Below are 144,179 nucleotides of genomic sequence, written 5' to 3'. Positions count from 1 at the left end.
GAGAAGGGGATGGGGATATTGTATGCACAGAACAGCTCATGCAAAAGTTTTGAATGTGAACAATACTACATGTTATTCACTTTATGAACTTCAACATGGGCCAAGGAATGTGCTTTAGCTTTAATCAGCACCATAGGAGCAATTCATTAATTTGTGATGTACTCCAATGAGGAACACACACTCCAGAGTGTTTCTTCAGGTTTTAAAGGCTCTTATTGGAAGCTCACACTCTAGAACTGGTTCTGCAACAATCTCAGTAATCCTCATCTCCTTTCAACAATAGATGGTTTGTTCATTTGTATGATTAGTCTAGAAATTAGTTTTTGTTAGTGACAAAAAAAGGTATATAAACTATACAGATGCCTGTAAATATGATTTGGACTCTCCATGCTCATTTCAGCAGACTCTAAAAATTCTTTGCATCTAATGGCTTATACCCTTTCTAATGGCCTGTTAAGCCTTAGACACATAGTTGTACATGCCACAGCTAACAAAATGATTCTGTTGCCTGCTTCTGACCAGCAGATCTACTGAATTTCTTTCCTAGAATATTTCCTCATCATGCAAAGTATAAGTCAGTCACAGAGGTAAGGTTTGGGGCCTAAATGAAAATCATACTTGATATTTACTGGTAGTTGTAAGTGTATCAGAGTTCAATACTTGGGATGGGGCCAGAAGTAGAGGGGATTTAGTACCTATATCTCCTTTTAACTATAATATCTAGATATCTTGCAGAAGAATATACTGAGTAAACACAGCCAAATTGGCAGGAGCCCATTTTCAACAGCATGGTCCTATGTTTGTTTTTAACAGTGCTAGCCATCCTTCCTTTCCATTCCAGGAGGGAGTAGGCCAAGGTGACCAGTTTAACTGAGCAGCAGGAAGAAGCAGATTCCATGGACAAGTGCCCATATCCTAACAGGAAGTCAATTCCTATCCTGTCAAATTTGCAGAGTGATTCAAAGACAAAAGATAAAAATAGTTAGCAACTGATTGTACTGGAAACAGGAAGAACCAGGTATGAGGTACAGGTCAGAAAGAGTGGTCACGACTGAGGCTGTGAGGAGCAGGTGATGGCACAATTTACCCACAGTCATTGTGTCAGAACATCCTGTGCTAGCTTTGTGGAGCTGCCCCCAGCTGGACCAGAGCTGTCTGCAATCAAGCTTAACACCTACTGTTGCCATGTACATCCTCTGAGTCTGCTCTGCCACCTGTGCCCTATTCAGCTGCTGATATCATTTATCTAATTTTATTTCTTTTTTGTTTGTTTTGAAACAGGGTTTCATGTAGCCCAGGCTGGCCTCAAACTTGTTATGTAACCAAGGATGGCCCTTCTACTACAAATCCACTCACTAAATCCACATAAAACCTGGGAGAGCTTGAAAAGGAATTCTAGACACACACACACACACACACACACACACACACACACACAGAGAGAGAGAGAGAGAGAGAGAGAGAGAGAGTTTAACACAGCTTCCTGCTGTTTGCTGGTGGCATGCCACAGCTTCTTTATGAGAGATATTCATGACTCAGCAGTAGCAGAAAAAAAGCACAAACTCTGGCTCTTTCAGGAGACCGAGCATTTAAATGGAGTTTGTGACCAGAGTGCTACAACTTGCTTAATGGAGACATAGACCCATTGTGTGCCTAAAAATGGGGCAATGTGTATGGCTCTCAGAGGCAACAAACATGCTCTGGCATGTTGGACTGGGCTGAACAAGCAGGCAGGGCCACATTGTCCCTAGTCATGCCCTCTTAGTATAAAAAAAAGCAGTTCTGGTCAGAAAAGGATTACAGATATGCAATAAGGACAGATTCAGACATAAATGATCTCTAAATGAGACACAGAATGTTTTAAATATATACATAGGCTTGGGAGAGAGAAGAAAAATAGTATAGAGAGTATAAAAGGAAGTAAATCATTTATAAAAAATAAAACAAAGTTTATAAAGAGACAGAGTACAGAAGTCATAGATTAAAAGGAGCAAAGAAAAATAAGACACATAAATAATATACATAATCTGGACTCTATATGAGTCCAGATTATGTATATTACTGTGTTTTCTTTGAATTTTTTGACTGTGAAGGAGCTAAGTACAGAGAGACATTTCACTGTACAGGATGCTAAGCTAATCTAACATAAAGGTAACTTGACTTTAAAATTTGAGACTAAGGACCTTGGAAAAGAGGTTCTGCTTTTGTTTCCACAGAAGATGAGAACCTGTGGAATTCTTCCAGATTAATGTGGTTTGATGAACCAAGATCCCCCAAAAGGTTGCCATGAATACCCCCCAAAATACTTTTCCCAACAAAAAGCAGGAAGCACTTTGGAGAGAACTATGCCCAAATTCCCAAATATTGTTTACAAATGTTTCTTTACATTTAAAGGAGGGTATGCTATAGATACTTGCTTTGATATGGATCTTAGTTTATTGATACAGATTTAAGGTCAATTTTGTTATACTGTATGTATTTCTGATCTTGATTAAGCTATTGTGTTTTGTAACTCATTTAAAAATATAATGTATAATTAAGAAATACAGGTTAGGGCTGGAGAGATGGCTCAGCGGTTAAGAGCATTGCCTGCTCTTCCAAAGGTCCTGAGTTCAATTCCCAGCAACCACATGGTGGCTCACAACCATCTGTAATGGGGTCTGGTGCCCTCTTCTGGCCTGCAGGCATACACACAGATAGAATACTGTATACATAATGAGTAATAAATAAATATTTTTAAAAAAAGAAATACAGGTTAATAGATAGTCATCTATAATAGTCAAACTTTTAGTCATGTTAGTTAGGTTTTCTAGATATATAGAGATATATTTCAGTTAGATGGGTATTCTTCAACTCTTTCAGACACCTTTGGAATATGGCGTTTTAAATGTTTTAAGACCTTAGGACTTTTCATGACAGGACACACATCTGCTCCTGAAAGCCCCAATTACTTCAAGAGGAAGGTGGGCATCAAGAAGATTCTTTATGGAGTTTGCTAACCATTTTGGCAAGAAACTGTTCTTGCCTGGACTGCTTGGTGTTACGCTGTATGAACCAGACATACAGGACTCACAGAGAAATGACTGATGAACTTGCTAAAGGAGAGATGATTATTCAGAGTTCCTGCTTCATAAAAGAGTCTGCAGACATTCTTCAGGACACAGAAAAAAAGGTGAATGACAAACTGCCAATATAGGTGAAACTGTCTTTGAAATTTCCTGCTTTGTGGAAAACTCTGCTGGAAACTATGGGCCTATAGGCTGAAGATGGATGCTCCAATGATACAGAAGAACTTTGGGTGACTGTCCAGGCAGCAAGAAATCTCTGTCAATTCTAGAGTTTTGGAAGTTGCTTACAATGCACTTCCTCTGAACTCAGGTAATATTATATCCTTCTGGAGTCTTCGATGGAGTTGAAGAATAGATAGTTATAATTATAGTTTTCCTTAGTTACGATAAAAGATAAAGTAGATATAAATATTGTAACTATAATTCTTACTTGGTACCTGTTTTGTTATTTGTAATTTTACTATGTTAAAGTTAAAACCTTCCATTTTATTGAAACAGAAAAGGGGAGGTGATGTGGGATTCCCCTCTGTGTGCTGTGAATACCATTGGTTAAAAAAGAAGCTGTTTTGGGCCTGTGATAGGGTAGAGTAGAGCTAGGCAGGGAAAACTAAATTAAATGCTAGGGGAAAGGCAGAGTCAGTGAGAAGCCATGCAGCCCCACCAGAGACAGATGCTGGAACTTTACCCAGTAAGCCACAGCCTCATGGCTATACACAGATTAATGGAGATGGGTTAAATTAAGTTGTAACAGTTAGCTAATAAGAAGCTAGAACTAAACGGCCAAGCAGTTATTTAATTACTATTGTTTCTGTGTGATTATTTTGGGCCTGAGCTACCAGGTGGCTGGAAAACAAACAAACAGCCTCTGACAACACTGAACTCTTAATTTTCCCTCTTCCTCCAGGAAGAACCCCCAAGTGCTAGGAATTCAAACATGTGCAAATATCCTAGTTTGCTTCTGTGATGCAATAATGAAATCACTAACCACAGGCTACTTAAAAATTGAAAGAATTTACTTAGCTTATAGGCTACAAGCCATCATCAAGGAAAGCCAGGGTAGAAGTTCAAGACAAGAATCTGGAGGCAGGAACTGAAGTAGAGACCATCATGCTTACTGGCTTGCTCAGCTTTCTGATACAGCCCAGGCTCATTTGGGACAGCACTGCTCACCATAGGCCCATTTACACCAATCAGCAATTAAGAACATGCTTCACAGACACTACAGAACAATCTGATGGAGGCAAGTCCTCAATTAAGATTTCCTTTCTCCCCAGGAATATCTAGGATTGTGTCAGGTTGACAAAGACTATTCAGTACAACCACAATGCCTGGCCATATCTTTAATTTTAGTCAATCACTGAGCCTAATGACATCTTTTGATTTTGCTCCTGCTGGCCCTCAGCCATCTGCCTTGGGTCTAATCTTTTCCATGTCTCCTTTGGATCAATGTCATGGCTGACACTGAAGAAAGCAAATACACTCCTTTCCTACCCCTGTGCCATAACAGCATAATATTAGCCTTTCTAAAGCATAAATTAAAGTCCCAGAGAGACTTCTGTTTTTCTCTAGTCGATCAAATTCCAGAGCAGGATACATCAAAAGTCTTTTAGTCATAAGTGACAGAAAAGAGGGCTAGCTTGGGTGAAGGGGGCATTTTTGGCTTGTAGCATAAACTCACAGAGATAATAAAACCTATTTCTTCAGGTGTTGCAATGAAAAGGGACAAAATCACAAATATAGAGAAAGGTTGACGCTGCCTTTGATCCCATGCTGTCTCTTCGCTGTCCTGTGCTAGAGGCCGCGATATTATACAGTAATTGCTTAGCCATCTTTTCATGATTGACTTATCAGAACCATGGGATCTGGTAAAGGCTAAGCCAAAAGGCAAGGCTTTTTGGTGTTGTTGTCAGAGGAACAGACAGAATAAAGTGGCTGTCCTTTGCTGTAAATTTTTTTTTGGCTGCAGCTAACTCCTTTTCTGTTACATATTTGGAAAGTAATTTCCATAGTTCAGAACTGTTTAGTGAAAACAGCTTTCCCCTGGCCAGGCCTTGTTCCTTTCTCCTGGGTAAGCACAGAGATCTGCCTTTCTACAATTATCTTTATCAGCAGGCATTTGGTCAGGATTTAGGCAAGAGTATCCTATTCAAGATATTCACAGGTCTCCAAGGACTTAGAGCTGCTACCTGTCCAAGCTGCTGTTCTGGTTTTACCCCACTTAAAAAATTCTTAACTCCTTATGCTCTGCTTCACCTCAGTTTACTGATGATTTTAGTTTAGGACTCTCAAGGACAGCATAAGGGATAATTAACTGTAACCCAGAGAAAGAGTCACAACACCCACGATCAGGACAGCTGATAACAGCATAGCCCAGAACTGATGCTTTAGAGGCCTGGGTCCCTTCTTTGTTTCAACCGCCTAGAGCCGTAAGTCTAACTCCAGACCTAGGCCTGTAGAAACTGCAGCATCTGGTTTATTGTCGTGGACCATCCCTGAAATAAATCATTTCTCAACAGTGTAGAGGCATGCTATCTGACTAAGAACCATCAGCTTCTCCCTGACTATTTACGTAGGTTGGTTGATAGCCTCTATGTATACTAGGAGAAAATGGTGCACTGTGTTGGGAGCAGTGAGACCCAGATCCTGAATTTCTTGAAAACAACTTGTTTTCCCCGATCTGAGTGCCTACAGCTGCTCTGAGCACGAGACCTTCAGGGGTTCCTGATGGCAGGAGAGTGGTTTCTGGTGGGTTTGGCGGGGGCATGGCTATCTCTATATAATGTGCCCCTGAACACAATAAAGGGGGCATTCTTGGGGCTTTGGGTAACAGTGTTTGAAGGTCTGCATGTTGGTCTGTATCTGCGTGTGTATTCTCAACCTTCAGCCCCTTTCCCGAAGCTCGCGAACTGGGGTCTAGCGCATAGAGCACAGACGGGGCCTCAGTGCATGCAGCACTGATTTAAACAATTCATGTCCTATTCATAATTTTACTAAAAACAAATCTCTTAACCATTTTTCGACCACCTAAAAAATCAACATAGCACACTAACCTTTCCCTCTAGAATTTCCTGATGATTTAATTCCATTCTTAACTTTCTCCATTAAGGAGTTCACAAGATGTATACTAGCCGCTCCCATGGATCTCTCTCTCTCTCTCTCTCTCTCTCTCTCTCTCTCTCTCTCTCTCTCTCTCTCTCTCTCTCTGTGTGTGTGTGTGTGTGTGTGTGTGTGTGTGTATGTGTGTGTGAAAACCCTTATCTGATTTTTCTATGGGGCAAAAGAATTCTGGCCCTGGAACCTGCTAGGGCTGGGGAATTGCTGAGTTTAAGGATATATATGACTGGGAACATTTGTAATGGGCAGAATGAGGAACAGTGTAGAATGATGTAGAAGAAAGAGCAAGAGAGAACAAGAGAGAATTGATAGAAATGAGAAAGAAGAGAAGGAAGAAGAATAAAGAAATATGGATGGGGGCTGGAGAGATGGCTCAGAGGTTAAGAGCATTGCCTGCTCTTCCAAAGGTCCTGAGTTCAATTCCCAGCAACCACATGGTGGCTCACAGCCATCTGTAATGGGGTTTGGTGCCCTCTTCTGGCCTACAGGCATACACACAGACAGAATATTGTATACATAATAAATAAATAATTTAAAAAAAAAGAAATATGGATGGACGATTCCCATTATGAGTACATTTCTTACCCCTCAGATCTTTACCCGCAAATTTCTAGCCCCCCTTTAGCTATTCATGGCATCTTTAACTGAACCCTGGAAAGGAGTCTTAAAAGTGAAAACTTTTAAGGCTCTTTGCAGTCCTGGGTCTCCAAGACCAAAACAAGAGCCAGAACAAGAGAGTGAGTACGCTTCTTTCCACTTATCAGTCCACATGTGGCACCTCAGACCATGCCATAAGGGCCGGTACCCCAAAAGCTATTGGCTGAATGAATTCCCATGGTATTGACTAGCAGAGCTGTGTTGTAGGAAATGTAAGAGTTGCACTACAGGGGTTAATGGGAACTCAAATGCCACTGGAATTCTCGCTGTTGTTTTTATTATTTGCTCTATTAACCTATAGCATGCCCTGGGTAGCCTGGGGATCACATTTATCTAGTTTCTTCTATTTTTACTCAGTTCAAATTTGAAAATTCTCAGGAAAGACCTGTTGTTCTGTCAGGAATAATGTATTTATGTCTATGGGTAGAATGAAGTCACCATGGCTGAGTACATATACTCAGAGAGGAGTATGAGTATAATGTGCCATAAACACTGGTGGCAACGAATGTCCAAATGTAAACTACTAAAGTCTTAGACATGCAAACATAGCTCAGTATTTCCTTCTTTACCACTTACCTTGCTAAGACAGCAAAAGAACCAAGCCCTTAGGCTCTGGAGACAACTCTCCCAGTGACTAGGTACATATCCTTGTAAATGCACCTTGGTTTCCTGAACTATAAAATGGGGAGAGAAGTACAGTGATACCAATGTGAAAGCTTCGGGCGACCCTGGGCATTGCAACCTCTTAGAGTCCAACTGGGCTCATGTGTGCAGTATGCACTCATCACCTTCATCCCAGGTGCTCTGGCATTAGTAGGCAGCTTTTGGAAAGCAGCAGGGCATCTGGCTACTGACTGCTGCCAACAGAATGAGATCAGGGTTAATCAGAGGAACAGACTGACCTGATTCCCAGCACTCCAGCAAAGTAACCCAGCTGACACCTTGGGAAAGACAGTGCCAGAAAGAGGAGCTCTTGGCACAGGCTTTTCTCCACTAGGTGGGACTGAGAGGTCTGCAAGTCCGTTTCTCCCTCTCTCAGAGGGTGACAACATCTGGGAGGAAGCATATAATCAGCTCTAAGATTATAATATTGCTAGCCTTGTGGGCCATAGCCTAGAATCATCACTTTATTAAATAATAATAAGGCCTCTGTAAAGGGAATCTGGGTATACTCATATGATTCACTAAGCTGCACTGTTGAAACTGGGAGGTTGTTTTACTCTTGTGGTCCCATTTTCACACTTCTAAAACAAGGAATGCAGCCCAACTTTTGGGAGTAGTTTGGACTCAAGGTTACCTATTTATGTTTATCCATCACTCAGAAAAGCTCCAACCAAACACTACACCGCAGAAGCATGCCCTTTCCTTTCCTGGGCAGCAAAATCAAAACAAAGAATACAAGGAAAGGTCAGGGGACCAGTCAAGCAAGGAATCAACTCATTAGGAGCCTCTATGGAAGTGCTGAAATTAAGCAAGTTAAAAGCATATTAGTTTAAATGAAACTTCTCATAAATAAGGGGAGGTGTTTAGGTAGGAAGCAAATGTAATCATTTTGCAACATGGCATAGTCTAATAATTAATGGGGAAATTGTCAGAATAGTCTTGAGGGAGCTCCAGGAAATGAAGAAATCTGTCTTGATTAAGGAACACTCAGGAGAAAAAGTTATTGGAATGTAGGCATTTCACCAGCAAAGTCCTCAAAACAAATCTTATTAGATGTGTGTGTCAGGGCAGGATCTTTCATTACAGCTGTGTTTTGTTCTGATTCACCAGGACCATTATCTTCCTAATGGAAATACAAAATAGAATAATGCAGGTGTGTGGGCATGTATGTGCGCGTGCATGAATGCACACACACACACACGTGTATGTGTGTGTGTGTGGCAAAAACGAGTTTCTTTCTGCAGCTCATAAAACCCATCTCTACCAAACACACAGGAAAGCAAGGAAACATAAGCTTACAAGACAGATACCCAATGTCCTAAAGCCTGACCAGCTAGGGTTCTGCTACTGCAGGTCCACCAAAGAAACTTCTGGCAATATCCTATGAAGTTCAGACTCCAGATAGTAAGAAAGGCATCCTAGGGAAGAGTTTGACAATGGTTTCCACAGCACAATAGTTAAGGCTAAGCTCTGGATCCAGAATGCATGTGTCCAGCTCTCCACTTTGCTGCTGTGTTCTTAACCTCAGACAAGCTCCTCAAATTTGGATGTCCTGGGAGCCCTTTGAAGATAAAAAGTCATTCTATGTAAAGAACTCTCAACAGTGTCTGATGCCTGATGTTTGCTCTGTCAGTGTCGGCTGTTGATGCTTGTTTCACTATCTAATGATGCAGATACCAGCTACAGGTGACTGACAGCAGCACTAGGAATGGCTGATAAGCACTACAAGATGCATAAAGATTCCAGACTTTGTACAAGAAGAAACATAAAATTTCTTGTTGATAATTTTTCCACAAATGTTCTATGACCGACTGTTGCAATAACACCCAATCTAATAATTCATTTAAACAAAACCTTAGATGGTGGCAAAGACTTGACTAGTCCAAGAGAATTAACAGCTGAAGCAGAAAAGGAATTGACAATTGTTAAGGAGAAATTATAGGAGGCACATATGGATAGAGTGAATCCAAATCTTAATTGTCTTCTAGCCATATTGCCCTCTAGAATTTCTACTACAGGAATTTTAATGCAGAGGGACGATATTATCTTAAAATGAATATTTTTAACACATAAACCAAGTAAAAATTTAAAACATATGTGAAAAAATTCTCTTAATTAATTATAAAAGGAAAATTGAGACTTCATCAACTAGAAAGAATAGACCCAGCAGAGATTATAGTGCCTTTTACTACTGATGAAATAAAAAGGTTATGGGAAGACAATGAACCATGGCAAAAAGCTTGTGCTAATTTTTTGGGAGAAATTAATACACAAAAGCGACAGACTTAACCTTATAAAAAAGAACTTGGATTCTTCCCCAAATTGTACATGATGCTCCAATAACTGGAGCCCATACCTTTCATACTGATGCAAAAAAATCAGGAAAGGCAGGATACAAATCAGAAGAATTAAATAAGGTGGAACAAAGCCCTTATAATTCTGTCCAGAAGGCAGAATTATATACTATTCTCATGGTACTAAGGGATTTTAAAGAATCTCTTAATACAGTCATTTGATTCACAATATGGAGAAAGAGTTATCTTTCATATTGAAATCACTGAATTTATACCAGATGATACAGAATTTACTTCATTATTTATCCAGGTGCAAGACATAATAAGGAATAGGCTTTGTCACATATCCATAACATAAATCCAATCCCATATGGGTCTGCCAGGTCCTCTAGCACAAGGTAATGCAGAAATCGATTGATTACTGAATGGAAGTGTGTTGACGGCCTTAGAATTCCATTAAAAACATCATGTCAATAGCAAAAGTTTAAAGAAAAAGTTCTCCATTACATGGCAACAAGCTAAGGAGATTTAAAGAGATGTCCTACTTGCTCTTTCTATAACCAAACACCGATACCTGCAGGGACTAACTCAAAGGGTACTCAAAGGAATGAAATCTGGCAGATGGATGTGTTCCACATTGCAGAATTTGGAAAATTAAAATATGTACACCACACCATTGACACTTATTCAGGATTTCAGTGGGCAACTGCTTTAAGCTCAGAAAAGGCTAATTCAGTAATCACACATTTATTAGAAGTTATGGCCATCATGGGTATACCTGTACAAAAAGACAGATAATGGTCCAGCATTTGTCTCTAAGAAAATAAAACAGATTTTGCTTATTATAGTATAAAGCATATTACAGGTATACCACATAATTCTACAGGTCAGGCAGTTGTAGAAAGATCAAGTCAAACTATAAAGGATATGTTAAACAAACAGAAAGGGATGAAAAATACCCCCAGAAATAGATTACATAATGCTTTATTCACCTTGTATTTTCTTAATGCTAATGAGACAGGGAAAACAGCAGCAGAGAGGCATTGGATAATGGAAAAAACTTCTGAATTAAATCAGCCAGTGTATTTCAAGAATGTGTTGACTTGGGGGCTGGAGAGATGGCTCAGCAAGTAAGAGCACTGACTGCTCTTCCAGAGGTCCTGAGTTCAATTCCCAGCAACCACATGGTGGCTCACAACCATCTGTAAACAGAGTGAGTTCCAGCACAGCCAGAGCTACACAGAGAAACCCTGTCTCAAAAACAAAAACAAAAACAAAAAAAAAATGTGTTGACCTCACAATGGAAACCAGGAGATGTGCTGTGTTGGGGAAGGGGTTTTGCTCTTATTTCCACAGAAGAAGAAAAACTATGGATACCATCAAAATTAATAAAAATTCGCTTTGAAAAAGAAAAATCTCTTGAGAACGAGAAATGACAGCCTCATGTTAAAATATAAAATAATAGGAATGGGTTAATTTCAGATGTAAGAGTTAGTTAATAAGAAGGCTAAGCTATTGGTAAAGCAGTGTTATAATTAATATAGCTTCTGTGTGAGTTTTTGGGAACAGGGTGGCCAGGAACAAAGAAGCAGTCTCTGCATACTAAATGGCATTCCAAAATGGACCAACTACATCCACATAAAACCTGAGAGAGTTTGGGGAGGAATTCTAGACACAAAAGAACAGTTAAGCATGTCTTCTTAGTAGCAGTATTTTTTTTTCAGATTTGCTCTGTTTGCTAGAAGCAAGCAGAAGCACAAATCCTTTAAGAGAAGGCTTCCTGACTCATCAGTAGCAGCAGACCATGTGGCTCCTTTAAGAAGGCTTCTTGGTTCATGATATTGCACGAACAGCTCTGGCTCTTTCAAGAGGCTGAGCACTGGAATGGGGTTTGTGGGCAGTGTGCTGCAAACTTGGTGGCAGAACGGGCCAACTGTTTCACAAAGTTGAGGTATGAGCACAGCTCCCACCCGGCAGTCCCAATGCTTGTGGTAAAGGTACCTCCACCATATTGAAAGGCTGAGAGAGGTGGAAACAGCACCCAGGGCCACCTACAATACTCTAATCCTGAGGTTCAGGGAAAATCATGGAAAAGAGGACAGAAAGATTATAGAGATTAGAGAATGAGGATTACTACTGGCTAATAGTGTATTCTAGACATGATAGGGAAGCTGCACCCTTGGAATCTGAATAATTTGGTGGTCTAAACAAGATCTTCACAATAATACCAGTTGACATGCCAATGTGAATGGGAGAAATCTCACAAGATCCCATTCATATTGAAGAACTACAGACATCAGTGGGTACTGAGAGAAGAAGAATCAATTTTATACAGGGACAAGCTCTCTGATAGGTCAGTCTCAAGTAGTAAGTTCCAAACAGATCTACATGAAAACAACACTAAAAGTTCTCGGTAGGATATGAATGCATGTATATAACAATAATAATTAAAGCTATTAATTTGAAAGGGAATGGGAAGCATGGGTGAAACTGGAGTGGAGAAAGAGAAGGATGGATATTATGCAAATACAGTATTCATGCATGAGATTCTTAAAAAAATTAAATTAAAAATAAGATTCTGTCCTGCACTGTCACTAGAGACAGGTGTCATCCAGATCTGAGCTGCTGCTGAGGACCACGTCTGGGTCTGTGGCCCTCCCGAAGACAAGATCTGTGTTGATGTCTATGCTTCCTATTACCATCAAAGGCCACTTAGGCTGCCACTTGGTGCCCCTGCTGAGGAGATGCCAATCTGAGTGGTCTGCACTGCCACATAGGGCCATGATGACATCTGACCTGGGCTACTGCCAAGGACCATGTCTGGGTCCATGGTCTTACTATAGCCAGGGTATGTGTTGATGCCCATGACCCATGTTGCCACCAAAGGCCACATGGATGCCTGGGATCTGGGCCATCACCTGTGGCCATGTCATTGTTGGGGCAATGCCCATCTGAATGGCCTGTGCTATCCCCTGGGGCCATGGTGTTGTCCAGATCTGAGTTGCTTCTGAGGGCCATGTTCCCATCCATAGTCCTATTGTAACCAGGATCTTTATTGATGTCCCTGGCTCCTGTTAACCCTGAAAGTTGTAAAAAAAGGTCTGGGCCTTGGTGTGGGAGGTCCTTCTGTCTATGTGTTATTTTGATTGCCTAATGAATAAAGGAACTGCTTTGGGCCTATAGTAGAGCTATAGGGGAACAGAGCTATGGGGAAAACTAAACAGAATGCTGGGAAGAAGAAGGTAGAGTCAGGGGACGGCATGGAGCCTCAGCCACTGTAGACAGACATGCTGGAACTTTGCTGGTAGGCCACAACCTTGTGGTGATATATAGATTAATAGAAATGGGTTAAACTAAGATGTAAGAGTTAACCAATTAGAAGCTAGAGCTAATGGGTCAAGCAGCGATTTAATTAATACAGTTTCTGTGTGATTATTTCAGTTCTGGGTGGCTGGGATGAACAAGCAGTTCCTTGCAATGCCATACTGATGTCTAGGGACCATGCTGCTGCTAGGGCATACTGATCTGGGTGGCCTGCACTGTCACTAGGGCCATAGGAATATTCAGGCTAAAGCTGCAGGGCCCATGGTCCTGATGCAGCAAGGATCTGTGTTGATGTCCATTGCCTATGTTACCACAAGGGACCATGCAAGTCATTTGTATTGAAATCCAAGGATAGTGCTGAGCTGGCTCTGCCCTCCACTGATTCTAGGAGAGCTAGCTTCACTTCTCACTGGAGAAGATTGGAGTGGTATTTAAAATGAGGCTAGGCCATCTTGGTTTTCCATTCTGTTCTAACTTTCCTATGCTGAAGACTATTGTCTTGGCTGAGAACATGTAAAAGGAATCTAAGTAACTAAGATTCATAGTTAAAGCCAGGTAGTAGTGGTGCACACCTTTAATGCCAGCACTCAGGAAGCATAGGCAGGCAGATCTCTGTGAGTTCGAGGCTAGCCTGGTATACAGAGTGAGTTCCAGGGCTGGCTCCATAGCTACTGGAAACCCTGTCTTGAAAAAAAATCATGGTCAAGACAGACACCTCCCTGAGACTCCTTGCTGTTCAGGAAAGGTAGATCCTCCAAGAAGACAACTTTCCTAGTTTTGGTGAAGGGGGCAGGACATAATGAGGGAGGCCCTAATGCAGTTTCATGGGATGAACACAATAGGTCAGTATAGTTGAAGGCAGAGAAAATTACCAGAACAAATAGAGACCAAAGCTTGACTTAGGAGACCTGGTGAGTATGGAACAGCCTGGGCTTATAGCCTAGTTGGCTGAGCACTTTGGTAAATGGGGTGGGGGCTTTTCTATCTTCAATTCAGGAAGATAAAGTAAAGGCCTAGTGCAATCATAGGGTCTGTAGCAGGAAGATAGAGCATGCTAAGCTCTTTTGCTAGAAATGGACACTCATTCCCCCTTCTCCTTTTTGTCCTTCATTTCTATTTGAAAGCTTTACCTTTAGCACTTGTTTTTCCGTCTTTTCTCTTTCTGAAAATTGCATTTATTAAGTGGGTTGTGTGTGTATGTGCGTGTATATGCCACTCATGCCATGAAGCCTGTTGCAGGGTCAGAAACAACTGTGAGAATTGGTTCGGTCCTACCATGTGGGTTCTGGGGATTAGACTCAAGTCATCTGGCTTGGTGATATGTGCCTTTACCTGCTGAGCCATCTTGCTGACCCTTCTTTGCACTTTCTAAACACCACAGGTTGGTGTAGGAGGTCCTTCTGTCTTTGTGTTGCTTTCATTGGTTAATAAAGAAACTGCTTTGGGCCCTTGATAGAGCAGAACTAAGGTAGGTGGAGAAGACAGAACTGAATTCTGGGAGGAAGAAAGCAGAGTCTGAGAGAAGCCATGGATTCTCTGCCTGAGACAGATGCTGGTTAGAATCTCCAATAAGCCACTACCAATACACAGATTAATGGAGATGGATTAAACTAATATCTAAGTTAGCCAATAAGAAGTTTGAGCTAATGACCAAGCAGTGTTTTAATTAATACAGTTTCTATGTGGTTATTTCGGGTGTTAGCTAGCGGGGCGACTGGGACAAACATGCAGCCTCTCCCTACAACAACAGGTCACCTCATATCTGGCCATCCACAATGTTTCACTGGGAAGGGGTGTCTGCCACTCTTCTGATTGTCAATCTTAATTTTCAATCTGACGGAATTTAGAATCATAAATCATGGAAACACACTTTTGGATGTTACTCTACGAGTTTCCAGAAAGGTTTAAGTGGGGAAGACTCATCTTGAATGTGGGCAGTACCATTGCATGGGTGGTGACTCAGACTGAATAAAAAGGAGAAAGTGAACTGAGTACAAGTATTCATTTCTCCCTGATTCCTGACTGAGAGTACAATATGACCAGCCATTGTAATTTTCTTTCCATGGTATACTGTACTCTCAAACACTGTACCAAAATAACCCCTCTTGTTTACATTGCTTCTTATCAGGACTTTGGTCACAGCAAGAATAAAGTATTTAACAGTGTACACTCGCTTTTAAATATTACCTTTAAAGTTTGGAACCCTTGATGATAGAAGCCCTGATAGAATAGATCTGGGTCCTGGAGGTGAAAAATTTGCAAGTTGAGGAAGAATTCTGTTAGAAAGGCAGTGGCTCCCAATTCACAAGCAACAGAAGACTTTTGGCAACAGAAGGTAAAAACCACACAGAAGGCAGGAACCCAACGAGTTGGGATAGGAGGGAACCCTGATTCTGGTATAGCTAGTTTCAGTCTAGTATTTTACCTATTTTGAGCCTCAGTGTCTTGACCTAGGAAATTTTGGAGTCCCCTCCTCCCTCAGATTTTTCCACTGGTTCTTCTTTGTTTCTATGCCTCTTTTCCACATGATTTTGCATAACTCAGGCTAACTCCTCCTTGAACTGTTTAGAACCAGAGACTGCACAACAGACAGAGCATCTGGGAGCAACTTTCTTTGGGTGAGAAAGGGAGTGAAAATATATGATTCTGTTTTATTTCGTCAGCCTTCTTTTAATACAACCTAACCCTCTGGTTCCTATCAGCATAAGAAACTGGGGATTGATTACAGGGTAGTAATCTTGCAGAATGAAGGGTTGGCTTCTCCCTGATGCCAATGAGTGATTTGTTTTTGGCTCCATTACTCCAGAGTCAGAGTAGTATAAGTACTCTCTCATAAACGGATGTTGCATGTGAGAGTGGTTTTCTCTGGCAAACACATTTAAAGAAAAAAAAACCTGCATTTTTATTCACATGAAAACGTTTAATTCAGTGGCCAATTTTTGCTTATCTGGTAAACTTTTGGTAAATGAATGCAAGAAAAAAAGAACATTTGTGTTCAAAAGCAAAAACAGTTCCTTCAACTAAACTGGTCCCAGCAGGAGAGTTAGCAAGATGAAAGATACATCAGTTTGGGTACAACCGCCAGTGGAAGTGCCTTTTCTTGTGAGTTCTGTACTCATTAAACCAACGAGCAGCCTTGCAAGACAGACATCTTTAGATACATAGCAGATGCAGTCGACTTCCCAGATTCTGCAGCTCAGGTAGGTTCTGGAACCCCTACTATGGCTCCCATCTGAAGACCAGAGTGGTTACTGGTCCCACCAGGAGGGAAGAGACTTCTATGGGAGCAGGAATGCTCCTATACACTGACAGGTCTGATGATCTTAGTACTGCCAGCTCAAGGGCAAGGAACAATAAAACTGGGAACTGGGAGACTGCACAGCAGAACATTTCAGTGTTGCTTTGTGTGCCTGGCAAGATACTTGTTAGCCACACTCCCTATCAGCAAGAAGCCCAGAAGGGAAGTAATGGATCTGCAGGCAGACCAATGGGAACAAAGGAACTAAGGGTTATACTTTTTAACTTTGGAAGCAGCGCTTATAGGACTTTCTCAGATTGAGTAAATCCTGACAGTGTTGGGTACATATGAAGACCCCAAAGGAAGGTTACTCACAAAGAAAGAAGGTGCTTAGATGAAAGCGTTGGCTCCATAAGCAATAAGGGTTGAGTCTGGTCCAGGAGGAGGAGCAGACCATTTGTCTGATGGCTCCTGCTGTGCCAACAAGAACAGTAGCACCTCAGAGTGGGACTGTACTGATGGGACTAGACAGTTTGCTGACCTTGAGGAACAGATAATCAGACCATATTCAGAAATTTTGGGTAGGCTAGAAGGCCCAGAAGTTAAGGGAATATTACATTTCCTGTAAATGATGACATCTTGGGATTTGAACAATTTATGGAAAAAATACAAGATATAGCTTGTTGGAACACTAAGCAGGTGAAATGAGTTATTCTGGTTACTAGATGGGGGTTTTCTGTGATGCTGGTGAAACCAATGCTCTTAGGTCCCTTCCTTTGGGAAGGGTTTCTTTCCACGACTCCCAGAGGTAGTCTAACAACGAGGCCACATGGCATTACTTTTTGTGAAACATTATGCCTAAGAACTTCTTGTGTTTATTTTTTTCAAGGTTGCAAACCCCAAGTAGAGGGCCCACAAAGCCTGAATTTTTGAGTGATATGCATGAACCAGATACTAAGGGAGAAACTCTGGGCCTTCTTTGGGGTCTGACAAAAATAATCAAACAGTTATGGGGGAAGGAAGTGTGCTCCTGACACCTGCCATGGTCCAAGTCCTAAAGACTGACCAGTAGTTTTCAGTTATTTTTAAAGAACAGATACCTTGTGATATTTTCTTTTCTTTGATTTTTTTTTTTAAAGACAGGGCCTTATCATATAGACATGGCTGGCTTGGAACTTTCAGAGTTAACCTCTTGGTTGCTGTAATTAAAGGCATGTGCCATCACACCCAGCTTAAGGTATTTTCTAATTAACACTAAGTAAAAGAAAGGCTTCCCCCCCCCCATGGTTGATGTGCCTAGGCCAGAGGACCAAGAGCTTCTGTAGAAATAGGGGAAATGAGATCACTCTCTATTAGTTACTTTTCTTGTTACTTTAACAAAATACCTGACAAAACACTGAAGAAAGGAGGGTTGATTCTGGCTCCTATTTTGAACATATACTTTGAACATCATGGAGGGGGATGCATGATGGCAGGGGTTCAAGGAATGAAAACAGAGAGAGAAGCGGGATGGTGTTCAACTTGTTTTCATTTTCTACAGTCCATGAACACATACAGCCTACCTCTAGAATGGGGTCTTCTCACTTTAGTTAAACCTTTTTGGTAACACCCACATAGAGAAATTCAGAGGTCTGTTTCCATTGTGATTCTAAATCCAGTCTGGAATTAGTTACAAGTTCTTCAAATCTAAGTCAGATGACCCATGGGAATCACTATGCATAGCTATTGGTGCATGGTTGGCCTAATGCATGGTTAGCCTAAGTATTAGCTTTAAATTTTTTATTGTTGTAGTACTGGGACTTAAACCCTGACTCTCATGCATGCTAGCTACAACTGAGCTATATTCCCAGCTCAACTGTTAGTTTTCATTTTTATTCATGTATTGCACAGTTTTATGTAACCCAGGCTAGCCTCAAACTTACTATGTAGCCAAGAATGGCCTTCAACTTCTGCTTGTGCTTTCAAGTGTTGAGATTGTGGGCATGCACCACACTGTGAGTTATGTGGTGTAGGGGGGTTGAACCTATGCTTCGTGCATACTAGGCCAGCATTCTACCAACCAGGTCACATGCCTAGCCCAAGTGTTAGTTTTTAATATTATTTTGGCAAAAAGCAGCACTTGCTAGTCACTTCAGCAACTCAACAGTAAAATCTGATAACTTATTGATGCAACAAAATTTGCTTGGGAAATGGAAATATTCCCTTTCTTTCTCAATCTGACCAGCTAGCTGGACACTGAAGAATTTTCTTCATCTCTGTAACTGTTGGAGGAGGGAACCGCTTGTTTGTCCTGTCTGCTCAGAACTGAAATAAACACACAGAAATTGTATTAATTGAATCACTGCTTGGCCCATTAGCTCTAACTTTTTATTGGCTAACTTTTACATCTTAATTTAACCTATTTCTATCAACACGAGGTCGTGGCCTACCAGCAAAGTTCCAGCACGTCTATCTCTGGTGGTGGATCCATGGCGTCCCGGACTCCTCGCTTCTTTCTCCCAGCATTCAGTCTGTCTTCCCTGCCTACCTAAGTTCTGCCCTATCAGCAGGCCAAGGCAGTTTCTTTATTCATTAATGGTAATGACAGCACACAGAGGGGACTCCCACATCAACTAACTTGGAAACTTTTTTTAAAATAAAAACCCAAATCAAGGGCTGAAATAGGTGAAATGGGAAAACAGAAGTAGTGAATGCTGTAGTTTTTGTTTCCATTCTTGGGCTTACTCTGTAACATTCATTTTGGGTGAATGTCATGATGCTAGTCAGTTGTGTAGCAGAGTACCAGAAATTATGCTTATGTGGTTGAACAAAACCTAAAAGGCAATTCTGCTGTTCACAGCATCATTATTTGAAAATCCAGGGGCAATGTGAGTCGACTCACACGGCAACACATTTTAAGGCAGTCATTTTCCCAGAACTTCTGTGTGTGCCTGCAAGTGGAAGCCCAGAGGGCAACATCAAGTGTATTCCTTCATCGCTTCCCACCTTTACTTTTTGAGACAGGGTTTCTCACTGATCCTGTTGCTTACCAATTCAGTCAGACTGACTTGAGTGAGCTCCTGTCTCCATCCCTACATTTGCTAATCAAATCCATCACCACACCTGACTTACCAAACCTATGTCTTCATATACTTTACTAAGAAAGCATTCTATTGAGTTTTCTACCTAGTCCCAGTCCTCTGTTCATATCATTTCCCTCTATATTTTAAAGCTATTTTTAAAAATTTTATGTATATGAGTGTTTTTCCTGCATACTACATGTGCTCCTGGTAGCTAAAGGCATCAGAAGGCACCTCATCTCCTGCAACTGGAGATACAGATGGTTGTGAGTCACCATATGGGTGCTGAGTGAACACAGGTCCTCTGTAAGAGCAGCCAGTACTCTTAGCTGCTGAGCTATTATCTCCATGCCTCTCTACAGATCAAATATGAGGCTAACATACACATTCTCTGTTGTTACCATTGTTAGACTTATCTCCTCCTCCTGTTGAAATTTTAGATGCACACAAATGTAAATTTCTAGCAGAGACAGTAAGTAAGGGATCCTCAGTTGAGGTGACTTGAGTAGTCAACACTGACGCTGACATTTTGGGAAACCGCAATGGTCCTTCTCCTTCAAGCCTTATGTGAGTCTGGATACCTCACATTCCAGCTGAGGCTAACATTTTATGAACCAAATATGGCTCACAGGAAATGTCAGGAAGGCAAAAAGGGTATGTGAGTGAATGGATGTTTGTGAGGGTATTCTGTGAGTGGATATGCTTGTGATTTTAAGCAACACACACGCACACACACACTATGCACACTGCTCTGCTGTCAGAACTGTCCCTGACCACACCAAGAAAAACAGACGCATGTTGACTTTAATAGGTGCTTTGGCAAAGACAGGCTATTACGACAGAAGCCTGGGAAGTTTGAGCTCTGCATGTTTTTTCAGCTTTCACCCACCACTTTGAACTGGGAGACTGGGTTGAATGGGAAAATGCTCAACACCAGGGAAATCAACACCACACAAGCTTCTGTGGTCTGATGATTCTAAAAGAAGGACTATACACAGCAACAAGTGGCTCTCTCCCTTCTTGGTTGGTCAAGGGCCACTGCTGCCCTGCTTGTGAAAACAAAGCCTGAGCTGACCCACCATGCTTCAGGACAATTTTGTGGCTGTTTTTCCTGCTTACAGTAGCAGTATGAACCCTAAACAGAATCTCCACTGACAAAAGAACAAAGAAAACAAAACTATTCTAGCCAAACCTTCTGGGAAATTTGGGAGCTGGGCGGGGGTGGAGTGGGGGAGACGGACACACACACACACACACACACACACACACACACACAGACTGATACCAGACAACTAATCCTACAAGTATTAGTATGTTACTGCCACCTACTGTTCCATTCCCATCAGTGTAAAATGGGTACTTTGAAGGATTAGTGAGTCATCCAAGAAGTGCAATTTTTCATTTTGGAAAAACACTATATCTCAGCAGGGCATTGTACTGTTATCTGTTCTTTGTAGAAATATGGTGAGCCCATTAGAAATTAAAGCCATATGCCTCTATTATTTAAAAAAAAATCCATCCCAGTCATCCTATTATTGCTGGCCATAGGAATTTGTTATATATAATTTACATTCTTGCCCATACTTACTGTTTTTCAGATGGGAAGGTTTATGGCCTCTCCAGATTGTAAATCACATTCCTACAGGCAGAGGGAGCTAGTAGCAGGAACAAATTGCCTTGGAGGTTGACAGCATACACCAACCCTCCAGAAAAAGAATTCTAATGGAGAGGCAGAACCCTGTGTCTATGGATGGCATCTCAGCCCGCTTCAGGTTATAGGTACAAAGGGACGGAAAAGTTGTGGACAGACCATAATTGCCAGTACCAGTCATTTCCCTTGCGGCCAACATACGAAGAGTGGATTGGAAAATTGGTCATCTCAAATGAAGGCAACCCCAGAGGCCCTGAGATCTGAAAGGAGGAGGGGTACATAGAGTGTGATTCTCCAAATATCTGACTGTCCAGCAGATCTGTGAGCTGATGACGCCGTATAGGAGGGCTGTGGGTAGAGTCCTAAAGCCTCAGTCAGGTGAGTCTTATGTCCAGATATCTGGAAGAAGAGCCTTGGGGCCCTGAATTGACTGAGAGCTCCTTCTTGGCCCAGTGTCTGGGGCAAGTGCTCAACTGCTCCATGCCATCTCTTCGCAGAAGACAGGCAGATACCATTGAACTGACAGGACTCACAGAACATGCCTACCTGTGAAGATCTGGGTCAGCCTTTCCTCGGAATTGGGCTATTACTCTGACACCTGGCAAGTGAAGCAAGCCCTGTGTTATGGAGGCTGCTGGGAAGATGGGGGTTCTGAGAACCACATCCAGAGTTATTTCAGAGGTTCCTAGTGCCTTTGTCTTAAAGACCTGTTCTCTGTAGTGCTATAAAATTTCTCCTGCAGATGATCTAGGTATTTTGGCCAAATTACAGGCAGGACAACAGAATGCTTCCATACTAGAAATGTGTACTGTACCCAACTTGGCCCACTGCCTCTAACAAAAACCTTTGGTCTCACCAGTCTGATTGCTCGATGCCACAGGCCAATGAGGTTTTCTTTCTAGACAGGTACTACTGGGAAAGACTAAGTTCTCTAGTTTACCTTCTCTTAGAGTGGAAATACCTAGATCAGCTGCAGGAGCCCCACAGAGAACAAGTCTTCAAGACAAAGGCACTAGTATATTGTGTGTGCTATACATACAACAATGTAATTTGTTTTATTCTTTTGTTTGAGATTTTAAAAAATCACATTCTTTTAAAGACACACAAACCTCATTTCTTGTGATTTGTGAAGTCACAGAGACTCCTTTATTTAGCATCCAGAAAAGGGAGGGGTGGCTCTCTACCCTGGAACAGGAGTGTCTGACTACTAGGAGAGGGTGTGGTTATCTAGTAGAAAACCTTCCTATTGTCCCAGGATGCTACTCGAGTCCACAATATGCAGACCCTTATAATTTCAATAACATCATAACATTCCAGTACCAAAGAAAACGCAGTAATTAACACATGGTCATATTACAATATATAAGCATGAGTCCAGATATCTAGAGACCCCCAAGCTGGTTGACTCTGCTGGACAGCAATGCTCTTTAGCAAATTCTATTTTCTTCATGATGCTCCTGTCCTTATTAGGCTCTTGGGGGAAGGGAAGTGCTAAGACCTTCTTCTCTGCCTTAAGAGAGCAATCATGCTGGGGGCCTGGAAGTCTCTGCTAGGACTATGAGCAGGAGGCTGGCTCGACACCCACTTTTCTAGCTAGTAAGGGACACTGAACATAAAGACCAGCTTTCAACATGAATACTGAGATACCAGATTACAAAGAGTTGAAAGCTAAACTGAGCCACATGATGTCTTGATGGGACCTGGAACATAGCAAACCTTTGAATAGTATGAAAATGTGGCAAACTATGCCACCTCAGACAGCAGGAAGCTTAAAATTTCTACCAAGCTGGGTGAGGTGGTACATGCCTGTAATCATAGCACTCAGAAGGCTGACATTGGAAGACTTCTGCAAATTCATGGCCAGCTTGGCTACATATAAAACTCTTGGGTTTTTTCCCAATATATCCAACCCATTACAAGAAAAGTGATAGCGGGATAGACAAAGTCACTACTGAAATTTTTAAAGTAGACCAAAGGCATTTTTAGTGGACATCACAGACAAGAAAGATCTTTTACAATTTATCATGCCTACAAACTAAACAGTACAAGTCCAGCTATTTTCCTCTTCTATTGTAGATAATAGTTCCTTTAAATTATTTAGGAAAAGACTATAGGCCATCTGGATAGGAGGAGAGGCAAAAGAGAGCAATGGGCAATATGATCAAAGTACATTGTATACACATATGAAAATGTCATAATGAAACCAAGTATTTTGTACAATAAATATATGCTAACAAATTATGTTCACAGAAGGGCAAAATTAAAAATCCATTTTATTGCATCAAATTCCAAAGTCTGACTAAAAAAAATATTGCAGCCTTTACTTGTGACCATCTTACCATAAGATTTAGAATAAAAGTTACAAAAATCTAGTAATTAGGATGAGCAGTAAGATTGTGGCCCATCAGTATCAGTCATTCCAATACTGACTGCAAAGAACCAAATCTCAAATGTAATCATAGAAATATGCATATGCATAAAGAAAAGAAGTGTTCCACTGGATGATGAGATGCAGGAGCCAGAGGTCTTTTTCCATCACAGAAATAAGAAATATGCAGGTATAATAGTCCACTTGTGGACTTTCTGAATGTTTAAAGTCACACTCACCTGGTAAACACTGTGGTCGGCCCAGTAGTCCTATGAGAGTCACCGAGCACAGCCAATGGATGTTAACACAGTGTTCAGAGGCTGCACTGCAGTCTGCTCCCAAAGGCCCACTTATTTCCTATCTAGTAGTAAGCCTTCTCCTTTCTGCCCAGCTTCCCTACTAGTCACTCTCTGTGAGGACCTCGAAATGCACCGTTTACTCCAAATATTCTAGAAATCCAATTCCAAATGCAGGCCTTAACAAAGCAGGTAACATTTCTCAGAATGCTCTGAGGCAAGTGGCTTCTCAGTGGGGACCAGGAAGGCAGGACTGATGTAACCAATTTTATTTTCTTGGATGAGAACTTGAAGTTCAAGTTCACCACAGAGGCTGTCCTAGTGAAGACTGTCATTTCCCAGATGTTGGGTATCTTCAAAATGCTCAACAGGGCAGTAGTATATCTGAGGATGAGTGGAAGAACAGCTGGCCAAGGCTTCTTAAGGGACAAGAGGGAAGGAAGAGAGGTCTGTAGGGATCAGGATGGTAAAAATGAAAGAGAGTCTGTCACTCAGTACAATGTTAATTAGGGAGAAAGACACACAAAAATTTCCTCCTGCTTTATACCCTCAACAGTGGTATCTTTAAAGACAGCAATCTGCCAAGCAGGTCATGAGGTGACTTAACAGGTACCACTCCCTGAAGGATGCCTCTGGAACATGTATTCTACTTTCATCAACCTGGGATCAATTTCCAGAGATGGGTGGAAATGTAGGCTAGGACCAGTGGTGTGGTGTAGACAAGTAGCAGTAACACAGTCATGGAAAGTGTTGGTTTGGTCATACAGCAGGCTAAGAGCACTTGCTCAAAGAGGAAAAAGAAACTTTGAACTCAATGTGTTTTCCTAGCTGTTTCCTACAAAACCAGAGAGGAGACACTGCCTCATATGTACTTTGGTTCTTGTGCATACCACAGCAATGTCAAATTCACCACCAACTCCACAGGCACTTAACTGTCTGGTTGTAAAAAATGGGCATGTGCCCCTTTGGAGAAGCTGAGCCAACTACTAGTTGAGTCCTACAATACCAGACCAAACTCTCCTGGCAAATGAACTTGGAAACTCAGATACAAATTTTTGGACTCATCAAAATTGCACAGAAACAAAACAAACTCACCTACTTGCAAAGCAAAGTGATGTTTTAAAGTCATACTATGTTTACAAAACCTTGTTAAACGGAATGCAAGAAAGCCAAAGCTCGGCAGCAGAGCTCTTGTCTAGCACACAGGAGGCCCTGGGATCAATTCCAGAACTGTGAAAACAAGGGATGGGGGAGGACAGGTAGTATATGCAGCATGCAATGCTTTGTCCCACTTGAAACACATTCATGGGATGCGGTGAGGAAGCTGAGAGTTATCGCCTGCCCTGGACTGCCAGTGTGGGCCAGTTGCTGCTGATGTTCTTCTCAGGACATGTTTGGCTGAAGAGGTAAGTCTGTGGGTAACTCTAAATCAAGTGGTCACCCAGAGCACTGACTTTGACCCTGCCCGTTCATGATTCATTCAACCCTTTCATCAGGGAATTCTTTTTTTAAAAGAAGGAAACTCTCCTGGAAGATGGACTTGGAAACCCTTGTAGATTCTGTGACATGCCACAGAATCTGTAAGACAGATACAAATTTTTGGACCTGCTCCTCTAGCAGGGTCGCTTTTGTACACTCGGGCTGGACAAACAGTGTTTGGAATGGAACAGAACAGGTTCCAATCCGAAGCTCAGTCTCCAGTGCAAGTAGTCAGCCTAACTTTTAAAGTTCAAAACTTTCCTTTAAGAGGGGCAAAGACACAAAAATCATTGTGCTCTGGGAAATAAGGGAAAGGGCTAGCAAGTCTGTATCTGTGCAGGCCACTTGTCTGAGAAAGAAAATCCGACTTAATAAGCATGAACATGAGACAGAAATGGCTACACTTCCTGTTCCTCTGGAACATTCAGACTAGGACATATACTTATAAGCCCTTTTAAAATATTGTTTCTTTTTCTTTTCAACCTACAAAACACACACATATTTATTATCCCAAAGTCAATTGTAAAATATGAGATTGCTTATAAACAGTTGAAAGCTCAAAAAGGTATGAAGAAATGCCATTTTAAGAGACAGATATTTGAGAAGTTTTTCATGTGAATTGATTTATTTAAAACAAGGATCCAGGGTGGGAGAATGTTCTAGAAGAGCATGGCACAGATGAAGTTAATTAATACTCACTAGCACCTCACATGAGACAGAAAGACAAAGTAGGCAACACACCACGGAAAGAAAACCAAGCACACGGGGAAAGGCACCTGGCAGGAGAGGAGCCACAGTGCCCCAGCTCCTCTAGCAGGGTCGCTTTTGTACACTCGGGCTGGACAAACAGTGTTTGGAATGGAACAGAACAGGTTCCAATCCGAAGCTCAAGTTCCAGTGCAAGCAGTCAGCCTCCTTCAAACTTAGACTGCTGTCATGTGGCTAGGGACTGAGGATGCTAAGCAGGGACACAAAAGCTTTCCCCACCCTTTCTCTAGAAGGAACCCTAATCTCAGTAGTGGATTCTGGAAGCTTTTAAGCATTCTAACTTGAAACATGAAATAAAAGATAAAAAAGCAAAATGAACTTAATCAGTCAAATGGAAAGGCAGATTCATAAAAATAAAACCCAGTGAGCAGTTCATTAACTAGTTGGTTAAGTCGGCATCTGAACGAAGTTATTTATACAGCGTCCACAAGACACATGAGCATAGAGCCATTGCTGGCAACCAGGAGCAAACAGCTATCCTGTCCTCCCAGCACACTGTATAGAGATCAGCAACCACACGGCATGTGCTGAAGTTAGAAGACACCTCCTGTAGGCAAAGTACCCCAAGCCATGGCCAGTCTAATGTGTGTTCAGGGCAATGGGAGACAAGACTTACACTCTCAAATCATGATCCCCAAAGTCCCTTCTGTTCCTTCTGTAAGTTCTGTACATTTTGATCTCCACATAGGAAGGTCTGAGTGTGTTTTGTTGCCCTCTCATGTCTAGGCACTCTCTGGAACATCTGAGATTAACTAGATTCCTTCATTTCTTTCCAACTCCATTGGTGACTTTGGACTTGGAATGCCGGTTCCTTCTTCGGGAAGAATGGCTTTCATTGTTGCTTGAATGCTTGGGTGGGCTGTCTTCAGAACCTGTCCAAAGGAAGCCAACACACCATCACTAAGGACGTCTGCGTTTTGCTGCTGGTTCCTGGGATCTGTGGTTCTCCCTTCTAGCTTTCCCTAGCCTGCTGTCTAGAAGCCAGCTCTTACCCAACACTTGCTCTCCCTCTAGTGGCCTCATCAATGAATTAACTGCCCTCCTCCCTGTAAGACCTGGGTCCTGAAAATTTTTATTCTGGCAATATGTAAAATAGACTGGACACAGTAGTCATGAGGACCAGAATTGAGCGTACAAATGAAACCCCAAACAGGGACAATTGTAAAAGCTCAGCAACATCAGTATTCATCTTATGCTTACAAGAACAGTACAGATTCCCCAGGTTGTACACACTGAATTGTTAAACAGGCTTTGTAAGCTCTCAGTCGGAAAAGATTCTTGACTTCATTAAATTAAAATTATTAGCAGAGATATCAACATCTTTACAGGTCAGGTACCTGCTGCTTGTGAGTGACAGCCTGAGGTGACATTGTAACACAGAGTTGACTCTTTCCTCTGGTAGAGCCTGTGGCTAAGACTAACTGCCCTCTGCCCTCTCCCCCAGAGTTATGGTTCAGTTCCATGAGAAATATTTACCAAAGACAGCCACTTATTCCCACCATTCCCCAAAGGCCCAGAGTCTTGTCTGCATTTGTCACACTACAAACTTTTCTGAATCTGAACTGTTATTCTTTTCTTTCTTTCTTTTTTTTTAAAACCGTTCTTCATAAGCAGTATATCTTCCACTCATGAATTCTTTCTACTGGAGAACCAGAAGTGCCCAGGGCTGATACGTAATTGGATGGAACCAGATAAGGTCAGTCTGAAAGGCCCTCTCTCAGGGGCACATAGCCCTCTCTAAGCATTTTCACTTACTTTGAAAGCAGAGGGAGAGAGAGAGAGAGAGAGAGAGAGAGAGAGAGAGAGAGAGAGAGAGAGAGAAAGAGAGAGCACTCCCATTATGGGGCTCGAAGTCCCCTGCCTTCCTGCCTGAGGAAAGCAGAACCCAGTGTGGAAACTCATCTCACAAAGCAAGCATCTCGACAGAGTCTGTGAAAACTGTGTTTCTTAGTAAGTGGCAGTCCTCATTGAAGTTCAGGAGATGAATACTGACCCCAAATCTCCACAGTAAGTTTGTGGGTACAGATGACTCAATAACGCTTTAAATAATGGGCAAGATAGTTGTTACCTTTTGAGCCTTTCCCATGATGCCAGGAGATCTCTGGACTGTAAGTACCATCTTCACACTCTGAGTAGGTCTAGAGAGAGACACAGGCTTAGTGAGTAAACTTTAGGTCAGTCCTGAGAGGAATGGCAGGATGAAAAAAAAAGTGAACCCTGGCTGAGTGTGACAAAGATTCATCCTGTATTTCTCAGCTAGAAAACCACACAGAAGCAACCTTCTAGAGAGCATTAGCTCTGAGGGTGAGATACAGTATGGGCAAGGCCCTGGGTTTGACCATGATAACACGTACATATACAGACATCCAAGCTCAAAGTTATGAATAAAGAATTATGGCATTATCTTTATTTAAACAAAGAGAGGGCTGGAGAGATAGCTAAGTCAGTAAAGTGCTTTCTGTAAAAGTCTGACACCTAAGTTCAATCTCTAGAACACAAATTACAAAGCCTGGCAGAGTGTTTCATGCTTATTATAATTAGTGAAAGGAACTAAAAAGAAGTGGACAAGTGCACAGAGAGAAATGACATCTGATGATGTCTGACGTTAGCCTGTGGCCTCCACAAAACATCTCCCCGACCTACATCCTCCTGAACACATGAATAAGCCCACACACCAACAACCAACACATGCACCCCAAATACAATAATCCCCAGGACTACTCTGGTGCTAAAACTCACTCAAATCATTCTCTACTTTGACTGTAAGGAGCAGGCAGTGCAGGTGGGGAGCCTGGACTGGGACATATAAAAAAGGCCTGAAATGGCAAAAGAGCCAGAATATAAGACAACCTCGAGAACGGGTTCAGGGGTTTCTCATTTCTACATGTGTTTTAGCTAATTTTTAAAATTTGATTTAAATAACTAAGATTTAAACACCTTGCAATAGGAGGATAAAAATACTGATCAGGCAAGGCAGCTACAAGCAAGCACAGCTGTGTAGCAAGGGCACATTCTGACATGTTAAGTTTCTATATGGCAGGACTGAGTGCCTGGGCTACCCGGTGGGTCTTTTAAATGAAAGTCAAGTCTTTTTCCTCCTCTACCTTTTCCCGGTGGCCATAGTGCTCTGCATACCAAACCATGCCGTACAGACACAGGAACGTGGTGAAGGCCTGGAAGAGAGAAAAACGCAATGCCCCTTTATAAATAACAGTGCACATACTTCACTTTCCAGAAATTGAGTTTCTGGAAGAATCCAGAGGATCGCTCAGTGCCTTTCTGCCATCTGTCTTCAGGCTGGATGTGGCAGCGATGAGACTGAGAAGGGCAGGAACAGGCCTGGTGGGCTGGGGTTGGGCAGGCCACACCTACTCCATTGGTAAGACGGGCTATGATGAGACTTCTGGATGGGAAAGCCTCATTCAGCCTCATCATAACAAGCCCTGGGAAGGCATCCTGGCTTTCTGGTGCCAGTTTCCTCACCCTGACCCCTGTTGCTTTTGCTTTTGTAGATAGGAAAACAAAGAGACTGAAAATACTCTGTAACAGCCTGAGTGAGAAGAGTGGCGACCCAGGAGCCAGGCATCTCTACCTCCACCTTGACTGTTCACCAAGCCAGTGCTACACCCTAGAAAAACGCCAGCGCAAGAACGAAAGCACAGATGATTGGCCCCCTGAATGCCGTTTCGCATCCGCAGAGTCATCAAACTGGTTCAGAAATATTCTGAGAAAATAAAATGTATTTGCACCAAACATAAAGGTTTTTAAATACTCATCATCATTCCCAAAAAACAAGTTACACAGTATTTATGTTTTATCTATGTATGATTTAAACGTTATAGGAAGACATGCATACACTTTGCAAACACAATGGCATTGAGAATGTAGGAATTAATAGCTACTGGATTTGTGTATCCCAAGGGTGGGGGCATGGAATTGAGATATTAAGAATCCAAATTTTCAAAATGTGTCAAAAAAACTAAGTTTAGGAAAAGTCTTTGGCTGCCCAGACTGAGTAGCGAAGGACAAAGGGGACAAGAGGGTCAGCAGAAAATGGGTATGAGGCGGGCAAGGAGGGACCGGAAAGAGAAAGTGAAGAAAACAAAAGCAACCAAACAGAAACAGCCTGCTCTCCAGAACACTTATACTCAGCCATTCCTAATGCCCAGAGAGATCACACTATTTCCTATGGACACTCGGATACGCTGTTAGCTATCACCTCATCTCAACCAAGGGGACAGGTCTGAAATCACGGCAGGACCTTCTTTCCCTAGGAAAATAATTTTAGTTCTTTCTGGGAATCAAGAGCTTTAGATCTAGAAGGGCACTTCAGAGATTCTTAATCTTCCCACATTAACAAAAACGGGGGAAAAAAAAGCTCAGAGAGGTGAATGCCTTCCAGGGACTCTGGTGATCTGGGGAAAAGCTGGAGTAAGAACATAGATTTCTTGATAGACCAAGTCCAAGTTTTAAAGATATAATTGATCTAATAAGATACTATTTTTATGTTTTACATCTTTCTACTGCGATCCCTCCATGGAGCTCCTCCATCCTCTGAGGAAAACAAGGCATCAGAGAGCATCAGACGCCAGCCTCACCCACCCTGAAAGGGCACAGAATGGTACATGAAAAGCAGACAAGCAAGAGCAGCAGAATTGTAACCCTATCCCCTATTGACTGGAGCCTAAGCTCTGGCCCATTCCTTCATGTCCTCAACATTTGCTAAGTCTCTGAAGTCAGTATTCTCCTAAAAACCCAAAAGAAAGGCATCTCAGTGCTTCGGTTGGCTATGTGAGGCATGGTGACTGAGAGCACAAAACCCAGTCCACATGCAAACTATCAGATCTCTACATGATGAGTTTTAAAGAGAAGTTCACATTCCCTCACAACAAAAACTATGCACTGAATGAATATACTGCAGTTACAAAATGTGAAAACTTCTTAAAAAAATTTATTTATTTATTTATTTATTTATTTATTTATTTATTTATTATACAATATTCTGTCTGTGTGTATGCCTGCAGGCCAGAAGAGGGCACCAGACCCCATTACAGATGGTTGTGAGCCACCATGTGGTTGCTGGGAATTTAACTCAGTACCTTTGGAAGAGCAGGCAATGCTCTTAACCTCTGAGCCATCTCTCCAGCCCAATGTAAACAACTTCTAACCTCAACATATTCTAATACTTGTCCAAATTTTCTAACATACACCAACATTAAATTTGCCATTTCTCATGGAAGGGAAAGAATAGCAACAAGCAGAAATGTACAACCACGTGTGAACCTCCATTGTGTTAGGACTTTTACAAGGGCACAACAGGATGTCCCAAGCTTCACACTGGGAGAGGGAGTTTAGGCAATTCTTCCTAAAGAACTGGCTGTAGAATGAGCCTGGAAGACAGCAACACCTACACTGGCCTGCTATTGCACATTCTGACCACCAGAGGGCAGGCGTGCAAACTCTTGAGTTTCTTATCTCCAAGCTTGTGCCTTCAAGCTGCAGCTGGGGCTTTCTCCAACCAGAAACAGCAGACGGAACTGGTTCTGCAGGACCAGGTAAAAACAGGCAGGTGGCAAAGGAAAGGTGCCATTTTCATGATCACCACACGAAGGGCCTAATGTGGTTGCCAAATCTACCACTTCACCTAGTACAAGAGGCCCATATTCTACTTGGTTCAGGACACAAAAGCTTATCATTTATGGGTTTGCATACCTGTGGAAATGTAGGCAAGTACCCATTTAAAATGTCAAGATCTGGATTTAAAATAGTAATTGCACAGATTTTGTTTAAAGAGGGATGAGGGAGAATAGAAAACTCTGTGAGTCTGTGCCCGTGGATGCAGCATTAGTGAGCATGCAGAATCCAGTTTGGCTTTACAATATGGTATGAACATTAAAATATATGATGATTATTCAACAGCTTCATTAGCCAGCACATGAGTTGCTGGCTTCCACATTAATCTCAAATTCTGTGTGTGGTGCCTTGCCAAGCAGAGGAAAGAATTAGGGCCTTTGTTTCTTGAGTACTATGGTAGCCACAGTGTAACCTACTGCTCTCTTATTGAATAACAATTGTCTCACTTCTGAGAGGGAGAAGTAAAGGCCTTGGTATGAAAAGTCTTGGAATCTTATTTCCATTCTTTTTGATCGTGAAACATGCAAGGCAGTGGAACTTGCTGTGTTTTGGGTCTTTAATGTCCCCTAGAGGTCCATGTTAGCCTTGACTCACAGCTTGCTGCAAGTGGTAGGAACCTCTAAACGGCAGAGCACAGGAGGTCTTAAGTCACAGAGGGCTACCCTTAAAGATGCTGATGAATCTCTCCTTCACATTCTTTAAAACTCTATCATGTAGAGAACTGCTAGTTTGCATATGGATTAGATTTCATATTTCTCTTGCTACCATGCCTCTATTGCAACCTCCTTGGTAAAGAAGGGGGCAGACAATTGGAGAACTGAGACCCCCGTCTTTTGGGATCTTAGAAGGACACTGACTTCAGAGGATACTCAGCAAATATGACTGACAAAGGAATAGGCCAGAGCCCTTTCTTTCACATCTGGCTATGAGGCCAGATTTCTTTTTTCTTTGTTCTTACTGTGCTAACACCATGGGGATAAATGACTGTAGATAGAAGCCCCCAAAAGAGTAATAAACCTTTCTCTTTGAACCGATCTCAGATATTTGTTACAGGAATGGAAGCTGACTAGCTTATTGGTTTCTTTTCAGGCTGAGTCCTCTCATTGCCTGCCATACGTCATCGTGTCAATCAGGGACTCTGCCTGTCTTCAGGGTCTCGCTGCCATCTTATGGATGTCAGAGAAGCTCTACTTGGCCTTTTAAATCCAGCTGCTCCATGGAATCCCATCTTTAGGCAGCATCTCAAGTTCCTGTAAAGTGACTTCTAACTCTTCCTATAATCTCATGCTGTCTCCTAGTCCTACATAGGTACAGCTTGGCTCAGCCCACCCCTAAGCAAGCCTTTTCCAATGTTACTGAGCACATGAAAATTTCAGTGAGGCAGACAATGAGATAAGATACCTTCATCTGTAAATTTAACCTCAACTCAGAACTGTTGTTATAGGCTGCTCTCATGTGCCCTGGCCTGTTACTACCCAATCCAGAAACCCCAAAGTAATTACAGGGCAAGTGTCCTATACAATTATCTCCAGGACAACTAACAAACCAACTAGTCCCTTCCTTGCTCTTAATGCCTCTGCTTCGCTTCCACCTGTCACTTGTCAAATAGGACCTAGCAACATACTCTGATTTAACATCCTTCCTCAAGACTCCATCCTGCAGTGTTTCTCTGTGACAAAAATCAGATCACATTCTTTTCTCATTTATAAATTCTAGGAGACCCAACTACAAGTATGGTGTAGGAGGTCCTTCTGTCTATATGTTGCTTTCAATTGCTTAATGAATAAAGAAAACTGCCGTGGCCTAGTTGATAGGGCAGAGAAAACAGAACTGAATGCTGGGAGGAAGAAAACAGGGTCAGAGAGAGCTGCCATGGAGCCGTCAGAGACAGACATGCCGAATCTTTCCTGGTAGGCCACTGCCATGTGGAGATGTACAGATTAATAGAAATGGGTAAATCGAGATGTGAGAGTTAGCCAATAAGAGGCTAGAACTAATGGACCAAGCAGTGATTTCTGTGTGGTTATTTTGGGTGTAAGCTAGCCAGGTGGCGGGACAAGCAAGGCCCTCATTCATCAACGCAAGTATGCATAGAACTTCCTATACAGGAAACTCCTACCCTCTTCAGTGTTTGATGTGGGATTCCACTCTGTGTGCTATGAATTTTTTTTTTTTTTTTTTTTTTACCACTGGTTAATAAAGAAGCTTCTTTGGCCTATGGCATGGCAAAATACAGCTAGGCAGGAAAACTAAATTGAATGGAGGAAGAAAAAAGGCAGAATCAGGGAGACACCACATAGTCACCCAAGAAGCAAGATGTGAGGTAACAAACCACGAGCCTCATGGTAAAATATAAAATAATAGAAATGGTTAATTTAAGATGTAAGAGCTAGCTAGGAATAAGCCTAAGCCATTGGCCAAACAGTGTTGTAATTAATATAGATTTTGTGTGATTATTTGGTTCTTAGTGGCCGGGAAACAAAAGTGCAGTCGCCATTTACAAATGTTCCTTCTTGCCTTTCACAGTTCCATGTCTACTCAAGCTGATCCCTTGATCTGGATATGCCCAGTCTTTGCCTCTCCAACTTTACATACTTTATATACTCATTCTTTACATACTTGCTGAGATTCCTGAGAAACCTGATACCAGATTTAGTACTCATGACAGTGGTAGCAAAAGAATGATTAATCTTATTTATACTCACAAAGGAAAATGTTGTGGATGCAGATATAAACAAAATCAACTCCACTACATAGGTTAGGACTAGAATAGCCAGGTATGACATGCTGACTGGCTGGCCCCATGCACTGTCATAAGAAGTATCCTCTACCACCTCTCAGGGGCACTCTGGCTTATCCTTGCTGTAGTTCCAGGGCTTTCCAGTAGCAGGTAAGGTGAGCAGCCCTCTACCCATGCAGGCAGGTCATATTCCAATCTAAACCTGAAGTGACCATGTCAGAGAACAATCCAAGGAGATCAGAAACAAAACAGCACATATACCTAATATCCCCAACTCACTCTTTCTTCTCATCTTATTAGGATAGAAAAATACAATTAATTCTGTACTTTAATCAATTAATTATTAATTCTATATTTTAATTAAATTAGAGATACTCACTCCCTATTACTGCTCAAGATCAAGAAGAGCAGAACAAGAAACAAGGTGCTAGTGTAGTTGGAATTTCTAACCTACAACCCTAAAAACACACATAGCAAAAGTAACAAACAAAATAAAACAAAAACACCTTACAGAAAATCTAGGATGTGTGCTAATTACAGGATAGGATGAAGTTGATAAGACAGTAAGAAATTTATACGACAGAAGAGCTGCTTTCTCCCTCAAACAAAATCAACTGCAAGGGAGGGTGAGCTAAAGACATAAGGAAATGCTACAGAGCAAGAGGCATGACAGGTATGACAGCGACTTGGGATGGGTGGATAACAATTGAAAGAAATTATAAAAATGTGAAGTATAGGTCAGAGAAGCCTGGATGAAACAGTGTCTTCTAGACACGATGAGACCACTGCACTCATGAACTCACACCATCTGTGGTTTCTGCACAAGACCTGAATACAATTAAGCTACCTAAATTTCCAACAATTCGATTTCAAAGGTGAGAGTAAAGGACAGAAATAAATGGATGGAGCTCTGGGCTGATGCTCAGCTGGGCTCCTCTCTTCAGAGTGGGTCCCTCTCTGGGGTAGCAATGTGGCCTACAAAGGTGTTCTACAAAGCAGAACACCTGTGGTCTGATTGCTTCCAAAACCACTCTGCAATGCCACGTTGTATAAAACCCATGTATAATGACATGTATGTTTTAGCCACAATGACAGGATAAAGGAGAGGGCATGGAAATTGTCCTTGTTGCTGCCTCAAAGTCCTCACAGTTCACCTCATGTAGACACAAATCCAGAAGCAAAGTAATCACATAGGTGGTGTACCCGCTGAGGCATCTATTTGGAAATGGCCAAGGCGACCCACTTCAACTGCTATATGGCTGTATTTTAATCAAACTTTTAGACGTGTCCAATCAAGTTATTAAGAAAATGTCTATAAACCTCTAGGGAAACCTTGTGTGCAACAGAATCTAATTTTTTTTTTTATTTCAGTTTCCTTAGAGACAGCTAGAGAGTTTAGTTAACACTTTGGGGTGTGAGAATAATAACTTACCACACAAAGAAGCCAAAATACAACGTAGAGTATCTGGGTCTTAGAGAAGAGATCTTGTCCAAATTTTATGCAAACAATAGCTTCCAAGAAACCAATGACCCTAAGCAGACAAGAAACAAGAAATTCTATGTTAGTTTGCCTTATTAGAGCATATCCATTGCCAGAAACATGCAACAGATGAGTCACAAAGTCAATGGTCAAGCTTTCTGCTCCAGACACTGGTAGCAGGTACTGTACAAAATGACATAGTTCCTCCCCACCACGCTTTTTTCTTAAAATATTTTCCCCTCTTCTTTTCTCTAAAATCTTAACTCATTGGCTTTTAATATCTACAAACACCCAGCATCACCTGAGAAGGGACCCGCTGAAGCACAGAAAATCTACTATCTTTGAGAGGGGGTTCAGTTTTTTGTCAGAGTTCAGAAGCTACAGAGTTGGTTGTTGTGGGCTAGAGACTGCCTTCTCTACCCTTCACCTGCTGTCTACACACAGCGAGCATGAGAGCCCTCCAATGGAGTCTATTATTATTTGAAGAAGTCAACCACATTCTCTCCTAGTCTTTCAAGAGTTTCATGATTAAATATCCTTTGTTTTACTGACAATATAACCTTTTATCCTCTCTTAACTCAAGCAATTTTGCTAAGAACAAAAAAAAATGTTAACACACACACTAACAATTCATGATTTCCATTTAACTAAAAGATTAAAGAAAAGTAACAGGCCTTTATTAAGGCTCAGAGGTTGAAGATAAGAATGGAGGAGGTGAGAGTTACAAGCTGGGCTAGAAAGATAGCTGAAGAATACATATGTTGAATAGCACCACTTTAGAGAGTGTATGCTTGGAACAGAATCCGGACAATCAATTATTGGTGAGTGAGTACCTTGGTCTCCCTGTCCACTGGCAGACAAAAATCAAAGCCATCATCAAATACATGGTTGGTTGTAGCAGACTGTTTGCAATTAGACTCACTTCAGAAAAGCAGAGAAAATTAACAGAAAGTATTCTTGATACTAATTTCTAAAGTTTGGGACTCTCTCTTTTTCTCTCTGTACCCAAAGTTAAATAGTAGCCATCTGGAAATATTGAAGACCACTGCTTCTTAATTACCACCATGACCCAAAATCCCAAGCTTAAGAATCATTTAAACTCATAAATTCTTACAAAATAGTTAGTACACCAATCTTGAAGTCTAGGCCATGATCTCACACTGGATGGAAGTTAGCTTTTACACCTTGAGCCTATAGTGCTAATGGGAGTCACTCTTTCACTGGGACAATAAACAAGGCTGAGTCCAGGACCCAAGTCTGAGTATCTTCACGTCAGTCATCCAAACTGAGCATAGCATGAGAGTTCTGAATGTTCACTCAGATTTAAGTTTCTTTTCAAAAAGCACACTGTTAATGGTTTACATGTGAAATGTCTTCCCTCAAGAAGCTCATGTTTACATATTAATACTTGGTCTCTAGCTGGTAGTGCTGTTTTAGGAGAATATGGAACCATTAGGAGACAGAACCTCATTAGAGGAAGTGAACCTCTAGGAGACAAGCCTTGATGTTTACAGCTAGTTCCACATGTCCTCCTTCTTAGTCCACAGAGGCATGAGCTCCTGCTGCCTTGATGGGCCCTGCTATCTGCTTTCCCCACCATGATAGACTGCACCCTCAAAGTATGAGCCAGAGGAAACCCTTCTCCTTTAAGATGCTTTTTCGGTCATTTGGTCACAGCAATGAGAAAAGTAACTAATATATAGAACTAGCCAGTTAGTGCTGGCAACAAACCACTTCATTTCCACCCCCACACACTCACACATATACCATTTAAACACAAGTCTCATAAAAATAACTGCAACCCTCATTAAACAAAATTTACAGGAGGCCTTTGTTTTCAACTAAGCTCTTGTCTCAGGTCCCAATAGAGCAGGTTAAAAGTCAGTCAAAGAAGTTTTCTGTAACCAAGTAGAAACCAAGGTATTTATCTAATTTAAGAAACTGGAACTAGAGATTACAAAATTGTAAAATGTGCCAAACAGGCCAATTTCATAGGCATAAGAAAGTTCTTTCTACTTAACCCTATAAGGAAGGCAAACTGAAGCAACCTAATGTCAATAGTAAATTATTTGTTTATGAATGTTTCCTTATCTTCATCTTAAAGGAGCATAATGCCGTGAGATAATCGTTCTATTCTTTGTTTCTGCTTTCTCCCCACCCTTTATTCTCCATTAAAATGAATCTATACTCCTCAATTTATTGCATTTGTCCTACTTTACAGAGTAAGTATTCCCCAATTCTAGAAAATAAGAGTAATTAAGATCTTTGACTAAATTGTAATTTGTCCTTTGACACCTACTTTGGTGGCTTTCCATTCTGCTTCATTTTTACTTTATTTTTCCTTCATTTTTATTTTATACATATAGGTGGTTTGCCTGTATGTATGCCCATGCCTATGGAGGCCAGAAAAGGACATCAAATTCCCCGGGACTGGAGTTATAGTTGGTCATGAGCTACTGTGTGGGTGATAAGAATCAAACCCAGGTCCTCTGGAAGAGCAGCCAGTAACTACTGAGCTATCTCTCTAGTCCTCTATGTTGCTCTTAAATACTAATCAGGATATACTCAATGGGTTTCATAAAGACCTGCAGTTTTTTCTAAACACCAGCATCCCAGGACATAAAAAGCCCCAGTTAAGCCATTATGTGTGTATATGGACACATCTCAGTAGGACAGTGACAGCTGAGTTGAGGAACTTGCCTCACTCCATTTTAAGGTAGGAGCCATTATACTGTATTGGAAAAAAAAAAAAGTAAGCTTCTATCTACTGTAAAAGCTGAGTTGCTGCCTTTAAGTCTATTTTCTGGAGCCAGACCTGCCCCAACCCATGACCTTGGCTTGTTTTTCTGAAGAATACCTGGCCCTCCCTAAGCATCCCTCCACATGGAGATCATATGTGGTTTTGAGATTTTTCTGTATTTTCTTATTGCTCCATTGTCTTTCTTCTGTAAACCTGTTTTGCAACTACTCATGATTTTACTTCTTAAAAGGGGCCCAAGAAGGGACTAAGGCCTGGTCTTTTTAAACAGACTTAGGAGGCAGGCACTAGTCAGCTCTTGTGTGTACCCCAATAAAAACCAAACTTGCTTCAAATTTGGCTCAAAATTGTGGTAGTGGTATTATTATTCTTACCCAATGGGATTAACATTTTCTGGAGGCTTCAGTGAGATCAGGTCACCCACCCAAATTCTAAAGCTAGACCTTCACTCCAGAACTCCAGGGATGAAGTGTTAGCTCAGAAGGTTCCAAGGTTCTGGGGTACACTTTCAGCTTCAGGGACTAATAGAGTGAACTGCTGAGAAAAGCAGTGGCATCCACAGGTGCCTCCCTGAAAGCCACAGTCTGGTCTGTTGAGTCCCCAATCTGGACGTGGGGGTGTTCGACAGAACCTCAATATTCTCCTATCCAGGACAAAACACAAGATGTAGCACTGTTCACCTGAGGTTCTTATTCTGATTTTATATCTCATTTGTATTGTCTTTGGCTTCATTTTTACTGCCTCTGATCTGACATTTGTATTTTCTGTGTTAACTGATTTATTTGGACTTGGGGTGACTAAATGAACAGACAATACAGGTAATAAGCTCCAATAGCCTTCTAAAGAATTCTGACAAACTTTACCACGCTATAGTCAAGAAGGATTATGTTATCCTCTCACCAAGAGCTGCCTTTAAACATTCTGTAAAGCTGAATGGCCCACATTCAGGGTTGACTGACATTTGATTCTCAGATAGTCTGGGCAGTGGTAAATGTTACTCTTGGTAAGCATGGCTGCCTAGATCAGACTGGATACATCTTGCCTTGAACTAAAGCAAACTTGCAACCCAGCCTCCCAGCCCTCATGAAGGTCTGTATAGTCCACAAAGGGCAAGGTGGCCAAGCCGATTGTCAGCAGAATGGCCCTCCTTTAGCAGAAACTCTACAGAATTTGCAGAAGAATACCTCCTCCTTCCATATAACTTTACCATTCCACCCCCTCACTTCAACCTCCACCTTCATCACCCCAGTCCCACCATCACAGCCTCACTCTGCCCCTTTATCCACATCTACCCCTACCCCACTATCTGGCTCTTCCCTGTCTCACTGTGTTTTCTCCTCCAACTCTTCCCTACCTCCCCTTGTACTTTCCCCTCTGCAGACCAGCCAGGAGTCCATATATCCCTCCTGACTCCTCCTTTAATCCTGGTTCTGGGCTGGCACCTCTTTTGGTCCTTGTTCCCCTATGGCCTGTTTCCTAAAAAATCACTACCTGCATGTCTCTTTCTCCACTACAGATCTCCACAACTGGAAGAATCAAAAGCCCCTTTCAGTACTAACCCTGATTCCTTAATTTCTAATTGATTCTATATTTTCAATGATCTCCCCATGTGGGATGACAGTCAGCAGATTCTCTATACTCTTTTCACTCCTGAAGAAAAGGAATAGATTCTCACAAAAGCAGCTGAAGTACTCCCTGGAATAGCTTCAGTGGCTAACGACCAAAGGGGAAAGGCAATTGACCATGCTCTGCCAAGACAGAAACCCTTATTTCTGGGTAGCAGATGTGAAACAGGACCCCGATGGATTGTTTTCAGCTTTCCTGGATGACCTGAACACCTGTCAGTTATCCAATCCTATAGGATTCCAGGAACCCAGAGGACCTGGCACATCAAGGCGATTATCCCGGCCTCTGTTGTTCAGTCACTCCCTGACATGCATAGAAAGAACAGAAAATGGATGGGTTTGCAGGAAAGAACGGGTCAGAACTATTAGAGATAGCTCGAAAGATGTTTGATAGCAAAGGCAGCAAAGTTCTTTTAATAAAGAAGATGGTGTATCCCACTGTGGCTGCACGATAAACCCCAGCCATTTTAAACTCTACCCATGTATGCCACGATAAAGAGAGATCTTTACAAAAGGACCAATGTGCCTACTGCAAAGAAATGGATCACTGAAAAAATGAATGCCCATGCTGGAAACAGGCAGTTTCCCCCAAGCCCAAGTCAATCATAGTTATAGAGGATTAGTGAGGCTAATCCTCTTTGAATTAGGCCCCTGGGAGTCTATGGTAACCTTCACCATTAGGGTAACCTGTAAATTTTCCGATGGACATGGGGGTATGCATTCAGTATAATGGGAGCTTCTAGGTCCCCTTACCTACCAAACTACAGAAGTAAAAGGGGCAACAGAGGATACCAAAGAATATAAATGAACCACCAACTGGACTGTTAACCTAGGAGAAGGAACTGTGACTCAATCTTTTATTGTTATTTCTGAGTGTCCCTACCCTTTACTGGGGCAGGACCTCTTGAACAAGTTTCAGACAACAAAGTCATTCTTAGGAGACTCTCCTAGGTTGCAATTGAGAAACCCTAAGGCTTTTAGCTATAGTCTACCCAATAAGTGAGGAATATCTGCACCTACAAAATCCAACCCATTCCCTAGAAGGGAATGGAAAAAGTTGCTGATCCAGGAAATTCCTCCAGTTTGGGCAGAGGACAATCCTTGTGGCCTGGCAAGATATGTGCCACCAATTTTAGTACAACTAAAGTCTGGGTCAATGCTCATCTGAGTCAAGCAGCACCCCATCAGTTCAGAAGCCAGGGAAAGGACTAAGAGTCACATCAGAAACCTTCTTGAAGCAGGTATACTTATTCCTTGCCAGGCAGTCTGGAATACCCCCTTTATTGCCTGCACAAAAGCCTGGAACTCAGACTATGACTAGTACAAGACTTGAGCGAAGTGAACAAGAGGGTAGAATCCATTCACTCAATGTTAAAAATCCCTACATTTTGCTCAGTTTATTACCACCAGAGCATAAAGTTTACATTGTGTTGAATGTAACAGATGCATTCTTTCCTATGCCCCTGTTAGAATGAAGTGAGCCAATCTTTGCATTTAAAAGGGCCAACCCTGAACTGAGGCTAAGGGGACAATCTGGACCAGACAGGATCAGATTCAAAAATTCTTCCACTATCCTCAATGAAGCACTTAACCAGGATTTACATCTCTCCCACAGTTAGGTACCCTGAGGCAACCTTGCTTCAAAATGTGGATGATTTGTTATTGGCCACTAAAGACAGGAAGACTCTTAGGGAGCCACCAGAGACCCTCAGGAGACTCTAGCCCATTTAGGCTATGGAGTTTCTAAAAAGTAAGTCCAAACTGGCTCACTTTAGGTTACCTGCTTGGGATATGAACTGAGAGTAGGTAAAGAATGCTGTCTAATGCAAATCCCAACTCCAAACACCAAGAAACAAGTTAGGTAATTTCTGGGAGCTGTTGGATACTGCTGTCTTTGGATACATGGGTTTTCTGAAATTGTCAAACCTTTGTACTCTGCTATGGCTGGGGGCAACACTTCTTTGGAATGGAATGAGGAACATGAACAGGCCTTTAAGAACTTAAAAGAGGCTTTGTACAGGCCCCCACTTTAACTCTTCAACCCCTTTTATCTTTACATTCATGAAAAAAAGGGCATTTGCAAGGGAGTCCTGACTCAGACCCTGAGTCCCTGGAAAAGGTCACACCTTACTTGTCAAAGAGACTGGGATCCTGTAGCCTCTGGATGCCCACCCCTCATTAAAGAGGAATCACAGCTGACACAATTCTTGTGGGGAAAAAAAGCTGACAGGTTCACATTGGGACAGAATCTAAATGTAACAGCTTCATATGTAATGGAAATCCTGCTGAGGGAAGCCACCAATCCGTGGATGTCAAATGCCTGTCAGACTCAGGATCAATGCCTTCTTTTAGATAAGGGCAGACTGACCTTCAATAAATCTTTGGCCATCAATCCTGCCACCCTGCTGCCAGATGACAACACTGAGAAACTGATCCATGACTGCATGGAGATGCTGGACATCATCCCAGGTATGCAACTGGACCTGACAGACATTCCTGTTACCACCAGAGATGCAGATTTCTACACAGATGGCAACAACTTCATTCAAGAGGGAACCAAGTATGACAGGGCAGTGGTGGTCACAGTCCAGAAGGAGACACTTGGACACAAGCCTTACCCAAGAGCATATCTGCCCAAAGAGCAGAAATAATTTCTCTGATGTAGGCTTTAAGATGGACTGAAGGGCTGGGCAGTGGTGGCTTGTGCCTTTAATACCAGCACTCAGGAGACAGAGGCAGGCAGATACAAAACAGAACAAAAAAAATAGAAAAGGTGGGCTGAAAGAAAAAAGGTGACTATCTACACAAACAGCAAATATGCTTTTTGTCACAGTTCATCTTCATGAACAGATATATAAACAGAGAGTTAGTAGTAGTGGTACAAGCCTTTAATCTCAGAACTCGAGAGGAACAAGCAGGCAGATCTCAGTGAGTTCAAGGCCAGTCTTTTCTACAAAGTGAGTTCCAGGACAGCCAGGACTGTTTCACAGAGAAACCCTGTCTCAATGCCCTCCCTCACCCCCAAAAAAAGAGGGGATTGCCTACTTGCTAGAGACCATCTGGTTGCCAACTGAACTGGCCATAATACATTGGCCAGGATAACAAAAAGACAAAAAAGCCCAAAACTCAAGGTGAAAACCATATAGATCAAGTCACCAAAGAGGCTGCTTTTGGGGAACCCAAGCTGTCCTGGAACTATCTGCTGTTCCAGAGCCCCCACTCTGCCTCAATGAAGATGTTCCTGAGTGTGATCAGAAGAAATCAACTCAGATTCTGACTTGGGGACTAAGGAGCACCACAACAGATGGTGGATCTTGCTGACAGAAGAATCTGCACGCCAAAGGTACAGGGCCAAATGGACTAACTGCCTTGCATCATGCCATACACTTGTCACCTAAGAAGATCTCAGAACTCATCTTCCCTCACGTCTGTGTCTGGCTACCTAGACACCAAGAAAAACTTCAGAACATTTCAGACCACTGCCTGACCTGTGCCCATGTAAATGAAAAGACGGACATACTTTTCCCAGGTCAACAGTGTTAAGGTACTGTACCCAGTGAATTTTGGGAATTGGACATTATGACATTATGGAAGTCAAACCAGGACTATATGGCTACAAATATATTCTTGTCTTTGTTGACACTCACTGGCTGGGTAAAGCCCTTTCCATCCAGAGCAGAAACTACCCAAGTGGTAGCTATGAGATTAATAAGGGAAATTATTCCCAGGTTTGGCCTCCCTGTATCTCTGGGGTCCGACAATGGCTTCTCTTCACAGACAAGTTATCTCAATTGCTCTCTAAGGCTCTTAACAGAAATTGGAAACTTTGTTGTATGTATCATCCTCAGAACTCAGGAAAGATAGAAAAGATGAATAGAACTTCAAAGAGACGTTAGCTAAATATATTCTTGAAAATGATGATAACTTGGTTGACCTCTTGTCTTACACCCTTCTAAGGGTATGATGTACTTCCTACCAAGAAAAGTTATACGAAATAATCTATGGGTAGCCACCTCCCATGATCCCTCAAGTACATGACATACTGTTATCAACTGTCCCACTCCAATCTCTGAGTCCTGAAAAGATTTGCAGTTAACCTTGGATAAGATTTTGCCCTCAGATCCAGGCTGCTCAACTGGTTGGGTACTGTCTCAACCCAGAGTTACTGTATTGGTCTGCAGCTTCAAAACCAATCAACTTGAACCTAGATGGAAAGGACCAGAAAGGACCTTACATTGTAATTCTCTGGATGCCTACTGCTGTTGCTGGTATTCCTGCCTGGGTTCATCATGCACACCTCAAGAAGGCACCTAAGGAACCCAAAGAAGAGGAGCCTAAAAACTAGAGGTAGAAAGTGAATGAAAAAACACCATTAAAAAAAGTCAAACTTTAAACATTATGTTCTTGCAAGCTGTTAGAATCTGCACCATGACTGTCCTATAGGTAACAGTTTTATTTTTCTGATAACAGAAATTACAGATGTGTTAAAATAAGAAGGGGAAGGAAAGATTCATTAATCACTTCAACTGAATTTAACATACCCTTAGTAACCCTGTCTATAACTTATGAAGTCTGGATGCATTTAGCAATAACAAGCCAAGGAAAAAACTCCTTCTGTGTCAAAAGAGATCCTCTATTCCCCGGCTCTTAAAAAGAAATTCGTATGGAATAAGGGTTTCTCATAAAAATTATAAAAGAATAATGGGGAACAAAATGAAACCTGTCTCCACTGTTTTAAATGAGTAGTGTTGCCATTGAAAATGTCTTTTTCTTTCACTGTGTATGTTTTCATTTCACCATTGTTTCTTGTTATTGTAATTCCACTACTTATTTATTTAACTCAACAAATCTTTATAATCTGTTAACAGAATTACAAGCGTTCTTACTGAGAATTGAGATGATTCCTGACATCTACTAGATCCACTACAATCACCACTACTGTAGCCTTTCTGTTACCTGTCCCAGGACTTTTTGTTGAACTACCATTAGACCCAAAGTTAACCTGAAAGCCCCACCTCCCCAAAGATCAGATAACTTCCTGGGATTCTGGAAACTGTAGTTCTTAAAAGATAATGCCTGCCCAAGGACCAAATAACTTCCTGGGATTCTGGGAGTTGAAATTCTTGGAAACTAATGACAAAGCCTCATGGGAAAGTATGGGTTTTGCCCATATACGCTCTGCCAACATTGTGAGTTAATATTTATATATAAACAAAGTATCACTTTCAGGAGAAAAATGTATAAAATGGTGAAAAGGACACCTGAAGGGGGCAGCCCTGTTTGACCCTTGCCCTGCCCTTTGCTACCTTCCAAAAGATAAAATGTCATTATGTATGGGATGTAGACTCTTCTCTCTCTCCACATCTTGCTAAAGACACAAAAAAGAAGAAGGCAGTTACTAATTATTAAAAGAAATCAGATACTAAAGTTATTTTTGATTTTATGGGAAAGGAAATAAAGTAAAGGCAACTGGGGTGGGGGTGGGACAAGAGAGGCAAGTGGAGGCCTGGGTAGGGGGTTGAACACTCGATGCCTAGAAGCGGTTCCTTTCCCAGATACTGGTATGTACCTCACTGAAGGTGGCTCTACTTGGTGTTCATAGAGTCCTCCAGCATGATTTATAAAGAGAGATTTATTCATTTTTAGGTTGGCCCCTAGTTCTTCCAAGCTCACGTTTCAGCAGTTTTCAGTTCCCAAATAGCTCACATTTGCACTTGACTTCATATTTTCAAAATTTATACTTATTATTTTTAAGTGTGTGTGTGTGTGTGCTCACACATGTGTGCCGGGGATCAAGGAGGCCTGATGCATCACATCCCCTGGGGCTGGAGTTACAGGCCACAGGAATTGTGAGCTGCCAACATGAGAGCTAGGAATTGAATTCCTGTCCTCTATAAGAGCAGTATGAGCTCTTAAATGATGAACTGTCTCTTCCTAATGCTGCAACCCTTTAATATAGTTTCAACCATAAAATTATTGCCACTGTAATTTTGCTACTGTTATGAATGGTAAATACCTGATATGCAGTAATCTGACTGCGAACCCTGTGAAAGGGTCATTTGCTCTCCCCAAAGGGGCTGTGATCGAAAGGTTGAGAACTACTGCTCTAGACCCTGGAACTTAATTTTAATCACTGTCCAGTAAGGTACAACTTTCTATCACAGTGCTTTCTGCCATGCTTAGCCTTGCTGACTCTGCTGTTTCTCCTATTCACTTGGACTATATTTCTTAGATAGGCAATTAGAAGGAAAATGTCACAGTACCACCCGTCTGACCCATGTCTCCTTCCACTAGTAAACTGATACACATCTATGGAGAAGATCTTTGTTGAAGACTCTTAAACATGAAGAAAAAACTGCACATGGGGGGCAGGGGGAATTCCTAACTGAGAGCAAAGAGCTCATGGCTGGAAAGATTCCTTCAATTAACATGGGAAGAAACTGCTAACACCCATCCTTTCCAGAACTAAACATGACCACATGACATCAGAGGACATCCTCTGTCAGAGTACACCAGAATCGTAGAAATGTGAATTCTCCTTCTTCCCACATAGCACTAAACAAAAGAAACTTAATCTGCTTGATCACTCTTGAAGCTGCAATCACCTGGGCAGAAAAATCGGCTCACCCACTGGCTCAGAAGAAACTGGTGACAACAGCCCTTTGTCTCCTGGGACTGGGAGGCAGGAGGAGGGGTGGAGAAGAACTTACTGAATTCTAACTTGAATATCTACATTTTTATTCTTTAAAACCATAGAGAACCTCTTAGCGACATGTTTATACACACAAAGGAGAATTTGGGAGGGAGGGCAAAAAATCACAACAATCATCTCTGGATCATCTTCACATGACAGCTTCTTTTATATTTTGCTCAGCTATTTTAACCAAGTATGCACTGATTTCTAACTCTGCCTGTTTATTCTAAACTGTCACACTCAAATTAGAACCTAGGCTACCTCCTATCTCAGGGACTCATCTTCCTATAAAGATCCCTCTTGAACTCTGGATGTGAAGAAAGATCGCTGGTGACTTACCTGACACACAGAAAAGAGGCTTGACCATAAGAGGGTTTGGAGGGGAAATAAGGAGTATGAAATAGTCAGCAGTACATTAACTAACAACATTTGTACCCACAATTTGTAACCATGTGGCTGTGTTAATTCTTGGAGCAATAAAATTATACTTTGGGATGCATTAAGTTCTTTCACAGAGACCTTCTAAGGTCGAAATAACATGAGGTGTGGCTCAGCCCAGGACAGGATGATGTCCCAAACTCAAATATGTTCAGAGGAATTCAACTGATCCATACTGGATCTAATTTATTTTGTAGAGCAAGGACTCTGAGTTCTTCAATAAATAGTTTCTGAACTTGATCAACATCCTTGATGGGGAATTACACTAGAAGACTCTTAAGAAATATTCTATGAAATTTAGGGGTTCAAATGGTTTTGAAACCCCTGCAATCACAGATACTCACCCAAACACCCAGCACTGTGTCCCTACGCGCTTGCACTGCGTGTCAGTGAGGTAAGCATAGTACTGTCTGAAAGAGCAGAGTTGGAATACATGAGAACCTCTCCAGGCCAAGGTTCTACACAATAGCAGCACTTTCCAGAGGGGATAAAAACCTGCCCTGCCTTGCTTGCCATATTACAGCTGCCTGGTCTAGTTCTACTCAAGTGAACAGTCAGCCAGGGCTATTCAAACATTCCTGTAAGAGATTCTAAAGACAGGATCACAGTGTTGGCAAAGACAGCATTGGTCCAGCACCATTCCCACAGCCCCAAGCAAGTCAGTCTGGGCCCGATCCAGCCTCTCTGTAGAGTGGAGACCACTTCAGAAGGTCAGCTCCGGGCTTCTTCAACTGTCTCTTATGGCATCTTCAGGGTTATGGGTGTTGATTGTACAGGTAAAAACGTAGACATCTTTCCCTTGCTGAAACTGGAGGGGCCCTGGCTGCACTTCACTTTACCTGCATGACAGGGCTCTGAATGTTGCTAACAAGATTAGTAAAGAGTTTTCAAGTACTCAGAGCAGCACCTGCTGACTGAACTACATATGAGGCAGAGACATCTTTCAGATGTTTCAGGGTGTCACATGAAGATAAAGGCAGATAAAAGTCACTTTAATAAAGTGACCAATATAAAAACTATACCAAAATACCAGAATGAGGTATTTTGTATTGCACTTGAATTAATTCATGTAAAATGTGTGTTTACATGTACCACACATGGCTGTGTTTGGTGAGTGAATGTCAAATAAGACAGTGTGGTTTGGAGTCTCACAAGTACTCCTGAGCTCTGTCCATGCCTGCAGAAGGCAAATGAACCAGGAACTCACCATTTTTAGGAGGTTCCCTTGAGGATTTGAGAGACTCTGTGGCAAAGAAATAATATATGTACACAAAATTTTACATTTAACTCTGTGGGACTCAAAGACTTAATACCCATTAATGAACTATGACCCATTACCTCAAAGTCCCCAGAAAAAAAATCTGAACATATGTTTTCTCATTTCATCCACATTTTTATTACCTTACTTGCCTTTACTAGATTGACATGGTACTCTCTAGAGAACAGTTTTTCTAATTTTGTTTGTTGATATTGGGGGTAATAAAGATGACAAGAGGCAATGGCTGGGATAGTCTCTTTGAGCAAGGTGACTCTATCTCCTTTCCTTGTTAAAGTAGCCCCTCCACTTGTATGGTTCAAATGCAGATTAAAAGTGATGATGGGGCTAGCAAGATGGCTCAGCAGGTAAAGATACCTTCTGCTAAGCCTGGCAATCTAGAGTTCATTCCTGGAATCCACACAGTGAAGAAAGAAGACTCCTGCGATTCGTCCTCTGCCACAGGAGCCACGGCAACTCCACCTCCACCCCAACACAAACTTTAAGATGTGGAAAAGGGGTGGTGTCCTGGATAAGCTAAATAATTCTATTGTTTTTAAAAGTTCTAACTCCTTTAACGGCTTAGTTTCCATGGATGTGTTTCTTCAGCAGCAATACAGTGCAAATGCGATTTCTAAATAGGAAACTAAAACAAAAGAAAAGGATTAGCTTTAACTGTCCCTCGTGGGTGTCCAAATGGACTCTTCCAGTCCTATGAATGCAGAATAATATTGGCATAGACACTTACACTCACCATGGCTGTCCTGGAGGATTTTCAGGGCATTTAAGAAGGGAATCAATTTAACTGAATCTCAACAAAATCTCATTCTAAAAATAAAGTCGCTTGTGACTTCAACTCTATACAAACTTTTCTTCTTACCAATGATCTCATTTTAGAAGTCCAGTGTCACCTTTACTACTTTTAAACAGGATGTAAGAAGACCAACAGGGACAGACTATACAGGTACTGAAAACAAGAGACGTTCTAGGGGGTGCCACTATGTAATCACTTTCTTTTAAAAACTCTCACTGTTAGTACTGAGGTCTCAAATCAAAACATTTTCTAATATTCCAGGCAAATATTTAGAATAACATTTTTCAGTTGATGTGATAGGGAAGAAAACACAAAGCAAATATATGTCCTCAGCAAACGGCAATGGGACTGGACAGAATTACCTCACTGTAGGAGCTGTAATGCAGCCGATGAAGAGAATTCTACACCAGCTTAAAGGATGGCTGGCTTGGAACACAAAGATGTGCTTCAAGAAGAAGGTATTCAACTCAGTCAGCTGAAGAGAAGAGAGATCAGTCACCCTGTGCTGGGCTACACCATGAGCATACATTCCTTAAACGGGCCTTCTAGAGCTAAATATAATCAGGATGCCCAAAGCACTCTAAGAAAATACATGGGGTCTCCCAGAGATTGATACTTAAAGTAGTAACAGACAGTACATAACTACTGACCAATTAGGAGTAGGTCGCTTTCTCTCTCTCTCTCTCTCTCTCTCTTTCTCTCTCTCTCTCTCTCTCTCTCTCTCTCTGTGTGTGTGTGTGTGTGTGTACATGTATGACGAAGTGGTGGGAAAGGACTGTATGATCTCTGGTTATCAGCTATTTGCAATGTTCCTTGTGCACTTCTGTCACTTGGCTCCTCTGCATGATCTGTTGGGACAGTCAGGACAGACTGTGAGCCCAGGACAAATCGTGCAAATCAGTACTTCTATAGTCGTATGTAAATCATGCCCCTCTAAAAACAGCCCAACTCTAGATAAATCAGTATTGTCCTAAAGATGCTTGAGGTTCATTTGAGAGCTAACTACATGAGGCATGTAGTTTGTATGTTCAGGGTTGATGTAACTTTTGTTGCTGGTGTTCCGACACAGGGTCTTGCTATGCAGTGCTGGCTGACCTGAAACTATGTAGCCCCGGTTGGTATTGAATTTGAGTTAATCCTGTTGTCTCATTCTCCTGAATGCTAGGATTATAAGTGTGTGCCACCACTCCCAGCTTGTAAGGATTTTTTAAATTATTTTTATTTGCAATTGGTTGAATCTTCAGACATGGATCTTGCAGCTATGGAGGCAAACTTATCCACAATAATGATTTACTCATTTGCAGTTCTGTAAAATAAACTTTTATCAAGAAAGGAATTGTGTGAACAAGAATTTTCAGTCTTAAAAGTAAAATTCCCATTTATTTATATACTTGTGTGTGTAGTTGCACATGTGCAACACAGTGCATGTTTGAAAGTCCTAAAATTTTACATTTGATGATTCTGAAAGACCTTTAAAGCAAAATGTAGTTTCCCAGGGTGAGTCGCCAGGAGCTGTGAAAACCTCTAGGGACAGAAAGAAAGAAAAAAGTCTGTCTCCAAAACGAGAGGCATGAGACTCTTTCCCCAGTGGCTACTGAGATTTCTTCCACCTGGAATGCTTCTCTCCCCCAATTCACTGCAAGATTCACTCTATCCAAGTGCCCCATACCAACAGCTGAGACAGCTCTCTGAACATTATACAAACTAGGAAAGGCTGAAATACACTTTTGTACACCAAAGAGTAAATTAGAAATAAAAGAAAAGATTCAATGGTAGGGTGTTTGCCTGGTACATGCAAGACCCCAGAAAAACCAGCTGTGCTTCCTTCTAATAAGGAAAAGACAAAACTTGACACCAACCCAATTACTGTCTCAATTTTTTAAACAACTGCGCTCAGTATCTATTGAGAATGGGTTCCAGACATTCCCTGGATACTATGGATTCTATCCCCAGCACTGCAAAACATTAATTAACAAATAAAAAAATTTTAAAAACTCTTCCTATAGTATCTTTGGTTTTGAAAATATTATTCAAAACAGTGTTATACTCAATTCATTGGGTGATGGGTGCTAAATATGATCTTTTCCAGGAAATCAGTTCCTAATTTGTAATTCAGAGACTCCTATTTTTAAATATCGCCACACAGAAGCAATTCCTCAGATAGTAACCTAGATTTTAATTACTCTATATGCCAGCTACAAAAACTCTTCCAGAGTATCCAGCTAACACAAAATATAATCTGCCACTAGTTATAGCCTCCAGGAAGATTCATGTTTTGTTTTACCCCCCTTAGAATGGACATGTATAAGATTACCTGCCAGATGATCATGAATAGGTATATCCCAGCCACTCTCTGAAAGGAAGACTTAGGGTCAAACCACCTGACGTAAGTCCAGCTAGCAGGGGTGAACTGCAACACAGCACGTTTGATCTTCCCTGTGGTGGTATGGATGTCCCTAGAAGAAGAGAATGGAAACCATGAAATACAGGGATAAGAAAGAGCGGGGAAGGTAAAGCTGCACTGATGATATTCTAGTAGCTTCTCAGAACACAGAGGAAACTTTCTATTTGGAAGGGTCTCAAGCACAGGTCACAGGAGCACACTGAATGAGGGGCTTCAGGGTTCATGGTAAGGGTACAGTGATGTCAACAAGATCAGAGATCTGGGTGCTGCTGAGCTAACCAAGGGCTAGATTTGTGAAGTGTCAAAAGAAGTTAACAGGAATTAAAGATACAACCTGGAAATAACCAGGAAGAATGTAGACAGAGCAAAGATACTATTCCCTCCCATTCTGTATTTGAAGGGCCAAGGGGATGTTATGGTAAGGGGGCTCATGTTTCATGTTCTTGAGATCACTCCTTGTCCTTCCCCAGAGTTTGAGGTGACAATGATTTCTTTTTAACTTTTCATCAGTTTAATCCTGGGAACCTCTCATTCAAATGTCTCATGATACACAATGCATCTCACATGCGGGAAGACTTGGGTTTAAAGATGAGGTGGATGGTGCAGACCAGCTTTGTCCACATAGAACAGGGTACGCCAACCTTTTGGTTAGTGAGGAGTCTAATTTAACAGAGTTCTATACTGAGGACTCTTGTGTTTAGACTGTAAGCTCAGTGACAATGACATAAATAACAATGTTCTAGACCTTTCCTTCCAGAGGAGAGATAGAAGACAGGGGGAAAGCAGGTCAGGCCCTGTATCTACCTGCCTTATGCACCTCCTTCCAGAGGAGAGATAGAAGACAGGGGGAAAGCAGGTCAGGCCCTGTATCTACCTGCCTTATGTACCTCCTTCCAGAGGGAGAGAGATAGATAGAAGACAGGGGGAAAGCAGGTCAGGCCCTGTATCTACCTGCCTTATGTACCTCCTTCCAGAGGGAAAGAGATAGAAGACAGGGGGAAAGCAGGTCAGGCCCTGTATCTACCTGCCTTATGTACCTCCTTCCAGAGGGAAAGAGATAGAAGACAGGGGGAAAGCAGGTCAGGCCCTTTATCTACCTGCCTTATGTACCTTCCCAGCATAAGGATGTGCTGGGAAGACATCCCAGCACGGATGCAGGTACAATAGCAACAAGATCAGAGACTGCCCAAATTAAGAAGGATGGCAAAGGGTCCCTTTCCATATTTTCAAAATGCCAAACATAACAAAACAAATTGAAATACATTACAATCCAGAAGCAGATTATTAATGTAGTCAAGAGGTTAATTTAATTTAAAATAGTCTATATTCATTTATATATTTAATGTGGCTTTGAAAATACTGAGCCTTTGTTTAGTATGGGCTTATATTCTGGCATCTTGACAAAATAATTCTAAAGTCGAAGTTGGGATGATAAATGCATAAATATGGAAGTACCGTGACTGTATGTGAGTCAGCTTGGTAGAAATTCATACTCAACTGCTTAGTGATCATGTGTCTTTAGGAAAATTACTGATCCTGGGCTTCTCTATTACCATCCCAAGAAAGGAGCACTGTCTATCCCCAGGAATGATGCAAGGCTTTCATGTGGCACTTTGCTCCACTTGCTTGGAGCAGTGTCTGGCCCAGATACTGTTTACACAGTAGATCAGCTTTAAATAATTACAAAGGCCTCAGTCAATAGTCAAAGAAGGGATTGTTAGTAAGCTAAAGAGCATAAACTAGATAATCAAAAGGCAACAGGTACAAAACTTCTCCTTTGTACCACATACCAATATAAATCTAACCTAGGCTAAACATTATTGTGTAGGTTTATAATTCCAGCATGTAGGAGGCTAAATCAGGAGGATGGAGTTCAAGGTCAGCCCAAGCTATGTTAGTAGATTCCATCTAAAACACCAACAAGAAAGAAAACAAAACAAAAAACCCAGACAGACAAAACAAACAAATAAGCAAAAACTTTTGAGATAGAGCAAATATATTATTTCTAATGAAAAACATACAATCAAAGAACTGAAAGAAGTGGTACCTGGTGGACAGACCTGTAATCCCAGCTACTAAAAGCTGAGGCAGGAGGATTACAAATTCAAGATCTGCTTGGGCTACAGAGTGAACTGAAGACCACCACAGCAATTTAATGTGACTGGAGATGAAGAGAGGGCTGAGTATGACTTGGTGGCAGAGAACTTGCTTAGCACATGCAGGCACTGGGCTCAATTCAAATACTGTGGGGGTGGAGTATATCCAAATGGAAAGCTAAAGTACCATTAATGGCAACATGCAAGAATTCTTGAACTATAAAAGGCAGTGAAAGACAAACTCCAGAAGAATTAGGCAGAAATCCTTTCAATTTAATGTGGGATGAATCTGAAAGGTTTAAAAACAGATTCAAGGGAACAGTGAATGAATACATGTACATACTCAGGATGGGTGAGGCTGCAAATCAGCGAACTGTAGTCGTAAGAAGCTTACCAATTAAAAAGAGAAAAAGGACTGGAAATGCATAGAGAGATACATAGATACATCATGATTTTCACTGTAGCCTTTGAAACAGTAAAACTTTAGAAACAACTAAATGACCATGGACTATTTTATGGCTTGTATATATATATATATATATATATATATATATATATATATATATATATATATATATCAGTATATATGTATATGTGTATACATATATATATATATATATATATGGAAAAGCCTTTAAAATCATCTTTTGAAAGAATATTGGATGATTTGAGGAAATGTTCATATTTTGTGGTATAAACTTCCTAACGCAGTGAGAACATCTATTATCATACCTCAGCTCTTCTCCTCATCCATGGCTCCTGCCACAAGTTGAGGAGCAATGAATGAAGTAATGGCAGTGACACAAACTGCCCTTCTACAAGCATAGAGCGGGAGGGAGGGGTTTACACTCAAACTAGAGTCAGGGCAAAAAGTTTCCTGATGAGATGACAATCAGGGTCAGCAAAGGAAAGTAGAACTAGCCTCGTCTCCAAAATGCAGACCAAGTCCCTAGTAAAGGAGCTCGTGGATGGCTATGGGACTTTGGGTGCTTGAGGTGACAGGGAAAAGGGTCTTCCCTCCCAGGCCGTGGATAGACACTTTGTACTAAGACTAGAGAAGCCACAACAGAGGTGTGTGGTGGTTTGAATGAAAATGGACCCACAGATTCATAGGGAATGACACTTTTAGGAGGTGTGGTCCTGCTGGAGTAGGTATGACCTTGTTGGAGGAAATATATCACTGGGGAGGGGGCTGGCACTTTGAGGTTTCAGAAGCTCCAGGCAGGCCCAGTATCACTTTTTCTTTCTGCTGCCAGCCAATCCAGATGTAGAACCTCTGGGCTCCTTCTCTAGCACTATGTATGCCTGCACACCTCCATATTTTTCACTATGAGGATAATGGACTAAACCTCTGAATTCTAAGCCAGCCCCAATTAAAAGTCTTCATTATAAAAGTTGTGGTGGTCAGGTGTCTCTTTGTAGCAATAAATCCCTAAGACAGGGTGTGTGAAAGGATGAACCTAATGTTTTTTAAGAGCTCCCTCATACAACAGTCTGATGAAAGTTAGAAAGGCCATCCCCAGGGGCAGACCATTTAATCTATGGATGAGAGTTTAGATTCAGGCTGAGGAAATGAATTAAAGGAGTAGCTGTGAGAATTATTTTGAACCAAAAGAGTGCTCAAAAATGAAATGGCAAATGATTTCACATTTCCTATACCTGTTTTTCATGTTTTCAGACAGGGTCTCACTATGTACCTCAAGCTGGCATGAAAGTCACTTCATAACCCACAGCTTTGAACTTGCATAATCCCCCGTCTCATCTTCCTGAGTGCTAGATGACATATGTAAATCACTATACCCAGCAGCATTTTCTAGATGAATGTTTGAAAGTAGATTTATAATTATATGTGCTTCAATTGCCAATGTAGCATTCACCTGTTATTGTGAGATTATACTAAAACCCATTTGTAGTAAAGCCCAAACCATATACAACACTGTGACCAAGGTTTCAAAGAAGAGGACTCACTTGAAGCTTGCCCAGTGGTAAGTTCTCATCTCCAAAAATCGGCAAACAACCATGCCCAGCCAGATGCCACCACCATTACACAACAGGATGTCCAGAATGACCTGGTCCCACCAGCACTCAGCAAAGTTGGGCAGCAGATGCATGAAGAAAAGCTGAGGAACACAAGAGATGACAGTTGAGTAAATATTGTTAATGGGGCAGGGACCGTGAATATAGACACTTTATAACACATTGTTTCAGAAAATGTGTTTCCCTTTTCCCAAATGTATATAAATATAACAATAACAAAGTCTAACATGCTTCTGCTTTTTTATATTGAAGTGTTTTTTACAAACAACAAATAGCTCTCCTTTATTTTTATTTTTTTTATTTTTTTTTATTTTTTGGTTTTTCGAGACAGAGTTTCTCTGTGGCTTTGGAGCCTGTCCTGGAACTAGCTCTTGTAGCCCAGGCTGGCCTCGAACTCACAGAGATCCGTCTGCCTCTGCCTCCCGAGTGCTGGGATTAAAGGCGTGCACCACCACCACCCGGCTCTCCTTTAAAAACAAACAAAAGAAAACAAAACCGTGGATTTCAAACATTGGCAGCCCCAATGAGCCACATTGGTTGATGGCACACAGAAGTATCTTCAAGAGGAATAAACAGAGAGTCTTCAAAGCTGACAACAAAGTGCTGCAAATCCTCAAAATGGGAAGCCTGAGAATGCAAGCTGTGTGTTTGGGGGGCAGTTCCAGTATGGTGGCCAATTTGTGAGTAGCTGTAAAAGCAGAGAGGTTGGCTGTTGATGCATAGTGAAGGAAACTGAGAGGTTCAATGGGACATTTAAATAAAGTATTGGTGCTCAGCCGTACCATTTTCCAGTAGGCACTACTGTATGCATGGTGACCAGATAACAGGGTGTCTAAAATGAGTATCCAGGGAGGTTGAATCTCAAAATAAACCAGACTTGGGCAAGTGCTAAGGTGGTGACATCAATGGACTTTGGGGACAAGATGGACTCACTCTGAGTGAAGGCAACTGGGGATGGTTCCTGGAAGAAAAGAGATGCCTAGAAAAGGTCTAAAATACGAGAGGTATTTAGAGCTTCTTTCTGTGTCTAAACATGGATCACTGGTGGTGAAGGGGTGAGAAAGACACTCCTTCAAGTACAGCCAGGGAAATAGCAGGCTAGTAAGTAAGGATATAGAAAGAGAGAAGGACTGGGCCTAGGTTCTGATGGAGGTCTTCAAAACTACAAAGAACAAAGACAGTTGCACTATAAGCTTACTGAGGACAGGTTGGGAGTCAGTAGTCAGTTCCTCTTGGGACTCATAAGCTGATTCTAAACACTAAATTGTTTGTAGGAAGAAGAAGCCTTGATATGATGAAGGACTGGAAAGGAACAATTTCACAACAGTGTGAAGAGAAAGACTGCAGCAAAAGATGAATCAGACGTTGAGTGGGAGAAGAAGAGACTTTAGCATCTGTACAGGTATTCAGAATAGATTCCAGGACTTTGGGACCAAGGGATGCTGTGGAGCAGCAAAGAAGGGCAGAAGATGCCTCTGCCAGGTGAGGGAAAGCAAAGGAGGCTAAGAAAGGCCAGTTGCCTTATATAGTCACAGAACAACAGGGTAAGGAAGACGGTGACCCAGGTAGGGCAGCAGGCTTTACGTCTGCAATGCAGGTGTCATACAATGTCAGGCTGAACTCAGTTTCTTTCCTCTACAATGGGAATAGATACACAGTGCCTCTCCCTGATTATCAAGAGGATTCTTGATGGGATGTAAGGCCCTGAGCAGTGCTATGGATTAGTAGAAGCCCATCCTCTCAGAATTCTTATACCCTGGCTTCCAGTTCCTCAGAAAGCAAACTTACTTGGAACTGGAGTCATTACAAACGTAGCATCTTAAGCTCACACTGGAGTCAAGTAAGACCTGATCTATTTATGACATATGACCTTATAAAAAGAAGCCCACAAAAAGGCTCAGACACACAGGGAGAAGGCTACCTGATGATGAGGTCAGAGATCAGGGTGATGCATCTCTAAGTCAGGGCATGCTAACAACTGTACCAAGTGATACAGGCTCTTAAGAGGGAAGCCTGGGAAGGATGGCCGCAGCAGTGTTCAGAAGGAAGCAACCATAACCACAGCTTGATTACAGACTCTGACCTCCCAAACTGGGAGTACACTAATGGAAGTAGTCCACCTAACTGAAATGCTTCTGTAAGTCAGCAACGGCTGGCATTGAGAAATACGCTATGCACAGAGCCAAATACTGTGTGCTGGAAATGATTAATAAATACAAAACTAATTGGAATAGTTCTCCAACTTTTGTTTTGTTAATAGTTTCTCAGGGTGTACCTCTCATTAATTAATAAACACTAACTTTGGATCACAGGTCATTGGGGCTCTATTAGGAAATCATGATCAGAGACAAAATACCTGCTCTTGTAGTACAGAACACTCAATTCTACAGATCTCAAAAAGAAAGCTGGTATGTGGACAAAGTGACTCACTTCTACACAGATTTCCTCTTTATATTAATTTGTCTCACTTTGGACACCAACTTTATTTGTTAACTTGGTTTCATTTGTCTTTCTTTAAGACTAACTACAAAGGAGCACAAATTCTTAAAGACAGAGAGTTTTGTTTAGTTTTTGTTTCTTAAACAAAAATATACAGAATTGTCACAGGATTGTATAAATCCAGTTTTGCACACCAGGGACTAGAGAATGAAATGTCTGAGTACCATCTGACAACTTATAACTTCCTCTACACACATTGTGACTGCACAAGCCTGGGAATACCCTGTACATGGTTTACCTCTGTCAGCTCCCAGGTGATGCTGATTGTCCAGCAGAGCCCATAACTACGAATCAACAAGGCCTTCATGGCCCAGCCCCAGAAATGCCCAAATGCAAATATATCAAAGTGACTGACGATCCTCTCCCAGGTGATCACGTGGCAATTCACAGCATATTCCTGATTAACATAAAGAGTTCAAACATGATTAACTGTTTGCATAACAAATATAAGATACAACCTAAGGATCTCATGCAACATAGGGACCTCATTATGACTGAGGTATAAAAAATATGTATCAGGCATGTACACTTATATGCTCTTAAAATTCATAAAAATATGCAGAAATTTCTAGAAACTATGCTAAAATTGTTTTATGGTGCAATAGCCAACAACTTTTTCTTTAACTTTAGTTACCTGTAACTCTAACTCCCAGAAGATGGGAGGGAGGGAGCCTGCTCACCTGTTTCCCCATTATCAGCAGCAAGCCCAGGAAAAGCTCAGTCAATATCAATCAAACAAAAGACAGCTACTTCAGACAGACTAATTTAAAAATGATTGCAAAATAATTTTAAAAAGGGCTGTGCTCTTCAAATTTGTCTGACACTTAGGAAACATTTTTAATATTTTTTTTAAATCTTACTTTGGCCCATGTTGGGTGTCATTTTGTAAATGGAGACTATGCTTTCATTTCCCAGCCACTCAGACCAGAATAATTACACAAAAACTATTATTAATTACAACATTGTTTGGCCAATGGCTTAGGTGTGTTCCTAGCTAGCTCTTATATAATCTTAAATTAACCCATTTCTATTAATCTATGTATTGCCACGAGGCTGTTGGCTTACCAGTAATGTTCTGGCATCATTCTCCTTCGGTGGATACATGGTGTCTGCCTGACCCCACCTTCTTTCTCCCTGCATTCAGTTTAGTTTTCCCACCTAGCTATATTCTGCCCTGCTATAGGCCAAAGCAGCTTCTTTAGTAATCAATGGTAATAAAATATATTCATAGCATACAGAGGGGAATCCCCTACCAGTTTTAGGGACTGAACTCAGGGTCTCATGCAACATTATCACTCTACTACTGAACTACAATCCCAGCACAAAATCAATCACATTAAAAAGCAGCAAGCTATCTACTATTAAGATTTAAAAAAATTGACTCTAGGCGGGACCTATTGGTGCAATTCTATGGTACCTCATGGTATTTGGGAGGCAGAAGTAAGACAATCAATTCAAAGCTATCCATAGTTACATAGTGAGTTGGAGACTAACATAGGATATACAATAACCCGTCTTAAAAAAGAAAACATGAATAAACAAACAAAAAAGAAACTGCCTCTATTACGATTAATAACTCCATCCTTACCCCCAATTTATAAAAGAAATCCTAAATGAAAATATGAGTCTGACTTTCAACACACCAAAGTACGTCAAGATCAGGAAAGGATGGGAGAAGGCATGGCAAGAACAGGGACCTTGGGACCAGGGTGACTCACGGACCTAATTTACATGCAAGAACAACTCTTCCCCCCAGTACCAGGGCTTGAGGGATGCTGAGTGAGCACTCTCTTTGAGTCACATCTCAGTCTTCTTTTTACTTTTAGAGAACGGGTCTTACTGAGCTGTCCAGGTCACCTTGAAGTTATCATTCTCTCGTTTCACCCTCCTGAATGGTGGTTTATATCCTGTCACCAGCCCTTAAAGGAACTTCTTTCTATAAAATCTCACAAAACAAAATGAACATTTTTCTACAATGAAAGAGTCCTTACAAAAGAGGAAGGTGTTTCTTTATACCCATCATGATACCCTCAGTATCATGAAAGGCTGACTGAAGAAAGTAAACATGATGAGGGATGTAAAAGAGGAAGCCACTTCCACATCACCTAGACCTCTGGAATCTGCAAACAGCTGCATACCTTGTCTGGTTTAGCAATAATTATTAGTACTAGAAATAAGACTGTAAAAGCTAGTTGCAGCTATTGTGATGTCAGGTTTCTAAAGAAGTTAAGGGTCACAAACATTATTGGATTCAATTTGCTCCCAAAAACCATGAGACCTGTGACAGAAACATCAGCACAACTTCGAGTCAGCTTTCTTTTGCTCAAGTCTAAAAAAAGCTGCTTTAGAAAATATTTTGCCTACAATACCTTTATCCCATTTCTAAGACTGCTGTGCGCATGACCATCTTTACTATGATCATGCTATACCTGAAGAAAAGTATAGGTTTTGAAGCAGAAAGAACTTTGTGTTTTGAGCAAGACAGATAACATTAAAGTGTTTCTTTCCTCTACTATAAACTGGTATGAATAGCTGTGTGTGAGGATTATACTGAATATAGATAATGTCCAGCATAGTGTCTGACAGAATAAACTACAATTATCATCTGCATTATTGCTAATAGTAGGGTCTAGAATATTCCCTAAAGGTTCTTATATTAAAGGCTTGGTTCCCAACTTATGCTACTGGAAGGTGGTAGAAACTCTAAGAGGAGCAACCTAGTAAGAGGCTTTAGACCACTGGGGACATGTACTCAAAGAGGATTATGGAAAGACAGTCCCTCATTGTTTTCTGGTTACCGTGAGCTAAGCCATGGTGTTCTGCCTTTTTACAGACCCAAAGCAGCAGGGCCATCCAACCAGACTGAAACCTCCGAAAGAGCAAAATAAATAATTTCTTCTTTTATAGCAATTATTCCAGATGTTTTGGATTTTTTTCAAGACAAGGTCTTACCACATAGCCCCGACTGTCCTAAGATCAGGCTGGTCTTTAACTCAGAGATCTGTCTGTCTTTGCCTCCTAAATGCTGGGATTAAAGGTTTGAGTCACTACACCCAGCTGTCCCAGATGTTTTGTTACCACAATGGAAAGTGGTAACCATCATCATCAATACAAACAACTAAGTTATTATCCTTTATCATTCTTGAGAGTGAGAGATTCTAACTAGGCTTCTAAATAATTTTTGCTCCTGTTTTTCTTTCATTGTGTACCCAAGGAAAGTTAAGATAAACATTTAGAAGTTTTCATCCCAAGAAGGATCTAGTCATTCTGTGATGGTGATTACTTGCCGATCTTTTAATCCATTTATTATTTCTCAATTGCCAGAGCAAATGTCTGTTCTTTCTCCAGAACACCACCAGCCTTTTCTTCAACCTGCGAAGCATTCAAAACACAACAGGGCCACTAACAAGTACATACCATGATGTCCGCTTCTCTTGTGGCATATCGAAGATTGGGATCTAGCCAATACATTAGGGATTTAACCTGCTCGAAGTTCAGGAAAAGGAGAAATACCAAGAAGAGGAAGTACAGCACACTGAGGCCTGATGGAAGCAAAACAAGGTCAAGTTTAGGAGTGACACATTAGACCCAGGGGCTTAGAGTTACATGAACATCACAAAAGTATCACAAAAGTAGCCTTTTGAGAATCTATCATACCCAGGTATTTTTCTTTGGTGAGAGGATCTGACACACAGTCCTAATTCATGCTGAGAGGGATTCCTCCCTCTGAGGAAATGCTACTTAAGTTAAGCCTTGAAGGACCAGCAGTCAGATGATGTGTATGGTGGGCTTAGGGGAGCATGAAGTAGAGAAATACCAGGAAAATATGTTCCTGAAGAGAGAGATCTCACGGTGAGGCTGGAGTGATGGTGGAGATGAGGATGGACTAACGCGTGCTGAAGGGACAAGATTAGGGGACGAGGCAAGGCTTTCTGATTTTCTCCCAAGGTCAATGGGGAAAAAAGATGAACAAAACAGTGGGTTTTTTTTTTTTTTTTTTTTTTGGTTTTTCGAGACAGAGTTTCTCTGTGGCTTTGGAGCCTGTCCTGGAACTAGCTCATGTAGACCAGGCTGGCCTCAAACTCACAGAGATCCGTCTGCCTCTGCCTCCCAAGTGCTGGGATTAAAAGCGTGTGCCACCACCGCCCGGCTGAACAAAAAGTGTTTTATGATGGTGAATGAGCAAACTATAAGTGGGTCACACTTTCCTATTCATCTGAGACGTCTTCAAATTAGCCCTGACAAGTATTATTTTCTTGTCACACCTATCATAATCGCTATTCTAAATAACCAAACCTCATGTCATTTAAATAAGTGAAGCCAGCTGGGCGATGGTGGTGAATGCCTTTAATCCCAGCTCTTGGGAGGCAGAGGCAGACGGATCTCTGTGAGTTCAAGGCCAGCCTGGTCTACAGAGTTCCAGGACAGCCAGGGCTACAAAGAGAAACCCTGCTTTGAAAAAAAAATCAACCAAACAACAAAAACAAAGCAAATAAACAAAAAAGAAAAACCACTAATACCTTGGAAGGCCCCCCTGCATCTCTACCACCAGAAGCAGCTGTCATTTTTTTCTGGTGAGCCTGCTGGAATGAGATCAGTGATGTAGGGCATCCAGGCACTGTCATAATTATCGCCTTGAATCACAAACTTGGCTTAGCTCTGATCTCCAAATAGCTATACAGAGAAGAGGATGTGAGTAACTGGAATGAATACATAATGAAGGCTACAGTTCCAGGCCTTCTAGCTCAGCTACTCTCCATTCACCAAGAGGAACACTGCTTGCACTGAGGTCCCTTGTAGAGCAGGGCTACCACAGCCACACATCCCTGGACAAGGAATATAAATTTTCTGATATATGAGAACTACCTTGGGTTTGCATTTATGTAGCAGTCTTATAAATTTTCATCTTTAATGACCACCTTACTATAACCTTTTAAAATTACAGTCTTTGTGAAACAATTATTTTGAGACAGAAAGAAATGACCTATGACACAGAAATGTTTAGATTATGGTTTTGAGCTGCGGTTTGAGGACTACAAAACCCTAGCTACTATCAGCAAAAATCGTGATTTTTGTTTTGGTTTGTGTGGGGTATGTGTGTGTGTGTGTGTATGTGTGTCTGCATGTGTGTGGCTGTCTGTCTCTCTGTGTATGTCTCTCTCTCTCTCTCTCTCTCTCTCTCTCTCTCTCTCTCTCTCTCTCTCTGTTTGTGGGGGGTGTGTGGTAAGCACACATGCTGGAGAAGGCTTAGGAATGCACACAGGTCTATAAGCTTGGGAAGCAAGCACTTTATCAACTGAGCTACCTCTGTAGCCCCAGGACTATCTTTTTCAAATAGTAAATAAAATCATATCATCCTTCTGGGAAAATGCTCCCTACATCCTTTGTACCACACTCATTCGCCTGCCCACAAGCCTGAATGTTTCTCTCTATGCTGGCTGTCTGCTCTTTTGCTGAAAGTTCTTCCCTGCCCACCTGGGCCTGTAAAATGCCAGTATTTTCCAGCCATGAGGCCACCTCAGCAGCCTCTTCAGCTAAGGTCCTACTCCCCAACTGTGCTACATGCACAGTCCCTTAGTTGCATACAAATTTTAGACTGAGTCACTGCCTCAGCTTTTCCTCACTACCCCAGTGGAAGCAGCCACTTAGTCACTACCACCAGTTTTAGCTACCTAATGCTTAGTAAGGGCTCATAATTTTTGACTACTGACTACTTTAATAACTCCCTGTTCTCTTGTCCTTGGCTGGAGGAGGGGTTCCCAAGAACAAGGACATATTTGTCTTATCTTCCAGGATAGCCTCAGGTCTTCAAACCTGTCAAATACTCAGTGAATAGAGCTAGGAAAACTTCCTCAGTGTGTGTAATGGGGTGGGGAGTATACCTTTATCATATCAGTCTCAGGAGGCAGACTTGGGCAGATCTCTGTGAGTTTGAGGACAGCCTGGTCTACAGAATGAGTTTCGACAGCCAAGGCTGTTACACAGAGAAACCGTCTTGGGAAAAAACCAAAAAACAAAAACAAAAACTTCACACGCAAACTTAAAAAAAAATGAAGAGTTCCTGGGTGTGTTGGTACACACCTTTAATCCCACCACTCAGAGGACTCTCTACACGTTCAAGGCCAACCAAAATAAGGTCCAGAACACCCACAACTACACATATCTGCTTCAAAACAACAAAACAAACAAACAGTTACCTTTATTGCTGAAGGATATAACAAGAAGGGCAACTTTAGTAAAATATCCCCTTACATTTCCAAGCATGGTTACATTGCCTACAATAATTTATTGTGTGTCTTACTTAGGCATGATGAGGACAAGCATTCTAAGAATTAAAAATTTATTTTACACTCATTCAGACCATTTGACTTTCTGGATGACAGAATCAAGTAAAAGTAAGACTCATTATTTATATGCTTAATAATAAACTTCAACCAAGTGAGGGCTATGTCTGCCAGAAGAGGTTTCTCTTTTCCAAATTCCTAGAACTGCTGGGCTTCCACAGACATTAACAAGACAAATGTGACCTTAGCATGAACTTGAGCTTGTACTAGTAGGAAAGGAAAACAAGTCAGAAAATAGGGGCATTTGCTGAAGCCACTAAGAAACAAAATCACTAGAAGCAGGCATATGGAAAGGGCACCTATATATGAGAATTTATGCTATGACTAGCCATTTATTTTTTTGATCAAAGAATCTTAGTAACATTTTTGTATTAGGTAGACTAAAAAGTTGGTTTTTTATTTATTTGTTTTTAAGCTATGATATAAAACCACTATCATGATACAAAGAAAAAAGATTTTTGTTTTATTTTTGATTTTTGAGACAGAGTTTTTCTGTGTAGCCTTGGCTGTTCTGGAACTTGCCCTATAGACCAAGCTGGCCTTGAACTCAGAGATCCACTGAGTGCTGGAACTAAAGGCATATGCCACCACTGCCAAGCAAGATTTTTTTTTTAAGTAGAAAGAATTTTGTCATCTACTAATAGGACTCACCAAAAACCATTCTCCATAAGGCTGGATGAGGTCGAGTAAATGGGCCTGCAAAGAGAGGACATGAAGTTAGAATAAACTGGATTGAGCCAGAAAAGAAAGCTCTGTTGATCTACATACAGCTATCTCTACTGCTAAATTTTATTTCCTCTTTTTTTTTTTCTTTTCCCACACCTTTTGAAACAGCCTTCTTAACCTTGGAAACCTGCAGAACTCCCAAATGCCAAGAGGGAGATGTCAGGCAGCCTGTTACAGCATAGGCTTGGTCTTCAGTAGCCCTGTGCCGTAATTGACCTCAGGAGCTGGTGACAAGACAAGAAAGGATGACAGCTATCTTCCATATTTCTACAACTCCAGTCAGCAAAGGCAGTAGTGGTCACTGGCACCATCATCTGGGACCTGAGGGTCATGGCAATGATGGTTCCAGTAGGATTCAATGGAAAAATATCAGAGCACAAGCTGGTTTTGTTTGTTTGTTAATATACAGTGCTCAAGGCAATCATGTCAAGTAGGTTTTGTGAGCACGTTTGGGGAACAAGATGAGAAAACTGGCTTAGAATGGTGAAGTAATCTGCCTCCATCCATAGTCTGCCAATAGTATACTTAGACTCTGAAGCTTCTCAGCCATGCCTAGAGTCACTGAGATGCACAATTTTTCTGTATGCTGTGAATATGTATTTCTCTTGTTGGTTAATAATAAAAACTGTTTGACCAGTAGTCAGGCAGGATAAGGTTAGGTGAACAATCAAACTGAGAACTCAGATGAGAAGGGGCAGAGTTGAAAGAGATGCCAGTCTGCTGCAGAACAAACAGAACATGTAGAAAATGAGGTAACAAGCCATGAGCCTCATAGTAAAATATAGACAAATAGAAATGGATTAATATAAAATGTAAGAGTTAGCTAGTAATAAGCCTGAGCTGAGGGGTTTGTGCTCTAACAAATAAAGCTTACCTGAAGATGAGAGGGTGGAGTTAGCCACTAGTTAACCCTAGAGGCCAGGCAGTGGCAGAACATACCTTTGATCCCAGCACTTGGGATCTCATGCCTTTGGTCCCAGGATTTGGGAGTCACACACCTTTAATCCCAGCACTAAGGAGGTAGAGACAGGAATATAAGGCTGGAGAAGACAGGAGCTCAGCCCCTTCAGTATGAGGATTAGGTAAAGGTAAGAACTTTCTAGTGACCTGATCCTTTGTTTCTCTGATTTTACCCCAATATCTGGCTCTGGGTTTTTAATATTAAGAACAATTAGAATTTGTGCTACACTGAGCTATTGGTAGAGCATTAATAATTACTATTAATATTAAGTCTCTAAGTGATTATTTGGAAGTGGCCGAGGGATGGGGTGGGGCAGAGAAACTCCTGTTTACACACAGTCATGGGAGGTCAAGGAAAGTCTTTATTATAGAATATACCCAGGGCTAACAAAAGCTAGAAGAGCCCTTGGAAGGTCCTCTTCTGAGAAGCCTCATAACTAACTGCAGATTCAAATGGACTCCATCTCACCCCAGTGATGGATTAAAATTAAACTTACTTGACGATCATTAGCTATGTTGGAATAGAGGTAGAATTTAAAAGCTTCAAGATTTTGTTGTTGTTTGTTTGTTAAAGGAAACAGAAGAATGAACAGTAAAGGAGGAGAAGGCAAGGAATTTGAAATGGACATCATATCCTCTCCTTCCCTGGTCTCCCAAGGGCTCTTATACTCTACACCTCTTTATAGAACAATGCCTCCCCCTACAGGACTAGGAAGAAGCCTAGGAACAGAATCCTGCAACACCAACCCACTGACAGTCAAAGGGATTATGGTGAGGTCCACCCCTCTCCTGTTTAACTTGGGTATACTCTAAATCCCCAGAGGTAATCTAGTCCCCTGAAACTTTTCAGTCAGTATACACCTATTGGGCATCTATATACACACTGGACTCTGGGTATTATAAATCCCTGACCTCAGGACTGGGCAGGAGAAGAAGTACATGCCCCAATTCGAGCCTAAAAGACTTAAGAACTTAAGCATATTAAAGAGCTTCCAGAAGAAAAAAAAAAGAACTTCCAGGAAACATTTTTTCTAGTTCAGTGTCATACCACAAGTCTACAGTCTAAAAGCACAGGAAGCTGAGGCAAGAGAATTAGGCCAACCTGGGCTACATAACTAGACTATGTGTCAAAAATCAAAAGCAGGAGGCTAAGGATGTGGCTCAGTAGGTAACCATTTGTTAGGCACATGTGAGAACCTGAGTTCAAATGTATCAGGGTTCCAATGCTGAGATGGGAGGCAGAGAGAAGAACCTCCAGAAGTTCACAAGCCATATACCCTGACATATGTAGTGCAAAAAACAAAGAGACCAACACCCAAGGTTATCACTGACCTCCACACGTGTCTTATGGCACACATGTGCCTGTACCCACCCACATTAACATGGGCACATACATGCATACCCATCATACACACAAAGATTTTTAAAAATCAACAACAGGCTGTTTCATTCCTAACATCAAAAACCATCTAAGCTCATTGCTGCTGGACAGTACTCACCCTTAAGACCCTTAAGACCATCTGGATGGAGAGGCCCAGGGTTAACTGTTCACAATGACAGAAGAGAAAGGGATGAAGAATGTAGGCCTCAACAGCCAAGTGTTGCATTATTCAACCTCAAAGGCCTCTCTGAACTCAGCGTTATGTAAGAGAGTAAACACTTTCCTTATCCTTTAAGCTATTCTGAGTAGGGTTTTCTAGTACGCAAGTTCCTCAGACTCTGCAGAAAGAATCACGAGAGTAGACCAAAACTGCCACACTGGTGTCATATCTGAATTCACACGTGCAAGATGAAACACATGGTCATGAGCAAATATAGACTACATACAAGCATTTGGAGCAGACTTTAATAGGTCAAGAACAAATACCTATGAAGTTGCCAAAACGGAACCATTCTGGGTATGCCATCCACTTGAAGGCATGTCCCCAAATGTGTGTGAAGGAAAACGTAAGTTTGGGACTCCCATTCTCACATTCACTTTTGTTACTTCATTTGGGAATATGTGACAAGGGTGGGGAGAAAAGAGAATAACATAACAACACTAGAGGCTGAGATGAGTCATGTAATATATACTCTACTTGAATTTACCCTTCTATGGTGCTTCCTGGAAGGCCATCAGCCTGAAAGCCCTCTAAAGAGACTCCCTTGAAGCTACTTCTAAAGCATTCTTACACATGGAAAAATGAGTTTTACAACTTATGTAAAGTGTAAATAAGTGACCTTTAAAAAACAAATTATGTAAATGTGTGTTATGAAAGCATGGCTTCAAGAGAATCCTACTGCCTGTCTTCCTGATGCTATGGCTTGATTTGGTTTGTACCCCGGAAGCTCTGGAAAATGCATGCTGAAATCTGACTGCTTCCTTGGCTGACTGTTGCCATGGTGGTGCTTGGAGGAGGAAGGTATCTGAATGATTAACACAGCTCTTTAGTTAATTAGGTTAATGTCAATTCTCATGGATTTGACTAAATTCTTGGTCTCACAAGCCTGGGTTATTTATCTGAAATGTGGATTTATGATAAAGACATCTATCTACAGCTCCTATTTTACCTCTTCATAGGGAGGTTCAGATCAATCTAGCTTCTTCCAATCACAGACCATCTCTGAGTAGCAGAGCAACACATATGTAACCTTCACCTGCTTTCTGCAATATCCAAAGCATGCTATGCATATAGGTCAATGAAGACTACACTATGGGAAAAGAAAAGCAGACAGGAAGGAAAAGAAAACAGGAGGGAAAGCATATTACACCATCAGGTGAAGGTCCCATATAGTGCACCTAATATGAGAGATGGCTGGAGCAAGGTTGAGTGCCAGAGACCATTATCATTTAATACAGCAGATGACAATTAATATTCAAGGTGTCAACCTACCAGAAACAAACTATCTGATAGAGGAATCTCTCTTAAGCAAGGCTACACGACTACAGACTTAGGAATAGCTTTTGCTTCTCACTGTAACTTCACGTGTGCTATTGCATTCCTTCCCTAGCAGCTCTGGGGAATCCCTACTGTCTTTATCTAGTATGTGTGTATCTTGTGAATACATCCCGATCCACTGGGCATTTCCATCTGTAGATTGTCAAGAACTCCTCCTTGTTGTATTGTCTAATTGATATTAATAATGTTAGTTTATACAGAATTTTGATGAATAAAAATGTATACAAAGAAATGCTACTCAAGTCAGGTGTTATAAGCTCCCCCTAAGAGCTGTCTTGGATTACAGTTTAGCCTGACATTAAGGAAACAGCTATATGTCCCCAGCTGCCAAGAAAGCTGATATAAAACTTCAAAATAGCTTCAGATTAGACCTTGCTAATGGGTTTTAAGATAAACTATCCACAGAAAAATACAATCTTATTTACAAGGACATAGAGCCAGCTGTCTGGTTTGTTGAGCCAAGGTAAAAAGTGTGAAGCAAACTGTTGTGCCAGTCTCCTTGCTAGCGAGGTTTGACTGACGACCTAGGACAATGGTTAACTCTGCACAAATTCCTAACCTCAGTTTTGTGGTTTTTGTTCAGATATACCTCGAGGAAAGATTCTCTAACTGGCCAGGGCAACAAAAAAAATAAACTGCCTTCATAGCCCCGAGAAAGAGTTACAAGTTTCCCTTTTTATGGTCGAGGGTTACATGCAGGACAGGAAAATATATTTTATGATTTAAAACGCTTTAATGTCACTGTGCCTTAGAGAGTGCCAAGTGAGCTTCTCTGCTCTCAGCCCTGCCCTCTGCCCTGCAGCTCCTGCTGCTAGGGGCCCATGCTCATCATTGCACTCTCCCTGACACATCTCTCTCCCCGACATTTCTACAATTGTTAGTCACAAAATGTTAGTTTGAAATGTTTATACAATTAGAAGTATATGATATAGTACACTATTTCCTTATTTCTCTTAGACTCCTTAATAGTTTAGTTTTATAAGGCCACCTCCATAGATAAGATAGCAAAAAGACTTCTCTTTTTGCAGCTGCTCACCAATTAGGAAGTTGAGTCTTGATTCATTGCATGTGAGTCTGTCGGGATGACTCTGTTTTTTATCATCTGCTTGGATATGGAATGTGATCTCCAAATGTATCTCCTATAGTGCTTGAAAGATTGTGTGGATATTAAAGCTGTGAAGAACAGAGAAAGTTTGGAACATAACGAGAAAACATCATGAGAAGTTAGAATGGGTTAGAAGGAAAACATCATGTATGAGAGACCTAGAAGGGAAACATCAAGAGTAAAGACAGAGCTACAATGAGACACAGAATAGAGAAAGCAGAGAATGTACCAGAGGAACACCTTGAAGAATGCAATATGAGAGAATAAAGAAGGACTCTATCAGAATAGGTGTAAGTATATCATTTTCCTAAAAACCCCTCAGATAGAAAAAAGTCTTAGCTTCATGACACTGTGAACTTTTCCTTTGAGCTCTGCCTACAGCCCTGAAGCTGGTTCTTCTTGGGCTGTGAAAGCCGAAGAGAGAAGATGCAGACCAAAGCCTGAAAGCCAGGCAGATAGGGGCAGGCAGAATGATGACCCTAGTAGTCACAGATTTCAACTTCTCATCTATAAACTGTGCCGGCTAAAGTAAATGAGCTCTAGACTGGTGTTCCTCTCTTCACCTGGACTAAAGTCTGCACTGCTCGTCTAAGAATAAGGTAATCGATAGGAACCAATAGTAAACCAACAGGTTTACTTTCCCAAATCAAAACAAAAGCACAGTCCCATGCTGAGACAGAGTACGACTGGAGGGCTTCACTGGAGAATGGAGGAAAACCCAGAAGTCACACCAAATGTTACTTCAGATAGATTTAATCCCTTGACCTCCATGCCACTGTCATCTGTGAAAGAAACTGCAGTTACTGAAGAAGCACCAGGAAAGATAAACTTTCAAATCAGGATGACTGAGACTCACTTTGAATTCTCAAAAAGCTCTGGACTCAAAATAATCAGAAAACAAACAAATATACCTTCAAGTCATGAAAAAGTGACCACTGGTGATGTGGGATTTCCCTCTGTATGCTGTGATTACCATTAATGAATAAAGAAACTGCTTTGGACCTATAACAGGGCAGAACTTAGGTAGGTGAGGAAAACTAAACTGAATGCTGGGAGAAAGAGAGCGGAGTCAGAGAAGCCATAAAGCCACCAGAGACAGACACTGGGAACTTTACCTGATAAGCCACAGCCACGTGGCAATATACAGATGAATAAAAATGGGTTAAATTAATATAAGAGTTAGCCAATAATAAACTAAAACTAATGGGCCAAGCGTGATTTAATTAATACAGTTTCTGTGTGATTATTTCAGATCTAAGCTAGCTGGGTGGCTGGGAACCAACAAGCAGCCCTTTTGCAACACACTAAAAACTAAGCTGTGTTTTTATAACCACCTTTGGATGAAAACATTAGTCTCAAAGTGCAGGGGAGACACTCATAGCTGGCTGCTTCAGCAACATTCCCACTTGACACCATTGGAGGAAACAAGGGGCTGTATAATGACCAAGGACTCCTTCTAAGCTTAAAATCTGAAGCCCTTGAATGATGTTTATATGGAAGAAAAGGAAAGCTGGTAGAGCCAAAAAGATATTTGACAGTGGGAGTTGCTATTAGCAAATTTTACAGCAATGTCAATAATGTACATCTTTTCTTCTTATCTTAGTAATTGTGAATAATTAGAACCATCAATCATCAAGGAAAAGAAAATTTATTATATCTCTATAATTTTTGTAGGTTTTTAAATAGTGCAAGATTTCCACTAAAGGTAAATTTAATTTAAAAACTAAAGCTGGGGCTTGAGAGATGGTTCAGGATATAATTAAGTTGTCCCCACAGTGTGAGGACCAGAGTTCTAATTCCCAGCATCTGTTAACACTGCCTGGCAGGTACGATGGTCCATGTGTAATCCATCAGTGGTAGAGTAAGTGCATCTGTGGAGGAACTGGTGACCTCTGAGTTCAACGGAGAGACCTACCTCAATATATAAGATGGAAAGTGATTCCAGAAAACACCTGGTGTTGACCTCTGGCCTCCACACACATACACTTGTGAATGCACACACACAAGCACACAAAGCACACAAATGAAAACAAATACAGGTTAAAATGCTAGGAAAGTTAAATTCGGCTTCCAAATAACAGGGCCACTTAAAATTTCTTCTTGAAGAAAGTCAGAATTCTGGGTCTATTGTCTTGACTCCTATGCTACCAGCAAAAACTATTATATTTTAATAAACACAATGCTACACAGGAGAAGAAAAACAACAAAACAAAACAGAACTGCCACCAGTTTGGGAAACCCGAAGGCCTTTGCCACAGATCATGTCCAACAGCATTCAGTAACACTCAGAATGAGATCCTATGCCATCCATAGCAATCTACTGACGCATGGGAGCCTACACAATGAATGCATCGTAAAGGATGTCATTTAAAATTTGAGAAGACCCCTAGAATATAACCCATAAGAAAGGCTGCAAAAAAATCTGAGGTGTGAGAAAACTAAAATATACTGAGCATTTAGAAATGGGTACAGAGGGGCTGGAGAGATGGCTCAGAGGTTAAGAGCTCGGACTGCTCTTCCAGATGTCCTAAGTTCAATTCCCAGCAACCACATGGTGGCTCAGAACCATCTAAAAGATTTGGTGCCCTCTTCTGGTGTGTAGACATGCACGCAGGCACTGCATACATAATAAATAAATAAAATCTTTTAAAAAAAAGAAAAAAGAAAAAAAAAAGAAATGGGTACAGAGAACAGCACTGAATATTCTAGAAAGGAGATATAAAAAGGGATTAAAGATATAGCAACTTATAAGGAACACTTCAGAGGAAAGGTATGAGTTAATTAGAAGCATATAAGAAACGTTTTTCTTCTTCCTTTCTCTAATCCTGACAGAGTGGGTCAATAATCATAAAATTTCTACTAAATACAAATATACAATCAGCAAAGACAATTGTGATAGCAGATAGCAAATTGTTTTAAGTAATAAATAGTCATTGGAGCTAGTTCTGTCTTTAGCAAAAAAAAGTAACAGTAACTTAGTACTGTACAGCTGTTAATAATAAAAACATCCAGGGAAAGAACAGCTGAGCAGAGCACGACAGTATATGCCTGTAATCACTTGTGTGATCCCAGCACTCAGGAAGCCAAGGCAGGAAGATCAAGCAGTCAAGTATAGCCAATTCCAGACAGCCATAGAATATATACATAGAGCTTGTTGTCCTCTCCCCCCACGCCCCAAAAAAATTACTAACAAAAAAACAAAAAGAACAGTTACAGAGAGCTTAGCATTCATCATAGTTTGCATGTGGTTTGACTCCTAAGGGCTCATATGTCAGGAACTTGATCCCAGTGTTGGGAATATTAAAAGGTAGTAGAAGCTGTCAGAGGCAGGATCTACTGGGAGGTCAGTGAGTGCTGCCCTTAAAACGAACAATGCAATTCTCTAAGGACCCTGGTTTTCATCAAAGGGTTATTATAAAATTTCAAATCTAGTCTTCCCAGGTGAGGCTCCCCACCCCATCCACCTCTTGTGCATAATTCCTTCATGAGACAATGCACCATGATGAAAAGATAAGCCTCACCTAAAGTCAATAACAAGTAGAATGAACTTTCAGGTTCCAAACTGAGTTTCAAAACCTCCATTCTTTATGAGGTATATAGCCGCATGTGTTTTGTTATAGCAATAAAAGAACAATTCAAAACATGGGCTTAACATTATTAATTTTGTTAGCCCTCACAATTATCTTCCTGTTATCTCCATCACATAGTAGAAAAACGAACACATTTAAGGACGAGAAGCGGGACACAGCTGAGAGGAGGAGTCTGTGCCCACCTGCTACACAGAACCCATCTTGTAACCTGCATCTCAAAGAGTCAGAAGGATGTGATGCACAGGAGAACTACAACAGCTCAGGAGATCACTCACCATTGGGGAACGCTAACACGCTGATGATGAGAAAGAAGAAAATAACCGAGAGGATGCCTCTCCAGATGTTGTCTTCTGGAACAGAGTCGTCCCTGAAAATAGAAAACATTGAGAATTCATTCTCAGATCTAAACAGGAAACCAAAACCAGGACGCTTTCCATAATCTAACACCCAAAGAATGCAGATTTTCTTTTGCTGAGCAAAGTCACTACACACAGTTTACTGCTCAGTATCACTTCCTAAAACCAACACTCTCCTAATAAAGCTCAGCTCTTACAGGAAAGGCAGCCGGGGGCTGAAGGCATAGCTCAGTAGGTTAGCACACACAAAGCTTATCTCCACCACCAAAATTATATAAAATAATATATAAATAAAACTGGTTATCTTAAACACTACCATAAATTCTACTCAAACATGCATTTGAGACCCACTGTTCTTAAACACACACACACACACACACACACACACAAAACTTATCAAAACACAAGATTCATTTTTGAGAACTCTCTTTCGGTGATAAAATAACAAAAGATGTACTTGGTTGATACAGGAAGTGGTAAGAAAATTTTCAAAAAGTCAGAATGAAACAAGAGATCACCAGGAAGAGAGCAATGTAACAAGTTTACATCAGCTACTCTTGAAAATGGAAAGCTGGGGACCGATAAGATGCAGGAAGAGGCATGGAAACAGGTAACAAGAAAGTAGTCAGGAAAAAGAAAATCAAGAGGGGAAAAATTTTAAGATTTAAAATCAGAGCAGAAACAAAATGATAACTTTCCTCCCATGCATGGCTTGTCTATTGCCTCACCATTCCAGTAAACTGGCCTAGTCCCTTTGTTGGTAGATGTGTTCCCTGTCTACCTTGCCAGAGTCTATTTCTGAAATAGGGACTTATTCCCTTCTGTTCTTGGGACCTGACACATGCTACACACTCAACATATATTGCAGACTGACAGTTTATAAGGAAGAGCTACTATACAAACACTATGCTGGACACTTTATGTTGAAAGAGCATGACAGGCAGATAGACACTGACTGATAACATATGTGGGACTCAAGAAAAGCAAATGCATTCACTAAAGAACCTCTTTCAAGTTTGCATAGGACATCCATCATCCTTTCAATGATGGAAGATGTTGGGCCTCAACAACTTGACAGGAAACACAATTATTGCAATGAGAAAAGCTATAATAAGAGGCATTGAGAACTATATTCACAAGTCATCCTTTGTGCTTCTTAGAACATCAAGAAAGGTGCTCATGAAAAAAACCATCCAAAGGAGCTGTGAAGGATACTGGGAGCTTGAGAGGGCAAGAGGAGTCGAGAGAGAGAGAGAGAGAGAGAGAGAGAGAGAGAGAGAGAGAGAGAGAGAGAGAGAGAGAGAGAGAGAGAGAGAGCGCGCAGCAGTACCAGTGTGAGCCAAGGAGTTGCCTGAGTCTAAAGGGTATGCTGTGTGTAGACACTGAGAAGCAAAAGTGGAAAAGACAACCTACTCCACCAGGTAGAACCTCCACACCCAGCTTACACTTTCTTCAGGTGGTAGGCTCACAGCTACCCAATCAGCAGGGGGCAGGCAGGATCACAATTTTGGTTTAACAGGTAATGAGCCTGAAGGATAGGCCTGAGGGTATGCCATTCCAAGGGGCTGGTGATTTGCTGAGTTAAAGCTTAAAATGGTCAAAGGAAAACAGTTAAGGCCCAAAAGATCTACTAAAGTTAAGCCAAGTGAACTCCAGGATAGCAAAGAGCTAGGCTGAATGGAATAGGGATTGTTCAGCTGTTGAGCAGCACTGAACACAAGGCCAGAACCAGGGAAGCAGACCAAGCTGACCAGACCAGTCCTGTTTTTGTAACTAGCTGAAATTTAAAAACAACCGCCTCCTGGACACAAATCTAGAGAAACAAGAATACTATCAGAAGGTGAACGGTGCTATGATTAAAACAATAAACAAGTATTTGAAAGTTCTGTTTACTTAAGAGGAGCCAAAAGGTAGTAACTCCTTGATATATAATCTCTTTAGGGCAGGGCACCATCGAAACCAAATAAACATCTGAGTCACTAAGGGTCTATACAGATGACCTCAAAGAAACATAGCTTATTCCTTTAATAAGTTTATGGTTTTATTAGGGGGAAATAAAAAGAAAAAGAAAAAAACAAACATAAGTTTTTAACAGTATAAAAAGATGTTTACTTAATTTAATTTAAAAATGATTCAAATAACTGGGAAAGAGACATAATGAGGATTAACGTTAACTGACCTTCAAATGCAACCTAACACAATGGGCCTAACAGTACTATCTACCTCTAGGGTTGGTCTGGCCTCAGTTGTGTACTTCTTGAGCTATTACTACAAACCATCAATTAACACTGCTGGTGCCAGAGACATCAAGGTTTCTCTTACATAGAGAAAAAAAGATATGATATAGAAAAGCAGGACCAAGACAACCGTGTTGGTAGTATTGGGAAGCATTTTCTATTGGGTCTTCATATGGTCTTGAGGGAAAAATCAGAAAGTCCAGGAGAAACTCCTAGAGAAGCATAGAGAGCCAGAAATAATGGTCCAAGTTAAAATGAAAAAGGTGTAACTTCCAAAGCTGGTAAGGGAAATTAAGAAAAAAACAGGGACTGGAGAGATGGCTCAGTGGTTAAGAGCACTGACTGCTCTTCCAGAGGTCCTGAGTTCAATTCCCAGCAACCACATGGTGGCTCACAGCCATCTATAATGAGACCTGGCGCCCCCTTCTGGCTTGCGGGCACACATGGAAGGAATGCTGTACACATAATAAATAAATAAATATTTAAAAAAAGAAAAGAAAAAACATTACTTAAAAACAAATCAAATATCTGTTCACTCCTTTGCCCCTTGTCTATCCTCTATCTTCTTAGTTCCATATCCAGAGAAAACAAGAACAAACGAATCGATAACCATTTGCAATGAGGCAACCTCCTCTTGACAGGAAATAATTCCTGTTGGCAAGTGTTAACAGGGCTGCCAACTCCCTGCATTCCTTCAGATCATGGAAAACAATGGCAGAACCTTGTGTGACTGCAATCTGGTGTGGGGGAGTGTTTTGTTTTTGAGACAGGATCTTACTATGTAGTCTTGGCTGCTGGAAAGTCACTATGTCTAATGATTGCATTTAAAGTAGTGGACCAGAGAACAGAGTTCCTCCATTTATAAGATTTTTCTAGTGAAGTTTTGGAGTGGGGTATATTTAAAAGCAATCTTCCAAGAAAATGCCCTCAGTGACCATAAGAATCTATCAATAGGCACTATCTCTGAATATCTCCCAATATCAAACCCTGTACTTGACCTCCCATCAACAAGGACCTTTGAATGATACTCAACCAAAAAGAACTCTCTAAAAGAACTGCTGGACAAACCCAACCTTACCACAGACTTTTGTTTGAGGTATCAAATCCTTCACATTCCAAAATTCTTTCAGGGTATCCATGGCACATAATCTCACCAGGCACTATTCTTATATACGGTAATACAAAACCCCAAAGTATTCAATACTCTTAGATAACTAGTCTTTGCAAAACAAACATTAAGCCATATTTTAAAAGTTTGATTGAGAGAACTACACTGAACATTACCTAACTGAAAGTTCATACAAGGTACTACAGTAATTACAAAAGAGCATAGCATGAAAATTTTTCATTTTAGAAGCCATTGCATTTGGGGCTGGAGATATGGCTCAGCAATTAAGAGCACTCACTGGTCTTCCAGAGAACCTGGGTTTGATTCAGCACCCACCTGGAAGCCCACAAATGTCTGTAACTCCAGTTTCAGAGCATCCGACACTCTCAGACAGACACATGCAGAAAAAAATACCAAAAGAATAAAAATTAAAAAAAAAAAACATTACTTTCAATCTTCATGGAGTAAAATTGAGCTATCTTTATAATATCTCACTTATATGGATCATAAATTACTACAAAAAGACACTGATAACTCCTAATTCTATTAATTATGCTTCTGAGTTTATGTTAAGATAAAATGTGTGATTAATTAGTTCCTTTATGTGTGATTTCTTTATGAAACTAACAGAAGAAATAAAATTGTTATAACTTCTGGAAAGATCCATAACCCAAGGTTCAGATTGTTTTTTAAATTGTTTTTGACAGGCTGCTAAAATTCATACTCATTTTTCATACTTCACTGCCTCAATGCATCAACTAGACAGAATATGGCATAAAAAAATCCAGAGCATTACTTTCTGCCTCAGAAAAGAGAAAGTTCTACTTTGAAAGGGCCTATAATAATATTAAAGACATATGGTTGATTCTCGCTTTTCACCATCTAATATAAAATAGTATAATTGCTTTTCTCATTTCAAAAGAAGGCCCTCACCATTTAATCATTTAATCATTCATTTATTTATTTGTTTGTTTGTTTATTTATTTATTTATTTATCTGTTTTTTTGAGACAGGGTTTCTTTGTAGTTTTGGAGCCTGTCCTGGAACTAGCTCTTGTAGACCAGGCTGGCTTCGAATTCACAAAGATCCTCCTGCTTCTGCCTCCCGAGAGCTGGGATTAAAGGCATGTGCCACCACCGCCTGGCTCATTCTATCATTTAAAGCCCACCTATTAGATGAAGTTGTGAAACAAGTAGGTATGTCATACTAAGTCCATAGTCCAATGCCTCTACATTTTTCTCAATTCCAGAACAAACTATATTCAGTAACAAATATAACTTAGAAAGCATTATCAAACAATGAAATCATACTTTTTAACCACTTAACACAATGCCATGCACTGAGCTAAACTACTATCAAAAAAAGATTAATTCTCATGACAAGCCTATGATATGTTAACAGTGATATTTTAACTTTGTATATAGATGAGGAAACTGGGGTATAACAAATTATGTGGGCACAAATATTTCATGTGGTAAAATCAGATGGCACGATGAGTAGTTGAAGGTAACCATAATTAGTCTCAAGAGTGACTTCTCTCGAAAGCTAGAACTATAGGAAGGCAGGTCTGATCTGCAAGATATTAGCAGACTTTACAATGATGGTCGTGGTACCCCTAAGAAAGAATAACTGTTACCTACTGTTTCTATCTTTGAAGTGATTCATAAAATAAACATTTACAATTTAGTCTGTGTTGTACAATGCTGTCCTGTATGTAGTATTGCATGCCTCTCTCTTCCCCGCTACTAGATACCAGAAGTTTCTTCAATACTTGTGACTGGTCAATTTACCTCTGCATATTTCCCCAGGCTCTGAATGACCACTGGATAAAAATATCAGGATAAGCATGGTATGGTGGCACAAGCCTATACTCACAACACTAGAATAAGGCAGGATGAGAGAGGGGTCAAGGCTAGCCTACGCTATACTGTCAAATCCTATCACAAAGAAAAAGAAGGAGTGGAAACTCAAGAAAGCTGCCATTAACAGGTATCATATACCAGGTACTCTATTCAAAAGGTGTGTGCATTTTCATTTAGTCTTCATACCCTGAGGTGAATATAAAAATTTTATTCATTCTGCAGGCATGGACCCTCCTACTCAGAACAAAGTTGAGTAACTTCACTAAAAGCACAGCCAGTTTTGAAACCAACAGTCTCTAGCAGTCATTCTTGGAAGTCATAATGGTGGGGTAGGTAGGGTATGACTCCCCTCTTTAAAATATGTAATTCAGATAATACAAATCTAAATAAAAATGGGGTATGTGTGCTGTGGGATCCATTAGCTCCTTGGTTGTGGTCAAGAAGCCACAGGAGCAGTACCCTTGAAAAGTATGAATACACGCACCTATTAGAAGTGCTTTGAACATATGCATATATTTTTAGGAGAATAAGAGAGCTGTGTTGTGTTGTATACATTTTATGTGTTTTGTTTAGTATTGCTAGTTTAGTAGTCTCCAGGTACTACATAACTGCTTGAAATGTCTCCTTTCAGCATGTATATCAGGAGATGGATGACAGTGCAGGGTCTGCCCCGTGTGGTGTGTGATCAGCTGTAGCCTATGCAGTACAATGCACTGGAACTGTTGGATATTGGGCTGTGCTTGATGGGAGGTGTCCACTGGGATGTGTATCAACAGCGACTGTTGATGCTGTGACATAGAGGTGGTGTTTGAGACGGGGGAAAGCTTATGTTAGATGATTGTATGCAATGCATAAAAGAGGTGTTGTATTGGAAAAACAGTGTGGTGCACCTCACATATGCACGCGCGCTTGTACTCCTGGCAATACTGCATACTAGAAGAGCTCCTTGGGAATCTAGTTGTATACTAGGCCTCCGTATGGTGTGTTTTATGTGTGTAGTTTGTTCTAAAAGCGGTGCAGTCATGAAATGATTCGTGCGGTGTGCTAGGAACAGACCACAATGAAGTGGTTGAAGAGCAGAACGTCCCGGTAGTGACGTGTGGGGAATGATGGAAAGCAAGGGATGTGGATGACCCGGCTAGGTGACCTGCATGAGTTCCTGTGTGGCGCGAGGCACCGAAAGTGAGAGGCGGGGTTTAGAGGTGAGGGGTAGCAGGTGGAAGAGTAGGCGGAGAGGACTGTAAGCCACGCGGTGGGCGGAGGAGTTGCGTGGGCCCAGTGTCCGCGAGCTTGCACGCGTGGAGCAGCTACTCGGTTCCTTGCCACCAGTCACACAGGGCCATCCTCCCCGCCACAGCTTCCCTGTCGCCTCTACCCTCTGGCCTCGGGCGCCCCGCGCGCGGTCAGGCCTACCTCACCTGGTGAAGGCGAAGTACATGAGGCTGATGATGGTGAAGCTGAGCAGGGTGATAGTGTGCGGCCGATAGAAGAAGTCTATGGTGATGTCCTCCACTTGCTGCTCGTTGATCATGCGGAAATGCATCCTGTAGTTCACATCATCCTTGCTCAGAGTACGGCTCCCCACGCAGGACGCCATGGTCCTTCTCCCCGTCCTGCCGGGGCGGCGGAGGCCCCGGCCCGCGAAGGCTGGGACCTCCGCAGTGACAGACCACAGCTGTGTAGCTGCCGGACGCCGGGACCCGGTCTGGCGCCCTGCGAAGGGTGCTAGCAGAGGGAAGGGCCGACGCGCGAGGGCGTGGTCGCGGCGCCACCACTGCTGTACGGGGTGGGGGAACCGCGAGGCGGCGGGCCCCGGCAGGGAGACATCACGGAGAGCTCACCCTAACCCTAACCCTAACCCTCCCCCGCAGAGCCGCGGAGTCACTGAATTGGGGAACGTGTCAGTCGGTAGCAGGGCCTTCAAGACCCCGGCAGGCTCTGTCCACCGACTCCCCCTCCAAATCCGACGCCGATGGTCTCGCCCACTAAGAGCGCAGCTCACGTAGGTGGCGGCGCGGGGACGGCACGGCGAATCGCTGGTTGGTTTGCTGGGCGACCCGGCAGTGCAGCCGGGCTCGATCTGCGCCGCCGCGGACCTGGCCCTGGTGAATTGGGAGCTGGAGGCCCGGCGGTGTTGGAGCCCGATCTGCCCGCACCCAGCAAGAGCAGCAGCTGGGAGCCTCGCGGGCGCTGGTAGGTTCTCGGGGACCCGGAGAGGGGGTTCGGGCTTGTTCTGTAGGTGGCAACGCTGCTGGGCTTGTTTATCAGCACTAGAAGGGGGCCCGAGAGTGTCGCGGCTTACTGCCGAAGTTCTGTTAGGAACTCTAAGGCACTACGCTTGGTTAAAGTGTTGGTTAAATGACCTTAGGGAGGGAGCCTGCTCTGCCTAGAGGCCCTTTATTACGAAGTGCGCCTTTCATCTCCGGAGTGCCAAGGTTAGTTAAAAAGCAGAGATCTTGAACCTAGAAAAATGTTCCCGCTCTTTTTCCTGTTCCTAACAAAATTGAGAGATGTTAAGGATTCTTTTTTCTTCTTAAATCTTCCTAATCGCAGGGCATTATACAGGGGTGCAAATCTTTATTCGTTTCTGAGAGCTGTGTGTGTCTGCACTTGTCCTGTAATCGCTCAACAAACCGAACCCCCTGAGGTTCAAGGTCCTAACTTGGTGCTGGAGAGTCCCTGGGAAGGTGGGTCCAGAGAGGAGGCCGAGCTTTTTTCTCCTGCATAGTTCGTTGTTCTGATGGCTTAGACATTGAAGCAGTTATGTGAGGGGAGTGTGGTTGCAAGTAAAAGTGGAGCATAAAAAATGAATGTTTAGCACTCAGATCTTTGAATGGAAAAAGAATTTAACAGTGAGCCCACTAGACGTAGGAAGGTTTCTGGACAGACTCTGGGAGTTGGTTTGGCAGTATCATAAGGTGCTGAGACAGATCGTTCTGTTGTGTTCTCCACCTTTATAAAAACATATGTTGGAGCTGAGAATGTAGCCCAGGCTAAATTTTCACCAGCACAGCACACATAAAAGCATGTGGAGTTTTTGAGCTTCCATCATCATGAGCTAGAATAACATGTCCAGTCTTGACATTGCCAAGAGTTCACATCAAGAACCTGGTTGTCTCCAGGCGGTGGTGGTACAGGCCTTTAATCCCAACACTTGGGAGGCAGAGGCTGGCAGATCTCGGTGGGTTCAAAGTTAGCCTGGTCTACAGAGCAAGAGAAACCTTGTCTTGAAAAACAAAAACAAACAAAAGAAAGGTTACAACCACCTTGGGGAAATATGTTTTAAGAAAGCTTATGATTTTGTGTTGAGCCACATCATTCATACCTGTCCTTGACCGTTTGTGGATAGGACCGATCTGGCTATGTGGAAGCCTCACTAAAAGTTTGGTCTTGTTTAGGTGACATACTGAGTTACCACTTTGATGTCACTATTATGGAGAACATAAGTTTGAGGGAAATTTTGACATGTTTGGAAGTTCCTAAAATTTAACAAAAGTTAGCTATCCCACAAGGTTATTGCAAGCACACCCTTCCTCAGGTCACTTAAGAAGGAAAGAGATTTGCTCTTAGCCAACTTCCCCAAACTACAGACCTCCAAGTGTTAGACTCTCAAGTGTTTGTGAGACTAGACCCTTGATTCAGGGCCTAAAACAAGCTGAATTCCACTGTGTAGAAAAACAAAATACAAAGGCATAAGCAAGAGTTAATTGATAATTAACATTTTTTTGTCTGTCTGTGTTAAAGTTTAAATAAAAACGCTGCAGGTCCCAAGACTACGTCAGGCCACCGGGTCCCAGGAAGGGAGCCCCCGAGTAGATGAAGGCTGTTTGCCGGGTGTAGGTGAGTTATAACTACAGTATAGAATCTGACTGGAGAGCTGAGTCTAAGCTTGACTGTACTGGCTCTCAACAGGTAAAGCAGTGTTGCATTAAATATATAGTATTTTATGTAAGAGACTTGAAAGTACATTCCAATTTAAAACATGAGACTTACTGCTTTGTAGTCTGGAATGAGATACTATGAACAGACAATTATAACATTTAACAGTAAACATAGGTGTATTTAAGTTACATGTATGAACACACACACAATGAACAGGAATAGGGCAAAGTGGATGCTCTTGGTGGGCCCTACCAAAGGCCTGCCACTGCACAAAACACACAGGTAACAGAGTCAACATGGGGAACCAGGCAGGGAATACCTCAGTAAAGATGGCGGGACATGGTCACCTGACCTGGCTCTCAGTTAAGATGGTGGTGAAGTCACCTGACCTCAGTTATGATGGTAAGGTCACATGTTATATGGAAGAGAGACCTAGAGGCGTGATCCACCCTGTTGTCCAGCCTCCATGCCACAAGCCGCAGCCGGGAGCAGAAGGCTAGAATTGAAAACAGCTGCCTCTTAGATCCAACCAAACTTGTTAGCAGTAGTAGCTGTAGCAGGGGCAGTTTGAAGAAAAGCCAAGCTGGCAGGACACAGGCAGAGTGAGGGTTTATACCATAGTTGAAAATGTGAAAACAGCGGCACCACAAGGCTTATAGGGGGATGTCTCCCCTCTCTCTATAGGTGGGGTGTGAAACATCTCTTGTCTATAGGTGGGGTACTGAAACCTGACTGGCTTTGGTCAGGGCTACTTGGAAATCAGAGAGGCCAGAGGCTGCTGAGTAATCTCTCACCGTGGGGACCACTGATGAGTAGTCCAAAGGAAAAGGAAAGAAAAAGAGAAAGAAAATTCCGAGGACCCTGGGTCCCCAATCAAATACATGAGGGCCAGCTGGTGCTAGGCACAGAGTCACATGGTGGGTAAGAGACTGAGACTGGCCATGCAGAGTGAAGTTGGATATTTACTTAGTGGGTTATAGAAGGAAAGGGGAGAAGGGAGAAGAGCAGAGAGAGAGAGTGAGAATCGGGAGAGGAGTCACAGCAACAGCTACTCTTAGGGGGAGAGGCAGAAAGGAAAAGATTCAGGCTGCAAGCAGGAAGGAAGATCTGCCTGCCTAAGTGGTAGACTGGGGAGGGGGTGGAGGGGGAGTGAGCGGGGCTTGTTTCTTAAAGGGTCAGTATACAGTCTGGTCAGTAATCATGGCTAACATTTATTGAGGCTTTCCCATTTATTTGTTTATTTGAATCTGTCTCGCATTTGCAGCTCATGCTGGCCTTGAACTTTGAGCAATCCTGCCTCAGGCTACTGAGTACTAGGATTACAAGTATGACCTCCCCTTCCATGTTGTTTATAAGGATTATTTTAATTAGTGTTTAAGTGTTGCTGGTCACTTCTTTGTTTCTGCTGATTTGGTTTTGGAGTTGGTTTGGTACTTGTTTGAGTTTTATCCTTTTCTTTTCTTTTTTTTTTTTTTTAACAGTCTCAAATACATTGCTCTGGCTTACCTTAAACTTTCAATGCTGCCCATGTCCCAAGAAGGTGTTAGAGGAAGTGTTCACTACCATGCCCAGCTGCTCCTTACTTTGATCCTTTCTGTTTGAAACCATTCTTTTTCTTGCAGTAGGATTTTATAAAACCACCTTTGTTCTCTTTGGAAGGACTGGGTATCAGATTCAGACCGCAGTTTCGGTGTTTAATTTAGCAATATTATGACTCATTTAAAACAGTGGGTTTCTTTTTTTTAACTTTTGACTAATTTATATGCATAAAATACATTTTAGTAACTCAGCACTATAATCTCAATATATTTCCTAAACACACTTCAAACCAAGTTCTAAGAACATTTCATTGCATTACTGTTATTCTTTCCTTTTGAAGATAAAATTAATAGTTGGTTTGGATCTGTTGTAATTTGAGCATTTACAGACTTTTGGTTTAAAGTCATTCTTTGTCTTGTTTTTAAATTTTAAGGCATATCTTTATTTTTCCAGTTTTGAAGTTCCTGTTTTGGTTGGTAGCTGAGACTGCCTTTGTTTGTGGCTTTTCATATATAAGAAACATTTGACTACCCTGGACATACTTGTTTAAATCTTTTATTTTAGGAAGAAATTTATTATTATTTATTTGCTGTTTCACTAATGGTTTAAACATTTGAGTAAGTTAATCTATTTTCTTTTGATGGTTGTGTTTTTCCTTTGTAGACTGAGAAAAAAATGGCCCTGTTAGCTGAACAGATGCCCAGATGGTTCAACTCAATTAAATTGAGTAATTTCATTAAAGCTGCACAGATCACAAAACGCTCTACAAGACCAGGAAAAACATTGTCAAATGGCTTCTCGTCTCAGGCTCCGTTGTTCTCTGACAATTGCTTTCTCCTCTGGGGAATTAAGACTTACAAGACATCCTCCTTGTGGAATAGTTTCCAGACTGCCAACTCCAATAGGCCAGAGAACAGTTCTGAGCAAAACACTCTGCTCCCTTCAGTGAGTGAAAAGCCGGAGAGGATACCCAGCCTTGAATCCAAGCTGTTTCTTGAAGGTAATTCTGAACATTGAGAAAAGTCCCCTTTTCAGGGGTTGTTTTGATCATGCTACATTGAAGCATTAATCTAATTAATCTTAATAAAAAACCAGGAGTCAGATATCAGGGTAAAAACTTAGAAGATCAGAGAAGCAGCCACTAGTGCTTCCTACCTGTCTCTTTCAGTCCAGCCCCACAAATCACTTTCTCTCTCTACCTCCCTAGTGCTGTGATTAAAGGTGAAGCCACCACCGCCAGGCTAGCTCCACCCTCTGACCTCAGGGCAAGCTTTATTTGTCATAACACAAACAAAGTATCACACAACACTACATATTTAGACAATACTCGCCCATTTCATGTCCTATTTCATACCAGGCAGGAAAAGGAACAGTATCAGTTCTATTCATCTAGTTTTATTAAACTGTTATTTTAGTAAGTTCCCAGGTTAATTTGTGTTTTTTATAGCTAAATATGTAAAACATTTGCTTTTTAAATATTTGATTTTGTAGCTTCTCTTGAAAAGTGTCTTTTTGGCATGTCTTTTTGGCCATGGTGGTTTCAGACTTGCTATAATTCTCCTGTCTCAGCCTGCCCAGTGGAATGCTGAGATTACAGGTATTGGCCATCATTCTCAGCTTGCACTTCATAAACATCTAATTCTGAAATGATCTCAGTACTTAACCAATGAAAGACACAAACAAGAGAAGATATAATATTTATAGAAGTAGATTTTGGGTTGTTTTCTTTTTTAAGGTGAATTTTATTTTTAATTATGCATAGGTGTATGTGCGTGCACATGAGTATAGATGCCCATGAAGCCCACAAGATGGTATTGGAGTTATAAGATTGTGAGCTTTCTGATGTAGGGAATCCAAACTGCAAGAGCAGTATGTACTCTTGACCACTGAACCATTTCAGTAGCCCCTTTTTAGAATGTTCCATTTGTACATGACAGCTGACTGGCTTCTCTCTTTCCTTATGACTCGCTGCAAAGAATTGGATGACTTACCCTCGCTGTCTCCGATACAACCAATTTCAGAGGAGGAGGCTATTCAGATTGTTGCACACCCTCTATTGCCCTTATCCTCCTTCACTCTTGGAGACTACATAGATCATTCCGAGACTCTGCAGCAGCTAGTACAGCTTGGTAAGTTTCTAACCTACCAGTCAGCCTGTGATGTGTTAGTTTGTTGACCCATGGTGAACTGTTTTCTGCATTGTTTTCCCCTGAGCTTCCTCCTGGAGCCTACTGCCCTCATCTGGATTGTTCCTTCAGCCTGTACCATAACTTTCTTAATATGCTGGCTAGTAGGTTATCCTTGAATTAAAGGCAGCTAGAGCTATTCATTGCACACTTTCCTTTGGTCCTGTCTGAAATGTAGCAACCTTGTTGAATCTGTTTTCCTTGAGTCTGGGTTGATTTCTTTATTTCTCAATAATGACCCCGAGGAGTTGAGAGGAATTGGATATTTAAGAGATTGAGGAATCAATGTTTCCACATATAGCCATACATAGTATCATGTTTTTAGCTTGTACTTTATCTTGGATCTCTTATTCTCTAGACACTCCAATTCCTGGTTGTTGTTGTTGTTTAATGGGTGTTGAGTATTGTCTTAGGGTTTCTATTGCTGTGAAGAGACACCATAACCACTGCAGTTCTTATACAGGAAGACATTTAATTAGGGTGGACTGGCAGCATAGCGGCATGTAGGCAGACATGGTGCTGGAGAGGAGCTGAGAGTTCTGCATGATTCTGCAGGCATCAGGAAGAGTCACACAAGGCCTGGCTTAAACATCAAACCTCAAAGTTCACCTCTAGCGACTCACTTCCTTCAACAAGGCCACCCTACTCCAACAAGGCCATACCTCCTAATAGTGCCACTCCCTATGAGTCAATGGGATCATTTTCATTCAAACAACCACAAGTATTCCTTACCCAAAATACAAAGAACTGAGAGTGTTTGAGATTTGAGGTTTTTTTCATATTTTTTGGAATAGCTGCATAGACTTTACCAGTTGATCATCCAAAATCCAAAACTTTCAGTGTTTCACATACTGGCATCTTCCATTAGAATTCTTATTTGTGGGCCTTTCCGTGTCTTATTTTGATAATTCTGTTTTCATATGTTGTGTTTGGGGGATATAGAAAATCTTGTTTCACCAAAGAAGCTCCCTTTTGTTTTTTCATTCACCATATCTTGGAGAGCTGTTTTGTTTATCAAAAAAGGGAAAAAAAAAATACTTGTGCCAATGCAGGAGACTCTTAGGGGTTGTCCTTGTGTCTTTCTTTTCTCCCTCCCTCCTTAACATCTTTTTAGAACCTTATGCTCCATATTCTATCTCTCTCAAGTTTGCTTATTCTGTAGTTACCCCTCTTTAGGACTCATTTGTCACTTACCTATCTTGATAATTCTATGTATGAGTTTGTGTGTGTGTGTGTGTGTGTGTGTGTGTACATGTGGCCAAAAGATAGTTTTTATTTTATTTTGATTGATTCCTTTTGTTTTGTTTTGTTTCGATTTAGGCTAGCTTCTTTCCTTAGTCTGGACTTGCAAATAGGCTGAACTGACTAGCCAATGAGCCTCAGGGATTTGTCTGTCTCCACTTACCCAGTGCTGGAATTATAAGTGCACAGCACCCTTGCCAGACTTTTTTTTTTTTTTTTTTAACATGGCTAACATGGCTTCTGGGGAGCAAACTCAAGTCCTTATGTTTATAAGGCAAGCACTATACCCACTGAGCCAAACTCATAGCCCCTAACTTGATAACTTCCTATTCAGCTATTTTGACCCTGAAAAATCTCTATGGTGTTAGTGTTTCTTCTAAATTGCTAATTGAAAGCACTGGTTAACTGCTTCAAATTTTTTTTATTTTATTTTTGTTTTTAATTAATTTATTGTGTACCAGATCTCATTATAGATGGGTGTGAGCCACCATGTGGTTGCTGGGAATTGAACTCAGGACCTCTGGAACAGCAGTCAGTTCTCTTAACCTCTGAGCCATCTCTCTAGCCCTGCTTCAAATCTTCGAAGCCTTCGAAGGTCTTCAAGTTCTCCCTGCTTTCCTCCCGCTCATCTTGTCAGCCTCTCCTCTTGCCTACATCACTCCTTTAGTTGACTGGCAGTTGGAGAACTTATCTCAGTTCAAATAGCTTCTGAAATGTGTTCTCTGGCCCTGTTATCTGAGTGACCCTTCTGAGTTCCACTTTGCCTGCTTTTATACCTGTACTAATGACGAAATATGGTGATGTTTCACTCCTGTTTAGGACCTAGTTAGCCAGATGTTACCCAAATATGTAGGTACCCAAGGAATCTATGTTCTCAAAAGTCTTCATGTGAGGCTAGGCGTGGAATCTCTTTGTGAAGCCAGAGGTAGGTGGATCTCTGAGATCAAGGCCAGCCTGGTCTACATAGTGAGTTCTAGGCTAGTCAGGATTACAAATAGCTATTTGAGAAGAACTGGAAGATGACGATGGAAGTAAAATGAGAAGTCCAAATTAGAAATACAAATAAAGCCTCTTTTATTAAATTCATAAATTACTGAATTGTTAAAAGAAATGCATTGCACAAATACACAATAGAATACTGGTATGTCAATAGCAGACAGTGACATAGCATCATTTCCAACAAGACTTGGAGCACTTGCATGCAAAGACATGTCTCAGTAGAAGCAGAGAAAGAGAAGAATGGTGATTTGGGATAGGGAGGGGGCTGTGGGGAGATGTTGGTGGGAGGGTACAAAGTTCCCATACTTAGTAAGTTCTGGAAATCTGTGATATACTAAGTATGTTTTGAATATCCACAGAAAGATGTAGATAGACGTAAAATATCTATTGAATTTCAGAATGTTCACAGCTTAAAAGATGTTCTGAAGTAAATTCAGAGATGACATCTGACACCTGCAGGAGAGTAAGTTCCCTTTTCTTCCAGAACAGCTTCCCTAGACTACAGCAGGTGCTCAGGGTGATGAAGGATCACCATGGTCCAGACCTACAAATAATTTGCAGTATACTTAGAGCTTTCAGATATGTTTCAGTCATTCTTTTTGTATATGCTAATAAGCTCAGTAGCATGTCTTAGAAGTAACTGTAAATGGCAGTAACTTGGAGGATCCATTGTTGCTTGTCAGTGTTTTTAGTGATAAAGCTGTGGTTCTCTTCTGTTTGTTTTCCTCCTTTTTCTGCTTGTTCAAAATCCTAGGAGGCCAGTCCTGTGCACAGGGCTCCTATGCCAGCTGACTTCTAGGCAACTACTGCCAGAGCAACATAAAGGCCAGAAGGGCCAGGTCAGGTCAGGTCACTTTCCTTGTTCTCATTCTTCTTCAGGTCCTTTAACTGTTCGTCCCATGGCAACAGCTTCTGTCTTACAACACTTCACTAATAGCTTACAGTTCCCTCTGTGCTCTGGAAAAGGCTTGGCCTCCTTATCTTGCTGCTAGATAGACATTGTGTGTCCACTTACTCTGCTCATGCCACTGTATTATATTTCTTTGTATTTGAGCTCTGTAGGATAATGTTTCCATTATCTGACTGATGACTAAATATATGTAACAGTAAGAGATGCAATGTGAGAATCTTTTAGAGCATGTATTGCTCATTTTCATCCCAGTGCTTAGCAGAAGTGTCTGGTCCACAGTAGGCAGTGACCAGCTTTTCATTTTAGTAGAATTCTGAGTGAGCTGAGGACTTGAGCTCTTCTGATGGGATTCTGCGCTCCCACTACTACTAAAAGCAGGTTTCCATTTCCTCTCAGGCAGGGTGTGACAACTCAAACTGCGCAAGGCCCTCCAACATGTGTAAAATCACTTGGAGTTCAAGTCTTTTAGGTTACTTTTAAAGCTTTGTTTCCCCATATATCACAGATTTTTGAAACTGGCTTCTATCTCCTTTTTTTATTCATTCATTGATTAGACTTGATTTTGTGTGATTTTTAAGGTACAAAAGAATTATATGTAGTTGATAGAAGTTCAGCTATTTCAAGAGGTACCCTTGCTCCCAAGAATAACCACTATTACCAGTTTATTGGGTAACTTTCCAAACCTTTCTCTTACAAAGTAAGTGGAAAGCTATCCATGGGCTTTTTTGTTTTTCCATAATTAATATCTGCTTACGTTCTTTGTTTTCTGTGTGTAGAACTAGCATATATTTAGATTACCAATCAATCTGGATATAAGACACAGAAACATTTTAGTGTAACTAGTGATCCCATTGTACTTTAATGACTAGTATTATCTTTCTTATTGAATTAAAATGCCATCACTAGTGTGTGATAAATTGCTTATGTTCATTCTGGTCTGCTTCTGCTCCGTGTTCGGTGTGTGGTGTGGGTGGGTGTGCACATACTCATACCAAGAAATTTAGATTTGGAATTACATTTGTTTCTAAATTTGGTGAGTGAATATGATGATATTTTTTGATTGTGGATACTATTAGGGGACAATGTTATTTCATTGCTTTTGTATGAAGGTGTCTCAAATCATTTTAGGAAATGGGTTTTGTTTTGTCATATTAAGGATTGACCTTGTGGTCTTATGTATACTAAGCAAGCACTAAACCACTGAACTATCTCTCTAGCCTTTGTAGATTTTATTTTATTTTTGTACTTTAAAGTATTCTCTTCAAGTTTCACCATTGACCATGAACTCACTGTGTAACCCAAACAGGCCTCAAACTTATGATTCTCCTGACTCAGCCTCCCAAGAAGCTGAGTGATTTAGTGACTTTCTCTTTGGAGAAAATTTACCTCTATGTTGACCTTTGACATAAACACTATAATTAATTTTAATCTATTTCTACAACCAGTTTCATTTAAAACTACTTTAAGTTTCCATTTGTCATTTCTCCCTTAAATAGATTATTCATCAGTAATTTTTCCTGTATGAAATTAATGACTGAATAAGAAATTGACTTTAAACCAATCCTTTCCATTTGTTACAGGAGTGGATTTGTCAAAGATAGAAAGACATCTTGATGTAGCCAACTTCCTTCTAAGACTGGATTTTGAAAAAGACATTAAGCAAATACTCCTATTTCTTAAAGATTTGGGTTTAGAAGATAGCCACCTGGGACCATTCCTGACAAAAAATTATGCTATTTTCTCTGAAAATCTTGAAAATCTTAAGACAAGGTAAAGTTTGAAATGATTTCCACATAACCTAGGAAGTGCTTGTGGAAGAATTATTCATGTATGTGTGAGAAATTTTCTAGTCTGCTATTCAAGGACCTATTTATTGAGTGACTATGAGTGGTTCTTTTAGTTATGCACTTTGAATGCAAATAGAGTAAAATAGTTGTTTTGTCAACTGTCAGTTGTTTTTAACGTATTAATGAATTAGTATTGAAATATTTCTCTTCAGAACCTGGAAATGTTTCTCTAAAGTCTCTATTAACAAATAATAAATTATCTAAGTACACTTACAAGTTCATAGATTGTTGCTGTTGTGATTCTTTACTTTTTCTTGTTTGGAGACATGGTCTCATTATGTACTCAGACCAGAATGAACTCATAACCCTCCTACTTTGGCCTTCTAAGTACTGAAACTATAGATGTGTACTGTCATACCTAGCATTTCTAATTTTTGATAGCAAATATTTAGTATTCTTTGAGCAATTTGTTTATAATATACTTTTCCGTAAGTTGAAAGGTTATTCCCTTTATCATAGTTATGGCTCTCTAAATAAGGGAACTGGTAGCCGTTTAATATACATTTATTAGAATGGATTACAGGCTGTGGCTCACTAGTTTAACAATGACTGTCTCATGACCAAAAGCCTGGAAATGAACTATCAGTCTCTGCCTACAAATTGAGGTGCCAGTGTGGCCTGAAACGTTTGGGGCTAGTTCCCACCACTCACTTCAGGTCCAAATGCTTATATGCCCATTTGGGGTCAGGAGAAAAGTAGCTGAGACCATGCCTGTGGCTCAGCGCTCCCCACCTGGGCAGTCGGCAGGGTCGGGTCTGCTAGGAGTGCGTAGGCAAGAGAGCATGGTGGATTCCCACCACCATACACAGATATTTCCAGGCCGCAAAGTACACTGCCTGGCAGAATTAGTTGTCACTCAGATAAAAAGTTTTTATGTGCTTCATGCTTCTCAGAGTTAAGCTGGTGAACGTAGCTCCTACCCGGTGGTAATGGTACCTCCATATTGAAAGGCAGAGAGAGGCAGAGCCGGCATCTAGAGCTGCTGCAACCAAGCTGCTTACCATTTTAAAAGTGTTCCTGGTCAGAAAAGGATTACAGATATGCAATAAAGACAAATTCAGATGGGAAAGACATCTAAATGGGTCACAATGTTGAATAAATGTACATAGACTTGAGAGAGAAGAAGAATATAAAAAAATAAAGTCTTTAAAAAGATAGAATATAGGGGCTGGAGAGATGGCTCAGAGGTTAAGAGCATTGCCTGCTCTTCCAAAGGTCCTGAGTTCAACTCCCAGCAACCACATGGTGGCTCACAAGCATCTGTAATGTGGTCTGGTGCCCTCTTCTGGCCTGCAGAAATACACACAGACAGAATATTGTATACATAATAAATAAATATTAAAAAAAAAAGATAGAATATAGGCAGTCATAGATTAAAAGAGTAAAGGTAATAAAATCAATATTAAACTTGTAGAAAAAGTAATAGAGTAAAGAAAACTAAGCCATATAAAGATGAAATATACACAGAGAACCTGGATTATGTGTATTATTGTGTTTTCTTTAAATTTTTGGCTGTGAATGAGCTAAGTACAGAGACACATTTCATTGTACAGGCTGCTAAGCTAAACCAAATATATTAAAAGTATCTTGACTTGAAAATTTGAGTCTAAGGATATATTGTTTTGGAAAAGAGATTCTTCTTTTGTCTCCACAGAGGATGAGAACCTGTGGATTTCTTCCAGACTAATGTGATTTGATGGATCAAGACCCTCTGAAAGATCTCCGTAATCCACCCCACTAATAAAATACTTTACCCAACAAAAAGCAGGAAGCATTTGGAGAGAACTACACCCAAATTCCCAAATATTGTTTATAAATGTTTATTTACATTTAAAGGAGGATATGCTATAGAGATAAATACAGTGCATTGGTATGGATCTTGGTCTATTGATACAAATTTAAGGTGTATATATATATATATATATATATATATATATATATATATATATATGCTCATTATTAAGGTATTGTGTTTGTGCAGCTCATTTAAAAATGTGACGTATAATTAAGAAATACAGGTTAATAGTCATCTATAATAGTCAGACTTTTAGTCATGTCAGTTAGGTTTTCTTGATATATAGAAATATATTTCAGTTAGATAGATAATCTTACAGTCTTTCAAAGACCTAAAGAATATGACATTTTAAATGTTTTAAGAACTTATGACTTTTTATGACAATTGGACACATCTGCTCCTGGTAGCATCGAAAAGGCTTCTTATGGAGCTGGCTAGCCATTTGAGCAAGAAAATGCTCTTGTCTGGACTACTTAATGGTGTGCTGTATGAACTAGACATGCAAAAATAGAGGAAAACGTAGGTGGAGTCAGTGAGAAACCATTAGCCACCAGAGGAGACAGACACTGGTACTGGTAATCATGAGCCTCATGGTAAAATATAAAATAATAGAAATCAGTTAATTTAAGATGTAAGAACTAGATAGAAATTTGCTTAAGCTATTGACCAAACAGTATTGTAAATAATATAGTTGCTGTTTGATTATTTGGGGTCTGGACAGCCTGGAAACGAATGAGCAGTCCTACACCACATGGTGGCTCAATCATCTGTAATGAGACCTGGTGCCCTCTTCTGGCATGCAGGCATATATGGAGGCAGAACACTGTGTATATAATAAATAAATCTTTTAAAAAAAGAAGAAAAAGAAAAATCCCTCATAGGTATACCCAGCAACTTGGGGTTAGTTGATTCCAGGTATAGTCAGGTTAACAGCCAAGATTAGTTGATGACCATTAGAGCATTTATAAACAGTTTTGCCCTTCATCATCAGTCAGAGAGTTATTAATCTGTGAAAACATTTACTGTAAGTTGTTGATGTATTACACATTAATATACATAATAGACATAATACTACTCAGAACATGGCCCTGTTCTTAAGTTTACTCTGACCTCACCATGGTGTGTTCTCAGACACATCTAGTAGATATACTATTGTTTGCCTTATTACCCAAATCACAACTATCATTCATAACTTTTGGCATTTACCTCAGTGAAATGCCAAGACCCCTCAGTTCAACCTCAGCCATCTCTCATATCAGTTGGACATTTCTCTCAGTCTCTGTCTAGGGTAATTTTCCTCTTCCTGCCAAGATCACACTTGTCTCATCTGGCTGCCCAGTAACAATCCCTGTAAGTCAGTGGTTTTCACCTTCCTAATACATTGACCATTTAGTGCAGTTACTCGTGCTGTGGTCATCCCAACCATAAAATTATTTTCGTTGCTATTGTAGGAAATGTTTATCATGTATATGTTTTTTATTATTATTTCTCCAGAGTAGCTTATCTACAATCAAAACATTTCAGTAAGACAGATATTGCGCGGATGGTCAGAAATGCACCATTTCTGTTGAGCTTCTCCGTGGAAAGACTGGATAACAGACTAGGGTTTTTTCAGAAAGAGCTTGAACTGAGTGTGAAAAAGGTAAATAAATAAATAAATGGATAGATGGATGGATAGATAGATAGATAGATGTGTAAGGAAATGTATTTTTTCTTTAGTAACCTTTAAATGTCATGTTTCTAAGTGTCTGACCTACACAGATCCTATAAATACATTATACTTTCTGTACAAAAATGTGTTAGCCTAATAGATTAAAAAGGAGGCTCCATCACTTTATAGTATACCATCAATAGCTTCTTAAATTCTGATTCCATGTTAGATTTCTTATCAAATAATGTTAGGTTGATACATATTTCCAAGCTTTCTGTCATTTCTTTGATTGGGTCATATTTAAAATTTTAGCTTGGCATTCCTTATAATGTCTTAGTTTTCCAAACTAGTTAAATATACATGTATAATGACGATAATTACTATGTTTTAACTGTAGACTAGAGATCTGGTTGTTCGTCTTCCAAGGCTACTAACAGGAAGTCTGGAGCCTGTGAAGGAAAATATGAAGGTAACATATCTTCAAGCTATGAGAAGCTAATTTCTTTACATTTCTGGTTTGTTTTGTTTTGTTTTTTATTTTTTTATTGATATTTATTGAACTCTACATTTTTCTCTGCTTCCCTCCCTGCCTCTCCTTTTCCCCTTTAATCCTCCCCCAAGGTCCCCGTGTTTCCAATTTACTCAGGAGATCTTGTCTTTTTCTACTTCCCATATAGATTAGATCTATGGAGTCTCTCTTAGTGTCTGCACTGTTGTCGAGTCCTCTGGGATTGTGGTTTGTAGGCTGGCTTTCACCCGCACTGAGGCTTTTTCAGATTGGGTCACCGTCTCACTGTTGTTCCCCAAAGTCAAGCCTACAGTGTACCTCGGCTTCAGATAGCATGTTATCTCTCAAGATTGCAGAGAATCTCCACATACCAGAGTGCAAATGGACAGCGTGAGATTCCTGTCCACCACTGGCCCAGGAACCACTGTCTCACGGAAACCTGTAGTGGGTTTTGAAGGTTGTGTAGGCTGTAGGTGTGTCTTGAGGGTAGGAGTCGGCCTGTCTTGGTAGTTGTTCGTTTCCTCTCAGTCTCTTTGCAGTCAAGTCTGCTTTTTCTTATAATGACTCTTCTCTATAACCTCACACGGGGGCTTCTAGTCCAGTACCTTCTCTGGAAACCCAACACTAATGGCGTGTGCCAGTCTATATGGGCCTCTTTCTTTATGTGTTATTCTATCTCATGTTTCTTTTTCTGTGGACCTCATGACCATCAATGTAGAGGAGCTTTTGCTTGGGTAAGGGGTTTGAAATTGTGAGCTATAATCCCGTAAGGGGCAGTGTTATAAATGCCCCCAAATTTTAAAAGGTCGTTATTTTAACTTTAAAAGAATCATTTTCCACTACAGCATAGTACCAAAAGACTATTCTTCTCATAACTCCGAGAATTTACTTTTTTGTAGGTTTATCGCCTTGAACTTGGTTTTAAACATAATGAAATTCAACATATGGTCACCAGAGTCCCAAAGATGCTAACTGCAAACAAAAGGAAACTTATGGAAACTTTTGATTATGTACACAACGTGATGAATATTCCCCACCACATCATTGTCAAGTTCCCTCAGGTAACATATCTCCCAATTCTCTCAGACAGCTGCCCTTGTTCTGCACTCAGGCTTCAGGTGTGGTGCTGTGTATTTGTAGGAAGTTTACAGCTGCTGGGCTCCCAAGAAGACTCGATTTGTCTCTTCCCTTGTAACTTTTACCTACTTTTCCCTTTGCCTGTTGGAATCAGGAGAAAACTCAAGCATAGTCTCTTAGACTTTTCTCCATTAAATTTAAAAAATATTGTTTTATTTGTTCATGATATAGAGATGTGAAAAGATATATAACCTTAATAACTCTCAGAACTAGATTGTATTTAGTCCACTTCCTTCACATAGAGGGATGTTTATTTGCCCATCTGAATAGCCCTTAATATAGGATGATGCTGGCACATTATAAAAAAGTATAGGAGGCCTAGAATTGTTTGACTCCAGCTTATGGAATAATTATAAGTAATCTATGAAAAAGCAGTGATAGTTTCTTGTCTCCTGGGTCAATAGATTATTGAGAGTGGGTTATATGGAAACCTGACCTTGTCCTACCCAGTGGGTGTAACTATCTTTCTTATTAGACTTTCCTTGGGGCCACCAACTCCCTGATAATGACAGAGACTTATTATTAATCATGAAAGCTTGGCCTTTAGTAGTTTAGGCTTCTTCCCAATTAGCTCTTATAACTTAAATTAACCTATTTTTATTAATCTATGTTCTGCCACATGGCTTTTACTTATCCCCCATTCTGTACACCCAACTTGTTCTGCATCCCACTGGCCTCTCATCTCTGCTTCTCTCTCTTCCCCAGTTCCCCTCTCTCCCCAGAAACCCCGCCTATTCTCTCCTGACTAGCTGTTGGGTATTCAGCTCTTTATTAAATGAATCAAAAGTTACCTTAGCTAGAAACATATCTTTACAGTGTACAAAAAGATCATCCCACAACAAGTGGGGTCCAGTCATTCATTATAGAATGAACCATCTGCCCTGGGCTAGAATGTGTGTGAGCACTAAGACTAAAGAACTCAATCATATGTGGCTTGTGTGAGAGGCAGAGGTTTAGAATAAGCTTACACAGCAGTAGAGGGCTCATGGGGCAATTAATTCAGTAAATAGGAGAGAGAAAACCATAGAAATAATGCCTATTGAGTTCATACTGCTTTGTGTGTATGGACTCTTTATAGTTACTCTTCCAGAAATCAACCCTATTCGACAAAAAAAAAGGAAAACAAAGGGACAGCGTGAGATTCCTGTCCACCACTGGCCCAGGAACCACTGTCTCACCGAAACCTGTAGTGGGTTTTGAAGGTTGTGTAGGCTGTAGGTGTGTCTTGAGGGTAGGAGTCTGCCTGTCTTGGTAGTTGTTCATTTCCTCTCAGTCTCTGCAGTCAAGTCTTTTTTTTTTTCTTAATGTGACTCTTCTCCATAACCTCACATGGGGGCTTTTATAAAGTCCAGCACCTTGTCTGCAAATCCAACACTGATGGCTTGTGCCAGCTCGTACAAGTCTCCTTTTTCTATGTGTTATTCTATCTCATGTTTCTTTTTCTGTGAACTTCATGACCATCAATGCAGACACAAAGGGATGTTTTATTCTAGAAGCATACCAATGTCACACCAAGTTAGCAGCATGTACTTTCTGTGGTCCCTGTTCTCAAGTTTTTCTTCGTGTCTCTCCTTGTGCACAATTAGCACTTTGTACACTGGGAAAGAAACCTAAAAGTATGTTCCCCATGGAGTGTCCCACAGCCAAGAGAAGTGCTTGAGACCACCCCTTCAGAAGCCCCAGGTCCTTATGCTGCAGACTGCCACTCCAGTGTGAGCCCTTCTCTTGTCCTCCCTTTACCTCTGCAGCAGCAGGCTTTAGGCACTTGGCTGTCTCATGATTCCTTTGTCAAATGGCTGTGCTTTCCTTAGTCCTTGGAGATTTTAACAGGAAAAGGCATGCTTTCCCTCTTCACCTCCCAAAGGAGCAGCCTCATTTTATTTTTATTTGGGGGCGGGGGGGTAACAGAATTTAAAGATCAAAGCAGAGACAATTCCCTTTTGCTGACAGAGTTCTTGCTCTCTAATGTTGGTTCTAAAAAACTTGTCAAAACAGATTTCTGGGCCTCATTCCCCAGTTACAGATGAGGTGATTTTGGGGTGAAGCCTGAGGATTTGCTCTTCTAATGCTCTCCTGGGTCTCACATCATCATGAGGGCTGCTCCCCACCCCCAAGACAGCGATTCCCTGTGTAGCCCTGACTGCCCTGGAACTTGCTCTATAGACCAGGCTTGCATGTCTGCGCTCCGTGCGCTGTTACCCAGTTACCGAGCTTCGGGCAAGGGGCAGGAGGTTAAAATACACAGACACAGACAGAGAGACAGAGACACGGGTCATCCTTGAATTCCCCAAGAATGCCCCCTTTATTGTGTTCAGGGGCAGATTATATAGAGATAGCCACGCCCCAGCCAAACCACTCTCCTGCCATCAGGAACGCCTGAAGGTCTCGCGCTCAGAGCAGCTGTAGGCACTCAGATCAGGGGATTACAAGAAATTCAGGATCTGGGGTCTCACTGCTCCCAACACAGGCTGGCCTAGAACTCAGAGATCTGCCTGCCTCTGCCTCCCAAATGCATGTACCACCATCGTCCAGCAAAGACTTTCTTTCATTATCATTCTGTGTTGGTTTTTAATCCCTCTTGAATCATAATTTACCTTCTTCATTTTTCTTAAAGATGCTCTTTTGCCCTATAGCCCAGGATTTCTGCCCAATAGCTCAGGCATACTTGGGAACTTAATGCATGACCTAGGTTGGTTCTAGACTTAACTACTCTTGCTTTAGCTTACCAAGTGCTGTGATTGCAGGTGGGCACCACTATGCTCAACTCCTAATTTCTTACCTAATAATACGTGTGTGCTGGGAATCAAACTCAGACCTCTCCTATGCTACACATTTATCTTTAAATCGATCTACCCCCTCAGCCTCTTTAACTATAATTCTGAGCAGAAACCATAGAACTTAAATCCTATAGCATTAATCATATTTATTGAACATACAGTCATTGTAACTAACTTAAGTAGGTAACCAAGAAAATTTGTTAGTATTTCAGCTTTTTATTGTAAATTTCTTTCTTTTCCAGGTATTTAATACAAGAATGTTTAAAATTAAAGAAAGACACTTGTTTCTTGTCTACTTGGGAAAAGCACAGTATGATCCAGCAAAACCTAACTATATCTCTTTGGACAAGATCGTATCTATTCCTGATGAAGTATTCTGCAAAGAGATTGCCAAAACTTCAGTAAATGATTTTGAGAAATTCTTAAAAACACTTTAGTTTTTGATGAAAACTCAAATATATTCTTGTAAAGTAAATGTATACATGAATAAATCAGTGTATTTTTAAAAATAAATGCCTCAGGTTTCAATATTGAAAACATTTTTTTCCATAATTCTAATTTTTGGTACTTGTTTGTTTTGGTTGGCTTTTTGTATTTATTATTTATTTTATTAGAAGAATTACATCACTTTCCAGTTCCCTTTCCTCCCTCCAGACTCTTTCAGGTACCCTTTCTTACCCCTCAATTTGATAGCTTCTTTGTACTACTGCTAAGTGCATGTATACATGTCTATATGTGCATGCACAGATATATAAGCACAGTCTTCTGAATCTTTGTTACTTTTGTGTATATGGTTTCAGGGCTCATCAGTCTGCATTGGCCAACTGCATTAGTCATTTTTCTATTGCTATAAAGAGACACCAGGACCAAGGCAACTCTTAAAAAACAAAGCATTTCATTAGGTGGTGGTTTACAGTTTTAGAGGTTAGTCCTTATCATCATGGCAGGGAGCATGACCGCACCCAGGCAGATATGGTGCTGGAGAAATAGCTGAGAGCTCTACATCCTGATCGATAGGCAGAGAGGAAGAGATTGAGCCTGGCATGGATCAAAGCCCACTCCTGGTGACATACTTCCTCAAAACATTCACACCTAAGCCTTCTCAAATAGTGCCACACCCTGGTAACCAATCATTCTTACTCAAACCACTACACCAATCAATACAGAGGCTAATCCCAGAGTCATTAGTTACCTATAATTATTTGTCTAGGGATGGGACCCCTCAAAAGTTTCCCCTTTTATGTTGGCATATCCATTGATATTGCCATTCATTCCAGTCATTTATGCTGCCATTTCTAGGAGAGATTGTTTTACAGCAGACTTCTTAGTGTACTGACTCTTACATTTTTCTTGCTCCTTTTCCTCTGTTTTCTCTGAGCCACAGGTGCAGGAGCTGTGATGTAGATGTATCCATTGAGGCTGATCTTTCCACAATCTGTTGATTCCTGCATTGTATCCAATTGTGGTTTTCTGTGATGGTCTCCATTTACTGTAAAGAGAGACTTTTTTGATGGTATTTATCTCTGGGTATAAGGATAAGATTTAGAATGTAGTTAAGTAGTTATGCTGGTCTAATAAAGTGGTGGTAGTAGATTCTGGATAAATATTTAGAATACAGTTAGAAATTATATTGGTTTGGGTAAATGGCAATAGTAGGTCTTCTAGGTTCTGTGACCTTTTCCACTACAGGTAGTAGCAGGTATGCACTCCTGACTATTGAGCAGGCCAAGTAGATAATTAAGTCTAAATAGAAAACTATTGGTTGCTCTCCAGGATATCCCCACTATTGCACAGTTGTGGATATCTTGCTAGGGCCATCATTTTTGTGGTAATAGGCTTTACAGCTGGGTAGGCCTATTGATTGCTTTTGATTCCTTGACAGACCTCAGCACCTTCCAATATGTTAAGAACCAGTCCATAGGGAGGCTTCCAGGTCAATTGCTACTACATTTTTCTAAGTCTTATGAAAAAAGCATGTGGTGTCTCTGGCAGTAGGCTCTTCTCGAGCTCTGGGAAGCAACCCAGGGCAACAGCAATGGCCTTTGTTTTATAGGTAGTCTAATGGCTCCTAACCAACAACTTGAAGGGAGGTTTTCCATGACTGGCACTAATTTTTTTTTGTAGTCTATGGCTCTCGAAAGCATTATCACCCCATGTATCATAACTCCACAAGCCCTCCCCTGAAATGGATTAATTAAAAATACTACAGATCCACAGTGGCTGCAGTGGGCCACGAGACCATGCTGCAGGTAACCGAAGTGCAGGCAGACAGATGGGCACGCCACGAGAAGGTGGCTGGTCCCAGGCAGACGGTGAGACAGACGGGTAGGCACGCCATGCAGAGTGAGGTTGGATATTCATTTAGAGGTTATGGAAGGGAAAGGGAGAAGGGAAGAAGAGCAGAGAGGCAGAGAGAGAAGGGGGAAGGGGAAGATGGAGAGAGGCAGAGAGGAAGAAGGAAAAGGAAGAAAGACTCCTCGGGCTGCAAGCAGGAAGGAAGATCTGCCTGCCTCGGCAGAAAGGGGAGGGTGTGGCTTGTCTCTTAAAGAGGCAGAACAGACCATTACATTCCCATCTCTTTTTTATATTAAAAAGGCAGGAGCTTAGGCATCACAGGTTAAAGGAATTGGGACAGCGGATTCTCAAGACTGCTTCCTGCTTATTTGTGGGTGTCATGTTTGGGGGAACCTGAGAAACCTAGAGTAGATGGTCTGTTCCTCTCCGGTGTTTGTGGTATGGAAATGTCTTGTGTCTCTTACAAATATTGGCAGAACAGAGGACAAAGTTAAGTTTAGGAAAAAACTTTTAGGACCAGGGAATTGAAGGGGCTGTATCTGACCTGTTTAAGGTGGATTCTTAAATTCAGTTCCCTGGAACTCACAAGAATTCTTTGGGTTTGTGAAAATAGAAGTTTTAGACATATACATTGTAGCACATTTATGTCAGAATGACGGTGACAGATATTTTGGTACAATGAAAAGTATTGTTTTTAAGACTATGGAAGGCAGCATGAGAGAGAAATTTGATAACTTGTATTTGTCCTTATACCTTTATAACTTGCAGGTCTTGTATTTGTATTTGACTGAAATTTGTTTGGTGAGACTGTCCTTTTAAACTGACAAAACCTCTTAGCTGTCAAACTGCATCAGAGATCTTTGAGAAGGATGAAAATTTACTTTATTGATTTAAAAACAATAGAGAACTTACACCTAGAGCTACTCCTCAGGGTTTTCCATGGTCACTGAAGGTTGTATTTGCCTTTTGCTGTTTAGCACAGGGCCTGCCAGGCTCCAGAAGATCCTATGGGCTAAGAAATCTGTAGGAAGACAAGCCTACCTTGACCTGAGCAGCTAGGCTGTCAATTCCAGTGATTCTGTCCACTGTCTGGTGATCTTCAGTTTAGATGAAAGGCAGTTTTGCCCAGTGGTCAACACTTAGCAGTTGAAGTGAATTGCAGATGGACATTCTATGCCACATGGAGTTTGCTTTCTTTATGTCAAAAGTAAACTGCTAGGCAAGAAAATGCCCTTGCCTCGACTGCTGACAGTATGCCGTCCTAATTGGACAAGAAGGATACAAAAGAAAGTGACTACCAAACATTGTCAAGACAAGGAGGGAGAGTGCTTCAGAATATCCTGCTTCACTGAAAATTCTATCAGATATGCTAGGCCTGTATGATGTGGGAGTCCCATCTGTGTGCTGTGATTACCATTAATGATTAAAGAAACTGCCTTGGCCTGTTGATAGGGCAGAACTTAGGTAGGCAGGGAAGATGGAACTGAATGCTGGGAGGAAGAAGGCAGAATCAGAGACTTCATGGAGCTGCCAGAGTCAGACATGCCAAATATTTGCTGGTAAGCCACTGCCATGTGGCGATATACAGATTAATAGAAATGGGTTAAATTAATATAAGAGGTAGCCAATAAGAAGCTAGAGCTAAAGGGTCAAGCAGTACTTTAAATATACAGTTTCTGTGTGATTATTTCGGTTCTGGGCAACCAGGACAAACAAGCTGTTCCCTTCCTCCAACACCTGTAGGCAGAAGATAGACCCCAGTGTTGCAGAGGAACTTCGGGTGACTGTCTAGGCAGCCAGCTGTTTCATCATTTCTCATATTTTTGGAACTTGCTTGCTCGTACTTCCTGCTTACTCAGTTAATATTATTTCCTTCTTGGGTCTTTGAAGGAGTTAAAGATTAGATAGTTATAGTTTACCCAGCAAAGAAAGCAAGTTATGCTAGAAAGCAAATTAGGTATAACACTTTGAACTCACCAAAATAGGATAGATATGGATTATTTTCTCTAAATTTGTCAAATGCAAATGGATAAGACCCGCTGAATCAATCAAAAGCCCAATGCCCAATCCCTGACACAGTGTGGGAACTGGAGCTAAAGGCTCCCAAGTGCACCTAGTTGGACGCCAAAATGAAGGGGCGTGGTCAAACTGCAGTTATGATTAACCAGACTAGCTTTAATATATAATATTCAGCTTTAATAAAGGAAAGAAAAGGGAACTTACAAAAGCCAAGGTTCCAGCGAGGAGCTCAGGAAAACAAAGAGAAGGTGGGCTGTTCACCCGCAAGATTTTATAAGTAAATATTAGCCTAAGGGGGACATGCCTTACAAACAAGGTGATTGGTTGGGCTTCCCCTTCATTCAGCTTAGACCTCTGGCATGCATACACTTGCACACATTCATGCACAGATATTGACACACAAGCACATACACATGGAGGCATACAAAGAATAGGTTAGTTGTGCTGCTGTAATGGATAATCCTAAAATTTTAAGTAATTTAAAACCATAACTGTCTGTTTCTTGAGCATATCTATCTTGAGATTATAAGTGGTTTAATGGAACAGACTGATGCATCCTATATGTCTTCATTATGACTGGGGTGTACCCAGTCTTCTAAAGGGAAAAGAAATGTTAAAGATTACTCTTTAAAATTTGCTTTTTTTGTGGAGATGGGGGAGGGCAGCAAAGGATCACATATATGTGTCTAAAATTTAAATAGTCAAAATAATGTTATCTCTATGCCAGGAGGAAAGAAAACAATTTTTAAAATATTAAGATTTATTGTAGTAATTTGCATGTATATGTGTGTGAATGTATGTTCATACATACAGAAGCCAGAAGAAGACATCAGATCTCCTAAAGCTAAGAGTTACAGATGGTGATGAGCTGCCTGACATTGGTGCTGGAGTCTAAACCCAGGTTCTCTGGCAGAGCAGCAAGTGTTTGTATCCACTAAACCATTTCCCCAACCCCCTAAAACATTTTAAGTCAAAATTAAAAAGATGAACAAACACCAAATCCTAGGCTTACTGCCTATAAAGTTGGATTTTTTTTAACTATATTGGATATCTGATACTTTAACATACCTTGACATATGGTCACTCTGATACTGAAACTTGTCAGGATGAAGAGTTTAATGAATATCCTTTGCAAAGCAATGTGCCAGTGTACATAAGTATTTTTTTCCTCTTTCAGACTTCATGTTGACCACTACATACACTCTTAGAACTGAGGGATATAAGGTATCAGAAACAGAAGGGAAGAAGGCAACATAACTTTAGAATTCATGACCGTTAAATAACACTTTGAATTCATAACGATACAGTTCTAGGCTGTCACAGGTTTCAACTTAAGACTGAAAGGCAGCAGGGTAAAGACAAAGTTGAGTCATGGTCAAACAACAGTAATATCACTTTCCCCATTTTCTGTCCTTATTTTATGTGTTAGATCTCACCTATTGGGGCTAAGACCTTGAAAGTACACAGTCTAGGTACTTGCTGTGCTAATGATATTACATACATATTCTAAAATATATCTTAGGCTTAATATATATATTTTTTTGTTTTAGGTGAGTGGGTGGTGATTGATCCAGAATGGAGTCAAATTCAGTATGTAGACAACTACAAACTAGAACTTGCAGTGATCCTCCTGCCTCAGCTTACTGAATTCTAGGATCATAGGCATGTGTTTCTACTCCTGTTTTAAAGTTAATGTTTTTAAAACTTATCTGACCTAACTTTCTACTAAAATGGTTTGATATGGATCATTAGGTGGAGAAGGTGAAGCCTAGAGGTTTAGTTTTCTGGGATTAGTTGCGCAGCATATGATCCTAGAAATAAAGAAGCCTGTATTTGAACATGGATTTCTCAATTCTAGAAAAAAAAAAGTGGACTCATCCCAGTTCATTGAATTCATTGTCTTTGGTTATGATCATTTATGTTGTCTAAATTTTCTGAGATTCAGCTCCTCTCTCCAATACTGAAATGTGTGAATACAGATACATTTCTGTACCTGAAGAGCCCAAATCTATGGATTCAGATTGGGGAGGGATATTTGTGTATTGAACATGTATGTACATTTTTCCTGTGTTATTTCCAAAATAATGCAGCGTGACAGCATTTTATATCCTGTTTTAAAGGTAATCTAAAGGTGATTTAAAGAATGCAGGAGATTTATGTGGATTGTATTAAAACACCGCACCATTTGACATAAGGAATTCCGGCATCAAAGGAGTCCTCCTTCCATACTGAGGACCTGTGTGCCTGAAAATCTTCTACCACATTACTATCATCTCTAAGCCATAACTCCATTAATATCGTAAAAGTACCTTCCTGTAACAAAACCTTGAATAACACCGTCTCCTAATATCTCAGTCACTGTTTTTCCCATTGTATCAAAGAAAAAAAAAAGTTTCTTAAACGGAAAGCGCAAAATCATCAGCCCAAAGTAGGGACTTCACTTAGTCACCTAACCCTTCCGCGGGCCGACAGAGCCGCGCCTGCTCGGCGAGCCACCCCGCCCCTTCCCGGCTCCTGCTTCTCTCCACTCACCGGAAAGTGTGCAGGACGCCTGCGCACGAGTCCTCCCCTCCCCTCCCCTTTCCCGTCCCCCCCCCCCCCCCTCAAGGTTTGCTGACGCCTGCGCGAGAGCCCCTGGTGTCCTCTAGGACTTACCCAGAAGGCAGCGCTTCGACCTTAGGTCGTCATGGCGGGCAGACCTGCTGGTAAGTGACTGGTCTTCCTTAGTGGATGTCGCGGGGCAATTTTCAGTCCTAGCATCTTGCTCCCTTTCTGCTCTAACAAAGTAGTCACTTTGAGGGTAAGGGACGTGGCGTCCCAGTTCAGCTGAGCTAGGCCCGGCCAGTCTGAGGTCTGGAACAGGACCTCCGCGGAAGGAGCCCTCCATGGCTGCACAGCGGGTCCGGCTCCTTCCCCTCGGACTTAGGTCAGCTTGGGGAGGTGAGGAGGTGGAGTGGAAGTCGGCCGCAGTGGACTGAGGGAGCCCTTGGAGACAGACACGGTCCTCTGCACTAGCTACGTAAATCCTACCTTTTTCATGCTGGTGACATTGATCGGAGCTAGTCCCCACGGACTTTTGTCCAAATTCGTGGGAGATTAGATAGGTTTATAGCTTCAGCGAGGTGTATCTGGAACGTGGGCTGCAGAGCTGGAACGACTTTTGTCTACTGTAGGCTTAGAACGAATTTGTCCTAGGATAGAATGCCAGAATATTTAACTCATTCACTCTTTGCCCTCTGGCGCTTTAAGTTGGAATAGCTCTTAAAAAAACAATACTGGTACCCTTCTCACAGTGCCTAGAAATTGTGAAGGTCACCCACTTGACAAAAATTTTAAGGAGTGGTACAAAATTTAAGGTATTCTCTGTCGGTGTTTGTGTTTAATACTAGAGACCCGATTTCAATATAGATCATATTGACTCCCTTCCATGAGCCTGCTTCCTTTTCTGCAACAGGCTTTTAACCTAGCTAATGTGGAAATGGTGAACAGAGTAGTTCCTGACACATTATAAGTGCTAAATTTAATCGTTATTATAATTACTGCTATGTTCACAGTTTAGCTCCTATGTGTTTGTTTTTAGATTTATTTTTAATTCTTTAAATTTTATGTTTGAATTTTTGAGCCAGTCTTGAATGCACTGTGTACTGAAGGATGACCTTGAACTTCTGATCCTTCTGCTTCCCTAAAAATGCTGGAATTGAAGGAATACAGCACCACACCCATTTTATGTCGTGCTGGTGCTGGAACCCAGGACTTTGTGGTACATGCTAGGCAGGCACTGTACCAACTGAGTGATTCGCCCTTAACTGTTTTAATTTTCCCTTAAAAACAATTTTATTTTAATTTCTGAGGTTGGAGGAAGCCATGTAGTAATCTAAACTAAGGTGTACACAGTCAGAAGGAGCTAATTGAGAACTTGTTTTTCTTCTTTGGTAAGAAACTAGCCCTAGCCACAATTTTAAAAGAAAGCTTGGACCATGAGAAGAGAACTCAGTTGATAAAATGCTTGCCTTGCAGTGCAAGCACATGCCTGAATTCAGTTTCCAGAACCCATGTTGTTTCTTTGGGTTTTTTAAAATATTTAATTATTTATTATGTATTCAATATTCTGTCTGTGTGTATGTCTTCAGGCCAGAAGGGGGCACCAGACCTCATTACAGATGGTTGTGAGCCACCATGTGGTTGCCGGGAATTGAACTCAGGACCTTTGGAAGGGCAGGCAATGCTCTTAACCACTGAGCCATCTCTCCAGCCCTGTTTATTTGTTTTTTAATAAAGCCCGAGTTCCAGACCAGCCAGTTACATGGTGAGACCTGCCTGTCATGCTTTTAATCTTAGTGCTGGAGAAGTGGAGACAGGTGGATCTCGGGCTCTGATTGGCTAATTATTTGGCAGATTCCAAGCCAGTGAAAGTTGCCATCTTGTCAGACACTGTCCTGCTTCCTTGACCTCTTTGAGGCTTCTTATTCGTCAGGCTCAGCCTTGTTCCCCAAAGAATTATGAGTTGTTTTTGCATGGGTTATTTTGCTTGCTAGGCTTGAACTCTAAGGCTGGGCTACATTTCCAGTCCTTACTTTAGTTTTTCTTTGTATACAAGATCTGGAATTTACAATCTTAAACTACCTCAGCTTCCTAAGTGCTGAAGTTACATACATGCTCTGTTACAATAAATTTTAACATGGAGTATTCCTCCTTATTTGTGTTCAGTTAGCTGTTTGGGAGGAGGAAAATGGGCTTTTTTACTAATCTATTGATATTTAAATGATTTATGTTATAAAAGTTTTTCCAGTAATTATATTTTTAAAATGATGGCCAAATGAGATTATGTAGAATAAAAGTTTTTGTGACTAGGAAAGACCTGCCACCTAACCTGAACTCTCATAGCTTCACCCCTTTAAAAAGAAAAATTTGTTTTTGCAACTACAAATAATAACAATGCTCCAGGTCTCTTTCCTGTCCCTTGTCCTTTCAGTTCTGATAGTAGCAGGTCAATGCAGAGGGCCTTTGAACTTTGAGAACCCAAAGTGTTAGGAAGTATTTCTGTGGATATTAGGCACCTTTAATTTTGAGCTCACGGTTTTCTCCCATGATGTCGTAAGTGAAATTATGCAAAGGGATATTCTTCCTTAGGTTTATAAGCGTATGCGAGTTCTTTGTTTATTGATGCCTTCATTTGTAAGTATAACAACTAACATTGTGGTAATTATAGTTGCAGCATCAAGCAAGTGGCTGGATGGTTTTCGAAAATGGTATTATAATGCTGCTGGATTCAACAAACTGGGTGAGTTTCTGTTTTCTGTGGTCCTCTTGCTGTTCCTGAATGCTGTGCTTTTTAAAAATTCTTATAGTTCTAAAAAGATGTTTTATTTTGTTTTTCTGTGTATCAAATTTAAAATTAAACTATTTTGAGTTTTTGATCTTTTGAAGAGAGGGCTAAGATTCTAGATGCTTTTTTTCTTTCACATCTTTATATGTTTTGTGAGCTTTCTTAGAGCTATCTAATTTGCTCTGATCTTCACTTTGTGGTCTAGAAGCTGAATGAAAGCATCAGCAGATCTTAGGGGTCTTTAGTATAATTTTAAGTTCTTTATGACTTTAAAGAAGAATTTATTATACCAGGTATGCTTGTGGAAGTCAGAGGAGGACTTCTAGGATACAGTTCTTTCCTTCCTCCATAGGGTCTAGGGATCAAACTTGCATCATTAGGCTTGTTCAATAAATACCTTCACCTGCTTAACCATCTCACTGGTCCTAGTTATTTAATATCTTCTTCATCTCAAATTAGAAGATATGTGGGCTACTTGTATTTTCAATGGCAAAATACACGTTTTAAATATTTTCTGAACTGGGTCATATGAAATAGGAATTTTATGATAGTGGTTTTAAAAGGCCCAGATATTCCTTCAAGAAATAACTCAGGTCTGAAATTCTTTTGGTTTCCATCTTATATAGTGATTTGGTGCTTTTTCAGTCAAGTCTTGAGTTTTTAATCATAAAGATATTTTGCTCTTTAGAAAAGAAAAATCCTTGGTTGAGGAGATGGTGATGACCTGAGTTCAGAACCCACATAAAAGTTGGAACAGGATGACTGGAGAGATGGCTTAGAAGTTAAGAGCACTAATTACTCTTCCAGAGGTCCTGAGTTCAAGTCCCAGCAACCACATGGGTATTGAACCATCCATAATGAGATCTGGTGCCCTCTTCTGGCCTGTAGGCAGACATGCAGTCAGAATACTGTATCTACAATTAAACATTTTTTAAAAAGTTGAAACAGTAGCACAAGCAGCTATAATCCCAATGTGCCACTCTGGGAAGTATGGAAGCAGAGACAAGAATCTCTAGAAGCTGGTAGGCTAGCTCTTGCAAGGTGGAGAGACAAGAACCAGCACCTTAAGTTTACTCTTTGACCTCTACATGTATGTGGAGGTACAGGTATGTGCATGCACACACATACATGAAAAAACTCCTACTAGGTATATGCCTATAATTTGCAATGGACAGACAGAAGCAAGAAGATGGTTATTTCAAGGCTAATATGAGACTGAGGTCAGAGAAACAAGTTATTCTCTGAGTTCAAGGCCAATCAGTACTACATAATGAGACTTTTTAAAAATCACTTTTTAAAAAAATCCAGATAGCTGTTTAATCTGCTTTTTCTGTTTCTATCACAGGTTTAATGCGAGATGATACACTACACGAGACTGAAGATGTGAAAGAAGCCATAAGAAGGCTTCCTGAGCATCTTTATAATGACAGAATGTTTCGAATTAAGAGAGCCCTGGACCTGAGCATGCGGCATCAGATCTTGCCTAAGGAGCAGTGGACAAAATATGAGGAGGTAGAGCAGGTTTGCTTTGTCTAACAGTGTTTATCACTCAGCATGCAGTCAGAAACAGGAGAAACACTCATTTGTTCAGTGCTTTAGTATGGAAAGCTTGGGCTAGAATCCAGGTATTTTTTTGTCTTGTGGCTTTTTTCCCCTCTACTTGAGTTCCTTCTCTAATGCAAAGAGTTTTAGTTATATCAAGACCCCTGAGTGATTTTCTAGTTCTTGGCATGGATATTGTTGAAACCTGGCAAACTTATAGGCATTGGTTTTTTTTCCCCCTGGTACTCCTCCTCCTAACTTCCTCACTGCGTGATCTTTGTGAGGTTTTACAGTTTAAAAAGCACATAGTTCCTAGAAGTTTCAGCTTATATTTTCTTATGCTATAAGCAAAAAAGTTAATCATAATGAGTTTGAGGTTTAAGACCATTATTTTTCTTCATTCTTTAGGACAAATTCTACCTTAAACCCTATCTGAAAGAAGTTATTCGGGAAAGAAAAGAGAAAGAAGAATGGGCAAAGAAGTGATCTTGTAGTTGAGATCTGTGGATCTGCCTGGTCTCAGCATATTTTTATGAAGTTGTTTCAACCTGAATCACAATTTAAGAATTATTTGCAGATGCCTCACTTTAAATAAATGTATATTGAAGCCATTCTTGGAATTTTCTAATTTAATTGAAAGTCTTGCTTTTGATAATTAATCATTTTTCTGACACAATTTTTTTTCAAACTTCTAAGATGTTTTAGTTGCTGCTTAGCTGCCTGAAGATGAGAAAGCCTGTTTTAATCATCTCTTCATTGGCTAGATAATCAACCAGGTTGCTAAAGAATATAACATTTTGTATAAGCTTAATAGTCAGCTTTAGACTCCCTGTGTGGGGTGGTGAGACACGGAAGTCACAGCAAGACCTGCGCTGAGCTGTGAGATGAGGGCAGAGGCAACCAGCACTGCACAGATGGGCCATAGCTTCTAAAGTGACCGATGGAAATAAGGGAAAGGTTTTCCAGGACTTGGGACACAGTCTTTCCTAACATTGTTCTCTAGATTTATTTTGCATCCTGCCATTTAGAAAAAGTATGCATCCCAAGCTGGGCTTATATAACTTATCTGTGTATGTACAGATTCACATGCTCCTCTCTTAATATGTGGATTAGAAAATTAACCTCCCCCCCCCAAAAAAAAACAGACATTAGGAAGGTAATAGGGAAAAAACACAAAGATAAATCATATTTCCTTTTAAATGTTTCTTTAAGTACTAGGTATTGAGCTAGACATAATATGTATGCCTTTAATCATAGCACTCAGGAGGCAGGACAACCTGTTCATTGTACATATTTGCAGGACACCCAGAGTCACACAGACCCTTTCTCAAAAACACTAAAAAGCAAAACAACAGAAAAACCAACTGTGTACTAAACAACAAAGTTTTCAGATCATAGGTTAATTTAAAAATACAAGTTAGTCACTGCTGCTGTGACTTGTGAGGATCTCTGGTAGAGGTGAGAGCTGGAACTGCTGTGGGCAGGGCAGGAGGAGGAATACCTTCAGGAGTTTCTGATGGAGATCAGCAGAGACCAGATGGAAGAGTGTCGGGGTCTGGTGTCAGCCCGGACCCTAAATTATTTCTCTTGACTAGACCCCAACATAAACTATCTCTCTTGACTGGAATGGAGGTGCAGGAATAAAGACACAACTCACATGGCTTTATCAGGAGAGATTCTCAGAGATCCCTCATGAAATCCTGAGTTCACATTCTGAAGAATTTCTCGCTTTAGTCTCCAAACAGACTTATATATAAAAACATAAACTGAGGGGGAAATTTCATTAGTATTCTGCTTCCTAGGTAACCAGGTGAATGGTTTTTAGTTACGTCTACATCTACCTGTGGTTGCTGTCACATAGGATGAGGTAGCACCTCTTTTCAGGCATCCTCCAAATTACAGAGAAGGAGCAAAGAAACAACCTGATCCTTTGTTAGGATGGCAACAGCCTGTCTGGAAGGTTATGTGATCACTTCAGGTGTAGCCTATGGCTTTAGAGCCTGGACACCATACCATATAGAAATGTGGGCCTACAGAAGAGTAGGGACAGAGCTTTCTATTACATTTAAAATTCAGAAAACAGCCGGGCGGTGGTGGCGCACGCCTTTAATCCCAGCACTCGGGAGGCAGAGGCAGGTGGATCTCTGTGAGTTCGAGACCAGCCTGGTCTACAAGAGCTAGCTCCAGGACAGGCTCTAAAGCTGCAGAGAAACCCTGTCTCGAAAAACCAAAAAAAAAAAAAAAAATTCAGAAAACAAACACAGGTACCTGCATATGCATTCCTTTGACAAAAAAAAAAAGTTCAAAAGACATTTAATGTTGTCCTTTACAAAATAATCCTAAAAGAGATTTAAAAACTAAATGTGCTCAACATGGAGACATACTTGTAATCAAAATCCCAGCACTTGGAAAACAGATGGCAGGCTTTTTAGTTCAAGATCATATGGGTTGTACAGTGAGACTGTTTGAAGAAACAGAAAGTATCTTAGAAGTTTTAAAATATTAGAAAGGTAGTTTATTGTTTACTAACAATAAAAAGCAGCCGGGCGGTGGAGGCGCACGCCTTTAATACCAGCACTCGGGAGGCAGAGGCAGGCGGATCTCTGTGAGTTCGAGGCCAGCCTGGTCTACAAGAGCTAGTTCCAGGACAGGCTCCAAAAAAGCTGCAGAGAAACCCTGTCTCGAAAAACCAAAAAAAAAAAAAAAAAAAAAAAAAGAACAATAAAAAGCAATAAATTAACAAAAAAACAAAAAGTTTTTTTTCCAGAAAAACTTCCCTCTGATTCTCAATTATATTTTGAAATTTGTCCTGAAAACTGTCGGTTTTCTAATGAGTTAGAGCCTTCCTAAAATATTTTGCTTGTGATAAAGTTGTTCTTTTTGGTTTTGGATTTTGTGGATTTTTTGTTGTTGTTTTGTTTTGTCTTACCTTGTTTGTTTGTTTTGTTTTGTTTTTTCGTTTTTTTCTTTTCTCGAGGCAGGGTTTCTCTGTGTAATAGCCCTGTCCTAGAACTCTGTAGACTAGGCTGGCCTCAAACTCAACAGAGATCTGCCTGCCTCTGCCTCCCGAGTGCTGGGAGTAAAGGCTTGCGCCACCACCGCCCAGCTAAAGCACAGAATTATTTGAGGAAATGCCAAGTCCCATCAAAACCTAATAGCCTGGGCATGAGGGGATCACTCCTGCTCCATCATTCCCATTGAATACCTGATCCTGAATAAAGTTTCTATAGATTGAGATGAGAAAAGGAGGGACTAGACTTTTGTAATGGCTTTGATGAGGATAGAACCCAGCTGGTTCCAGATTTTGCTGTTTAGACTAACAGTATTCTTGGACTTCAAACATGTCACATCCTACTTTGCACCATTTAAAATGTCTTTATTTGTTCAAAGTTTGAGATTAATCTTGTCTTTGAATATATGACCTTTCTAGATCTTTAAGATATATTTGTTACTGAGTTCTGATTTTTAAAAATTATTATTATATTTTACTAGACTCTGCAAGTCCATCTAAAACAGAGAACTGTCTTAGGTTCCCTTCTGATTCACCTGTCCAGTTGCCAAAATGTGGGAAGCAGAGTAAATCACACTAGGACCTCAGACCCCAGATGCTGATGTGGAACTACATTGCATACAAATACTTGATGATAGTTTTTGTGCATGATACCAAATGTTAAGATTCTGTGCTAACAATACTGATGACTTAAAATTCTTGAATCTTGAAATCTAAAGTGTACATTGCAGTGATCTCATATCTATGCAAGGACTCTCTGTAAGGCATTTGCTCTGAATTAATTCTAACCTACTAGTAGACTAAAAAGTAGGATAAAAACTCATCCAAAGTTCAAAATCCTATAGCCAAAATAATCCTTCCAAAGTCACAAACCTAGCGTTCTTTAAAAATAGAAGTATGCTGAATGGCCCTGCGGTGGTGGTGCATGCCTTTAATCCCAGCACTCGGGGGGGGGGGGGGGCAGAGGCAGGCAGATCTCTGAGTTCGAGGCCAGCCTGGTCTACAAGAGCTAGTTCCAGGACAGGCTCTAGAAACTACACGGAAACCCTGTCTCGAAAAACAAACAAACAAAAAAAAGTATGCTGAGTGGCTTTGAAAATGGAAATAGTGTTTGGAATTAAAAGATTAAGTGCCAGAGTTTTGCCTATGCTCAGGTTCAGGTCCTGAGACAGGGAAGGAGTGTTGGTGCAATGAAGACTCTGACCACAAGGTGGAATGCACAAAAGTGGCCCCTAATAGCTCAAGTGATCTTTATACTTTAACAGAGTTTTTTTTTCTTTTTTTTTTTTTTTTTTTTTTTTTTTTTTTTTTTTTTCGAGAAAGGGTTTCTCTGTGGCTTTGGAGCCTGTCCTGGAACTAGCTCTTGTAGCCCAGGCTGGTCTCGAACTCACAGAGATCCGCCTGCCTCTGCCTCCCGAGTGCTGGGATTAAAGGCGTGCGCCACTGCCGCCCGGCTTTTTTTTTCTTTTTTTTTTTTTTTTTGAGTTTTTTTTTTTCTATCATGCTTACATGAACAGTTTTGTTTCTTTTCTTTTTTTTAGCTTCTATTTTTGCCCTTTAAGAAATGTACCAGCTGGGCAGTGGTGGCACACACCTTTAATCCCAGCATTTACAAGGAAGAGGCAGGTGGATCTCTATGAGTTTGAGGACACCCTGGTCTACAGAACAAGTTCCAGGACAGGCTCCAAAGCTACACAGAGGAACCCTGTCTCAAAAAAAAAAAAAAAAAAAAAAAAAAAAAAAAAAAGGAAAAGAAAAAATAAATACATCATAAAAGTCCCTGCTGTTACCCTTTATGTTTTCCCAGACATACTTTCCCACCTGCATAACCTCATTTTAGACATAGAGTTCAGCATTTTTGCAGGCTTAACTAAATCAGCTGGCCGCTACATGAGGTTACACAGTGAAAAAATAATAAACATAGGTGCATTGCTTTAAGGACAACAATATTCAAACCCATACAATTTTTTCATCTCTGTCAGATATGCTTTTATTCAGTTCCTGGGTCAATAAGAGGATCCCATGTCTCAATCTCTCTATGAAGGGCAGATTTGATGAGGCACTCTTTTCCCACCCCACCAGTATAAAGTGATAGGATCATACAAGATCCTGTCACTGATCCTATATGCTTAGTATCCAGGAAACTTACTCTGAACAGTTGGCACTATGTGTATTCCTGAGGCGTTTTCCCTTTTCTGTGTATGCATCGCCTTACTTAACTCTTTCCCAGAAAGAGACATGGTTAATGTTCCAAGTGTTTTCTCATATGTACACATCCTGCCAGTACTGGTCTATGAATCTCTTTCTCCACAAGGTGGTGTTATCTACCTTTTCCTTAGAACAATTAAGTTTATAGAGTCTGAAAAATTCCAAGGATTAGGAGTTGCAGTGAGTAATTCCAGATAAGAAATTTAAGAAACATCAGCCACCCACTGAATCTTAGGGGGAAATTTAGAAAGTAAAATTAAAAACAACAACATAATGAGAGGTTAAAAAGCACGCAAGGTGCAAGAATTCAGCAAAGTTCTGTGCTGTCCTGTCCTGTGGTACACTAGTGAGAATCTATCTCCCAGGGCCCTGCACCAAGGAGACCCATTGGACAGACAGACAATCATATACTGAGCCAAGATTAGACTAGAAGGACAGTAAAGTTGCTGTGCATTTTGAAACTGTCCATGGCCCAACCATCTGGCTCATTTACTGTGTGGGTTTCTGTGTCCTTTTGGACACTCGATTAGGCATTCATGCCGAGGTGAGCCAATGTCCAGTCCAGACAGACTATCTCAACACAGACCCCCAAATCCAATTAGCAGAATAGGCAGGTTGTCTGGTTTGGCTCCAACTGGTGCAGCTTGATTTCTCAATGTCAACCCAAAAAAGAGGAGGGCTGCAAAGTTCCTGCCTTAAGTCAGAAACATTTCAAAACCTGAAATAAATCTCTTACACCAAGGATTTGGAGCCAAACTTCACAGTGTGGTGTGGCCCTCTGCATTCATATGCCTTTAGTCTGCCATGCAATGGCCTCTCTTCTCCAGCACTAAACTCTGTCTCTTATATGTCAGATCTTACTAGTATTCTTTCTTGGTAACTTCTGCAGGAACCTGAGATGGTAAAAGATTCTGTGATAAGGCCCTGAAGGGGGCATTGCCCACAAATTAGATGCACTTGAATGGAGAGATTTCTATATGGTTGCCCTATCTCATTGACCTAATTCTTAAAGCTGCTTCCAGCGCCATTTTTTTTTTTTTTTTGGAAGAAAAGCTGAGATTGGCAGAAGTCCTTCCCGAGCAGCAGGACTCTGTGAAATGAGCTGAAGAGAGACCTGTCCATCTCTTCTGTTCATGTCATTTACTCAATTAGTGATGATAGAGTGCCCCCAGGACACACCACACCAAATGTTGATGTGACAACCTTTAACATCAGTTCCACTGCCAAGTTTAGCAAATTAACCAGATTTAACTAAGCACAATTGTGACAGTTTCTAATTACTGGAATGGGGGCTTTTAAAAAAGAAAGAAAGAAAGAAAGAAAGAAAGAAAGAAAGAAAGAAAGAAAGAAAGAAAGAAAGAAAGAAAGAAAAAAAAAAGAGAAAGAAAGAAAGAAAGAGAAAAGAAAAAGAAAAAAAACTATCTCTTTCTATAAAAGAAATTCCCTTCTGCTGCTTCACTGTGGTCCATTTCTCATTGTGTAAGTGCTGTCAGCTCGTGTTATGTGCTTCTCTGCCCTAGTACCTGTCCTCCTCCTACTCCTCAGTGTACCATTCCCCAGGACCTTGACTCGACTTCTACTCACATGATAACAAGCCCATCTGCTACCTTTGCCAAACGCTAGCCTTCCTTTGCAGCAGCTCTCCACATGTGTGCGGGCACTGCAGCTGTGTATCCATTCCCTTTGCCATGGAGGAGAAATCTGTTTTCAGCCTTCTGCCTTTCCAATACGTACTAATCCTCCCAGCTGTATCTAAGTGCCTTACCCTTTAAGGATTTGGATGGAAGAACATGGGTAAGGCAACAAAAGTCATCACGTTAGATGTACACCAGCCATGAGGTTCCCCCTGGCCTGGAAATAACCAGAAGCTGCAGTGTGTGTAAGGCTTGCTGGAGTACTAAATACATACACCAAAGATAAAGTAGTTAGCAACTGATGTTTCAAAAATAATCTCTGTATATAACAAATCATAAGGACCAAGGTGGTGGAAAATTCCAGAATCCACTGGAAACACCCTTAGGAACTGATTCATCTTTTTTTTTTCTTTTCTTTTTTTTTTTTTTTTTTTTTCTGATTCATCTTAAAGACAGACCAGGACAACTCTTGAGAAAGCCCATGGTTCCTATCAGTGGTAGGTAAAGCAGATTCCATTTTGTCTCTGTAATCTGCTTGTGAGTTTGCCTGAGGTAAAATATTGAAACTGTCTAGAGCAGTTCCTCACCTGTGAATTAGTATCATAATGACATTTTAATCACTGTGTTCTGTGAGGGCTGTCAACACCTAAGATAGTGGCAGTGTTCTGCCTAGCACACCAGGAACCCAAACTGAATACAAGGGTCAAAACTGCAAGATGACGATCCACATACCCACACAGAACATCCCCACTTCAAAGGCTGCAATGTTTCCTCAGTACATAAGTTTCCAAAGTTGCTACTTAAATGACCACTGTCCAGCCGGTAGGAAGAGAGAGAGACAGAGCACATGACAAGCACATTTAAAGAAATAACTGTGGGATTGCACCTATCATGTCTACAGCTGAACATACATACTGTACAGATAGCCAGAAATGCCAAACAGAGCTGGAAAACAGAGCAGAAAATGCTCTATATATTCTGCTACTAAATACAAAAGGATGGACAGATGTGGAAGGATCTGTCCATAATGACAGTAGGCACCATAACTAAGTGACTACCAATGTGAAAGTCTCCTTCACAAGGACTGTTGGTGACACTGATTGATAGTGGAAATTTCCACCTCTGTAGAGGAAAGTGACCAACACATATTTTGTTACAAAAAATTGCTATAATTATGAAGCCAGCACCTTCTGCTTTCTATTTCTATAAAATTGCTATGACCTCAGAATTGTGCAACAACAGTATAATAGTTTATTAAATTGTACCCTGCTCAGTTTACATGTTATACTGAGTTCTTGAAATTTCTCAGTGAAATATATTAATGTCTTCACACTTAAAAGGGGGAAGCAATAGGGATGTTATTTTGCTTTCAGTATGAAGGGTTTCCCACAGACTTGAGTACTTGGACTTCTGAAACATTGCAAAAATGTCTGGTGAGGCTGTGGTATCTTTGGGACTTGGTAATCGTAGGCCACTGTGGACTGGTCTTGAAGGTCATATCTATTTCTGATTATGAATCAGCTTTCTCTTTCCTGATCCTCCAAGATGTGAGAAAACCATGCCTCAAGATTCCCCTATCATGCCTACTCTACCTCTGAAACTGAACCCAAACAAGTCTGCCCTGTCTTAAGTTGCTTACCCCCCCCCCCCACCTTTTGATAATTTTTCATTGCAAAGAGAAAAGGAGTTAGTACAGAGGGTACTGAGTCGGGGTTGACTTCATCATTCACATTTGTAAAGTTTCTATCCCTACAGCTGCATAACCAATAAATCCAACTATAGTTGAAAAAAAAACCTGAATCACTAAATATTGTTTTGGTTTGTAGGAAACTCTGTATGTTCTATGACCTAATTTTATAAATTTATAAGCAAAAGTCCTAAATCTTTCTTGTTTATTGTCTGTGCTATTTTCCTTTATTCTGATTAATTGAAAAAGTAATGTGTTTTTATATTTCGTATTTTAGGAATACTGTAGGAATAGTGTGTACATTTAAACACAGAGGAGTGCTGAGGTCGGTACCATTGTGTGGCACTCTAAGATGCTGCTACCTCCCTTCCTTCTTTAATGAAAGGAATTATCCGTATCTGAAGGCAGCCGTTTTCACTTCAAACGAAATGCCCTTAATTTCTAAAATGATAGGGAACATATTAATAAATTTGCTCCCTTACAAAAAGACAAGGATGCGAAGCTGTGCATTGGTGAGCTGAGAACTTATTTATGGCTCAGAACATTTGTTTACCTTGTGCTTCCTCAAGAGAAAGTGCTACACTCTATTTCCAGAACGTTCTGCTTAAGAGAGAGAAGTCTAAATAAATGCCCATAGTAACTCTACCTGCATCTAATTGCTAAAAGAGAGGAGTCACAAATGTGTGGCTCACAATGCAGGCTTTAATACCTTTGTTAGAGAAGTACCTGTACCTCTCACCAAAATCCATCTTTACTGACCCTCTGGGTCTTTGCCGGGGATGAAATCAACTGGGACTTTTGGAATGCTAGGTAATCAATTTAGTCTGATTAAATACAGTTCGCATCTTAAATTATGCAAAATACAAGGACCCTTGAGTCAAAGTTGAGGTGGAATGGAGACCTCAAGGCATTCTTGCTGTTAAGCCATGGAGAGCTGGGGAGACTGGGCAATGGGGATACGATACGAAGCTGAACTGCTTTGAATAATTCTCCCTGCTTGGAAGCAAATGATGATTCATGTTGCTAAACTGTAAAGAAGAAAAATAGTTTAATGATTTAGATTACAGACATCAGTATTAAAAATAAAACCTGAAATGTAAAGCCCTTTCAGTCGATAACAGGACAGTTTTGTAAACCACTTAAGGCTGTGATAAAATCCTACTTGACTGGCCCACGAGCAGATGTGACAAGTTGAATTTATTTCTTCTCTTACCAGGAAGCTTTGCAGGAAACTCTTAACATATGGTGCTTTTCACTTCCATCTAGAGCTATAAATGTTATTGGAAAAGGACGTTCCCAAGAGCAGCAAGTTTCTGATATCTCTGCCAAATGGAGTCCAAATGATCCTTCTGTGGTTCTGAATTCCCCGAGTTCTTAGGCTTTGGCAACCCAGGGCCTCTGATCTAAACACAATTCACTAATTTAATTATTTTATTATAGATTTATGGAAGCTCTTTCAGACCAGTGATTTAGCATCTGTATTGTATCTACCTGTACAGGAAACAGCAGTTAGAATGGTATAAACATTTTGTTTCTAAATGTTCTTATTTGAAAACTTGGACACCACTTCACACAGAAACCAGGCACTGCAAACCTGGTTTCACCGCAAAATGTGAAATTGAGATAAGTCAAATTTGCAGAAACTTTTCTAATTTGGGGAGCTTTTCATGGTGTTTCTGTGTTGAATGTAGATATGGCATCCAACACTGTATGGTGAGGGGGGTGTTGAGTAATCATACAGAACAGAAATATTACTGGTAAAAGCTATTGAATATCTTATGTATAATTTAGTAGACATCACTGATGGCTAAATATGTAGGGTCGATCCTTGCTTAATGCCTCTTTGAAGCATTTATTCTTAATATAGCAAAAAGAAAAAATGGATGCTTTGACCATTAGAGATGAGCTGCTGCCTCAGGCAGTAGTTTTCCCTTCTATACTCATATAGTTTACTACTGAGTAGTAATGTCGAGCACGTGTGTATAAATCTAGAAACAAGTTATCACAATTACATAAACATCACAAGTTTTATATTATAGCAAAATCATTTTGAAATTTTAATTTAATAGCTATCATAGAAAAACAAAATAGCATTTGAGTATTTGAACCCAAAGTAATTCTTAACACTATAAAGAGAATAAAATCAAAATATGCCAAAAGCTTTATTTTTTTAGTTACATTAATTTTTTTAAAAAGTTTTTTGGTTTTATATTTTTATTTTTTGAAAAAAGGTAACAAACTATCTTTTTTTCATTATACATATGGATCCAAGTTCCTACTCCCCCATCTTCTCCCATTCCCTCCACTTATCCCCTACCCCACCCCCATCCACTCCTCAGAGAAGATAAGGCCCATTGCTTTGGGGAAGGTCCAAGGCCCTCCCTACTATATCTAGGCTGAGCAAGGTATCCATCCAAAGAGAATAGGTTTCCAAAAAGCCAGTACAAGCAGTAGGGATAAATCCTGGTGCCACTGCTTCAGACTGCCCCAGCCATGCAAATGTCAGCCACATTCAGAGGGACAGGTTAGGACCTATGCTTGTTCATTTCCTGTCTGGCTGGAGTTGGTGGGCTCCTATTAGCTCAGGTAAACTGTTTCAGTGGGTGTATCCATCATGGCCTTGACATCTTGAAATGTGCATGCAAATGGATGGATCTAGAAAGTACCATTCTGAGTGAGGTAACCAAGACCCAAAAAGATGAATATGGTATGTGCTCATTCATAAGTGAATACTAGCTATAAACAAAGGATATTGAGCCTATAGTTCATGAGCCTAGAGAAACTAAGTAACAAGGTGAACCCTAAGAAAAACATATATAGATCCACCTGGAAAGTCAAAATAGACAAGATCACTTGATAAAATTGGGAGCATAGGGATGGGGGGCAGAAGGGAGGGTGGAAGGGGAAGAGGAGAGAAGGGGATGGGGGAGGATAACTTGAGGAAATGGGATAGCTGAGATGGAGGAAGGACAGAGATGAGAGCAAGGAAAGAGATATCTTGATTTAGGGACCCATTATGGGGCTAGCAAGTAACCTGGCTCTAGAGAAATTCCCAGGAATTCACAAAAATGACCCAATTAAGACCCTAAGCAATAGAGGCTTTCCTGAATTGATGTTGCCTTGTAGTCAGACTGATGAATATCTTAAATCACCATAGAACCTTCATCCAGCAACTGATGGAAACAGAGGCAGAGACCCTGATCGGAGCACTGGACTGAGCTCCTAAAGTCTACTTGAAGAGTAGGAGGAGTGAGAATATGAGCAAAACTTTATATTTTAAAACATTTCATTACAAAGAAAAGTAACATAAACCAATCAGCAATACAAAACCCTTTAAAGGTAAGTTTTGAAATTCTTCTTTGGGTGAATTCTTAGCATGTAAGAACTCATAATGACCTACTGTCATTAGTAATGCTCGTTTAGAATCAACACCCCTACTATCTTAGGGTTACTATTGTTGTGATGAAACACCATGACCAAAAGCAACTTAGGGAGGAGAGGGTTTATCTGACTCATGGTTCTGTATAGCAGTTCACCATTAAGAGCAGTGAGGGCAGAAACTCAAGCAGGGCAGGAACCTGGAGGCAGGAGTTGATGCAGAGATTGGAGAGAGGTGCTACTTAATAGCTTGTTCCTTATAACCAACTCACTCTGCTTTCTTACAGATCCCAGGATCACCAAACGAGGGGCCACACACACAATGGGCTGGGACCTCACCCATGGATTGCTAATTAAGAAAATTCCTCCATACAATCTATGGAAGTAGTTTCTCAGTTGAGGTTCCCTTCTCTCTGATGACTCTAGCTAGTGTCCAGTTGACATAAAACTATTAAGGATATTTACTTAAATAGTGATATTAATTTCATTTCCTTTCAATGTAATATATCATCAAGTTCACTTTCCCCTTACGTTGTTGTAATTTTTTACATTGACTGTCAACTTGACAGGACCTAGAATTTGCCTTGTGGTCAAACCTCTAGGTATGTTCATGAGAAGGTTCATAGATTGACTTCTTTGTGGTATGAAGACCCACCCTGAATGTGGGTGACACCTTTTCCTGAGCCACCTGCCATTTATAATGCCCCCAAACATAAAATGGAGAATGTAAGCAAAAGGCCAGCTTTCCTCCCTCTCTGCTTCCTCACTAGGGATGTAATGCGAACAGTGACCTCCAGCTCCCGCTGCCACGTCTTCCTACCATGATGGACTGTGCATCTTCTTACAGCCTAGATAAAGCCTCCCTCCCTTAAGTGGCTTCTTGTCTAGTACCTTGTCATAGCAACAAGGAAATTAACTAACACAACTTTTTCTTAAAAATATTTATTATATATACAGTGTTCTGTCTGCATGTATGCCTACAGGCCAGAAGAGGGCGCCATATCTCATTACAGGTGGTAGTGAGTAACCATGTGGTTGCTGGGAATTGAACTCAGGACCTCTGGAAGAGCAGTCAGTGCTCTTAACCTCTGAGCCATCTCTCCAGCTCCTAACACAACTTTTAAATAGATTTGCTCAGCACAGAACTTACCAATAATCTTGAAGAATGTTACCTTTTCTATTTCTAATCACTTGTTGTAAGAGACTACTCTATATTCTAAACATTAAGATTGGTTTTAGAGAGACAACTCCCCTATGGCAATGCCAAATATTCAGCTTCTTGCATATGCTACAATACAGAAAAATGCCTACACTAAAGCTGGAATGTTCATATAAGCAGCAGATTTCATTATTACTATTAAATTAACACATAACTATGCTGTAGCTTATTTTCTCAAATATTCAGGACTGCTTTCTTTAAAGTCAAATGGGCATTTTCTTGACAGCTCTACCGTGATACATATGATAACCTCCCTCATTTTATCTTATATTCTAATTATTGGTATTGGTTCTCAAACTAAGTATAGGTTCTCAAAACATCCAGAAAAAAAGTGGCTTCAAATGTTTGGTGGTTTGATACTCATCATGCCACGATTAAATAATCAAAAATAATTTGATTGTTGACTAAAATTACCATGTGGCCAAAGCCTAAATTTTAACTCATATAATTTTCTATTAAAAAGAGGGAGCACCAGCACTCGGGAGGCAGAGACAGGTGAATCTCTGAGTTCGAGGCCAGCCTGGTCTACAAGAGCTAGTTCCAGGACAGGCTCTAGAAACTACAGGGAAACCCTGTCTCAAAAAAACCAAAAAAAAAAAAAAAAAAAAAAGAGGGAGCAGACTGTAAAATTGAATGTTGTTGCAATCAGCTTTTACAAACTAGGTATTTTCTAGACCATCAACCATTTTAGAGCTAAGAAGAGGTTTGCATGAAATCTAACACAAAGCCACAATTTTGTAGATGAAGCGAATGAGTTGAGAATAGATTTTTTTTTTTAGTCCTCAAAGACTGATATCACATCAGGAGATCAATTTAAATCATAGTAGTTTGGGCTGATTTGTACAGGAAAGTGCCCTAAATGGGCCAAACTTGTAAGATCTACCGTCCTTGCACCTCGACTCCCAAGGAGCCACTCACCTGTCCTGTCACAATGGTTGAGTTAGGACAACATGAATTAAATATTATTAAGATTTTATATGACGAATACAAAGATGAACAGACCTAGGAAATCAACACCCATTCTCACTTTGTTGTGGTAAGCAGTTACTTATTGTAATTGAAAAGGTGAACTCACCCATTCTAGGTGTTCACAGGCAATCCAGGAAAGCACACACACACACACAAACACAGACAACAAACAAATAATAATAATAATAATACAAAAGAAGAAATCAGAATGTCATTAAAGAATATAATTGGTATTCTTTTTTTGGGTGTAAACAAGTTTTCATCAAGTCAATAAAAGTTCCTAAACTTGCCAAAACATTGAATGAACCAGCAAATAAAATTTGTTCATCACACATGTAACACTATACGTGAATGCTTCTCTTCCTTCTATTTTCATTAGCCTTCCACCACACTTCATTCATGGTAGTCCCTCTAGTAGGCATGTCCAACCCCTGACCTTACAGAAGGACATTTTCTTCTACAAAGTTCACACTGGTGAGCCATGCAATGAAGTCACCCTGCTTTAAAAAAAAACTCATAATGTTTAAAATTAGTTCATAATTCTGTGCTGGGTCACATTCATAGTTACCCCCAGTGTGCACACATGCAGGTTGGACATACACAGTTACTCTTATGGTAATAAATGCTTTAGCTAATGAGATGGGGCAACAGTATCTTTTACAACATAGATTGTTGGGACATGTCTCTATAGGAATTAACTTATAGTTATTTAATTCCTTCATTTCTATTGATGCATAAAATTTAAAAACTTAAAATTCAACAAAGAGAAAAATTATCTTCAGCATACAGTACAGGAAAGATCTGAAACCACAAAGCCAACTCTCGCTGTTCCGGCCCCTAACAAAGGATGCACAGTGACTGGCTGCCTCATGCTCCTTCCCCCATGAGGGGCTGCACCCTGAAACAAGCCTTTCGCTCCACGGTCGTTTCTGTCCGGTCTTTCATCACTGCATCACAGCAATGAGTAGAGAAACAAACACAGGTAAATTCATTTAACTGATGTGCAAATTCTAAAAAAAATGGCACAAAAGCAATTGTGAGGCTTATCACATTTTCAATCCATTGAATTGCTTGTGCAAAATCTTGTTTAAAAAATAAACAGACCGGGGCTGGATAGATGGCTCAGAGGTTAAGAGCATTGCCTGCTCTTCCAAAGGTCCTGAGTTCAATTCCCAGCAACCACATGGTGGCTCACAACCATCTGTAATGGGGTCTGGTGCCCTCTTCTGGCATGCAGGCATATACACAGATAGAATATTGTAAACATAATAAATAAATATTTCTTTAAAAAAAATAAACAGACCACAATAGGCTTTGGATGAGGTCAACCATACCCCAAATCTTTAATTCTAGAATTATCACATTGTGACTTTTCTCTTCCTGTCCAGTTCCAATACAAACTGCAACAGACTCTGCACACAAATGCCTGTCATTATAAGTCTCACATGTCTCCTCCACTGCTAATGAAATCTGGTTCTCCATCTCATTATTACTTCCCATCCTTTGATAGCACACCACTGTCGCAGATGGTCAGTCCCTCTTCGGGCTTCATTTGCTTGCCTAAGCAGCCTTGATGTTAGGTCATTTTATTAGATTGTCACATTCTCTTGCCCAAGAGCTGCCATTCTAATTCCCAAGAATGGGTAAGTAGTGTCATCTGCCTTCTTGCCTCCCAGTCCCAGGCTGCCAGACACTGCAGGAGAAAGTCACACAGACATGTGCAAAAAATGATTTTAGAAAAGCATACCGGGGCTAGAGAGATGGCTCAGCGGTTAAGAGCATGGCTTGCTATTCCAAGGGTTCTGAGTTCAATTCCCAGCAACCACATGGTGGCTCACAACCATCTGTAATGAGGTCTGGTGCCCTCTTCTGGCTTGCAGGCATATATTGTATACATAATAAATAAATAAATATTAAAAAAAAGAAAAGCATACCGGATGATTTTTGAAAAAAGGTGATCAACTTATCAGAAGGATAATGATTATCAACCCTGCAGGGATTAGTGCATAAAAACAAGGTCCAATCTTTAGCAAAGTTTTTCAGCCAAGTTATTCCTGCCTGGGTATATGATGTAATAACCTTATCAGGTAACATTCCAAAGGTTTGCTAACTAAGTTTATACCCTTTCTGATTAACACGTAGGACAGTAGATGGATATGAGGTAACAATTTTTACAGGTGACACATTTTCATGTACCCTTCGGATGGGTCCTTGCTGCCAAAAAACTCCTGTAGGACTATGCTGAGAAGGAAAAATTATCAACAACAGCGGTTGACTTACATAATGGCCTCAGAAACTACCTAGCAGAAATAAGGTATGGATAAGAAGGAATATATTTGAATAACACAACTTGTAAGACATTGTGCGCACTTGACAAATGCTTGTTTCTACCCATAAAGAATACAGTATGGAGGCTGAATGCAGCTTCAAGACTCATTCAATATCAAGCTCCTAAATGTTCCACCCTGCTCTCACCAAGGTCTTCCTATCTGTAGCAGAGACCTTACGGATCCCAAGGAAAGGTGACACATTTGTGCAATCTGACTTTCCATTGATAATGACTCTGTAGAACTTAGATATTTGTGAAGCTGAAAAATGACTATTAGCTATCTCAGAAATAAACTAATCTCCATTTAGCATCTTTCTTTTTTTATATTTATTTATTTATTATGTATACAATATTCTGTCTGTGTGTATGCCTGAAGGCCAGAAGAGGGCGCCAGACCTCATTACAGATGGTTGTGAGCCACCATGTGGTTGCTGGGAATTGAACTCAGGACCTTTGGAAGAGCAGGCAATGCTCTTAACCACTGAGCCATCTCTCCAGCCCCCATTTAGCATCTTTCAATCTTAAAAAAACCTGGCTTTTGCTTCAATTTCAGGTACTGTTACCCAAAGGGAATTCTCTAAGACTCAATTGTTTGTTTTTATTATATTTTTGAATTATATATATATATATATATATGTATAATTCAGCTTTAATAAAGGAAAGAAAAGGGAACTTACAAATCCAAGGTTCCAGCGAGGAGTGCAGGAAAACAAAGCAGGCAGGCCGCAGGCCCGCAAGATTTTAGAAGTCAATATAAGCCTAAGGGGGACATGCCTTATAAAACAAGGTGATTGGCTAGGCTTCCCCTTCATATTTTTAGTCTTTTATTAATTCATACAAATTATATATATATATATAAGTTAATGTGACAATATTATGTTTCTATGTACTAAGCTTGATCTTACATGACCATCTGTCTATTTACCTTCACAGTGCCTTCATATCATTCCTCACCCCTAGTAAAAATTATTCTTCTTTTAGGTTGATTGCTTTGATTTCCATATGAGAGAACAAACATATGGTGCTCTGATTTTTGTGTCTAGCTTATTTCATTTAATGTTATAGCCTAATTACATTTATTTGACTGTAAATGACAAGATTTCATTTTTTTCGTAGTTCAATAATATTCAATTGTGTATATATTTTTCTCTAACCATTCATCTATTTATGAGCATCTACATTGATTCAATATCTTCGCTATTGAAAATACTTTCTCAATAAGCAAAAGTGTGCAGGCATTTCTTTTGTGGGTTGACTTCAGTTCTTTTGAATATACACTCGGGAATAGAATAGTTGGATATTATGGCACCTAAATTTCTGGTTTGGTTTCGTTTTAAGACCTTCCAAATGAAGACTGTTCTTGGTTGTCAATGTGACTGTAGCTGGAATTAGTAAGTCTTCTCTAAGACTTTACTGCTAGCAGTGTAAGAGGCTCTTTTCCCCTTCATCACTGGTGTAATAGTTCCTTCTCTGCTGCTGTGGTAAAATACTCTGAGCTAAGGCTCATGTTCTAAAGGCTTGCTCTCCAGTTCAACAGTGTTCTGTAGGTAGTGAGTGGATCATTTAATCTACTCTTTGGTGGATTCAAAGCCTGATAAGAGACAATGAAAAGTTTTGGAGATTGGGTCGAATTGTGTAGTTATAGGCATCAGGTTGCTGAGCTCATGCCCTTAGAGTATATTTTGTTTGCTCCCTCTCTCTCCTTCCCTCCCTTTCTTTCCCACTCTCCCTCTCCCTCCAGTTCCAGCTAATATGAGACGGGTAGACAGCTCTTCCACCTGTACCCTGCCTTGATGTTCTGCCTCTACCCAGGCTCACAGTAACAGGGCCTATTTACCATAGATGGAAACCTCCAAAACTTGGAGCCAAAATGAGACTTTCCTTTTTTTAAGTTTTTCCCAGTTATTTTTTGATAATAACAGATAATTTACCAATACATTTTATAGTTACAACTCTCATTTCTATTATACCATACAGCATATACATTTCTTAGAAAGTAAGTTAAAGGAAACAGGGGTTTAGATAGCTGAGCTAGCTTGGTTAATTCCTTTGTGAGGAAACGGAAGAGTCCAGAGTGACCACTGGAATAGATTACACATATCATTCACCCTTCAGAACTGACACTTGTTTCTGCATGTGTCAGCAGTGTTTCTGACTCTTTCAGGACATTCCTTCTCTGGCCTCTAAAAGCTTAGATTCTCCTCTCTGGAAGCAATATGCATTGAGTTACTGATGCATTTAGGATTCAATGGCCTGACCATCCATTCTTAATTTAACACAGCTCTAAAGTTCACCCTGGCTCCTGAGATTCCCAAAGAATTGGCTCATCATCATTTTTCATTCAACCTAACTCTGCCATCTTCACTGTCATAGGCGCTGTTCCTTGATAATAAAACATCTGCAGGTAACACTCTGTTTCAGAGCCTGTCTCCCGGGAAACCTGTTCTACCACATTTGTGATCAACAAATAATGGGAAATAATTGGCAGGATGTTTTTACCAAATAACTTGAAAATTAGAAGCTTTCTACTGAAGATCAAAGTCCAAATTTTATCCACCAAATGTTCTAAATTCCTTCTTACCCAAAGGATTGGGTTTATCTTATTTCAGTCCATTTCTCTGTTTACAGAGGGAGAAAGAATGTAGAAACCTAGGCAATAAGGAAACAGGGACCCTACCTGGTCCATATATATCAGGGTCCTTATATATCAAGACCCAGGTCTAGGGAAAGTGATCTTCTCAAGTTGCTAAGTTGCTTGGCTATATTAATGATGCTTGTGGTTGAAATGTGTGCCTTGCTGACACTGCTGGAGTTGCTTGGATCTGTCACAAATGTCCCTGCTGGAAACATGGGTCATATCAAAACTGCTATATGGATTAAATCATCTTCTGCTGCTGATAACACAACAGCACAGCTGTGTGCATTTTAAAGAAAAAAGCTAAGCCGGGCGGTGGTGGCGCACGCCTTTAATCCCAGCACTCGGGAGGCAGAGGCAGGCGGATCTCTGTGAGTTCGAGGCCAGCCTGGTCTACAAGAGCTAGCTCCAGGACAGGCTCTAAAGCTGCAGAGAAACCCTGTCTCGAAAAACCAAAAAAAAAAAAAGCTATATTTGAGCACAGGGTTCTGGCCCAAGATCAAGGGGTCTCCTGTCATAATGTAGCTCTTGTTGTGAAGCCCTAAGGTAGCACAAATCTTCACAAAGGGAGAGACACAGTACACCTGTGTTTTCCCTCTGGCCAGTCTCTTTTCTACAAACCCATCTGTTTTAGACCGTGTAGGTGACCTTCCTTACTCCTACTCAGTTCATAGGGGCCCTATCTCTAAACAGCAAAGTTGGGTTACTCTCCATGTTCTTAATGTAATGCACTTAAGATTAACCTGTAATATGGGCTTTAGGGAGACACATAATTTAAGTTGAAACTGTTCGTTTGTTTGTTTGTTTGTTTGTTTGTTTTTTGAGACAGGGTTTCTCTGCAGCTTTTTTAGAGCCTGGCCTGGAACTAGCTCTTGTAGACCAGGCTGGCCTCGAACTCACAGAGATCCGCCTGCCTCTGCCTCCCGAGTGCTGGGATTAAAGGCGTGCGCCACCACCGCCCGGCGATGAACTTTTTTTTCATATAGCATACAGTACATCATTACTTCAAAATTCCAAAGTCCTGTCTATAATATGCAAAGCAAACTCCTAGCTGTGAACCTATAAAATCAAGATATATTGTCAGCTTCCCATAGATACTGATGCCACAGTAGCAGTGTGTACTTCCCATTCTGCAAGGAAGGACTAAGGGAACTGATAACACTCACAGGCCCGATGCATGTTCACGTAAAGCCCAGCCTGTCAGATATCCTTTGCTCTCTCTGCTCTTCACAGCAGGGATTTGGGTGTTGTCCCGGGGGGTCCTAAGCAGAGTTGCTCACCAGGATAGCCATGGGCTGTGGTAGGAGAGTAGAGAAGGAAGGGAATCATCAAGATTTGCAAAGAAAGAAACCAATGACAGAGGAAAAGAGGAGCTCAACGCCACCCGACCCCACTTGACCTGTGCTTACACATAAGGGACAGAGCTCACATGACAGAAGGCAGGTGCTGTGTAGATGACACAGGGTCCCAACTGCTATGTCCCTGGGCTACTGAACTTCCAATATTTGTCACTCTCAGACCCAATGTCTTTCTTGTACAGGTTCTCTTTCTCAATTAACCATTTCTTTTTTTTTTTTTTCTTTTTTTCTTTTTTTGGTTTTTCGAGACAGGGTTTCTCTGCAGCTTTTTTAGAGCCTGTCCTGGAGCTAGCTCTTGTAGACCAGGCTGGCCTCGAACTCACAGAGATCCACCTGCCTCTGCCTCCCAAGTGCTGGGATTAAAGGCGTGTGCCACCACCGCCCGGCTCAATTAACCATTTCTTGCTCTGAGTTACAGGAATCTGGAACCCCATCATGTACCCTGATCCATGCCTTCAACAGCTTCAGCCTGATTCAAGTGGACCCACACACCACTCTAGTGCCCAAGGCCTGAGCCATCCTGCCTCTGTGACTATTGTGTCTCTACTTAAGTATGGAGTGTACACAAGGTGGGTCATTGCCTTCTTGGGGCTGCTCTAGAGATATATTCCTACAGCTGCATAGCTATAGAGCCCTGTGGGTCTCTTTGTCGAAGCTAGAAGCCTGTGGCAAACTTTGTAGTTGAGGATTTTTGCTGCTCTTGCTAAGGAGCCAAGCTTAATTCCCACCACTCAACCATCTGTAACTCCTGTTCCAAGGATGCCTATTCCTCTGGCTTTCATAGGTTCCTTCATTCGTGTGCTTGGACAAACATACAAATATTTGAAATAAAATAAAATTTAAAATAAGTAAAAATAAAATTGTTATGAGAACCACCATGACTCCATGTTCTATTTTCTGAGACAAGGTCTCACTATGTAGCCCTGGCTAGCCTGGAACTCACTTTGTAGCTCAGGATGGCATGAAACTCAAAATGATCCACTTGTTTCTGCCTGTCCATCACTGCGGTTAAAGGTTTATATCATCATGCCTCGGTCATTTGTCTTCTCTCTGTGACTGTATATTAACTATAAATGATAGGTTTTATTATTGACATTGCATATATGTATATTATATACTTGGGTCGTGTTCATTTACCCCCTCTATTACTTTCTCTTGTCCCCCTTCCATCTCTGCTGATCCGCTTTTTCTTCCTCACTAGTTCCCTTTTTGCTCTCAGGCCTTTCTCCTCTCCACTAGTTTCAGAAGTGTTTGCTTCCTGCACACGACAGAACCAGTACCATGTGCCTGCCCCTAGTACAAGGTACACACAGTCCACTCAAACCATGGCTACCTCACTGGCATATTTCACCAGTGAAACGGAAGGCAGTGCCATACTGCTTCCCTGCCCTAGGTACTCTGTATGAAGAATCTAGGATCACCACCTAAAAGAATTTTGTTTCAGAAATCTGGAGCTATGGAGGCTGGAAGATTTCAGAGACAGTCACAAGGCCCTTTTCTGGTTGCCTTGACAGTTACTATCCTGTTGCTCAAGCTATTCATTTGAAGCACTGTTCTTCCTTGGCACATTTTCTTTGACTACAGATTTTCCAAATGTTTCTATGACATTTTCTTTTGCGCTGGAAATCAATCAGAAGCACCAAGCCAGCTATGTCTGTATCTTGTTTAGAAATGTCATCTGTCAGATAAACTAGTTCCTCACTTTCAAGTTCAATCTTCCGTAAAATCTGAGGTCATGGGCAAAGTGCTTTCGGGTTCTTTGCAACTGTGTAAAAGGACAGACTTTTCTCCCATACACAATTGGAACATTTCCATCTGAGACTAGTTTCCTGGTCTGCTTGTCACCAAATTCTTCTGTAACTTACAATGGATACAATTCTAGGCCTTTTCTAGTGTCCCCTCTCCAGACACTGCTCTAAGATGTTCAGAGACAGTTTCAACAATGACCACATTACTTGGTATCAGTTTCCTCTATTTCTCAGTTTTCTATTTCTACACAGAATACCTGAGGCTGGGTACATCTAAAAAGAGTTTATAGAGCCCACACTCCAGGAACTGTATGAAAATGGCTTCTGGTGAGAGTCTCCTGGCCAGTGACACCACAATGACCAGAGTTCTTGCAAGAGAAGAAATCATTGCCAGATGGGAAGATGATGAGGCTGGGGAATGCCACCCTTGCCCTTTCATAACCAGTCTCTCCCAATAACCAACTCAGAGGTACACTGGGAACTGTTACTCACTCCTGAGGATATGAGGCATGTTTTACACTTGTTTGCTTCTTAATTGGTTCTACAGAACTTAGAATTGAACTCACACGCGCTAGAGAAGTGCTCTACCCCTGAGGTACATCCACAAGCCGCTCCCTTAAGTAGCCTGGGACTTCCCACCAAGCACTACCTGTAGTTACCATCACAGTGGGGACCAATGAATCCTCCAATACATGATCTCTTAGGGAATGCACTCAGATCGTCCATAGTGATATATAGTTCACAAGTTCTACAACTTCTATATGATAGTGTCAAAGAAAACTGGCAGCAGTAAGTTGAGTATTATGGGTAAGTAGAACGTCCAGAAAGTTAATTAACTCATATTCTTCCTTCTAGACATTCTCTATCTTGATGAAATCAGCTGCCTTTCTATTTGTCAAGTACCCAATCATCTAAAAGCCTGAGTGCAGAGAGATGCCACCTATTATCAAAGAAATAAAGTTTAGATCAAAACATTACCAAAGCATTTAGCTTCCCTCGTACAACTGTATGAGTTCTTCCAGAGAGAATACAGTTCAACAACAACAATTAAGGTATTTAAGAATAATAGGCCAGGGCCTGAGGAGACATCTTGGCCGGTAAAGTGCTTGCTAAATAGGCATAACTGTCTGACTTTGGATCTCTTTCAAACACACAAAAGCTGGCTAGTGGTGGCTTTTACACCTTTCTCTAACCCCAGAAATGTTGAGTGGAGACAGGACAATCCTTTGATTGGAAGGCCAGCAAACCAGGGCAAATTGATGAGCTTTAGGCTCAAGGAGAGAATTTGCCTCAAATAATAATGTAAAAGATGATAGAAAAAGACATCTGAGGACAACCTCTGACCTGCACATGGGCACACACAAGAAAATACATGTTTAACACACACGCACACACACACACACACACACACACACACACACACACACACACACGATGCACACTCCAACTAAAAAAAACAGCCCAGTAATATAGTCAAAAAGATAAAACCAAGTAATTGTCTGGGCAATCAGTTCTTTATTTTTGGTTTCAAAAGCCAGGTGGTGCACACCTTTAATTCCAGCACTCAGCAGAGGCAGGCAGATCTCTGTGAGTTCAAGGCCGGCATGGTCTACAAAGCAAGTTCTAGGAGAGAGAAATCCTGACTCACAAAATCAAAATTCTTTATTTCCAGGCACCTTTACAGTGGAAAAAGAAAAAAAAGAAGGAATTGAAATAACATTTGATGGAAGTTAAATGAGTTAATATTTCCTGTGCTGGAAATGAAATCATACATTTAAAAAATATTTGTTTCTCTAAAATTATAGTAATAAATCCATGCATTCAAAAGTAAAAATATTTTCTAAGACAAGAAAAGATTTTGAGAAGGTGGCATATTTGACTTTTGTGTTTATTCTTTCCGATCCCTTGTTTTGAAATGTATATAGCCAACCTTGTCTAATGCCAAGAGGCAGCTGGGAGTGTAGGAGTGTTTTAATATCTAACTATCTGTCAGTACTGTTTCTTTGATATTATGTTGCAATGCTATATTAGTTTTTATTTATTTATTTATTTTCGAGACAGGGTTTCCCTGTAGTTTTTAGAGCCTGTCCTGGAACTAGCTATTGTAGACCAGGCTGACCTCGAACTCAGAGATCTGCCTGCCTCTGCCTCCCGAGTGCTGGGATTAAAGGCCTGCGCCACCACTGCCCGGCACTATATTAGTTTTTAAATTCTAGTTTTAATGTAAAGTCCAAAACCTTATTGGGAATTTTTCATATTTTATGCTATTGAAAATTATTTGGCTTGATAAATTTTGAATATATCTTTTATTCAATGTATACATTTTTATTTTTTATTTTTTTTAAATATTTATTTATTATATATACAATATTCTGTCTGTGTGTATGCCTGCTGGCCAGAAGAGAGCACCAGACCTCATTATAGATGGTTGTGAGCCACCATGTGGTTGCTGTGAATTGAACTCAGGACCTTTGGAAGAGCAGGCAGTGCTCTTAACCTCTGAGCCATCTCTCCAGCCCCCAATGTATACATTTTTAAATATACATTGATGGATTGTCAAATTTTGGTATATCTACTAGTACCAATTTCCTAATTACTGACAGATTTTCTTACTTTAAAAATAGAAGAATTCAAGAATACCACTACATACTTCAACAGAGAAGTGATGGTTGGGAATCTGTCCTAATTCTAAATTTTCCACGAAAGCCCTGGTGGTATTGACTGCCAAGTATACTGTACTATTCCCTTGAGTGACAGGTTTACCACATTCATTTCTGACAGAACATCTGCCAAATATCCAAGTGTGAACAACAAGATTTGTCTACCAATCATTCTCTTAAACAAAAATGACATTCCAGGACAAATGACATAGGTTCTGCCCACAACTCAGTCTCTTGAGTTTGTCTTCACGAGGCAGCCATCAGACAGTACACAGTAGGATGTGACATTTTGTCATACAACATTCTAAAAGAGGGCACAACAAAAAGGGGCTGATTTAGTTAAATTCATTTGTACCACTGCATTGGTATTTTGGAGTGAAATAAGCACTTTATTAAATAATACCCTCCCTACCCATGAGAAATGAAAGGACCATTATTATGGCTTGGGATCCTGGCTTTTGTGCTGCTAGGCCATGAGGTCTTCCATTCTCCATCACTTTTTCTTTTTTTGTCACAAAAACAAGCACAGAAAAATTAGGAAATATAATCTTGCTTTTTACATAAAAAGTTATGACCTTGAAAACTGAAAATGTCTCAGCTGTGCCTAGGAATGGGTAAATTACATCTTAAGATCTATTGTGCTAGACCATATTGGCTTGAGGGTAGAAAGCATTATCTCAGTAATGATGGGCATTGAGTTTCTTCCTTCAACAGGGCTAATGAGAGGGTATAGACTAAAATTCTAACTATTCTTTGTGATTTGAATTACAGCTACAAAATGGATTAAATGTACAAATCCAAGAAAATTTGTTAATGGCCATAAAAATCCGTCTCCACCCCATCATAGAAGTTCTACAAAACATGACCATTGAACCTTATGAAATATATCTATTTTTTAAGTAACAGTGGCTAGGTAATTCACCCTGTCTGTTTCAGTTCGGCTTCTTCTCTGCTTCTAAGGCAAGTGAGTGCCCACGGCATTGCAGTCTTTTTTACATCTCGAGGAAAAATTATTGTGCCAATTCTCTTCATGTGTTCTGTGTAAAAACCCTCACCCCCAATATTTCTTGATATCATACTAATCCAAAACTGCGGGGTAAATTTGCTTCCTTTTCCTCATTATGTCCACGTGGAACTCAGCATGCTCATTATAATAGCCAAGCATGTATTCAATCAGATGGCAAGTTACCCTTCAGCCTTCCTGCTTCTCCAGGCTAAACAATCATTGATATTAACCTTTCCTCTCAGCCTTTATTTTCCCACTCTTTTATCATTTTTGTTGCTCTGTGTTGGACTCCCTCTGGTTCTGCCACATTGCTCTTAAAGCATTCAGAATAAAACTAGGCACCTTCCTTAATAAGGTCTTCAGCATTGCCAGCAGAGAAGAAACACGATGTGCTGGACCTGAAATGTCATGCTCCTCTTAATATATAAGCATCGTAGGCCCTTAAAGAACAACCTCGTTTTGCTGACTGGTCTTCAGTCCTAATTCTTCAGTAGCTCTGGAGTTTCTGATGTGGTTGTGTTGATGTAGACAGCTGCTCTTTAATCTCTGCTGCTCGTACCTGGCTTCTGATGGTCACATCTTGCCCTTGCCCTGTTTGTGTTCCTTGGGTTTTCCCTGCCAATTTCCCTAATTTATCAAGCTCGCACTGAACTCTTCCTGGCTCCCGAGATGTAAGTAATACCAACCACTTAATCTTATTCACACATGCTCCATTTCCATCATGTTAGAAATTCATTAAAAAACCCTGCTCAATGTGGGGCACATTATTTTGTAGTTGCAGAAGAGAAGTGCAGGAGCTAATGTGGGCTTCCCACAGGAGCCTCCTTCCTACGTTTCTGAGAACACAGAGGTGCTTTTATGTCATCCAGAGCAGAAATCAGCACATACGGCTCCTGTGCATTAGAAATCTTACCTCTGCCCAGTAGGACCAATCAGCAGTGTAAAAGATACAGTTGGGGAGGAAAAGGAGGCATTAATTCTTTTACAACAAATCCTACGTGTGCAGCTAGGTTAAAGGTGCCAATCTGGACTTCCGGCTCATGGAAGGATCCAGGGTTTCTCCAGCTTGGTTTTCCCCAGTACATGAGAATGTCGTCCACACTTGCCTTGTTCAAGCTGAGCTATCTACAGCTTGTCAAGAGCATGTGGGTATGAAGGTGTGCGAGCCAGTCTCATTTCTTTTTCTTGTCGTTTGAGGATTTTACACGAGAGCACACTACATGTAAGTCATATCTACTCTCCTCTCTCTTCTGACACTCCATGTATCCCCCCAACACTGCCCTTAAGTGCATATATTTGGGGCTGAAGAGTAAAGATTGGGGTTCCTGAAAAAAACAAATAAAACAAAATGAACGAAAACCATGGAGTCTTCCTTCTTCAGCAGCCAGTTCTGTCCACAGCTCTTTCCCTGCAGATTGGGAGCTGTGACGGCTTCCCCCGTTCATGTCGAGTCTTCCTTCTTCAGCAGCCAGTTCTGTCCACAGCTCTTTCCCTGCAGATTGGGTGCTGGGACGGTTTCCCCCCGTTCATGTCGATGTGTTGACTGGTGCAGGCTATGCAGGTCTGGTGTAGACACCCCTATTGTTGGCTGTTCATGGGAGCCACATCTCAGTCCTGTCCAGAACACAGCATCAAGCAGCAGACAGCCTAATCCTTGTGGTTTTACCATCTTTGTCCTTCCGCTTCTGTGATGGTCCCCGAGCTTCAGGTGTAAGCCTTGTATTCGGGATGTGTCTGCTGTGTCTGGGCAGCCCAATATCTTCATCCCAGCTGAGGAATGACGTGGGATCCTCACACTTTCACTGCATCTGCGGGAATATATTATCTACAAAAGACTCTGGAACGGCCACTCTTATTATTAGAGGATTGGGGGAAGATAGATTTCCATGGAAAACCACTGAAGATCTGCACCACTTAAGATCTTACCAGCTTAATTTAATCGGAGTCATGTATCTTACTGACTGGACAAACTGAAGTGTATGAAAATACCTCTTTTCTCCATAAGTGCATATCAGCCTTGCCCATGAGAAGAATTGTCTATAGATTAAGTTTACATTCTCTTGTATGAATGAGTGAGCCAAATGTCACCTGAGGATGACTGACCTTCTACAACATCTTTGTACCATTGAAGTCCCACCAACCCTTCACGGTTCTCTCCAGCTGATTACTTATAACTTGGATTTAACCAAAACTCAAACTGATATAATTTTTAAAAAATGGCACTAGAGAGAGAGAGATAGACACCATTATGTGACAGGGCTCAATGTGAAAGGTTTGATTGGGAGAGAGAAATGGAAAGAGGCGGCAGAGAACAGGAGGGGAGGACAGAGACCTGCCCACCTTTTTGGAGGAGTGGTGGGAAAGAGAGGGGGAAGCTTCTCTCTTAAAGGGGGGCATAATGCATGCACAAGTCCAAGTAGTCAGGATCTTGAGTACTGGCAAGCACATGTGTGTATCCTGCCAGGTCCCTAGGGCAGGCCAGAGCAGGTGCCTGAATGCTATCAATATCCATGTAACACAATTACTTCCCACTGGTGCAAATGTGAGAAGGAACCAGATAATTTGTGCCTTGCTGATCTGTCTTTGTGACACATTTTGCCACCCCAGGGCTAAGGCACCTCAGGTTATACCTTACTATAAATGATTCTTCTGTCATTTTGCCTGAATAACTTTCTGTAACATGGTCAAGTGACTTCTGTCACACTTATCTCACAGAAGACGGAGGCCAACATGCAAGTGGCAATTTATGCCCAAATAACTACGAGCATTAGTGGACACTATTGGGATTTTGTTACATTCATGTAAAAATTGTTTTAAAATTTTTTGTCTCTCTAAATTTTCAGTGTATCTAGGAATTAAGTCTTAGTTCCCATTACCAACCCCCAAGCTGCGAAGCATATTTAAGTAACTTGAATACAGATCACACAAAGCCAAAGACCAGACTACCGGACTCCCTGGGCAGTAAAGATGGTTCAGGGATTAAGATTTTGTGCTGCCTTGTGGAGGGCCCGAGTTTAAATTCCAGATTAAGGGACTCAGAGACTCTTAAAGGCAATTATTGTTAAAAATCCAGCTCAAATGATACCAGACACATCAGTCTCCATGAGCACCTGCACTCATACATATGTGTGTCACATACCCACACAGACACTTACATATAACTAAAAGAAAATGGTGATCAATTAATTTTTAAAAAATTAAAGAGAATGAAATCGGGACTTTACCATATTTGCATTTGAGCATAGCATAGTACAAAGTTTCTGATTATATTTTCTTCCTTATCAAAGTTTACGTCACCAACGACAGTGCACCCAAGTCTCAGGGCATATTTTTTAGGTACAACTGGTCATCAAAACCCAACAAATTCTTCCTCTCATTGTTGAAAGGCTCCATGGACTTGTTTTCCCACAGTACTGGGGACTGAGAGTAGATCATTGCCTATGTAAGTGCTACCACTGTACTACAGCCATAGATTAAAATGAAAACGGAACAAAACTCAGAGACAGGGTGTTACTGACTAGCCCAAACTGGTGTTGCATCTACACTGTTTCTCCCTCAGCATACAATTATCTTGGATGGCAAGTCACTGCCACCAGGCCCAGTTGTCATTTGGGCTTTAAACAGGCATGGTTGGTTTAATGTTATCAATTTCCAGATAATTCCAGATCCCTGAAGCTAGGGCCTGCGAATATGATCAGTGTGCTGTGTCTTTCACTAAAGAAGTAGGGCCTTTCCTAATTTAGGCCTAAAGGAGCAATTTGGTCTTTGGTTTTTCTGCTTCATTATGGAAAAATTATAGTCCCTCTGTTATGTTTTATGCCTAGTAAAATTAGAATATGCAGATAAGGAGTAAAAAGCTTACTGATCTGTTAGTGTTGCTGGAAAATGAGTAAGTATTATCAGTTAAAAACAAACACTGTTCAGGTTAGTTACCCTATATCCTCTCCTGCTGGCAATGCCTAGAATCCTTCTGTAGAAGAATGAAAAGAATGATGGAGATTGATATAAGATTTTGATAAAGTGATGGCTGGTTGTCGTTACAGAAAATAAGCATGTTATCGACACTGATAAAAACAGAATAACCATGTATTTTCATGGGAAACATGACTCAACCAGGGACCAGGCTTTGACCAACGACTCAAAGCTGAATCATGGTTTGGGTCACACTTTGAACCATGACTCTATTATTACTGAGAACAGATTCTCCAATATCTGAAAATATCTCCTGCCTATTGTTTGAACTGCTTCACAAAGAGTGAGGAAATATGATTCCTTCCTTATGCTAATTATGGAAATAGCTGACTTGCTCATTTATATTTTGCTTTACACGTGTTCATTTCTATCTGTGTTTTATCTCCTGTTGTCTTCCCTTCTTAATAGTTATGTCAGGGCTGCAGACACCTCTTGATGGATAAAATGCTTGCCGTTAAAGGAGGAGCACAGAGTTCAGAGCCCCAGAGCCCAAGGTAAAACACAGTGGCATGGTGGCTTGCCTGTAACGAAGCTCTCAGCTCTCCCAAGGCCTAGGGCAAGTAATCTAGATAGACTTATTTTTCCTTTTTAAGATTTATTTTTAGCTTTTAATTATAGGTGTATATTATATGTGCATGTGTGGCGGGGTGTGCATATGCATGTTTGAAGCTGGCCACGGAGGCCGGAAGAGGATATTGGATACCCCTGGAACCAGTGTTTCAGGTGGCTGTGAATACCCTGATGTAGATGCTCAGAAGCGAATTCAGGTCTTCTGCAAGAGCAGCTCTCAACTGCTCATCTATCTATCCTGTCCTTTAGTTGATTTTCCTACAATAACATCCCCTTTTAATTCTAATGATGTTTACTTTAAATTTAAAGTGCTTACTTTGATAATTGGAATCACTTTGATCTTGTTTTCTATTTTGTCTTGTGAATGTAAGGACTTTTGAGTTTTTTCTAACTCAGCCCTGTCCAATATACTTTCTCACACTTGTTTCTCAGTTGAGATTTTGAACTTTGCAACTTTAGCTTTCTCTTTTCTTATTGAGAATAAAAACTGTCTTGAAATTTTTTTTTTTTTTTTTTTTTTTTTTTTTTGGTTTTTCGAGACAGGGTTTCTCTGTGGCTTTGGAGCCTGTCCTGGAACTAGCTCTTGTAGACCAGGCTGGTCTCGAACTCACAGAGATCCGCCTGCCTCTGCCTCCCGAGTGCTGGGATATTAAAGGCGTGCGCCACCACCGCCCGGCTTGTCTTGAAATTCTTAATCATAATCAAGAAACACTACACTAGATCTCAATACAGTTAGATTATATTTTCAACCCAAATGTCCTCTTTATAATTTGATTCTTATTTTAATCAGTTTGAAGTAGATCTGGAAGGTTAATAGTTTACAAAGAACACAACAGGATAGCATAGTTTGAAGCCATCATACAGCAAGGCACTCCTTTCTCTTGCTATTGGTGTTGTGTAGCAGTTTCCCCTGAGATTGAAACATTGCATTCTGCAAGGAAGCTCCTTAATCAGGTAGATAAACAACTCAAAATAGCTTCAGAAAGTTCCTGAAACCACCCAGATTCTCTGAGTCCCTCAATGCCAGAGAAAGTAATAAAAAATGGTAGTTTTTCTCAAACTGAACAGAGCTAAGCTGTAAGGAAGACTCTCGAACCACACCAGCTCTCAAGAAGAGGCAGAAATCAGCAGAGCAGCCCGGAAAAGGCTTAGACAAACTGAGGCACCTGGAAAGGATGCTTTGCAACCTGTTGAGCTGCCTGCAGGCTGTGCAGCGTGCTCCAGGTCCCCAGCTTCACGAGATGTCACCCAAAGTTGTGTGGGTAACCCTTCACCCCTATTCCTGTAAGTAACCCCAGTAAAACTAATGGGTTCACCAATTGGGTTTTGATGTTATCTGTACCTTGGTCTGTTGTGGGTTCTGATGTGGGGTGAGTAGACATGCGTGTTGTATCTCCCTAGGTAAGGTTTTATTTCACACACTTACAAAAGGATGGGAATTTCTTAGAAACATAATTTTTAGGGGCCTCATGAGATGACTCAGTGGAAAAGGTTACTTGCTGCCTGTCCAGTTTGATGGGCACTCCAGCAAGGGAGTGCACACACATAAGTAAATGTGAAACAGATAGAAAGAGAAGGGCTGAAATGCTTTTCTTTAGGATGCTGCAGTATTCTCCCCGTTTTATTTTATGCTTTTGAGTTCCACCAATATAAAATCATGGCTGGATTTCTTTTTTTTTATACAGATGTTGTTGGTTTGATTCCTAGAAGTTCATATAATTCTACTTGGAGTTTATACTTTCTCTAGGCCTTGTGTGTATGTGTGTGTGTGTGTGTGTGTGTGTGTGTGTGTTTGTGTGTGTATTTTCTTGTTACTGGAGGTTTTATTGAGTTCTTAAGCACCTTAGAACTAAAAATTAGGCCATTCAGATTCAACCCAACTGAAATTTCTGAATATGGTTTCAGTTTTTTGTTCAACTGAAGCATGATAAATACTCTGATTATAAGGAAACTTTTATAGATTTGAGAATCATATTTCTTTTTTATCTCTCCTGCTACTTCTACTTAAGTGTTTACTGCTCATGATTAGAACTTTGAAGATCTTACTTTTATACGTTTATCCCCTTTATTCCTAATTCTTTTACTTTTAAGTTATTCTTGTAAAATTTTATGAAATTCTATTCACAGCACTTAATTTTTGATCAAGAGGAGTCTGTGGGAAGCAAGTTTCCTTATCATCACAGAGTGTTGTTTCTGATGAGTTCCCTTGTTTGCTCACTGTGGGTTCTCTTCACATACTATGATGGGAATGAAATACATTTGACTACTTCATACTCAGAAAAAAATGATGAAATTAGCAAGTGTCACTTATCAATTCCTTATCTGATTTGAGATCTGTAGGTTTTATAACATTTAATGGTACCTGAAGATACTTAATCTCCTCATTCAGGTAAGAGTGTAGTAACTGACACTAATAGCTCTCAGAGAAAGGTCTTAACTACAGTGTGAATTACTAAAGAGA

General features: G+C 40.8%; 3 protein-coding genes and 1 long non-coding RNA gene across 6 annotated transcripts; 2 read left to right on the top strand and 2 right to left on the bottom strand.

Annotated features, from left to right (window-relative positions):
• Positions 1-25,808: 25,808 nt before the first annotated feature.
• On the bottom strand, positions 25,809-81,408 carry Ptdss1 (phosphatidylserine synthase 1). Of its 3 annotated transcripts, none has more exons than XM_038342873.2 (13): positions 81,099-81,408; positions 74,393-74,484; positions 65,449-65,493; positions 61,871-61,995; positions 58,692-58,850; positions 55,886-56,037; positions 51,732-51,873; positions 49,780-49,892; positions 47,693-47,758; positions 35,786-35,885; positions 29,084-29,152; positions 28,048-28,117; positions 25,809-26,851 (listed from the first exon to the last, which is right to left on the bottom strand). In XM_038342873.2, exons 1-13 carry the CDS (start codon positions 81,275-81,277, stop codon positions 26,742-26,744), a joined length of 1,422 nt encoding a protein of 473 aa, XP_038198801.1. In that variant the 5' UTR covers positions 81,278-81,408; the 3' UTR covers positions 25,809-26,741. The 3 variants fall into 3 exon arrangements, with proteins under 3 accessions (XP_038198801.1, XP_038198802.1, XP_038198803.1); XM_038342874.2 differs by having other exon boundaries at positions 81,094-81,224; XM_038342875.2 differs by lacking the exon at positions 81,099-81,408 and adding an exon at positions 78,155-78,203.
• Positions 81,409-81,703: 295 nt separating this feature from the next.
• Mterf3 (mitochondrial transcription termination factor 3) lies at positions 81,704-100,666 on the top strand. Its single transcript, XM_038344113.2, has 8 exons — positions 81,704-81,873; positions 85,765-86,101; positions 87,078-87,230; positions 92,019-92,208; positions 95,575-95,722; positions 96,129-96,200; positions 97,139-97,300; positions 100,396-100,666. The coding sequence occupies exons 2-8, from the start codon at positions 85,777-85,779 to the stop codon at positions 100,588-100,590; spliced, it is 1,245 nt and encodes a 414-aa protein (XP_038200041.1). The 5' UTR covers positions 81,704-81,873; positions 85,765-85,776; the 3' UTR covers positions 100,591-100,666.
• Positions 100,667-101,520: 854 nt separating this feature from the next.
• LOC119823101 lies at positions 101,521-105,661 on the bottom strand. Its single transcript, XR_005286903.1, has 3 exons — positions 105,536-105,661; positions 103,490-103,709; positions 101,521-101,642 (listed from the first exon to the last, which is right to left on the bottom strand). It is a non-coding gene; the product is annotated as an uncharacterized LOC119823101 (long non-coding RNA).
• A 1,416-nt stretch (positions 105,662-107,077) lies between these two features.
• On the top strand, positions 107,078-111,946 carry LOC119823100 (cytochrome b-c1 complex subunit 7). The gene is made up of 4 exons (XM_038342892.1): positions 107,078-107,172; positions 109,677-109,748; positions 111,139-111,305; positions 111,744-111,946. Exons 1-4 carry the CDS (start codon positions 107,154-107,156, stop codon positions 111,819-111,821), a joined length of 336 nt encoding a protein of 111 aa, XP_038198820.1. The 5' UTR covers positions 107,078-107,153; the 3' UTR covers positions 111,822-111,946.
• Positions 111,947-144,179: the final 32,233 nt, after the last annotated feature.

Source organism: Arvicola amphibius, chromosome 9, assembly GCF_903992535.2.
Source record: "Arvicola amphibius chromosome 9, mArvAmp1.2, whole genome shotgun sequence".
NCBI lineage: Eukaryota > Metazoa > Chordata > Mammalia > Rodentia > Cricetidae > Arvicola > Arvicola amphibius.
Note: the sequence above shows the minus strand (reverse complement) of the source record. Positions and strands in the feature narration are given on the sequence as shown.

Bases quoted from the DNA above. Each gene is read 5' to 3' on its own strand.
- Ptdss1 (XM_038342873.2), bottom strand. From the start codon at position 81,277: ATGGCGTCCTGCGTGGGGAGCCGTACTCTGAGCAAGGATGATGTGAAC. The intron at 58,851-61,870 runs GTATGTACTTGT...TATGTTAATCAG, and splicing joins CAAGAGAAGCGGACATCATG to GAATATGCTGTGAATTGCCA. The intron at 47,759-49,779 runs GTAATTCTGTCC...CTGCTCTTTCAG, and splicing joins ATTACAGCTCCTACAGTGAG to ACAGTACTATGCTTACCTCA.
- Mterf3 (XM_038344113.2), top strand. From the start codon at position 85,777: ATGGCCCTGTTAGCTGAACAGATGCCCAGATGGTTCAACTCAATTAAA. The intron at 95,723-96,128 runs GTAAATAAATAA...TTTTAACTGTAG, and splicing joins TTGAACTGAGTGTGAAAAAG to ACTAGAGATCTGGTTGTTCG. The intron at 97,301-100,395 runs GTAACATATCTC...TTTCTTTTCCAG, and splicing joins TCATTGTCAAGTTCCCTCAG to GTATTTAATACAAGAATGTT.
- LOC119823100 (XM_038342892.1), top strand. The intron at 109,749-111,138 runs GTGAGTTTCTGT...TTTCTATCACAG, and splicing joins TGCTGGATTCAACAAACTGG to GTTTAATGCGAGATGATACA. The intron at 111,306-111,743 runs GTAGAGCAGGTT...TTCATTCTTTAG, and splicing joins AGTGGACAAAATATGAGGAG to GACAAATTCTACCTTAAACC.